This window comes from Dipodomys merriami, unplaced genomic scaffold (genome assembly GCF_024711535.1).
Source record: "Dipodomys merriami isolate MVZ:Mamm:240054 unplaced genomic scaffold, mDipMer1.0.p SCAF_42, whole genome shotgun sequence".
NCBI lineage: Eukaryota > Metazoa > Chordata > Mammalia > Rodentia > Heteromyidae > Dipodomys > Dipodomys merriami.
The window spans coordinates 1,476,799-1,617,339 of record NW_027205826.1 but is presented as its reverse complement, the minus strand read 5'-3'; the positions used below and the strand labels follow the sequence as shown (position 1 = coordinate 1,617,339).

The 140,541-nt window shown below is 53.0% G+C and overlaps 1 protein-coding gene, 1 long non-coding RNA gene, 1 other non-coding gene and 1 pseudogene across 5 annotated transcripts; 3 read left to right on the top strand and 1 right to left on the bottom strand.

Annotated features, from left to right (window-relative positions):
* The first annotated feature begins 43,808 nt into the window (after positions 1–43,808).
* On the top strand, positions 43,809–46,589 carry LOC138807479 (uncharacterized). The gene is made up of 2 exons (XR_011366166.1): positions 43,809–44,022; positions 46,230–46,589. It is a non-coding gene; the product is annotated as an uncharacterized lncRNA (long non-coding RNA).
* LOC138807523 (small Cajal body-specific RNA 16) lies at positions 44,295–44,459 on the top strand. The gene has a single exon (XR_011366191.1). It is a non-coding gene; the product is annotated as a small Cajal body-specific RNA 16 (non-coding RNA).
* A 1,801-nt stretch (positions 46,590–48,390) lies between the features above and the next one.
* On the bottom strand, positions 48,391–48,914 carry LOC138807478 (small ribosomal subunit protein eS25-like; annotated as a pseudogene).
* A 32,550-nt stretch (positions 48,915–81,464) lies between these two features.
* On the top strand, positions 81,465–125,321 carry Sec14l1 (SEC14 like lipid binding 1). 3 transcript variants are annotated; one of them, XM_069992913.1, is made up of 18 exons: positions 81,465–81,592; positions 83,081–83,163; positions 101,779–101,928; positions 102,014–102,145; positions 103,071–103,199; positions 104,727–104,958; positions 106,164–106,273; positions 107,613–107,802; positions 109,807–109,895; positions 110,503–110,573; positions 111,203–111,374; positions 111,537–111,671; positions 113,811–113,945; positions 115,549–115,800; positions 117,161–117,339; positions 117,551–117,652; positions 124,892–124,967; positions 125,087–125,321. In XM_069992913.1, the coding sequence occupies exons 2-18, from the start codon at positions 83,101–83,103 to the stop codon at positions 125,144–125,146; spliced, it is 2,277 nt and encodes a 758-aa protein (XP_069849014.1). In that variant the 5' UTR covers positions 81,465–81,592; positions 83,081–83,100; the 3' UTR covers positions 125,147–125,321. The 3 variants fall into 3 exon arrangements, with proteins under 3 accessions (XP_069849014.1, XP_069849013.1, XP_069849015.1); XM_069992912.1 differs by having other exon boundaries at positions 124,892–124,989; XM_069992914.1 differs by lacking the exons at positions 124,892–124,967; positions 125,087–125,321 and adding an exon at positions 119,025–119,540.
* Positions 125,322–140,541: the final 15,220 nt, after the last annotated feature.

Here is a 140,541-nt window from a genome sequence, read left to right as displayed (position 1 = left end):
GTAGATGTGCACACGATGCACATTACCCATCGCCCCTCTCTTCTCCACCCCCTTTAACAATTGTATTGTGCTATTTTCATGCACACATACAGTACTCATTATGTTGCTTGATTTTGTTTTGGGGTGGGGGGGAGAGTCAGTCGTGGGGCTTGAACTCTGGGCCTGGGCGCTGTCCCTCAGCTCTTCAGCTCAAGGTGAGCGCTCTACCAATTGAGCCACAGCGCCACTTTCCGTTTTCTGGTGGTTTATTAGAGATAAGAGTCTCCTGGACTTTTCCTGCCTGGGCTGGCTTTGAACCGATCCTCGGATCTCAGCCTCCTGAGTATCTAGGATGACAGGCCAGTTAGGGTGTGTCAGCGATGTGACCTTTTCCCAGCCAGTTAGGGTGGCAGTGCCCAAAGCCGACCATTCCTGAGTCATCAGCCTTGGCGGCACCGGGGTTGCCGGCTTCTGGAGGCCTGAGCTCAGGCGTGCGCCCGGCCTGGCCCTCAGGCCCCAGGCAGTGGCGGAGGTGAGGTCACTGCTGAGCAGCTTTCCCACTGGGTCGCCTGCCGCTCCCTAGCTGGGGAACCTGGAAAGTTCAAGGCTGACTGCCCATCCCTCCCGGAGAGGGGTCTGCAGAACCCGGGGCTCTGGTGCTGGGCCCTGGCAAGTCTTCAGGGTACAGAAGCCATTGCTCCGCTCCCCCGCAGCCCCGGTGGGGAAGGCCGTGGCCCTGCCTCGGGCCCTGGGGTCCCGGGGTCCCAGGGATGCGCCACCTGTCCGATTTCCCCTTCCTCCCAAGGCTGCCAGAGCAAGAGGCCCCAGGGGAGGCTCTGGGAAGGGGGGAGAGGAGCCTGCTTCTGCCCCTCCCTGAGCTGGGGCTGTCCCTCCCTCCCCTCCACACACACACCCCCCACCCCCCCACCCACCCCCCCACGGCCAACCAAGCGTCAGGGGTACAATTTTCCTGTAGCAAATGTGGCTGAGTTTCTAGAAGCTCTGCCTGGCCTCCATCTTGGCCCCTCCCAGGCTCCTGAGCAGTGAGTCAAACGAACACCCAGCACCCACCATTCTGGAGAAGAGCCTAAGAGAACCATCTCCCCAATTCCCACGGGCGTAAATAGACATGTGTGCAAGGAAACACCTGCCGCCCAAAGCTGATGCTGAGGAGGCTGGGGGTGGGGTGGGGGCGAAGGGGGTGCTGGCCAATCCCCAGAGGAGAGGCTGAGGGTGGCGGGTGCGGCTGCAGCCCAGGAGAGCCGGTGATGGACTCGCAGACAGCAGAGCGAGGGGACAGTGACCAGCAGAGCGAGGGGCAGGGCCAGGCGGAGACTGAGCTGATGGGGTTACCATGGCTACGGGGGGGGGGCGATGGGAGGTCTGTCCAGGAAACAACTGCACAGGTGGCGTTTCTCCCTCCACCCCAGCTGCACCCTGGAAGGGCCCACGAGCAGTGTGGCCACCGCCGTCACTGTGGAACTGAGGAAGATGGCAGAGTCCCGCACACCCAGCTTGGGGAGGGGTGGGGGGCACCGGGTAGCTCTTCCTTCCCTGAAGCTTGCCCACCCCCTCCCCAAACAGACTGGAAGGCCCAGTACACGGCAGCAGCCGCGCAGTCCTCAGCCTCCTCTCGCGTGTGAACGCGGGGAAGGCTCTGAGAAGCCCCGAAGCAGAGAAGAACCAGGAAATGCGGGAAATGCTGGCTCTGGAGAGCAGCAATGGTTCATGGAACAGAAAAGGTAGCATCTAAACATTCTAGTGAATATGTTTGAAGGAATTAGAGTGCTCTATATAGTTTTTTGTTTTTTTTTTTTGTCGGTCGTGGGGCTTGAACTCTGGGCCTGGGCGGTGTCCCTCAGCTCTTCAGCTCAAGGCCAGCGCTCTACCACTTGAGCTACAGCGCCGCTTCCTGAAGGAATTAGAGAAGGTATTCCAGCCAGGCACCAGTGGCTCAGGCCTGTCATCCCAGCGACTCAGGAGGCTGAGATCTGAGGATCGCAGTTTAAAGCCAACCTGGGCAGGAAAAGTCTATGAGACTCTTCTCTCCAATAAACACTCAGCAAAGGCCGGAAGTGGCGCTGGGGATGATGGAAGTCTCTGTTCTGCCTTGAACAGTGGGACCTGAGGGTGAATTGTTTACTGTTCCCATCAATGCCATCGACATACACACACACACACACACACACACACACACACCACACACACCACACACACACCACACACACACACACCACACCACACACACACCACACATACCATCACACACACACACCACGCACACCACACACACACCACACACACCACACACATACACACCACACACACACCACACACACACCACATACACCACACACACACCACACACACACCACACACACACACCACATACACCACACATACAATCACACACACACCACACACACACACCACATACACCACACATACCATCACACACACACCACACACCACACACATACCATCACACACACACACCACACACCACACACATACACACCACACACAGACCACACCACACACACACACACACACACCACACCACACCACACACACACCACACACACACACATACACACACCACACCACACACTACACACACACACCACACACCACACATACCACACACACACTACACACACACCACACACACACCACACATACCATCACACATACACACCACGCACACACACCACACCACACACACACCACACCACACACACCACACACACAACACACCACACACACAACACACCACACACACACCACACACACACACACACACACACAGAGCAATTGGAAGCTCCAGGAAAAAATACAATTATATAATTAGCACCCTAACTCAAATGAGGTTAAGTAGCATGTTAAGCCATTGAGTCAAAGTAAGAAGAGAACTTTTGATGTTAAAAGTAGTCTCCTTGGACTGGGAATGCGGTTAGTGGTAGAGTGCTTATAGCATGCATGAAGCCCTGGGTTTGATTCTTCAGTACCACATACACAGAAAAAGCGGGAAGTGGCGCTAGGAGATTAAAGGCAGGTAAAACGCATCCAGATACATATCACCTGTCCTTTTTAAACCATGAGAACCAAGCGGAGCCGTGGTTGGAGCTCAGGGACAGCCTGTGTGTGCCAGGACCTTTGCCAGTGTGGTTGTGGAAGCCGGGCGAATGTTGTTGGGAGCGTGCGGTGCTGCGCCCTCGTTAATGCTGTGGAAGCCATGCCGGGGCACTGAAGGCTTCCCGGGTTCTGGTTAAAAGGTTTCAAAGACCCAGAGCCATAGCAGCCACGGCTTTCCAATTTCCAGACACACCGGGGGAAGGAGGAGGAAGGAGCTAAACGCTCAGCTTTCACGCCCGTGTTGCCCAGGAGCTTTTAGATAAAACTGAAGCAGCAAGAACTAGCCATGTATTGCCTTATCTACGGTTTCCAAGAGAACCTCCAGGAAGACAAAAATCAGAAGTGACTTTAAGGGGACACCTGGGAGGGTGGAGGATGAAAGGGAAGGAGGGGAGGAGGGGAGAGGGAGGGGGAAGGAGAGGAGGGCTGATGAGCCAGCAGGCTCTCTGCACCCTTGATTTTCACCCTAGTGCATGGTATCTTCATAAAGTTGGGACACGAAACAAAATCAAACAAGCATGCACACTGTGTAGGCAGGGGTGGGGGTGGGGGTGGGGGGAGGGTAGGTGGGGGGGAGAATGGGGGGAGCAGTCTTGCAATGTCCACCTGAGCCCAATCTCTCTACCCATCTGCAAATGTCCTTTAGCCATGTCTGGGCATTCGTCTGCTTGGGTGACCCCAACAAAGTGAAAAAGAGGAATATATATATATATATAATATTATATATATGTATATGTGAGGTTTTCTTAGGGTTCTGAAGGCTGTTTGTGGTGGTCTCTCCTGGCTCACAGGCTGCTGCTTTCCTCCCTGGGGAGGAGAAGGGGAGAGAGGAGTAGAGAGGGGAAAGGCGGGGGAGGGGAGGGGTGGAGGAATCCCTTCTTGTAATAGGGCCACCGTCCTATGGGGTTAGGGCTCCACCCCTAGGACCCTCACTACAGTCTAAACCCCCATCTCCAGACCCATCTCCAGGGCTTGGGAGTGTCTCTCTGGGACACTTCCTCAGATGGGAGGAGCCCCAAACCCCTCTACCCAGGGCCCCAGAAACACTGCAGTTTGGAGTCCAAACATGATAGAAATTCCAGACTTCACTGGGCCCAATGCTATCGTCTCCAGCCATGTCCACTCCCCCTTGGACCACGAGAGAGGGACATGGCCCCCCACGACCCGTGCCCAGAGGCCCAGACAAGCCAGAGTCTACAATGTACGTATGAGCCAGGTGCTGGAGACTCGCATCTGTCACCCTAGCTACTCCGGAGGCGGAGATCTGAGGATCACCGTTCAAAAGCCAGCTGAGCAGACAACCGGCTGCCTTTCAGTGGGCAACCATATTAGGTTCTCACCAAGGCCCACAGCTTACACGTCCCGTGTTCCGAGAGCCCTGAAGATATAAGAGGAAATCTTAGCGGTACCACTGAAGTTAGTTGTACCCACAAACTAGCTGGGCATTGTGGCTCACGCCTGTAGTTCCAGCGATCTGGAGGCTACAGCAGGAGGATTCTGAGTCGAGGTCAGTTAAGTATCCGAGCTTCTGATCCCACTTTCCAAGGGGCCAAGTGATGGGATTACAGGTGGGCACCATGCTTGTCTATGAATGTGTATATATATTCTTTTTGAGGTAATAAATTTGAGCTCAGGGCCTTGAGCTTGCTGGGAAGGTGCTCAACCACTTGAGCCACAGCGGGGCTGCCTCAGCCGCTGGCTGGTTTAGAGAGCAGTGATCTCAGCCAAAGAGCATCTCTGTGGGCCCCCGCGCCCCCTCCCCCAACCCCAGCACCTGAGCCACACTTCCCTCCTTCACCAGTGCATGGATTGCAATTTCCATGGCTACGCTACGACAATCCAGCAAGCGTTCCCGTTCCCAGTGGTCTCTGAATGCCTGCCGTCTGCGTGTAAATGTCATCGATGTACGTAGGTGTTTCATAGCTCAGGGAAGTTCAGACGTCTGAAGGTTCAGTGTTGGAGTCTGCTGAAGTCATCTGGCATGACGTCCCGGAGGAAAATGGCAGCAGATGGCCTGGCTCTCTGTGCCACACTTGCTTTTGGGTAGAGCCCTGGAGACGTGTGTGAGCTGGTGTTTCTGTGCTCACGTTCCAGGAATCCTGGGCAGCTGGGCAGAACTGTGGTCGGGGCAAAGAGTCCGAGGTAAGAGAGAGGGGTCAGCAGGCCTCGCCCGGAGAGTGGCTTCCCGCTTCTTCCTTCTGTCCAGAAGGAGGAGGTCAGCCACGCGCCAGTGGCTCACGCCTAGCATCCTCGCTGCTCAGGAGGCTGAGATCTGAGGACTGGGACACTTATTTCCAATTCACCAAAAAAGCTGGAAGTGGAGGTGTGGCTCAGCCTTGAATGAAAATGCTCAAGGACAGCACCCAGGCTCTGAGTTCAAAACAGAAGGATGGTTTTCGGTTTTCTCTCTGGCTTTGGGGAAGCTGGGGTCTGGAGAGGAACGGGGAGAAACAAGAGGGCCGGCTTGGAGGGCCAGGTCTCCACTTGTCTTCAAGCGAAGGGGGCCGGGGTGGGGGCGGGGGGCACCAGCCCTTAGCAGTGAGGAAGCAGCATTTTTTGTGGGCTTGGAGAGTTCTGGAAAATCTTGGGATTCAAGGTTCTGGAGAACATCGGCTTGTACTCAGGGTCTGGGCGCTGTTTTGAGCTTTGGTGCTTAAGGCTAGTGCTCTACCACTTTGAGCCACAGTGCCACTTCCACTACCACGTCTTGGTCTTTAACCTTCCCATGAGCTCTGCCACTTCTTCCCTCCCTCCCGGGAGGGAGGGAGGGGAGGGAGGGAGGGAGGGAGGGAGGGAGGGAGGGAGGGAGGGAGGGAGGGACCCTCCCTTCCCTCCTCCCTCCCCTCCCTCCCTCCCTCCTTCCTTCCTTCCTTCCTTCCTTCCTTCCTTCCTTCCTTCCTTCTTTCCTTCCTTCCTTCCTTCCTTTGTTTCTTCGTTTCTTTGTCCCTTTCTTTCTTTCCCTCTCTCTCTCATATTAGTCACGCAGAGGGAAAGTCACTGTTGCATTTCCACATTTGTCTATAAACCGTTCCAGCCCAGCTCACCCCTCTATCCCTCTCCCTCGCTCTATTAACTTTTGTTTTATTTGTCTGGCACGGCCGGGATTGAACCCACCGTCCCTGCGTGCCAGGCAAGCACTCTGTCACGGAGCTGTGCCCCTGCCCGTGTTCATGCGCACACACAAGTGCCACCAGCCCCCCCAGTGCCACCTGCAGTTTCCAGCACCGCACGGCTGTCCGTTCCCATGTTGCATTCACCCACCTGCATCGGCCGGGAGACTGGGGCTCAAGCCGGGGGCCATGTCCCCACACTGCGTTCCCTGACTGCGTTTCGTGCCCAGAGGGACCCAGGAGCCCCGACCCTTCTTCACCCAGGAGTCCCAGCTGGGCCTGTGCTGACCATGGGTGTGACTCCGCTCCCTACAGAGGGACCAGAGGACAGTCCTTAAAGAAGCCGAGGCAGCCTGCCTTGCCCTGGACGCCAGCAGGGCTCTGCCGCCCCCGGGGACCAAGGGGTCTGTCCCAGGCCTCAGCAGGACAGTGAGGGACTCAGATTCCCAGGTACAGAGGGACTGTTTCACCCCTGCCAGGGCGGCCAACATGAGAAGTCAGCCGGCACTGGTGGCTCACGCCCATAATTCCAGCTACTCAGGAGGCTGAGATCTGAGGATTGAGGTTCAGGACTAGGCAGGAAAGTCCCTGAGCCTAGATCTCCAGTTAAACACACACACACACAGGCGCACACGTGCACACATGCGCACACACACAGCCAGACGTGCCTTCTTCATTCCAGCTCTACCCCGCTGGGGGATTCAGCTGTTTTGGTCCTCTGCACAGGATGCTGTGGTCCCCCCTAAAACACCCCCATGACTCCAGCTAATCGCAGCCGAGTCGGAGCAGAAGCAGCTCGGAGCGGCCATAAACGTTAAGTGCCACTCTCGCACGCACCCATCAACGATCCTTTATTGAAAAGAATAAAATCTCATGAGCAGAAATAGAGAATCCTGCAAAAATATCACAGTCATCATTGCCAGGGTTTTAGAAAACCAGGGAGGAATCATGGGTGTGTGCGGGGGACCCAGCCTCGGCCTCCACCCTCCCACAACAAGATCTACAGAGGCCTGGCGGGCTTCACCCAGCGCAGGGCTGGGAAGGTGGCTCAGTGGTAGAGCGCTTGCCTAGCATGCAGGAAGCCCTGGGTTCGATTCCTCAGTACCACATATACAGAAAAGGCTGGAAGTGGTGCTGTGGCTCAAGTGGTAGAGCGCTAGCCTTGAACAAAAGAAGCTCAGGGACAATGCCCAGGCCCTGAGTTCAAGCCCCAGGACTGGCAAAAAGAAAAAGAATCTGGGAGTGTGCTTTTCTAAGTTGAATTCTATTTCCAGTCATTAAAAAGCAAAAAAGTTATAACACAAATCCTCTCTCCCTCTTCTTCCCTCCCTTCTCTCTCCGCTTCCTTTTTATGCTGTTCCTGGGGATTTGAACTCAGGACCTGGGCACTGACCTTGAGCTACTTTGCTCAAGGCTTAGTGCTCTGCTCTTTGAGCCATAATTCCACTCCCGTTGTTGTTGTATTTTGGTGGCTACTTGGAGACTAGAGTGTCACACACTTTCCTGCCGGGGCTGGCATTGATCCTGAGATCTCGGCCTCCTGAGCTGCTAGAATCACAGCCGGTGTGCTCAGTCTTTGGCCGCTGGTGAGCTGAAGACTCCGTGCCACGGACTCCCAGTGAGCTATGTCTTCTAGGCCCTCCATAGGGGAAAGGCCCTCTGCCCTTGGTCCCGGGAAGCCGCTAGCACCCTTGTCAAGTGACCTCCACTGGGTGACTACAGGTCATCTGGGCCTTGGGGCTCACTAAGCCCCCTTCCCTGTCCTCCTGGTTCCTTTCCAGCCTCTCCCCCGGCCACCTGGGCTGGTTTGCTTCTACCCATTCTTTCCTTGCCTCAGAGTGAGCCACCCCACATCCAGCCTCGGTATGCACATGCGCACACACGCATGTGTGCACGCACACACAGAACGGGGCTTCCATGGAAGGGGCACGTTCCTTCTGCTCCCCTCTGCCTTGTATCTCAGGAGAACCCTCCCTCCCTCCCCGCCCCTCCAGTTCCGAGCAGCAACTCCAGGCCAGCACCCAGCCTCCCTCCCCGCCTTTTAATTCTGCCTCATCCTCACAGCGAAGGAAAATCCCCCCAGCGTTTGCTGCGTGCAGAGAGGGACCAGCTCTCCGCGGGTCCCCGCGGGGCCTCTCGGCCTCCCCCAGGCCTCTGCGGCTGTGCTGTGCTTTGTGGCGGCGGATGTGTTTCTGCAGCCCCAACAGGTGCGCTGTCCCAGGAGAGCGGAAAGGGGGTGATCACGCAAGCGTGTTCGGAAAGGAGCTGAAGCAGGGACCATGCCTCCAAAATAGGGGTCCTCCCCCCCCCCCCGACACACACACACATCAGGTCTTGACAGTTTCTTAGCTCTGCACGTGGCCTGAGCACCCAGGATTGTCTCCTCCGCTGCCCGGAGACCGTGGGAGGAAAGGTGGCTGACAATGGTCATTCCGGCCTTCCCCACTGAGGGTCAGTGACATCCATCCTTGTTCGTGTACAAATTAATAGCCATGTCCCGCCCCCGATCGCTATGGCAACACCTCCCCACACACACACACACACACACACACACACACACAGGGTGGAATTTATTGGCAGCGCATCCCAGTGAACTCCTCCAGACAAGAGGAGAGAAGGAGGAAATTGCCAGAAGCCCCAGCACCTCTGGATGGGGCTTTGTTTCCAGAACAGCTCGATTGTCAGCCTGATGCCAGCGAAGCAGGAAGGGATGGCTGTTCATTAAGGAAAGTGGCCCAGTTCTCCTGAGGTAGCGTGGGTAGGCTCTGTAGAACCCCCCCCCCACACACACACAACTCCAGTCACCATGGTCCACCAGAGCCTTCCAGAGCCTTCCCAGATAATGAAGGTTTCTGTTATTCTTTTCCGACTCCCCCACTCTCTCAGGTTCCAAATTGCCTCTGCCCAACTCCCTTCTTGGAACAGACATGGCTCAAAAGCAGAAAATCTAGGAGACCCCCCCCAAAACGGGAGACTGTTGGGGTGGGAGGACTCACAGAGAGGTATCTGTCCCCCAGGAGGAAGGTGGAGAAAAGAACAGACCCAGCTGAGATGGAAAGCAAGCCTCGAGCAAAAGAAACTCAGGGACAGTGCCCAGGCTCTGAGTTCAAGCCCCAGGACCAGCAACAAACAAACCACAACAAAGCCCTCAGGGACAGTGCCCAGGCTCTGAGTTCAAGCTCCAGGACCAGCAACAAACAAACAAACCACAACAAAGCCCTCAGGGACAGTGCCCAGGCTCTGAGTTCAAGCCCCAGGACCGGCAACAAACAAACCACAACAAAGCCCTCAGGGACAGTGCCTAGGCCAGCTCTCAGACCAGCTGCCACCAACAAGAAAAAAGAAAATAGGATGATAGAAAAGAAAAATGAAACAGGTGTGAAGAGCCGGGATGTAGCTCCGATGTGGCCCCGAGGCCCACGCGATCTCCAGCCGGCCAACCTCTGCGCCAGAGTGCCGGAAGCCGTTGGTTTCGATGCCTGTCGTGCCCTGGACTACAGGCCAGCGATGAAAAGAGCCGCTCTGTCCTGCTTAGATTTCCCCACCTTGGGAAGAGTGAGTGCTGATGGCCTGGACAGAGGCTGCCCCACCAACCTGGGCTCATTTCCCAGCAGAAAGACAAGATCTAAGTCCACTTCCTGGGGCAGCGTGGGTGGAGCAACAGGACGGAGAGGATTGCATGCTTCTGCAGCTGTGGAGGCTGGACCCTGGGAGAGAGGGGGGTCACCTGGGCCTCCGCCCACACCCAGACATGAGCCAGGACCTTCCTTTCCCTTTGGACTTGTAGTCCACCCTTAACTTTCAGGTGTTGCTGTGATATGCTCTGGGCTTCAGGGTACTGTGGCAGCCGCCCCGGTGCCCTTGGCTTGTGGCCGCATCCCTTCCATGGCTGCAGGCAGTAACAGGCCCACGGTGGACATGGCGCACAAGCAAAAAGCAAACGTTGTTCAGGGAGTGCCGCAGGGACTTGAGCATCAGCGGCCCCACAGCCCGACGTGGTCTTGTCCTGTGTGATGCTAGCCGAGAAGCCACACCAAAGAGGCCATTGTGTAGAACAAGCCATGGCTCAGGAGGGTTTGCTCAGTCACAGTCTAAAAACCACTTAGACGCCTTTTGGTTTTGTTTTTTCCCTCCCAGTGCATCCATTAGGGTTTCAGTCATTGAAAGCGAAGCCCTAGGCTGCGCTGGGAAGTGGCCTGGTGCCCTCCCCCCACCCCTCACCCCACCTGAACCGAATCCTCCCTCCCACCCCCAATCTTCCCAGCACCACCAACTCTGAACTGCAGTCTGCAGCCAGCCCTGCCTTGTCTTGGGCCCAGCAGCTGGATACCTACCAGGATGCACTGGGAAACCTGCAAATCTGCATACATTTGCATACAGGGCCAGAGGTGCCGGCTCTCCCCTGCTGGGTGAGATTGTTTTTGATTCTCTAATTACCCAGAGCTTGGCTTGATTAACAGGTGTGGCACAGTGGCTTTCTTTGTGTGTGTATTTGTGGGGGGGGGGGGGAGGTTAAGGATTTAACCAGGAGAGTTGCTGGTGTTGGGGGATGCTCACATACACTTCTTCGAGAGCCCTTTCAAGAATGTGTGCTGTAAAGGCAAAGTGTTCTTTAAAGGAAGAGAAAAGCAAGCCACCTTCCTGATCCTTCTGTACCCCCCTCCACCCCCCATTTATAAAATGAGCTCCTTCCTCTTTCTGCCCTTCGTGGCTAATTTTGCATTTTCCTTTGAAGGCAGGCTGGGCTGGTCAGTTTAATGAGCCTCTCCCATTTGCTATCAGATAAATGGCACGCCATTAGCCGCCTGTTTAACGATCATATTTCTTCTTCGGGATGAGAGCTCAATATCTCTCACATGAAATATGATCGGAAGAGCCCGCCGGTCTCCGCCTTGAAGCACTGAGCAATTACTCAGCGGTGATTCTGCACCGTGGCGGCTGTCCCTTCTGTCCCCAGAGATGGATGCCTTGTCCCCAGCGCTTAAAAGAATTTTGTTTTCTGTGAAGCTTCTTCCTCCAGCATCCCTTTCCCCTGACCGCCAGAGTCCAGAAAGCCCACAGGACGGACTGCAGGGGGCAGAGCCCGTCCAGCTCAGTGGGTGCAGTCATGCTAGAGTTGGAGTCAGACCTGGGGTGACCTCAAGTCACCCAGCAGGTGTCAGTTATGTAGGCTTTTCCCTGACCCCCCGCAGTCCACCCCATAGGCCCTCCAGTGTGCTCAGCTGCCAGGCCTGCCTCCGTCTTGGCCTGCTCTGGATCAGGGCACTTGGAACCTTGCCCGTGTGTGTGCAGGTGACGGAAGGGCAGAAGGGCTCCAGCAGTCCAAGGCTTCGTATGGGAACTTGGTGGGTGAGAAACAGAAAAGCCACAGTTAGAGAGGTTGAATTGGGAGTCTTTATTGGAGAGCCGGCAAGCACAGGTGCTTTCAAAGACCTGCAGCCCCTCAAGGACACTTCACACTGTTAGAAAACGGAGAGAGAGGACAAAAACAAGAGCCACAGAGCAGATCAACTCCAATGAAGAGCTGAAATGGGACACCGCGGCGTGGTGTAATGGCGTCTGAGCTGGGCAGAGCCTAAATCGGGTCCTGGGCAGGGGCTGGAGTCACAGGGAGCTTGCGAGTTCACACTCAAGACTGGCAGGTCCAATGACCTATTGTCCAAATCCCCGCCCCTGCCTCTAGGAATTCAGGCACGCCCAGCACCTGGGAGGTGGGACTTTGCCTTTCTCCACCATGAAGACAAGATGGCGCCATTAAACCCAATTCCCTATCGTCCACCAGGTGGCCAAATGGCATTGATTAGACCCGGTATCTTTATTTCAAAGGACATCCGCCATGATGGAACTCTATTCAGACCCTGGCCAATGCGAAGGAAGCACGGGGTGGGGGTATGTGGGGAGCCCATACACGTGCCTACGGGACTGCATTTGGGGGCGCTGAACTAAAGTGGGTGTGACTGAGCATGCTCAGCTGAAGGTCATGTCTCCAAGGGGAGACGGCGGCCCCATCCCTAGGAAAGCACACTCCAGGGTTGTGCAGCGCGTGTCTGCAAGGCTAAAGCGTCAGCTCCTCTCCCCGAGAAGATTTTAGCTACATCTAGAGGACACCTTGAAGTTGCATTACTCTAGGAGTTTGGTCCGAAGGGCATCTGACTGAGCTGCTAACAACCCCAGGCTCTTGTCTCCTCCCTCCAAACACCAAAACGAGCAGAGCCGACTGCGCCAGCACCACCACCTGGCTTTGAGACTAAATATTCATGCTGAAGGAAGGAAGAAGGAAGGAAGGAAGGAAGGAAGGGAGGGAGGGAGAGAGAGAGAGAGAGAGAGAGAGAGAGAGAGGGAGGGAGGGAGGGAGGAAGGGGGAGGGAGGGAGGGAGGGAGGGAGGGGCTGGGCTTGGTGACTCATGCCTGTAATCCCAGCAGTAGGTAAGGGTGAGGCTGGATGGTTGTAAGCTGCAGGCCAGCTGGAACTAGGCTGTCAGATCCTGTCTCATAGAGACAGGGAGGTAGAAAAAGAGAGAAGGAGAGAATGAACACGCTCAATCAACTTTCTTTTAATTTTTAAAGATTTCTTACTTTCTTTTTAAGATAGGATGTCACCATCTAGCCCAAGATGGCCTAGCACTGACTCACAGTCTTTCTGCCTTACCTCCCAAGTGCTGGGATTACAAGTGGGCACTACCACTCCCAACCATCTTTGGATAGGGGGACTGAGGTTCTAATGGGAAAGTCAGAGGCACCTGCCGCTCACTAGAGGTGAAGCGGCCGGAATGGAGCCCCAGCTTAAAACAGAACATCACCCCAAAGGTGAAGTAAAGGGAGCTAGACAAATCCCACTGTGGGGCAGGGACCTAGGAACTTGGATGGAAAAACGAATTAACCACATGTCAGACACCAAAACCCCACAAGGTTGGACTTGGTGGTTCATGCCTGTAATCCCAGCACTCAGGAGGCAAAGGCAAAAGGATTGAGAATTCAAGCCTGGACAAGACAGTGAAACCCTACTTCACAAGTATAAGGATAGATAAATGGTAGATAGATTGATAGAGGATAGATAGACAGATAGATAGATTAGATAGATAGATAGATAGATAGATAGATAGATAGATAGATAGATAGATAGATAGATCCTTAGACCTAGGCCTGAAGAAGAATGTGATTTTCCCACCGCTCTAAAGGTTGAGAAGCTCAAGAAGGTTGAGAAGATCCAGAACCACTCTGAGGAGATAATTCCACAAACAAGGGCATACAGGATCCTCAGGGCAGAGCTGCACTGTTTATATAAGCTCCCAGCCAAAAAGATTACAAAACATAGACTGGAAGCAAGCACTGTGAAAGAAATTACCAGAACAGAAATTACCAGAACATCTGACTTACCTGCTTGACCTTGTGGGGCAAGGGTTTGAACTCAGGGCCTTGCCCAGCGAGTGCTGAGCCACACCCAGAGGCTGGTTAAAACATATTTTAAAAGATATGGGAGTAAAGCATGGGATCCAAGTCTTAAAGCAAGAATAGGACACGTTGAAAGGAGGGAAAGCAGACCTGAAAGATTGCCAGATTAATCTAGATGTGAAAAAATATCTTTGCCGAAATTATAAATCAAGGCAATGAGATGAATAGCAGAGTTCTGAACACCAAAGAATTAGAGCAATGGAAGGGAAGCCTTTGAAAGACAGCACAGAGCTTGAAAATGTGCAAATATAAAAGCACAATAAAGAAACCTGGAAGAAGATAGGAGTCATGGCTCCAGCCTGAAATTGGAGCTACTTAGGAAGCAGAGGCCTGGGGTTCAAGGCCAGCCCGGGCACAAATCTATCAAGACCTCATCTCTACAAATAAAGATGGGTGGGGTGGGGGGTGTTTTCATCCCAGCCAGGGGAGAAGCATGGGTAGGAAGAGTCCATCCAGGCTTTATTTATTTATTCCAGAGGATAAAGGAAGTAGAAAGGGCTGGGGGCAGGGCTCAACTGGCAGAGCACCTGCCTAGCAAGTATGAGACTCTGAGGAAACCTGGACAATAATCAAGGCCCCTGGGGTCCTTCTCTTCACCTGCCTGGACAGAACAAAAGAGGAGCTGAAGGAGCAGCCGGGCGCCCCCTCCTGGCCAGCCCCGGCAGGGCCGTCTCCTGCTTACCCTCCTCTCTGGTTACTGTCAGATGCTGCTCTGCTCAGCCCTCTGCAATGCTAGGTTCCAGGGCTGGGGAATGAACCCAGGGCCTTGCCCTCTCTTAGGCCAGGGCTCCACATGCCCGGGCGCGCAGACTAACCCTATAGTGATCGCTGCAGGTGCTCTGATGCCAGCCTGGCTGCTGCTTCCTTCTCCTGACAGTGCAAGGCGGAGGGGGCAGGCCTGGCGCGCTGGGGGCAGGCCCCCTGCATGACACACCAGGCTCATGCTAGAAAATCACTAAGGCTGGGCGGCCGGTGGCTCACGCCTGTCCTCCTAGCTACACAGGAGGCTGAGATCTGAGGATCACACTCCAAAGCCAGCCCGGGCAGGAAAGTCCGTGCGACTCTTCGCTCCATTTAACTACCAGAAAACTGGAAGTGGCGCTGTGGTTAAAACGGTCGAGTGCTAGCCTTGAGCACAAAAGCTCAGCAACAGTGCTCACAGGGCCGGGCCGCTCCCAAACCACTCCAGCCCCGGCCCCTCCTCCAGAAGCAGCAGCCGGACCCCAGCACCCCCAACGCCAACTCCCTGGGGTTCAGCCCAGCCTCGTCCAGAGGGGTGCAGCCTCTGCACAGCCGGGGGACCCCTCCTCCCTACCAGCATCAGAATCACCCTATTCTGCCTCTCGGAGACTGGGGAGCCAGCCTGTGGGGCTCCGCTGCACCTGGCTTCCCACTGCCCAGCAGGCCTGTGATGGGCTGGGGGCTCAGGGCCCCTCCAGAGCATTGAGAAGGACCCCCACTGCCACCCCCCCCAGCCCCGGCCTCCACGGTGCGCCTGACTCATCTCAAGTAGCCCATTGCGTCTCAGCACCTCAGCCTCAGCCCTGGCCAGGCCTGGCGCCCCTCCTCACCCTGGGCTCCCTGACGGTACGCCTCCTGGGTTTGGGGGTGCCTCAGTCCTGCGATAACTGGGTGGAAGGACTTTAAGCAAGAGGCGTCCACCCCCCACGGCCGCAGGGGCTGATGGGAGGTCACCCAGGGTGGCTCTGTGGCAGCTTGTCCTCACGGAGGCGCTGGGGAGCAGTTGGGGGGTCTTCTGCAGAGGGCGCTCCTCCACTCATGACCTAATTACCCCCACAGGGCGCCCCACCCCACCCCCGCTCCATGGCCTTGGGATGGGCAGTGCCAAGGTCACACTGTTCTGTCCCTCGGCCAACAGAGGCTCCACAGAGCGATCTCAGTGTGATTACTGCAACCCTGACTGGGCGGTGCAGACCTACTGTGTGTGGCTAACGAAGTGGCCACAGCCCTCACCGGGTGGTGTGGGCCTACTATGTGAGGTTACCAGAGCGACCACAACCCCTACTGGGCGGTGCAGACCTAGTACGTGCAGATACCAACATGGCTGCCTGGTGGTACAGGCCTACTATGCGCATTGGCCCCTGCCCCAGCCCCCTGCGTGGGGCGGCGGGGCGGCCTGGCTCTCCATTGTGCCCGTTATTGGAGTCAGGGCTGGGCCTTCCACGGGTGTGTGGCGCCCGCGGCATAAATGAATAATAATAAATGAGATAATAAGAGACCGCGTATGAAGAGTGAAAGAATGGGGTCATGTTAATAAGTAATGAGGGAATGAATAATGAATGAGTACAGTTTAACACACATTTATCTACAGCTTCCCGGGGAGCCAGGTGCAGGGTGAAGACGTCGACAGCGATTGCGTGGGCAAGGTGCTCGCTCGCAAGAGCCCCGCTGAGCTGGGGCTGCGTTGTGCCCATTTTATAGCTGGGGAGACCGAGGCACGGGGGCTAAGAGACGTGGGACGTGGGAAGGGGAGGGGGACCAGCCTCCTCTCGGACCACCGGCCCCAGCAGCAGGGTCCCAGGCGCAAACACGACTGAAACCCTGGGACTGGACTCCCAGATGCCCTCAAGAAGCTTTGTATGAGAGAAAGAGCACTAATCACGGGGCTGCAAGAGACCAGTGCCACCCACCAAGTCTTAGCGTCTTAGCGGCTACACCTGCACGGGGCTGGCGCCATCTCCTAATCAGAAGGACAGCAGGTGGCCGCCTTAGGGGCTGTTGGCGTGTCTGCCCAATCCATCCCAATTCACACGAATTGGATCCTGGCTCTGTCTTACTAAGGCAAGGGGTTGAATTGTGAACTGCTGGACGGCTTCTAAATGAATTTTGCTAGTCAAACAGAATTTGGCTGCTCAAATTTCTGGCTGCTTCCAGAACAAATGGAAGGAGGGACTTTGCACTAGGCAGCCAGGCGCTGGATCCAGCCTTCCCCTACATCCCTTTATCTCCCCCTGCCAGCCCTGACCCTTTACACAGCAACTCTTGGAGGTAGAAAGTTAAAGTCATTGATTGATTGATTTTTGGTGCCGTCCCTGGAGCTTGAACTCAGGGCCTGGGCGCTTTCTCTGAGCTTCTTTAGTCAAGGCTAGTGCTCTATCACTTGAGCCACAGCACCACTTCTGGCTTTTTTGGTAGTTAATTGGAGATGAGTCTCATGGACTTTCCTGATTGGGCTGGCTTTGAACCTGGATCCTCAGATCTCAGCCTCCTGAGTAGCTAGGATTACAGGCGTGGGCCACTAGAGCTTGGTATTTTTGGGGTGTGTGTGTGTGTGTGTGTGTGTGAGAGAGAGAGAGAGAGAGAGAGAGAGAGAGAGAGAGAGAGAGAGAGAGAGAGAGAGAGAGAGAGAGAGAGAGAGAGAGAGACAGGGTTTGAAGCCAGGACTCACACGGTCCCTTGGCTTCCCCCCCCCCAAGCTGGTGTTCTCCGCTTGAGTCACACGGTCCTGCTTCTTGAGAGCGTCTTCTGCCTTCCTCTTGGGACCTTCCTGATACTGTAAGAATAGTATAAGCCCAAGAAAAAGGTCATAGAAGTTAACAAAAAAGGGCATCCGGTCCAGCCTGAGCTGCCCTTGCTCCGCAGTGTTCTTTGATCTTGGGGTCACCTCCTTCCACGGTTGCACCCCTGTACTCAGAGCCTGCTCCCCATCGGCCATGCACCCCAGTCTGCCCCGCACCCTCCGGTCTCTGTAGTGCTGAAGTGCTTTTGAGCACACTTCATCGAGGGGAGGGAGGGGAGGGGAGGAGGGCGCTGCTCAGGGTGACCTCACTGTCCCCCCCCCACCTTGCTCAGCCACGGTGAGAGCCATGTGCGAGACAAAGAGACGTGGACAGTGGTGAAGCCAGGCAGGCATGATCAGTGCAGACAGCTGGGGAGGAGCTGGGGCGCAGAGCCGGGAAGGCTGCTCACCCTCACAAATGACCCTGACCCCCCCAGCTCCCCCTCCCAGGGCAGCCCGAGCCCAGGCAGCTGCGGCCGGAAGGAAGGCAGCTGTGATTCGCAGGGTGTCAGCGCTTCTTTTCAGTCTGACACAGGAGCCCTGCGAGGTGACCAGAGTTTTCAAAGCTCAGATGGAGACAGATGGTCTGCGCGAAGACGTGTTCCCCATTTAGCCGCCGGCTTATATAAAAAGCCGGACAAAAGCATGCTCGCCCGTCGGCTCGAGTGGCTTTCTAACTCGATGAACCTTTGAAGGCTCGGAGTGACGTTCGGAGCACGGGAGATGCCGAGTGACCTGGACGGCGGCGCAGGGCTGGGGAGAGGGGGCAGGGTGCAGCTTCCAGCGGGGACCCCGTGCTGAGACTCACCGAGGGGGCTCCCTCACACCCCTTCCCTCCAGAGCCAGCCCCAGCGGCTGACCCCCAGGGCTACAAGCTTTGTACTGTGGAAGTAAGGGGGTGGGGACCCTCAGACCTTCTCCCTGGAGAAGGACCTGGAGGGGACCTGTGGTGAACCCCAGCCTAGAAGACATGGAGAGGTGAAATTCAATGATGGCGGCCCTGGATCCAGACACGGCCAGATTCCAGCTCCTGAGGAGCTCAGCTGAGCCATACCTAGCCATAGATTTCCTATGAGAGACAGGAAGCATTCGGTGTGGAGAGCTATTCAGTGTGGAGAGCTATTTGTTACGCAGCATCACCATAGCTGATGCACTTCCAGGACAGAACCAGAGTCTGTTCTGGAAGTCATCTGTCTTAGCATAGCGTGCAGCTCTGGCACACGGGTGCTTTCTGGTGGGTTTGGCACTAGGAAGGCACCCAGGGAAACACAGGGCTGATTCCTCTCCCAGACAGCCTGGACTGAAATCGCTCTCTTCTCACTCCTCAGATAGTGCCCACAGGGCCCCCCCCAGGAGCTGTGCGTCTTCCCGAGCTCTGGCTTGGGGAGAGCAGCGTGGCCGGGGCCCTGTGGGGAACACTGCCCTGTCTTCCTCGGTTTGGCTCCTCTGAAAGCGGATGGGGTGGTGATGGCTTGTTTGGGGGGACGGGGGGCACCCTGGATGCAGGAAGCAGAGGCAAGCAGCTCAGGACGTGAGGGGTCTCCCAAGGGACCCGAGGCCGCCGCTCCAGGCTTGAGGTTTGGGGAGTTGTCTCTGGATGCGGGCATCTCTGTACTCGGGGTCTGCTCTGAGTGGAGACACATGGGGGTAGCGTGGGCAGAGGAGGGCTCCCCACCACCCCACGGCCTCGGCTGGCACTGGGGGCCATTGAGCACTGGCTGCTGGCCCTTCAGATGCCCATCCAGCCCTCCGGCCCAGCAGCCGTCTGTCTGCTGTGGACATGGCCGGCCCCAGGGCTTCCATTCTGTGTCCTCTTTCTACAAGATTTAACTTCCATGTCACGCCCTCTGAGCAACCACGTAGCTGATCATTCCTTCCCATGGCCTCTGGTCCCTGCACGGGGCAGTGCTAAGCCCAGGACACGTATGTGATCCACTTAATAGTGCACGTGTTCTCTCTCTCTCTCTCTCTCTCTCTCTCTCTCTCTGTCTCTCTGTCTCTCTGTCTCTTTCTCTGTCTCTGTCTCTCTGTCTCTCTGTCTCTCTGTTTCTCTGTCTCTGTCATTCTGTCTCTGTCTCTCTGTCTTTCTCTCTCTCTCTCTCTTTCTCTCATGTCAGTACTAAGGCTTGAACTCAGAGCCTGGGTTTTCTCAGCTTTTTGGCTCAAGGTTGGTGTTCTACCACTTGAGCCACAGCTCCACTTTGGGTTTTCGGGTGGTTCATTGGAGATAAGCATCTCACAGACTTTCCTCAGATCTCAGCCTCCTGAGTAGCTAGGATGACAGGTGTGAGTTACAGCTCTCTCAGTGTTGGATGAGATGTGGAGGCGTGCACGTGGCCAAGTAGCAGGGGAGACGGGCCTTGGCCTACTCCTTCTCCGACCATCACAGCCCTGAACAGGTAGTGCAACGTTCAAGGTGCGGTGTCTTTCTTGCCTGCAGGGGGTGCCCAGGGCCCGCACTCTGCTGTGTCTGTACACGTCTGTGTCTGCTACGTGTGTGCACCTGGATAGCTGGAGCCCACGGACATGGAGCTCGGCAGGGCCCCCTCCAACAGGGGCCTCCAGCAGAAATAGCCATCTCAGCTTGCAAGGAACATTGGGAGGAAGAGGCAGGAATGGAACTTCAGACAAATAAAAAGTTTGCAAAAAGGTGGAGAGAGGAAGGAGAGGAGGGGGAGGAGGAGGAGGGGGAGGAGGAGGAGGGGGAGGAGAGGGAGGAGGGGGAGGAGGAGGAGGGGGAAGAAGGGGAGGGGGAGGGGGAGGAGGAGGAGGATGGTAGCAGCCAAGCCTGGCAGAAGGCAGCTGCAGGCAGGCCCAGCCATTTAGCAGGATTCACCCCATGCCCAGCCTGGACAGCAGCCGTGCGGTTCCAGTTTGTCCACCGACCAGCATTATTCGTGTCTCGGCCCGCCCGCAGCCAGCCGCAGCACTGCACCCGCCTTCTCCTGCAGCCCGCTGTATTTTAATCAATTACAGTACAGGAAAAGGTCCTCGGAGGGGAGCATGGCGTCGTCGGCATGTCAGGTCACAGACCAGAACAGGACCGCTCCAGTGTGGCATTGTGCAAGTTAATGTATAGAAAGGTTAATCAGGGAGCTTAGAGGAGGGACTGGCTGCATCCAGGGTGCTCTTGGGATGGTCTGGGGCGTGGGATGCTGGGGAGGTCTTTGCCCAGGTTCGGGTGGTCTCCGAGTGTTTAATCTAGAATTCCGAACTCAGTCCAGGCTCTGACAGGAGGCAGGAAGCAGACGGCCCCAGGTTGCCAGCACTGATTGGGTGCTGACTTGGTCTCAGGAGGGCCTGGGGAGTTTGGAGAGGAGCCTTGGGGAGGGAGGGAGGGGGCAGAGCCAGGATGTTCACGTGCATGTCCTAGGCCCGTTCCCATTGGCCAATCAAGGTCAGCCACACAGTCCTTGCCCTTGAGGACAGAAGAGTTCTCGGTAAGGAGACATTAGGCCAAGGTTCCCATCCCTTCCTGGCCACCCATTGCTGACTATTAAGAGACACACTACATATTTTGTGGGGAGGTCAATACTGGGAACTGAACTCAGATCCTGGGTGCTGTCCCTAAGTATCTTTGCTCAAGGGTGGCACTCTACCCCTGCAGCCACAGCTCCACTTCTAAGAAATACATTAAACATTAAAAGATAGGCCAGGCGCTGGTGGCTCACACCTGTCATCCTAGCTACTCAGGAGGCTGAGATCTGAGGTTGGTGGTTCAAAGCCAGCCCAGGCAGGAAAGCCTGTGAGACCCATTATTTCCAATTAAACACCAAAAAGCAGGATGTGAAGCTATGTCCCAAGTGGTAGAGTGCTAACCTTGAACAAAAACACTAAGGGACAGCACTCAGGTCCTGAGTTAAAGTCCCACTACATTCTCCTCTCTCTCTCTCTCTCTCTCTCTCTCTCTCTCTCTCTCTCTCTCTCTCTCTCTCTCTCACACACACACACACACACACACACACACGCACACACACGCACACGCGCACACACACACACACACACACACACACACACACACACACACACACACCACACAGTGCTTTGTGATGTTTGTCACACACTGTTGTTGTATTCTATTTTATTTTATTTCTGACTTCTTCTTAATTTTTCCTCCATCTAGAAAGTCCTTGGTCACCATTACCAACCACGGACCCTGCATTTGGAGAAAGAGTATGGCAGCAGGCAGAAGACAAGGTTCTGGGTCCAAGGGCATCTTTGCTCACCTCTTCCGTGACGGGGAGGAAGGGGAGTTTCTCCCTCTCTTTGAGGTTCGGCCTGCTGCTCCCTGGGCCTGCCTGCTCTTGGTGCCAACCTAGAAATCTGTGAATGGATCTGCATTTGCTTCCTGCTGGCCTGTGCCAGCTCCCAGCCGGAGCGCCGCGCTGTCACTAGGTGACGGAGACAGAACTGTGCCAGGCTCCGGATTTAAACAGCCACGAACATCTCCCCCAAAACATTGTATTTAGTAACTGGTCCGCCCGTGTTTTAATTCCCATCTCTCTTTGCTCTTCTCAGCCTTCATCACGCACCAGAGATTTCTGTACAAACACGCCAACCTCCCTTTGACAGATGTGACAATCCTTTTGCCTTCCTTGCCTGGCGGGGATGGAGGCCTTCCTTATCCCAACCCCCCCTCAGGAGTCTATAAATAGAGGGAGAGGTACACAGAGCAGGGTGGGGGGGGGAGGGAGGGGAACTTTCAATGCTGCAAAAACAGCTCAGCTTAAAAGAGTGCCATGCATATATATATTTGCAGTATTTATACATTCTCCCTTTTCCCCATGGCACTGGAAGTTGCCGGTGCCATTATCTGCTCCCTACCACCCTCAGGGACCCATGGAGGGAAGGAGGGTCCCAGAAGGGTCCCAGTCACACAAGCACAGTGCCAGTATGCTGTGGGAGCCCACCATGGATGGCTGCAGGAAATCTGATGGTGTGCTTGGAGTGAGAATAATGTCAGTGGGAAACGGTGGTGGTATGACTGTCTATTCTATGTCGAAGTGACAATATGGGATTAGGAGTGTTTGACCTTCTGCAGTCATCCTGTCAAAAGTCCCTGGAAAGCCAGGCACCGGTGGCTTACTCCTGTAGTCCTAGCCACTCAGGAAGCTGAGATCTGAGGATCGTGGTTCAAAGCCAGCCCGGGCATGAAAATCCAAGATTCTTATCTCCAGTTAACCATCTAAGAAAACTGGAAGTGGAGTTGTGGCTCAAGTAGTAGAGTGCTAGCTTTGAGCAAAAAGAGCTTGGGGATAGCACCCAGGCCCTGAGTTCAAGCCTTAGGACCAACCGCTCCCCACCTCCCCCCCAAAAAATTAAAAGTCCCTGTAAGTACTTCCCTCGGTGATGAGTCGATGCTGCCTGATTCCTATGATCTACCTCTTAGAATGCCCCCTTTTGTTATTTCCCATAACCTCCTTAAGAAGGGCTGTAGACATTCACACACAATGGGGCCAAAGGAGGAACACAGAAGCACAACTCCTCTATGCCTCCGATCATATAATATTTATTGAAATGAATTCCAGACAATGGAAACAGGCACTTTTTTTAGGTCTCTGTTTGTTTGTCTGACTTTGGGAGGGTAAGGGGGCCACAGAAACGGAGGAACAAAGGTGGACAAATGCAGCAGTGGACACTGTGGAATATGAACTATACACCATGTGGGTGGGGACAGGGGGAGACTCTGGGAGAGATCGAGGAAAGGGGTGACATTGTCCACACGGAAATGCATGTGTTACCTGGCTTATGTAACTGTAACCCCTCTGTACATCACTTATATAATAACTTTTTTTAAGTGAAAAAGAAAAAAAAGCCCCAGGACAATTTGAACTTACAAAAGCAGGGGTTAGGGGAGAGGGGGAGGCATCTCGGACCTTAGCCATAGCTCGTGGTTAAACTCATTCCTCGCCTGGGTGGTACTGGGTATTAATTATGTAATAAACATACTCTGAGCTCTCTCTTCCTGGGCACTTCCTTCTCCACTGCCCCAGACGCTGATGGTCAGAACCAGTGGCATGTGAGCTGCTGGGTTTCTCTACAGCAATGTTTCTCACCAGACTCTTTTGGTTCAAAGACAGCTCTCTTTGGTGGACTGGAGCTATACAGCACTGAGTTATCATTGAACAAGTACTAGCTGTGCACCGTGGTCCAAGGACACCGGCTCCCATTGCCCAGAGTTTGACCTTGGGACTTGCTCTGGCCAAGAGCAGGTTGGCAGAGATGGCCCATCCACCTGCCATCATCTGTTAAGTGCTCCCTGAGTAACTCTGGGTCCAACAGGAATGGATGATCATGAAGAAGCTCTGAACCCCATTACAGCTTGTGCATGACTTTGGCTGGGCCCCCATAAGCTAGATCAAACCCGCACCAGCTCAGACCAATGAGCAACCAGTAAATGCTCTTGATGTATGTTACACAGTGATAGCTGGCTAACTCAAGGATGAGGGACTCTTAATCTTCTGCAGCCCTCCTGGATTTTCTGTTAGAGATGATATTAGCAGAAATGGGTCCCCAGTGGCTCCTGCCTCAAATCCTAGCTACTTGAGAGGCAGAGAACAGGGGATCACAGTTGGAGGCCAGGCTGGCAAATAGGTTCACATCCCAGGCCAAGGGCTATGCACAGCGATGCTCCTCTGCTTTGTCTGTTATGAGGGAAGTACAATGTCTGGGCACAGTGTCACACTTGTCATCCAGTGATAAAGGGAAGCACAAACAGGAGGATCACAGTCAAGTCTGGCCTGGGTATAAAGCAAGAACCTATTCTGATCATAATCAGCACCAAAAGAGTGTACATGTGTGCGTGCTGTTCCTGGGGCAACTCAGGCCTGGGCACTGTCCCCGAGCTTCTCTTGCTCAAGGGTAGCACTCTACCACTTGAGCCACAGCGCCACTTCTGGCGTATTCTGAGTAGTCTATTGGCGGCAAGAATCTAATGGACTTTCCTAAGCCCAGCCTGGCTTTGAACCGTGATCCTCAGATTTCAGCTCTCTGAGTAGCTAGAATTACAGGTGTGCCTGTAATTCTGCCCCGTGTGGTTATATGTAGAGCGAAGATGCCCAGCCACGGGAGCTCATGGCTGAGGCCCTGGCCCAGGCCTCCTGAACAGGACAGGCTGGCTAGAGGCATCGTCCAGCTGGTGAGAGACCATCCCAGCACTCCCAGGGAACGCAGCGCAGGACACACACTCCGGCCACCAGGGGCGCTGTTGAGCTCAGGTGCTGGATCAAGACCGTCCTTATGTAAGCTCAAGGGCTGAGTACACAGATGTCCCAGCTTCCCTGCCGTGGATGGCCCTCATCACATCTGGAAGGCTCTCTTGTTCTTCGCATCGCTCCTCTGCTCACTCCAGCTCTTCCGTGCCACGTCCTGTCCCTGCTTTCACCCCTGTGCTGTGACACAGCAGGAGAGGAAAATCCTGTGACACAACTTTTCAAATCACCCAGATAATCAATATTCAATCACTGCGCTACAGAACTGGGTATTGATTTGCTGCCGGCCATCACCAGGCAACCGGAAACTCTCCCAATCATCCTTAGGACCAGAGGCACGTGAGGTCAGGGGGCGCCACGGAGAGCAGAGGGGCTTGCAATGCCAGGCCTCCCGTGGGGTTTCATGCCACACCCTGGCTCAAAGCCACAAACTCACTTAAAAGCCCTCCTACTGCAGACCGTTTCATTGGGCTGTGCAGAGGCCAGCTGGGATAAATATCCATATGTTCATAATTGGGTAGCTCATACCTGTAAGCCTAGCTACTGAGAAAGCTAAGATCTGAGGATCACAGTTCAAAGCCAGCCTGGACAGGAAAGTCCATGAGACTCTTATCTCCAATAAACTACGCAGAAAAAGCCAGAAATGGCCAAAGAAGCTCAGGGACAGCGCCCAGGCCCTGAGTTTGAGCCCTTGTACTGACCAAAAAATAAATAAATAAATAAATAATTATTATCATCAGTGAATTCATCACAGCCTGTCCATCAGATTGTAAGGCACCTGTCCTCCATCTTATCCATGCGTATGTCAGTATGCTCCTGCAGGAGAGAAAGACCCTCCAAAAACACCCCAATTGCAAGAAAGCTGCTTTCCTCCTAATGTCAAATATGCAGTGGATATCCAAATGTAACCCAAAGTTGCAAATGTATTCGAATCGGAACCCAGACAAGCTTGTTTGTTGAGAAGGAAGTTCCCAGGCCCTGTGGCAACCCCCACAGCCCACACCCTGCCCCCCCACAGCCCACACCCTGCCCCCCCACAGCCCACACCCTGCCTTGGGCTCGGGGCTCCGGGCTGAATGGCCGGTGTGCACCGAAGGCGGATGCTCCGTGCGATCGGGCTCAGGACTTGTCTCCCAGCTCTTCCTGGCCAGCCGTCTGCAACGCCTGCTCGACTCTACTCGAGGCAGCTACTGACAATTCAGACGTGGATAAACACGAGTGGGCAGAGGAAACAAGTCCAGGACACATGAAGAAGTCAGGACAGCAAAGGCAGAGGTGGCAAAGCACTGGTTTTCGGGTCTGGTTTGGTTTGCAGGGTTTTTGCTTTGGGTGGTGTGGGGAAATCTGTGGGGAACACAGGTAGCAAAGATGACCCTGAGAGGAAGTTGAGTGGGCAGAGCCGGATTTGTTTAGGTTCAGTGTGTAAACAACTCAGGTGCATGGTAAGGTATGGCCTTTCAGTGATTGGTTGGTTCCATTTCCTCCCCTCCCACGCAGTCTTTTGCTTTGAAAAGGGGATGCTCCCTGTTAATAAATGAGTTCCTGCTTGGTTTGACTCCGGGGCTAAGGGAGGCTGGGGAACGGGAGAGTGGCCGCACTTCGCACTTACCTTTCCTCAGACCCCTTCCGTCCAAAGACGGATGAAGACCCAACAGGGTGGTACTGGGATTTGAACTCAGAACCTCATACATGCTGGGCAGGTGCTCTATCACTTGAGCCAGACCCCACAACCCTTTTTGCTTTTTGTTTTTCCCAACATTTATCCTGGGGCTGGCCTAGACTGAGGTTTTCCTGTTTACTCTTCCCAAGTAGCTGGGATAAGGGGCGAACAACACAACACCCAGCCGTTTATTGGTTGAGATGGGGTATCATGCCCTTTCTGCCTAGGCTAGCCTCAAACCCCTATCCTCCTCACTTCTGCCTCCCAAGTAGGATTATAGAACATGCACTGTGCCAGGCTTGCTTCTGCTTCTGGAAACAGTATCTATCTTTCTATGGCAGGCTGGCCTCCAACACCTGATCCTCCTGTCTCAGCCTCCCGCGTGCTTGGTCATGGGTGTGCACCACACCATGCCCGGCACCAGATCCCTGGTTTTTGAATAACAAGTTACGAACCCCTTTCTTCCAGGGACGCAAATCAATAAACGGAGACCCACCGTGCGGTGGAGGGAGAGAGGGCGCGTGGGGGACCGGAATGGCGGAGCAGCCATTCACTTCAGCAGCACGAAGGAACGTTCTGGGTGTTTGCAGAAGAAGAAGAAGGGGGAGCAGTGGATCGATTTTCCAAGCCTGACCAAGCAAACTTCTTCAGAACTGCTGAGAAGAATCAGGAGATGACAGACAACCCTGACATCAATAATGACTCTCTCCCCGTCCCCACGCTGCCACAGGCCGTCCACTGGGACAAAATACACACACACACACACACACATGCGCGCGCACGCACACACACACACACACACATGCGCGCGCGCACACACACACACACACACACACACACACGGAAATCACCTCAAGGCCCTTGCTCTCTCCTGTAATTCACTGAAGTGATTGTGTGATCATCCACACCGCGTGGGTCTTCACGTGGAAATCAGGGAAGGATGAAGTCCAGCTCGTCTTTCTATCTTCCTGAGGTTCAGGCTGGGGAAACGCAGCCCAAAGAAGGGGTGGGAGCGGTGGGGATTCAAAGGCTTTACTCAGACCCAGGGGACCTTCTGACTCCACTTCCCCCCACAGCGGCTGGTCCCGAGTAGCAGAGCGTTTAATTAGCCCCTGCATTGCTGGTGATTTAATGGACCCTGTCCTGCTTGTACCTGGGACCTGGGACTTTTTTTGGTCAGTTGTGGGGCCTGAACTCTGGGCCTGGGCACTGACCCTCAGCTCTTCAGCTCAAGGCTAGCACTCTACCACTTGAGCCACAGCGCCACTTCCAGCTTTCTCTGCTTATGTGGTACTGAGGAATCGAACCCAGGCCCTCATGTATGCAAGGCAAACACTCTACCACAGAGCCACCTTCCCAGCCCCCCTTCCTCCCTTTCTCCCTCCCCCCGTGAGACTCTTCTCTCTAATAAACCACTAGAAAACCAGAAGTAGAGCTGTGGTTCACGTGGTAGAGCGCTAGCCTTGAGCTAAAGAGCTGAGGGACAGCGCCCAGGCCCAGAGTTCAAGCCTCATAACCAACAATAAATAAATAAATAAATAAATAAAGCTGCTGCCATTAGCACACCCGAGCCCCACTGAAGGGTTAAAAATTAGGAACCTCACTTCACCATTACCATTATTAACTTGCTAACTGCTGATTTTGCTTCTGTAAATATGCTTGCATTCAGACCCCCTTTTCCCTGGGAAATAAAATTGGGCAGTGACTCAAGGATATTGGCCGGCCCAGATGTCCGGATATCAGCCCACCCAGGACAAGGACAGCGGTTATAGATAGTACATGTTCTTCAGTTCCAGATTAATTAAGCCATCCCTGGGACAAACCTTGACAATGACCACCTGGCCAGACCATAAACCGGGTCAAATGTCAACCAATTATAGACCAACCATGAGCCAATTATGGTTTTTGCCTTTAAAAATGCTTGTAACCGCTGCTCGGGGCTCCCTGTCTGCTTGGGATAGAGAGTCCGTTTGCTCAAACGTCAAATAAACTCCTCTTGCTTGTTGCATCTGCTGGTTTGGAGTCTTGGTTTCTGGGGCGCTCTCCCGTTGAAGAAAGTGTCCCAGTGAGTCTGGGGTCTTTCACCACCAAGGCCTGTGAAGTCAAAGTGTTCATTGTCAGGCTAGAAAACTCCCATGGGATATGGGAGGCCAGCCTGCCACCCAGCCCAGGCCACGCCCCTAGCCGCTCAAGGGAGGGGCACCCTCTCCAAGAGGCCCCGCCCAGGGACTCTGCTGGCCGCTCCAGTGCATGGTCACTCCTCAGCCTTGGGAAAACCAGAACCCAGACCCACTGGACAGGGTAACACTGGCCCGCAAAGCCCCGGGGCCAGGTCCCTCGCCGAAGCCCTGTCCCCCACCACCTGCAGGGGGCACTGGACCCAGGAGCTGTGTGTAGCCATCTGAGCAGGTGAAGAATGCAGCCCCTCACCTGTGGACCAGGCTGGAGTTCACAGGTAAGGCACCTGCCGCCCCCCGTCTCCCCGGCTCCATCTTCCCATCTGTGAGATGGGACCAAAGGCCTAGGCTGATGTGCACAGTCCGTGTGGTTCTCCCTGGGGACACCCGCACCACGCACCGCCACGCATGCGGGCGGAGCTGATCGCCCGGCTCAGGTTCCTTGGGGGGTGCCGTGGCTCACGCCTGTCACCCTAACAACTCAGGAAGCTGAGATGCGAGGATCACGGTTCAAAGCCAGCCCGGGAAGGAAAGTCTGTGAGATTCCGATCTCCAATGAACCAGCGAAAACAAAAAGAACTGGAAATGAGGGGAGAGAGAGAGAGAACGAGGCCCCGAGGTCAAGCCCAGGGCCAACACACCAAGCAATAAAATAAAGTAAAACGCAGGTTGCGGTGGAAGCGGAGCCCGGCCTGGGGAGGCGCGGACATCACCACATCACCCGTGCCACCCGCCCGCCCGCCCGCTGGGCACCAGCCCGCGGCTCTCAGCCGCCTTAACTCACTTAATCCTCCTGCCATTTCACTGGGGAAAATTGGCAACATACAAAATTACAAGGAAGGAAGAGAGAGCCCAGAGTACCGTCCTGCGCTTCCTCCCGGCTCCATTGGTGCAGGAGGAATTCCAACGAGACAGCACCGGGACTGCGGGAGCCGCTCTGCTGCTCCCTTCAATGTCATCTTTGGAAATCTCCTCCTCCTCTCCCCCTCCCCCTCCTCCTCCTCCCCTCCTCCTCCTCCCCCTCCTCCCCTCCTCCTCCCCTCCTCCTCCCCCCCTCCCCCTCTTCCTCCTCCCCTCCCCCTCCTCCTCCCCTCCCCATCCTCCTCCTCCTCTTCCTCCTCCTCCTCCCCTTTGCCTCCCCCTCCTCCTCCTCCCCCTTCCCCTCCTCCTCCCCCTCCCCCTCCTTATGGCAGGGTTTAAAGCTAGGCCTTGCACTTGTTAGGAAAATGCTCTACACTTGAGTCACACTGACAGCCCTTTTCAGTTTAGTTTCTTCTTTTTCAGACAGGGTCTCTAGTTTTTTGTCCCCACACTTAGTCTCAAGCTACGATCCTCCCATCTTTGCCTCACACCTAGCTAGGACTACAGATGTGGGCCACCCAGGCCAGTTTCATCGGTGTTGGGCCTGAACTCTGGGCCTGGGCGCTGTCCATCAGCTCTTCAGCTCAAGGCTAGCACTCTACCACTTGAGCCACAGCGCCACTTCCGGCTTTTTCTGCTTATGTGGTACTGAGTAATCGAACCCAGGGCCTCAGGCATGCAAGGCAAGCGCTCTACCACTGAGCCACCTTCCCAGCCCTCCAGTTTGTTTCTTGACATAGGATCTTGTTAACTTTTTCCTCCCCCAGACTAGGATCTCTCTCCACCCCTCATCTCTATTTCTTGCATAGCTGGGATTATAGGCATACACACCATGGCCAGCTGCCTTGTGCTCCATCTCATTATCTGACCCTTCTTTCGAGGAGAGGGATGTGTTCTCAGTGTGTGAGCGATCCCGTGTGGTAGGAAGCCAGACTCGGCCTGCTGTGTACTGATGGGGGACAGAAGAAGTGACAGCTCCCCAATCCCCACGCCTCGCCCTCACCGTGCACACTTGCGTGTGTGTGCACGCATGCTTAGGTGTGGAAGAACTCACGCCCCCTGGGAGTCTGTCCAAAGGAACAGGAAGAAAAGCAAGCACATGGCTGTGCACATTCAGAGCCACAGGGCCCATGGCTGGAAGGTGGCAAGGACCCGAACGTCCACATGGTCCCCCCACCGCCACGGAATATTACGCAGCCATAAAAAGGGATAAAGCTTTGACCCTCTGCTCAGCCCGCTGCACCTTGATGGGCAGACACCAGGGCCATATTTAAGAGTCCATCGTCAGGGGCTGGGAAGGTAGCTCAGTGGTAGAGCGCTTGCCTCTCATGCATGAGGCCCTGGGTTGGATTCCTCAGCATCACATAAGCAGAAAAAGCCAGAAGTGGTGCTGTGGCTCAAGTGGTAGAGTGCTCGCCTTGAGCTGAAGAGCTGAGGGACAGCGCCCAGACCCAGAGTTCAGGCCCCACGACTAACAACAACAAAAAGTCCATTGTCAGGAAAGAAGCATTAAGAACAGGCACTTCATAGAGACACAGCACAGTGGAGGTTTTGGGGGAGGGGCCTAGGGGAGTGACTGGCGGCGGGGCGAGCCCTCCCCCCCCCACTTTCTCTCAAGGTGAACTGAATCACGGTTATCCAACATGAGTGAGGCGCCGCACAGCCCTGCTCTGAGACGGCGGCCTGGCGCCACAGTACCACAGAGCGGAAATCAGATCACGCCAGCTACTCAGCACGCTGAGATCCCAGGATCACAGTTCAAAGCCAGCCAAGGCAGGGACGTCTGTGAGTTCTCTTATCTCCAATTAACCACCAGAAAGCCAGCAGTGGTAGAGCACCAGCCTTGAGCAAATAAGCTCAGGAACGACATCCAGGCCCTGAGTTCAAGCCCCAACACACACAGACACACAGACACACACAGACACACACACACACGCACACACACACGCTCTCTCCCCCTGCCTACCCCGCACCCACCCCCTCCCAGGGCCTGCGTCTGTCTGGGCAATGACTCAGGTCACCCTGCGGTGGCCGTGGCTCTTTCTGAGGTCTTCAGGTCTTATTTTTGTGTTTAGACCGAGTCCAAAGGAACAACCACGGCGAAAGCCCCACGGCCCGAGGGAACTGGACAGCGGCCAGCGCTGTGACCTCCTGCCGTCCTGGCCACCGAGCTCTGCAGCAGGGCCCACCCCAGATGACCCCGCGGCGGCCAGCCTGCTCCCCGCCTGCTCCCCGCCTGCTCCCCGCCTCCGCAGAGCCCCTGGCTATTGATCTAGACACTTGTTTGTTTGCTTGTTGTTTGTTTATGCTGGTCTCGGGGCCTGAGCTCTTTTACTCAAGGCTGGCGCTCTACCGCCGGAGCCAATGCTCCACTTCCGGCTTTTTCTGAGTTGTTTATTGGAGGTAAGTCTCATGGACTTTCTTGCCCCAGCTGGCTTTGAACCATGATCTCAGCCTCCTGGGTAGCTAGGCGAGGAGGATGGGAGGAGGAAGAGGAAGAAGAAGAGGATGGAGAGGAAGAAGAGGAGGAGGAAGAGGAATAGGAAGGAGGAGAAAGAGGAAGGAGGAGGAGAAAGGAAGAGAAAGGAGGAGGAGGGGGAGAAGTAGGAAGAGAGAGAAGAGAAGGAGGAGGGGACGGAAGAGAAAGAGGAGGAAGAGGAGGAAAAGCAAGAAGAGGAGGAAGGGGAGGAAGGATGAGGAGGAGGAGCAGGAGGAGAAGGAGCAGGAGGAGGAGCAGGAGAAGGAGCAGGAGGAGGAGGAGGAACAGGTGGAGGAGGAGGAGGAGCAGGAGGAGGAGCAGGAGCAGGAGGAGCAGGAGGAGAGGCAGGAGGAGGAGGAAGAGCAGGAGGAGGAGGAAGAGCAGGAGGAGGAGGAGGAGGTGGAGCAGGAGGAGGAGGAGGAGAAGGTGGAGGAGGAGGAGAAGGTGGAGGAGGAGGAGGAGGTGGAGGAGCAGGAGGAGAAGGAGGAAAAGGTGGAGGAGGAGCAGGAGGTGGAGGAGCAGGAGGAGGAGGAGGAGCAGAAGCAGGAGGAGGAGGAGGAGGAGCAGGAGGAGGAGAGGCAGGAGGAGGAGGAAGAGCAGGAGGAGGAGGAGGAGGTGGAGGAGGAGGAGAAGGTGGAGGAGGAGGAGGTGGAGGAGGAGGAGGAGGTGGAGGAGGAGGAGGGGGAGGAGGAGGAGGAGCAGGAGGAGGAGGAGGAGCAGGAGGAGGAGGAGGAGGAGCAGGAGGAGGAGCAGGAGGAGGAGCAGGAGGAGGAGGAGGAGAAGGTGGAGGTGGAGGAGGAGGAGGAGCAGGAGGAGGAGCAGGAGGAGGAGGAGCAGGAGGAGGAGCAGGAGGAGGTGGAGGAGGAGGAGGAGGAGGAGGAGAAGGTGGAGGAGGAGGAGGAGAAGGTGGAGGAGGAGGAGGAGGAGGAGGAGCAGGAGGAGGAGCAGGAGGAGGAGGAGGAGGCGGAGGAGCAGGAGGAGGAGGATTCTCACCCAGCCCTCCCTAGCGCGCAGCCTGCCCGGGCCGAGGCCCGTCCTGCGCGTCCCTGCACTCCTCATGCAGTGAGAACCAGACTCCCGGTGCCCCAGGAATCTTTCACACCCCATCCTTGGGAGCCCCTTGATGTCCCCAGCCAGGCCGACTAGCAAGGCCTCCCAGTCCCCCACTAACCCCAGGGGATCCTAGACAGCACCCTGGGAAGGACCCCGGGCAGACCAGCTTCCCCCCTCCCCACACACACACCCTCACATCACGGCGGACGAACGGCCCCTGCCCCGGACAGACCCACCCAACGCCAGCACCCAGCACCTCTCTCCCGCCAGACTCCAGGACCTATTGGGGATGGGAGGGGTGGCAGACGCCATCACTCCATCTCCCCTGCTGAGGTGAGGCCCAAAGATGCTGGAGAGAAATTGCTCTCTTCCACCAGCCGAGGGCTGTTCATAATGCCCAGTCATGTCTTCTAAACAGCCTCGGAAGCATCTTTCTTGCTTGTAACCTTCCTCGCTTGAAACGTACATTTCTCTGTCATTTTTTGGTGGAACCGGGGTTAGGATGAAGGGCCTCACACACACACACTAGAGGGCGCTCTACCGCTTGAGCCACACCTCTAACACGCTCAGTTTGTTGTCCTGATAGGATCTTGTGCTTTTGCCTAATCTGACCTTGGACCATGATCCTCCTATCTCCAAGTCCTGGGGAGCTGGGATTACAGGCAGATGCCACCGTGCCTAGCAAAAGTCACGTCTCTTAAGTAGACCATATGATAAGTTTTATTTTTTTGTTTTGTGTTTTAGGTACTGGAATTTGAACTCAGGGCCTTGCAAGCATTCTACCACTTGAACTACACCCCCAGAACCTTTTGTGTCTAGGCTTTTTTTTGGTGGTAGGGTCTCAAGTTTTGTGGGTTTTGCCCCAGCTGTCCTCTGACCAAGATCCTCTGATCTCTGCCTCCTTCATCGGTAAGATTACAGGCATGATCTGCCAGGCCTGGCAAAATGTTTGGATGTTAAGTAGACAATTTGGCGGGTTTTGACAAGTGCCTATCCCAGTATTTCCCACACCCCTGTCAAAATATAGAATGAAGGCTTCACCCCAGAAGCTCCTCAGCCAGTCCCCCACCCTGGCCCACACTGTTCCAGCCTCTGCCACCGCTGATTAGCCTGGCCTATTCTGGAACTTCATAGAAATAGAATCACACAGAATATTCTCTTTTGTGTCTGGCTCCTTTAACTCAGCATAAAGCCAAGTCATTATTTTTAAGCAACTTCCATTTTCCATGCAGTCTGTGTGCTACAGAAGACTGCCAGATTAAGAGTCTTTATGTGGGGCTGTGGATTGCTTTGGTCGGGTGTGTCTCCGGGGCCCCTGCTTTTCCCTCTGGGTTACTGAGGCCCCTGTACAGAAAAGCCCTGAACTTGGACCCTCAGGCCTTGCTCTTGGCTCTGGGGCAACAGGCCCTGGGGTACCTGAGAAGCGACTGGTGACTCACGCCTGTAAGTCAGGATCGCAGTTCAAAGCCAGCCTCAGCAGGGAAGTCCGTGGCTCTGACCTCAAATTAACTACAAAATCAGGAGGAGGAAGAGGAGGAAGTAGAGGTGTGGCTCCAGTGGTAGAGCACTAGCCTTGACCACAAAAGCGAAAGGGCCTTGAGTCCAAACCCCAGTACCAGTACAAAACAAAAAAAGCTGGGCACCTATGGCTCACGCCTGTCGTCCTGGCTGCTCAGGAGGCTGAGTCTGAGGATCGTGGTTCAAAGCCAGCCTGGGCAGAAAGTCTGTGAGACTCTTCTCTCCACAGAATCACCAAAAATTCAGCAGTGGTGCTATGGCTCAAGGGGTAGAGCGCTAGACTTGAGCAAAAAAAAAAAAGCTCAGGGACAGTGCCCAGGCCCTGAGTTCAAGCCCAGGACCAGCACCCCCAAAAAAACCGTCATCCAGACCACAAACCCACCTTTAGTCTCCCTGCCTTACTCCCCTCCCTCAGCGCCTCTGCTTCTGCACCCCCCAGGGGCTTCTCCTCCCCTCCCTCCCCACCCCCACCCTGCACCCCCTGCCCACGGCTCTGGGAGGCTGACCTAGCCAGCCTGGCCTTTACCGCCATCTAGTGGCCACAGACCTCCCTGCAGGGAAGGGCGGGCAGAGAGCAAAGAGGATGTCAGGGACTGTGAATCTGGGGCGAACACTGGGCTCCCCACATCTGAAAGGTGCTCACCTTCCTCTCACCCGGAATCCGGGGAGAGGAGGACCCAGGGGCCAGGCTGGCAGGCGAGCAATAGCCAGAGGTCAGGCTGACTCTCTGAGGAATCGGGGGTGGGGGCTTGCTCGGACCCCGGACCTGCAGCACACCCGGACCCTGGCGCTGCCCCCGGCCTGCCCGCAGCCACCAATGTGAAGGCCTGGCGGGTGGGGGGGGGGTCTGTGTTTGAATCCCGACTATTACAACGGATGGCCCAGGTCGTGTGGCTTAGAGAAACGACACGCATTGTCTCATGCTTCTGGGGGCTGACGTTGAACGAGGTGCCCGCAGGGCTGGCTCCTGCTAGAGGCTTCGGTGGAGGGGAGGAGGGGAGGGCTGGCCTCCTCTGGCTTCTGACATCGGTGACAGTCCTTGCTGTCCCTGCCATTTTATTTTTATTTATTATTATTATCATTATCATTATTATTGGCCAGTCCTGGGGCTTGAACTCAGGGCCTGGGCGCTGTCCCTGAGCCTCTTTTGCTCAAGGCGAGCACTCTACCACTCGAGCCACAGCACCACTTCCAGTTTTCTGGTGGTTGATTGGAGATAAAAGTGTCACAGACTTTCCTGCCCAGGCTGGCTTTGAACCATGATCCTCAGACCTCAGCCTGGGATGACAGGCATGAGCCAGCAGCGCCCGGTGAGAAGTGCATTTAAGGCTTCACAGAAGGTGGAGCGATTGCACGAGTGACAGAGACGCAGCCACATTTTGTTTTGTCCCCCCAGCCACGTCGTGGGATGGAAAACATCCGTGTGTGCGTGTGCGTGCGTGTGTGTGTGTGTGTGCGTGTGTGTGTGTGTGTGTGTGTGCGTGTGTGTGTGTAAACCATGAAATGAAACATTTGAACAACAACCAAAAAAAAATGGGCTCCTGTTCTGAGAACATATTTTCAAGACAGCTTTTGTTCGGAATTCAGGATTGCCTTAATCAGCAGCAAACACCGTCTGACACCGCCCAGGCCTGGGAAGATAAGCGCACTCACAGCCCCAAACACAACCACAGCAATTTTCTCTCTGTCTTATTCTCACTCTCAAGACACCTTTCTATCTGGAACACGGTTCCAATTTCCAGAAACAAAAAGCCCTTCCATGTTTCCTGTTCCTCGTTGTTCTGTGGCTCCCTGTCTTGAGAGAAAACTAGGGGATAAACATTTGTCTACTCTCCATGGGTCTTAGACCCCATAAACCATGCCACCCAGAAGAGTGGGGCTTTGGATTAGGCCCCAGTGCAAGCTCTCAGAGCCCCGAAGCAAACCCAGACATGGGAACCAACCTGGCTCAGAAGAGAAACAGGTGGGAGATGCAGAGACACAGCCAGATCTGCCTGCCACCTCCCGTCTCCCAGAGGCTGCAGGCTACCTGCAGCCTCATTCAGTCCCAGGCTCAATCACCCGGTCAGTGCTAAGGGCTGTACTTTCATTCACCTCATAACAAGTGCCCCTCTGCAGGCCAGCGTGTGGATCTGGCTTAAGACACTCCCTTTGAATCTTTCCACCATGGGACTGGGAAGCCTGGTGGGAGACCTTTCCCTGGCTTTGGTCACAGCTGCCACCCCCAAACTGGGTGATTTGTTAAGTCATGGTGGCAGTTGGCCCTGGGGTGGTCTGAGCACCCAGGACATTAGAGGTGGACAAAATACCTCTAGTGTTGGGCTGGGAAGGTGGCTCAGTGGTGGAGCGCTTGCCTTGCATGCATGAGGCCCTGGGTTCGATTCCTCAGCACCACATAAGCAGGAAAAAAAAAGCTGGAAATGGCACTGTGGCTCAAGTGGTAGAGCGCTAGCCTTGAGCTGAAGAGCTGAGGGACAGTGCCCAGGCCAGAGTTCAGGCCCCACGACCAGACCTAAAAAAAAAAAAACCTCTAGTGTCACTTTTTCCTGAGCCCTGCTCCGATGATAGAATCAGGGTGTGTGTGTGTGTGTGTGTGTGTGTGCACATGTGTGCCAGGCAGGACTAGAGCTTGAACTCTGGACTGTCCCTGAGCTCTCTTGCTCAAGGCTAGCGCTCTACGGCTTTCACTTCCAGCTTTTTGGTGATTTACTGGAGATAAGAATCTCAGGGACTTTCCTGCTCTGGCTGGCTTTGAATCACGATCCTCAGATCTCAGCCTCCTGCCTGGCTGGGATCACAGGTGTGAGTAGGATCTCAGCCTCCTGCATGGCTGGGATCACAGGCGTGAGTCACCGGCTGACATTTCCTCTGACTCACTCACAGCTCTGGGGCAGCTGGAGCGGGCCCCAGGCTGGCGGTGGGGTCAACTAAGCTCCATCTGCGTGAATCAGGACAAGTCACCCAGGGCACAGACTTCACAGATGGAGGACGCACCAGAAAGATGAACAGAAATGGGACAGGACAGACTCGCCGCAGGGTACATGCAGGCTGTGAACTAGGCGGCCCCGCTTAGTATCTGCCGTGGGGACTGAGGAGGCTCAAAGTAGGGAGGGGTGAATGGCCTCGGGGTGACCAGGCCCTGCAGCTTGAGCTGAGACTTCCTGCCATCCTACAATCGCACCCTGGCCAGGAAACTGATGGGAGAGGGAAAGAAAAGACTCAGAAAGCACCGCTGCAGCGTGCAGTTTGTGACTGTTGGTGCTGCAGAAGAGCAGGATGTGGGAATAATCCAGGAGCGCTGGCAGAGCCAGGCAAGGCGTGTAACTTCTCTTCCAGGGTCTGCTGAAAATCCACACAGCGGGCACAGTGGGTGGACAGCATGGGTGGCCTCGGGTCACCGACTTCCGGGCTCCCTGGGCTCTGATCCCTAGGGACACTGGCCTTTACCGTGGTGGTCCCGAGGAAACCACCATTTCCTGGACGAATGTCCTTGCTGATAAAGGTCAGGGTGGGTGAAAGTCACCAACTGTCACTGCACAACATCACCCCCACCCCAAGGCAGCTGGAAAGCTGGGACAATTACAGCCAGGATGGAAACTGGGGTTGGAACCTTTCTGTGTGTGTGTGTGTGTGTGTGTGTGTGTGTGCATGTGTGTGTGTGTGTGTGCATGTGTGTGTCTGTGTGTGTGTGTGTCACAGCTAGCCATTGCTTGAGATGGAGATTAGACTCACAATCTCTCTCTCTTGCTCTCTCTTTTTTTGTTGTTTTGTTTTTGCTCAGGCTGGTCTTGAACCACGATCCCTGGATCTTTGTGGCTACGATTACAGGCTTGGACCCCAATGCCTCCAGTCCCTAAGACGGCAAACACAAGAAAGAGCCTGGTTGGCTAGCAGGACAAAGGCCCCGCCCACCGGGGGCCTCTGCCCCTCCCCTGGCTGTGAGCTCACAGCACCCCGGGCTCCTGGTAGCTGTGGTTTCACAGCTGCAGGTGTGAGCCAGGTGCCCGGCCCCATGCTTGGCATCGCCCTGCGGTCCATTTGCCATCACATCTGGGTTAGGGCAGGGTTTACCCCTCCCTCCCCTCCCCCTCCCCCCTGGCATCTTGAGACCAATGGCAGGAGGGTCCTGTAGGCCGGTACTGCTCCAAAGGAAGCGCCTCCCCCCACCCCCAACCGCCGCGGCCTCCTGAGTCCTGGTGTCTGACTTGTTCTCCTCAAGCCAGGAAGGGACAGCCGCTTGTCCTGAACTCCTCCAGGGACAACAAAGGCCCCCACCCGTGCTGGTGTGCTTCCTCGAGCCACACGTCTGCTCCCCCTGCCCCATCCCCAGAGAACCCAAGCCGGGAGCCTGCAGACACCATGTCTCCGCTGCCCGCCATGTCTCCTCCGCCTGCCCTTCGCCGTGTCTCCCTGCATGGCACACAGGGCAGGTGGCTGGCTGGCGGGTGGCACCCCTGGAATTGAAACCCAGTTTGGATTCTGATGTGTGACACGGTGCAGAGCACGGCTCAGAGGACTCCTTTACCATTGCTGTACCAAAATGGCAGAGGCCAGGACTTTAGAGAGAAGAGGTTCCCGCAGCGTTCCCTCCCAGAAGAGTCCAAAGGCCTGGCACCAACCTCCGTCTGGAGGAGGGCGTCAGGTGGCAGGGGTGCCTGTGGCTGAGCCGGAGTGTGGAAGAGGCCGGGGGAAGGGCGGGGGGGGCACCAGGCTCCGCCACTACCCATTCTTCTGGACATTAACTGGGACCCTGGGGAAAAGGCTGTCACCCCCAGGTGGAGCTTCACTTCCGGCTTTCTTGCCGCTCATGTGGAGATGAGCATGTTCCGGACTCTCCGGTGCACCTCCTGAGTAGCTAGGATGACAGGTGTGAGCCCTGACAGCCAGGAGCCAGCTGGCGGCTCAGAAGCTTGTGGTCAGGATGTGGGGGCTCTGGGGCTGTGGTATATGCCCCCCCCGACACACACACAACATAGATCCAGGGATAGGTATTTAAGCTCCACGGTGACAGGAAGTTTAAGGAACAGTTTTGCTATCAGCTGCCTTGGTTCAGCCTGGGAAAAACAAACAAGCACCTTTTCTGCCCATCCCCACCCCCCAACTTCCCACCTTCCCCAACCACAGCAGCCTCAGGCAGATGGCCTGGGCAATGCCCCCAACCGTTATTGATAGGCCAGCTTCTGCTGGTTCTCCTTGATTAAGATGATAGACCAGAAAGCCAGCGGAGAGCAGGCCGGATAAGAAGCAGGGCCCAATGTAGGGTTTGGCCCCTGCAATGTGCAGTAGTCTATCCGGGAGGTCAGGGAGCTAGAAGTTGAAAAATCTTCCCCATTTCTCATCGGCTAGATGCCTTACCCTTTCTGAACTTATTAAAAACGACAACAAACAAAGCCCAGCACCGCCAGCACCGCTGAGTTTAGTAGCTCACAACTGTAATCCCAGCTCTTGGGAGAGGAAGGCAGGGGGATTGTGAGTTCAAGGGACTCCGGGACTACATGGGAAGTCTTGTCTCAATCAATCAATCCACCAACCACAAGAGCAAATCAACCAGGCTCATTCTCAGGCTCTAGGGGTGCTTTGAAATAGGAGCCTAGGCTTTGAAGTTCGAGGCTAACAGGGAGAAACAGCGGGAAGCCTCAGGGCAGAGGGCGTGGCTCAGGCGTGAAGGCACCCGCCTAGCAAATGTGAGGCCCTGAGTTCAAACCCCAGAACTACTCCAAAAAGGGAAATCCCCAGGTGGCGGCTACAGCCCCCAGGCATCTGTCAAATCTGTCCCTGGAACGCGCATATCCAGTTCTCTCTGGTGACAGCGACAAGCCGGCTGGCAGGGTCTGAGGCTAGGCCAGTGTCTGGCCAGCGATGAGATGTGGGACCAAAATGCCTCCAGCTCCTCCCCACTCCCATAAGGCTGGGAGGAGGGAGGGCTGGAGGAGCCCGGATGCACCACGCATCCTCACCACTAGAGGGCACTGGTGGAGCATCATCCCTGCTTCTGCTCCTGCCAACTCAGAACTGTGTGTCTCACAGGGAAGAGCTCAGTGGTCACCTGTCTTCTCAGGATCATCTGAGCCAGGAGTTCAAACCCAGCCTGGGTTTGAGACCCTGTCTTAAGAAATGAAAATAATGCTGGGCACCAGATGCTAGCTCCTCAGGAGGCTGCTGTCTGAGGATCGCAGTTCAAAGCTAGCGTGGGCAGGAAAGTCCGTGAGACTGTTATCAATAATTAACCACAAAAAGCCAGAAGTGGGGCAGTGGCTTAAGTGGTAGAGGGCTAGCCACTAGCCTTATGCATCAAAGCACCTAGGCCCAGAACTCAAGCCCCAGGCCTGACAAAAATAAATAAATACCAACAAGAGGCAGGTGCTGGTGGTTTACTCCTCTAACCCTAGCCACGCAGAGGCTGAAATCTGAGGATCGAGGTTTGAAGGCAGCCTGGGAAAGAAAGTCCTTGAGACACATCTCCAATTAACCTCCACAGAAGCCAGAAGTGGAACTGTGGCTCAAGTGGTAGAACACTAGCCTCGAGCACGAAAAGCTCAGGGACAGTGCCCAGGCCCCAGACTTCAAGCCCCAGTACCAGGGGAGGAAAAACTGTGAAAAACAGGGCTAAAGGTGTAACTCAAGTGCAAAGCCCTACGTTCAAATCCCAGTACTGAAAACAACAGCAGCAGCAAACAGAAAACTCTCTTAACAAGATGTCCAGCTCCTGGGCTTCCGCCTCCCTCCCAGCTGAGGGAGGTCGGTGGTGGTCTGTGTGGTCCAGGGCACGCAGGCTGGAGGCTGCTCCATCACGTGACTCCAGCGCCAGCCCGAAGCCACGCAAGCTGTTCTCAAACCTGTTAGTGCCAGTTGAACTTGTTCTAGGAGCGCACAATTCAGTTATTATGTAAACTGGTAAAAGAGGGGAAAACAAAACAGAATTGCCACTCCCACCCCCAGACAACACCCTAGGTTAAATACTGCAGACATACTGAAACTTGCTGAACGGGGTGTGAGCAGAAGAGCTCTGAAGAGGGGGGAGGGGAGGATGGTGGAAACCTACGTGACTTCTCTCTTACATTGTTGGAGGCGTGCCTCGAAGACAGACAGACAGACTGAAAATAAAAGACCTTAGGACTTGGAGTGACTCTCAGATGTGGAGCTGACTACAAACACACACACACACACACACACACACACACACACACACACACACACACACACACACACAGCCTTCATTTCGCATCCAAAGACTGGTGAACTTTTTTATTTATTTTACTGTGAAAATACCATACAGAGGGGTTACAATTACATGGGCAAGATAATGAGTACATTTCTTTTCAAGCATTGTTGCCTCCTCCTTTGTTTCCCCTTCCCATCCCTTCCCTTCCCTCCCCCTCCCCCTCCCCCGCCAAAGTTGTAAAGTTCATTTTTTCGACATAACGACTCGTACATCTCATTGTTGCAACGGGTCCACCTGTATCCCTATTTAAACGATTTGTTTTTTTCCTTCCCCTCCACAAATTATACCAACATCAAATACAGTGAAAGCAGGGGTTATACCGTGGGGGAGGTTTTTCTTTATTTTATACTAAAATCAAATCTATGTAGTATCTGCTGTGTGTGTGTGTGTGTGTCAGTACTGGAGCTTGACTCAGGGCCTAGTACCTACTACTTTTATTTATTTTTGCTGGTCCTGGGGCTTGTACTCAGGACCTAGGCACTGTCCCTGAGCCTCTTTGTGCTCAAGGCTAACACTTTACCCCTTGAGTCACAGCACCACTTCCAGCCTTCTCTGAGTAATTTATTGGAGATAAGAGTCTTGGGGAGGTCCGGGAAGGTGGCTCAGTGGTAGAGTGCTTGCCTTGCATGCATGAAACCTTGGATTTGATTCCTCAGCACCACATAGGTGGAAAACGCCGTAATTGGCACTGTGGCTCAAGTGGTAGAGCACTAGCCTTGAGCTGAAGAGCTGTGGGACAGCGCGCCCATGCTCAGAGTTCAGGCCCCATGACCAACAACAACAAAAAAAGTCTCATGGACTTTCCTGCCCAGGCTGGCTAATCTCTAGGATTACAGGTGTGAACACTGGCACCTGGTGAGCCTAATACTCTTGCTTAGCTTTCTTTTTTTTGTAGGTTGTGGGGCTTGAACTCTGGGCCTGGGCGCTGTCCCTCACCTCTTCAGCTCAAGGCTAGCACTCTACCACTTGAGCCACAGCGCCACTTCCGGCTTTTTTCTTTTTGCTTATGTGGTGCTGAGGAATCGAACCCAGGGCCTCAGGCATGCAAGGCAAGCGCTCTACCACTGAGCCACCTTCCCAGCCCCTTGCTTAGCTTTCTTAAGGCTGGTATTCTACCACTTGAGCCAAATCTCCCCTTCAGCTGTGTGTTAGTGAAGTCTTTTGGTTCTGTCTGCCTGGGCTAGTTTTGGTTGATTCTCAGACCTCAGGCTCCTGAGCAGCTAGGATTACAGGTGTGAGCCACTTATGCCTCGCTCTGTTTTCATTTAATCTAATCCTAATGATTGATTCAGAAAGATTTTCTAATACACATTCCTAGCCCAGGGGTGGCCTGGGTCTGCCTCCAGGCTGGGCCACGGACTCCTTTGCAGAGTTGCACGCTTGGAATCTGGGGTGCATGAATGAGGCCTTGCCCTGGTAGGTAGCCACTTAGGAACTTGGGATGTTTAGCCCAGAGGCCCCAAGCCACAGACAAAAACTACTCACAGGAGTCTGGTATAATGGCTTGGATCTAAAATGTCCCCCAAATCCAAGTCCCCAGGGCAGCAGCAGCAGTCCTAGGAGGGGCTTTGGGAGCTGATTGGGTCATGAGCGCTCCGACCCCATCAATGGAGCAATCCATTGGTGCAGTCACAATTGGGTGGTTATAGCAGGAGCAGTGCAACCTAGTTGAAGGGGGTGGATCCTGGAGGGGGAAGGGGTGCCCTGTCTCTCCTCTCCTCCTCCCCCCTCCTTCCTGGCCCCCAAAAGTGACTGGTCTCCTGTGCCACACATTCTACCATCGTGAGGCTCAAGGCAATGGAGCCAGCTCACTGGGCCAGAAGTGGGGCAGGTGACCTGTAAGCAGACAGAGGGGCGATCTTACATCTCCCTGGGCCTGTCATCACAGCAAGTCCCTTCCCGGTGGAGGGTCAGACCCAGGGCAGCACTGCCGCGGTCTGCTCCGCTGTCCTCCCCGCTCGGGCCACAGGGCTCTGTCCATTGGGTGCCTTGTTAGCTCCAGCTGCTTTGTCCTTCCTTCCACCTGGGGCGGGGGGGGGGGCATTGGATTTGGGGCAGAATGACTTGTGTTTGAAGCCGCCTCTCCCACTTCCCGGCTGGCTGCTCCTGGGACAATAACTTGGCGTCTCTGGAGCCCCAGATTTCTTTTCCGTTAAAATAACTAAAGCGATCACAGGCTCTGTGTCCTTCAGGGGCTGCACGAGGAGCTCGGGGCAACTCACGCTCGGCTCCAGGGCCCTAGCAGGCCGCTCAACAGGACGTCCCTTCCGCCTCTGCCCCTTGGGACCCGCCTCTCCCCTCCACCCCGCGGAGCCACACCTCGCAGGCCGCGGCCCCTTTAAGACCACCTCGGAGGACTCAGGTGGAAAGTTGGCGGCGACCCTCTAGCCGCCGTCTCGATGGTAAGCCTTCACTTCCGGCCGGAAGTGGGTGTGCGGAGCCGCTTCCGCCCGAGGCGGCGCGCGCGGCGCCCGTGCCGAGGAGAAGGCCGCTCCGCGCGGCCGGGTCGGGGGGGGAGCCCGCAGCCCGGCCTCCCGCGGGGTCCGGCGGGGCGCGTGGACCAGCGTGGCGGGCTACAGCCCCTCGGTGACCCCAGACCCCACGGTGACGGCGGCCCGGCCGCGAGCGCGCGCGGGGGGACCCAGGTAGGGCGGGGGCGCGGGGCGGGGCGGGCGCGCGGCGGGGGCGCGCGGGGCGGGGCGGGGGCGCGCGGCGGGTGGGGCGGGGGCGGGCGCGCGGCGGGGGCGCGCGGCGGGGCGGGGCGGGGGCGGGCGCGCGGCGGGGGCGCGGGGGCGCGCGGCGGGGGGGCGGGGCGCGCGGCGGGCGCGCGGCGGGGGCGCGCGGCGGGGCGGGGCGGGCGCGCGGCGGGGCGGGGGCGCGCGGGGCGGGGGCGGGCGCGGGGCGGGCGCGCGGGCCCGTGGTCCGGAGAACGGCTTCCGGTGTGGCTGCGCCGCAGCCCCGTACCCGGAAGCCCGACCCTGACCTAGAGTAGCCCCAGCGGCCCCCGGGGCGCGGGGGTGCAGTAACAGGTGTGAGCACTCTGGCAGCCGTTTGGTGATCATGTATGATACTGCGAACAGGCCCTGCCGGGCGCGGGGCGGCTCCGGGCGGCCCCGAACCCAGGCCGCGCCGGGATCCCAGCCGCTCGGGAGGCTGAGCTCCGAGGATCGCGGCTCCACGCCAGCCCGGGCATCGACCCCAGGACACTTCCAGTTAACCGCCAAAAAGCTGGAAGTGGTGCTGTGGCTCAAGTGGTAGAGCGCTAGCCTGGAGCAAAAAACAAACAACAGAGGGGCAGCGCAGGCCCTCAGTGTACGCCCCAGTGCGCACACACACACACACACACACACAATCTAAAGCTACATTGGCATCATTGGTTAAGCAAACATTTGCTGATGGTCTAGGTAGGCCCCATGGCAAGTGTTAGGGTCACTCTTGAACAGAACAGTCGTGGCTGTGGTTCTCACAGAGTAGCAGTGTTCAGCAGGAAACAGTCAGACTGTAGCGGGTGTAATTTAAGCTGAAGTAAGTGCTTTGACAAAAAGCACAGTCCAGTAAGAGTATGTGTCACCAGAAGCCTGAGGGAGACTGGAAAGCTGTACATGTACAAACACCCCCAGCGGCCCAGCAAGGGTGGCCGCTGGAGCAACCCCATTGTGCCCAGGGCAGTGTGGAACAGCGCTGTCTGGGGTGCTGTCTAAGGAAGGGTGACTCAGGAGGATTTTGGTTTAAGAGTAATGGGATATTATCTTGGGGTTTAAACATACTGATTTTGTCCAACAGAACTTTTTGCAGTGGTGGGAGTGGTTTATGTGTGTGTGTATTAAGTGTTTATAACACCAGGGAATGGATTCTGTATTAAGTGGTCAGCTCCAGCAACCATCAAGAAAGCAGTGACCTTTTTATGGGACTCAGCATCCCACTGCCTTTCTCATCACCTGCCTGCACTCTAGGCTGTGTTCACTTTCAAGAGAATCTATTCTAAGCCACCTTACAGGATCTTGTCTTTTTTTGTTGTTGTTGGTTGTGGGCCTTGAACTCTGGGCCTAAGCGCTGTTCCTCAGCTCTTCAGCTCAAGGTGAGCGCTCTACCACTTGAGCTTCAGTGCCACTTCTGGATTCCTGGTGGTTTATTAGAGATAAGAGTTTCACGGAGTTTCCTGCCCAGGCTGGCTTTGAACCATGATCCTCAGATCTCAGCCTCCCGAGTAGCTAGGATTACAGGTGGGAGCCACCGGCGCCGTGCTTCTGTGAGACTCTTATCTGCAATAAGCCACAGAAAACCGGAAGTGGTGCTGTGGCTCAAGTGGTAGAGCGCTCGCCTTGAGCTGAAGAGCTGAGGGACAGTGCCTAGTCCCAGAGTTCAACCCCACAACCAACCAAAAAAAAAAAAAAGAAAAGAAAAGTGGTCCTTGGTGGGTATTAAGGTCTTAGAACCTGTTGTAGTTGTCATCAGTAAGTGCTGTGGGGTAACAGGGTGACCCTTGAGGGAGGGGTAAAGGCTGTTGACTGAGGAGCAGTGGCAGTAGAGAGTGGGGCTGGGCAAGCCTTCATGGGGCTGGGTTCTGAGCGCTGTCCATGGCTGAGGTCACATTTCTTGAGACAGCAGAAAGTTTTTGAGCCGTGATGCCTCAAGCATGTGACTGTTCCTGAGCTCAGACAAGGCTATAGACTGGGGAAGACCAGGGTGGGTAGAAGGGTTCTCTCACAGGGCAGGATCCTAGAGTACCTTGCCTGTGCATCCAGGTAAAAGGTGGACTGTGATTGGCAGAGCGTTTCCTGTGCTGATAGTTTTCCCATGTTGGCACTTGGTAGTGTGGAATGAAAACTGATGGAATGTACCTTTTTTACAGGTCAGTTTGCCAGGAGGTCTGTACGTGCTGGAGAAGTCCTACTACCCCGGTGTCTGGAAATGTCAGTGCTTTGGCCTAGACCTTCCAGGTCTGTTTGGTTTTTTGTTTTTTTGGTTTTTTTTTTGTCAGTTGTGGGGCCTGAACTCTGAGCCTGGGCGCTGTCTCTCAGCTCAAGGCTAGCACTCTACCATTTGAGCCACAACGCCACTTTTGGCTTTTTCTGCTTATGTGATGCTGAGGAATTGAATCCAGGGCCTCATGCATGCAAGGCAAGCACTACCACTGAACCACCTTCCCAGCCCTGTCTGGTTTAATTCTTACCCATGTGCTTTTTTATAAATAAACAGAATCTAACCCTAAGGAGTCTGTTCCTACTCTTATTTTTGTGCCAGTCTTGGGGCTTGAACTCAGGACCTGGGTGCTGTCCCTGAGCTTCTTTTGCTCAAGGCTAGTGCTCTCCTAACAATTTGAGCTGCAGTTCAGCTTCTGGAGTTTTTAGTAGTTTATTGAAGATGGAGTCTCATGAACTTTCTTGCTTGGGTTGGCTTCAAACTGCAATTCTCAGATCCCACCCTCCTGAGTATCTAGGATAACAGATGTGGGCCACTGATGCTGGCTTTCTTCCCACTCTATTTTCTAGTTTCTTGCCTAGAGACCCACAGGTGGGTGAGTGTGACTGCCATCTTCTTTGGAGGGTGACATGCAAAACCATTTGAACAGCTCTGTAGGAGCTGTGGGTGGGGCAGGTACTACAGGAATGTGAGCTGTTGAGCGGTGACTGTGTTGGGGTCTCCAGGAACCCAGGTACATTCTGGCCAAATACCTGTTTACCTTGTTTTCGGCTGAGATTCTCTGGAGGAATCCTGAGGGTGCTAATGCCACCAGGAAGGGGCCTGCTTGTCATCAAGGGCTCCTTTTTTGTCTTTCCGCATTACACCTGGATCATTGTAGGAGCACCCACCCTCGTCCTCACTTGCCAGTCTCCACAAGGAGGGGAAGGGCCTGTGTAAGGCTGAAAAGTCACTGGGTGCATGCCGGGACACATGCTCCTCATGCAGCCGTCTGCCCGTGCGGATAGTCTTGTGTGGCCCAGAGGGATGTTTAATGCCCAAATTGCCTTTCTCTGTAGAGGTTCCCCTCCCCCGCAAGGATTTGTGCAAAGTGCCTGACTTCACATTAAGATGTGACAGACATTGAAAATAAATAAGCATGGATCACAGTTTCTAGAATGGACAGCTTTGGTGGCCAGGTCCTGATTCATTCTAGGGGCTGGTGTTTTTCCAGCCTGCCGAATGTGGCGTTCTTACCTGGCTCCAGGCCCGAGGTTTCTGAGCTTGTTCCATTGGCTTGGCGTTATAATCGGGTCATTAGGTCCTAGGCCCCTCAGCAGAGGCAGCTGGTTTGTGGCATGCACTCTACTGGCAGAAAGTCGCAGAGGCTGGCCAGCCCTTCAGACAGCTGGAGGAGCCGCTGGCTGGCTGGGATGTGCAGTGGTGACCAGGGCCCACCCCCTTTGCAGCTGCTGAAGTGCTGCCCCAATGGCTTCTTCTTTTTTTTTTTTTTTTTTCTATCAAGGCGAGCACTCTACCGCTTGAGCCACAGCACCACTTCCGGTTTTCTAGTGGTTAATTGGAGATAAGAGTCTCACAGACTTTTCTGCGAGGGCTGGCTATGAATGGTGATCCTCAGATCTCAGCCTCCTCCGTAGCTAGGATTACAGGTGTTAGTCACCAGTGCCCAGCTCCAATGGCTTCTTAACTATCTCTGCCATGCTGTGTCTTTATGACACCCACACAGTACTGGGGACCCTCAGATAAAAGGATGGAAATCAAGCCCCCCTGGGGGAACCCCGAGAAATTTGCAAATAGTCCTTAGCTATCAGCTCTGCCCTTCCCTCTCCTGCTTCTTCATGGACTCTACCCCTACCAGCCTAGATGGGGTAACTCGTTTACCCCAGAGAACACATGCATGTTTTAAGATAGCTGTAGTTAAGCTGGGTGCAGGTGGCTCATGCCTATAATCAATCCTAGCTACTTAAGAGGCTAAGTTCTGAGCATCTCGATTCAAAGCCAACCCGGGCAGGAAAGGCATGAGACTTTTTTTTTTTTTTTTTGGTGTAATAAAGGTTTATTTGTCCAAATGTACAGCTGATTGGATCTATTCACGCATCTTCACAAGCAGCGGGGGCATCTCCACCTTCAGTATTTCTAGTGTAAATTACTTGAGCTCTGTGCTCTGAGACGAACTTGATAAGTCCTTGACTAAGCAGCTCCTGAAGGGCTGCCCTGGCCAGAGAGCCACGAATCTTCAGCCTCTCAGAAACCACAGCAGACAGGGGTCATGAGCTTACAGTTCGGAACTTCCTTACAGAGGACGAGGTTGTTGAGCTTATCCCGAACTTTGCCTTTGGACCTCTTCTTCTTGGCCCTGCCCCCACACTTGTTTACTGGGTCCTTGTCTTTCTTGGCCGACTTCCTGGCATCTTTCTTCTTCTTGTCATCCTTGAGCAGCATCGCAAGGCCTGGAGAGCGGGAGAGACCGCTGCGGCTTCGTCAAGATGTTGGACAGAAAGGCTGCGTAAGATTCTTTATCTCCAATAAACCACCAGAAAACCAGATGGTGCTGTGGCTCAAGTGGTAGAGCACTAGCCTTGAGCTGAAGGACAGCACCCAGGCCCAGAGTTCAAGCCCTACAACCAACAACAACAAAAAAGATAGTTGTAGTAAAGCTGGGCACTGGTGGCTCACACATGAAAGTCTCATTACACAGGACAGGAGGCTGAGATCTAGAGGATCACAGATTGAGGCATGCATAAGGTCCCAAGGTCATATTCCCACTCCCACTGTACCCTCCCCCCCTCCCCCCGCAAAAAAAAAGAACTGCAGTATCTGGGCACGATGGACGATGGTCCCAGCTACTCAGGAGGCCATGGCCCAGGAGGGTGTTGGTCTGAGCTGCCAGCCCAGCCTGGAGACGTTATCTACAAAACAAAGGAGCTGGAGGACCTTAGAGGGCTCACTAATGCCAAAACCAAAACGAAACAGTACATTCTGTGTCCTGGGTGGGCCTGGCCTCTGACATTTCGTTCCTCCGGATTATGTAAGAGGACTGAAGTGGGTGGAGCCGTCTTTCTAAGAGTCTGTGTTCCTTGTAAAACGTTCAGGGTCAGTGGGGGACACCGAAGATGTGAAAGTTGCACTGTAGAGTAAGCTATGGCGGGAAGACCCTGAACTACTCTCTCTGCCCACTAGAGGGCGTAATCCTTCAGGGCTTCTGTAACTTCCTACAAAATGGGATGTGGGACTAGGCTCCAGGGCGGGCTCTTGGTCCCTGTGCGAGGCTCCTGGGGGGCTTGTCTTGTCCCCAGGCTGCCGAGCCCCTCCCTTTCGCTCTCATAGCAGGGGCCAAGCTCCTCCTCATGCCAGCTGATGGGATACTTGTTAAGAAAGTTCTTTTGTGTTGGTAAGGAGTCCAGTGTGGTGGGTACCAGCCAGCACGTGAATTCTGAACCAGGCTAAGGAAGCGAGGCCAGTGCTGTTGGCAGTTGGGGGACGGGGGAGTGTCCAGGAGATGCCTAGCAAGGTGGCAACCTTTACCAAGGTCCTGCGGTCATGGAGACACAGGCAAAAGAGGCACCAATCCTTGGAGCAGCCTCCTCCTTCCTGTCTCTGCTTTCCAGGTAGCTGTGATTATAGACATCACCCACCGTACAGGTCTAACAAGAAGGGTTTTAGAGGGAGCCAGGCTATACCTTGTAGGTCCTAATGGGTTGAAAACTGTATGTGTGAGGGGGTGAGCTTTTCCTCAGCACACCTTGGAGAGCTTCCAGTGGAAGCTTTCTTGTTTCCGTGGGAACAGATACCCTGCTGAGACCTGGCACAAGTGCACGCGTGTGCGCATGTGCGCGCATGGATGTATGGGCATGCATGGGAGACACTGTCTTAGCCACTGTAGGACCTCCCTCTTGGCTGCAAGGTGAGTGACGTGACCAGGCAGTGTGGATGTGGCAGGGACAGATCCTGGGACAACTGAGGAGAGACAGCCAGAGCCCCCTGCCGCCGTCTCCAGACTCCTGTGCGGTCCTCATACCTTTTCCACTCATTCCCACTCCGTACCAGTTCCTGGACGGTGGGACACACACTACACCCACTTGGCTTTTCAACAAAGAGGACATTTGTTTGTGTCATTTGAATCACTGTTTAAATTGCTAGCAGGACTACCGCAATAAAAAATACATTCTTGTATAATCTTTACAAGTAGAAGCCTGTTCAGGCTTTGCATGGGTCACATAAAACAATTACTTGTTCTGTTTTTTTTTTTTTTCCAGATCAGTTGTGCAGCTACAGCAGAAAACTAGTTGTGTTCTTGCAAATATGATTAAAGTCATGGGAAGGTCACTTGTCCCCAACTGTCAGCTATGGAATTATGTAATGGTTATGCAATGTTCGCCTGCAGCTACCCTGGGCAAAACATTTACATACATTAGCATAATTGATCAAAGCAAGACTGCTCTTCCAGCAGGGCCCCTCTTCCCTCCACTTCCCCCCAAGGCTGACATCTTTATTCTTTACTTTGCAGTACTGGGATTTGAACTCAGGGCCTCAAGCTTCCTGAGCAGACACTCTTACCACTGCACATGTAGCTCTTACTCTTGCTGGTTATCTTGGAGACAGTGTCGCTTCCTGCCCGTCCTCCTATGTTAGGCTTCCTAGTAGCTAGGATAGTTCATATGCCACTACATCCATCTCTTCCTTGAGCAGAGGTGTCAAAAACTTTTGCTTCCCCAAGTTGCCCTTGAACTGCGATCCCAACAATCTCACCCTTCCTAGTAGCTAGGATTACAGCTGTGAGCCCCTGTGCCCGGCTTCTGTGGATTTCCTCTGGGGGCTTGGTGGCCATCTTTTCTCCAGTTGAATTTTGGGCAAAGCTCGCAGGAGCTGAGTGCTTTTCTGGCACCTTTGCTGTGAAATGTGGGTAGTGGGTCTGACTGGCACCAACTTGGCATCTTGGTGGATGGTGGGGACTTTCCGAAAACTGAGGTGAAGTCCCGCCCCCAGGTGATAATATGCCAGAATTCCTAGAAGCAGGGGTGGGCCTGCCAGGCCTCGAGCTCCCCGTGACCCTGCCCCCTGGCCATGGGCCTGTGTGGCCCCAGCGCCCCTGCCGCCATTCCTGTGCCTCCTGTCTCCTGACTCCGCGGGTCACCCTGGCGGCCCTCTTCAGCTCTCCATTAGAGGTGATCTGGTTTGTTAGGATGGTGTTTCTGCTCTGTTTTGTTTGTTCTGGGGCTTGAACTCTTGGCCTGGCACTGTCCCTGAGCCTCCGTGCTCAAGGCTGGCGCTCTACCACTTGAGCCACAACCCCACTTCCTGCTTTTTCTGAGTAGTTTATTGGAGATAGGAGTCTCATGGACTTTCCTGCCCAGACTGTCTTCAAACCATGATCCTCAGGTTTTGGCCTCTTGAATAGCTAGGATTACAGGTGTGAGCCACTAGTGCCCAGCTTCTGCTCTTTCTTTATGTGTGTGTGTGTCTCGGTCGTGGGGCTTGAACTCTGGGCTTGGGCGCTGTCCTTGCGCTTTTCAGCTCAAGGCGAGCACTCTACCTCTTGAGCCACAGTGCCACTTCCGGTTTTCTAGTGGCTTATTGGAGATAAGAGTCTCATGGACTTTCCTGCCCGGGCTGGCCTTGAACTGCGATCCTCAGATCTCAGCCTCCTGAGTAGCTAGTATTACAGGCGTGAGCCACCAGCACCTGGCTAGCTTCTGCTCTTTCCTTACTATCCTCATGGCTCAGTTTCCAAACGATATTAAGTACATTCAAGGCTGCAGGTTTGGGACATGTGTTTACTTGCGGTCGCTGGCTTTCTAATAAGGACTCCCAATTCAGCCTCAGAACATGGCTTCTCCATCTCACCATCCACTTCCCATATAGCAACTGGTGTTCTGGCTCCGTCCCATAACCCTGTGCCCTTTCCGCACCAAGAGTTATTATCAAAACAAAACAAAGGCTTCACTTGATTTGTTTGGTCTTTGCTGTTTCTCCCGTGCAGCGCTGTCTGAGGAGAGGCCGGAGGGGCTGTTTCCACAGCCTGGTCCTCCGCTCTTGACTTCCTTTCTGCTGCGCATGGCTCTAGTCTCCCTCTTCTGTTGCAGTCCGTGCTCAAGCTTTAAATGCTCATACTCCTGCCACCACCAGCAGGAAGTTCCTCCTGGGTTTCTTCCTTGGTTATTCTGTGTTTTCCCTGGCTGGGCTTGCTCTGACCTGGTGGCTCTCCCCCATCTCCAAGTGGCCTTCCAGCCTACCTATGCTGTATTCAGTATCACCACAGGATGCATTGATCCACCTGCTTTCATCTTAGATGTATGAAAGGAAGCTTTCTAGACAATTCCAAGTATGTGGAAAGTTCCCTCACAGACTTAGGTACAAGGGGCCTGGCCCTAACACAACCCAGAAGTTCATTTCTCAGTGAGGGTGTTTAGTAGGAAAACATAAAAAAATCTGGGTTATCAGCCAGGTGCTGATGGCTTATGCCCATAATCCTAGCTACTCAGGAGGTTGAAATCTGTGGACCCCAGCTGCCACTCTATCTCCAATAAACTACCCAGAAAGCCAGAAGCAGAGCTGTGGCTTGAGTGGTAGAGTGCTAGCTTTGAGCAAAAGCAGCTCAGGCAGTGCCCAGGCCCTGAGTTCAAGTCCAGGACCAGAAGATGGGAGGGGGGAGAGAGGGAGGAAGGTTAAGTGAAATACACAGTCTCTGATTTCCCTGGAAACAGTCAGATCTGGCCAATTTCTTCCCCGAAGGGAATGTGAAAAGGCCGGGAGTCAGGTGGGACGGGCTGTGACCCAGCCTGCTGCAGACCAGTCTTCTCTTCTGGTCATCTGTGGCCAATGAGAGCGGGCCGCTGTGCTGTGTGCTTGGTGTGTGGAGTATGTGAAGAAGTCCCTGGCGCCTCGGCAGACACGGCTTTTTAGGCCTGCATTTCTCCCCAGCTCCCGGCCCTGCTTGCAGTGAGGGTGGCCTTGCGTCCTCCCGGCCACCCGTCCTGTTGATGTCCACAGTGATAGCAGCACAGCTAGGGAGAATTTCCCAGCAGTCTCAGCGCTTACCCGGGCTTGCTTTCTGCACCATGATTCTCTGGGCGGCTTGTTTGCATAGTTCAGTGAGAAGCAGAGATGAGCGGGTGGAGAGACATCCTGCTGCTTTCTTGGTAAGACACAAGTGTTGGGGAAGCAGAACAAACACCACGGTCTCCTCCTGGCACAGAAAACCTCTCCACAAAGGTCAGGGAGGAAGAAGACACTTCATGACTGCGTAAGCATCAAACGTGAACGGAGCCTCACGGGCCACGGAAGGAACTGCAGAGACAGAAACTCCCTCCTGCGGGCCGGGTGGCCAGGCCCGTGCAGTGTGTCGCAGGGCTGGTGACAGCCTTTGTCTTCCCAGGAGACGGCTTCTTCCTGGGTGACACACCTCAGAGGTGGCGCTGAATGGTGGGCCTAGGGGAAATGTCTTCACCACCTAGACCATCACTCAGCTTTGTCAGCCTCGTAACTCAGAAGGCTGAGCACTGAGGATCATGATCCAGAGCCAGCTGGGACAGGAAAGTCCGTAAGACTCCTATCTCTAATTTCCAGAAAACCAGAAGTGGAGCTATTGCTCCAAGTGGTAGAGAGCAGTCTTGAGTGCCCAGGCAGGCCTGGAGTTCAAGACCCGGTACTGATGTGCAGGCGCGCGCACACACAACACACACACACACACACACAGATGTACGTGTCTGAAAAGGACAGAGTGGGAGTAAGGAAGGCTCTTCTCACATTCTCCTTTGGGTTTGAATTTGTCTCTCTACACATGTGATTACCAAAGCAGTAGCTTCCTTGGAGACAGCTGTATAGACCATTTCTCAGAGTCCCTGAATCAAATAAGGAAAGCCGAGTCTGTCAAAGTCATCCCAAACCTCTGCTGGACCCACCTGCTGGAAAGGACATTAGCTGCCTGTCAAGCAGGGACTGAGCATTCCCGACAGGAAGGCCAGCCCTGCCCCATGCACCACACCGGGCACAAACAAGGTCACGGAGTAGGTGTACCTAATTATATCCTGGGCCAGAACGACAGTGGTGTCACGGAGCCTGTGAGTGATGGCTTCCGGGAAAGGTGGGGCTTTTGCACAGACCTGTGTCCCTGGGTGCTGGGGAGGAGCTCTGGGCAGTACCAGTCTGTGTGGGGTTTTCACCAGACTGACCAATGGTTCAGCTTGTGGTTTTGCTGCAGGCCTGAGTAAGCAGCCCCATGCTACAGAAGAACCCCAGACTCCATTTCCTTATTTGTGAGATAAAAACGTGGGCCATGCCAGGAGCCAGTGGCTCACGCTTATAATCCTAGCTACTCAGGAGGCTGAAATCTGAGGATCATGGTTCAAAGCCAGCCCAGGTAGGAAAGTCTGTGAGACTGTCCAATAAACCACCAGAAAACCAGAAGTGGCGCTGTGGCTCCAGTGGCAGAGCGCTTGCCTTGAGCTGAAGAGCTGAGGGACAGCATCCAGGCCCAGAGTTCAAACCCCACAACCAACAACAACAACAAAAATGTTGGCCATGTTTGCCAAAGGGTGTGGACCCCTCAGAAGAGCAAGAAGCAAGGGGCAGGGAGCAGTGGAGGGGGCTGGTGGGCAGACTGCCTGCTTAGCATGCATTCTGCCCTGTGTTCCATCTCCAGCGCCCACACACAGTGAGACATTCCTAAACTCTTCCCATGAGAGAGGCTGGGGATGCAACACAGCCCTGGGGTCAGTTCCCAGCATCAAAAGAGAACTGAAAATGACTTCCTGAGATCAGGCAAAAGCTGAGGAGTCAGGGAGATTAAAATTTGTGAATAGCTGGGTGCTCACGCCTGTAATCCTAGCTACTCCGGAGGCTGAGATCTGAAGATTGAGGATGGAAGCCAGCTCAGCCCAGGCAGGAAAGTTCCACAAGACTCTTCTCTGCCACTAGCCACCAAAAACTCCAGAAGTGGAGCTGTGGCTCAAATGGTAGAGCGCCAGCCTTGAGCACAAAAGTTCAAGGACACTACAAAGGCCCAGGATTCAAGCAAAAATAAAAACTAACTCTTTCTGCCAGACAGGAAAGGGGAGAGGGGAGGGACGGGGGCAGGGTGGTGGACTTGGAAGTAGGCCCTGTGGGGAGGTGGTTTGGGGAAAGCTTTGAGGCAGACACTCAATGGAGGGGTGTCAGATTTAGCAAATGAAAGTACAAGACGTGCAGCTAGATTTGCATTTCAGATGAACGATGAATAATTCTTGCAGCTTTCAGTCCTAAATGTGGCAGGAGGCGCACCTATATTTAAAACATGTTTCTGAGATCTAAACTCTAATGGGTTCGTTTTATACTTTAGCTGGCAGCTGTAACTCAGTGAAACCTAAATGATCTTTGAGATTTTGGCCTGAGGGGTCTGGAGGGTTCCCACTGCTGGCAGCCATCCAGGCCTGAGTGGCTTAGGTTGTTCCCCTAAATAGGAGGAGGTGGGGGTGCTGAGTCGATCTTACCTGCCCCTCAGCTGGAAAGGGGAGAGGTTAAGAAATACCCCTACCGGAGGTTTTTTCCTGCACAGTTTTGAGGATCAGATTTAGAAGAGCCACACGATGTCCCGCCCACTCATTTGCTTATCATGCTCCTCCCACTGGACTTTAGCGCTCTGCTTGTCTGCATTCCTCAGCCAGACTAGTGCCTGCTAAAGCAGCTTCTCCCTCCCCAGGACTCAGCTCGGGCACAGCGCCTCCTAGAGGCTCTCAGGAATGAGGCCATTCGCTTCTCTACACCTGGCTCTATCCAGGCCTTTTCACTCCCTATTCACTATTAGGATTTGAACTCAAGGACTCAAGCTTGCTGGGCAGGTGGTGTCTCACTGAGCAATGGTTATTCATTTATCTTTGTGTTGGTTGTGGAGCTCGAACTCAGGGCCTGGGCACTGTCCCTGAGCCTCTTTGTGCTCAAAGCTAGCGCTCTACCACTTGAACCACAGCTCCACTTCTAGTTTTTGAGTGGTTAATTGGAGATAAGAGTCTCAAGGGAGAGGCTGAGAAGGTGGCTCAGTGGTAGAGTGCTTGCCTTGCATGCCTGAGGCTCTGGGTTCGATTCCTCAGCACCACATAAGCAAAAAGAAAAAAGCCGGAAGTGGCGCTGTGGCTCAAGTGGTAGAGTGCTAGCCTTGAGCTGAAGAGCTGAGGGACAGCGCCCAGGCCCAGAGTTCAGGCCCCATGACCGGACCAAAAAAAAAAGAGTCTCAAGGGGAGTTTTTTGTCTGGTCGGGCTTCAAACTGCGATCCTCAGATCTCAGCCTCCTGAGTAGGATTACAGGTTTGAGCCACCAATGCCTGGCTTGTTCTGGTTACTTTTGGGCCATGGTTTCTCTTGCTGCTGGGTGTGCACCTAAACTACGAGCCACTTACTTTTCACTTTCCACCATTGCCAGAACAACAGGTGTACACCAGCTTTTCTGTGAGATGGAGTCTCTCAGACTTTTCTACTCAGTCTGGCCTGGAACCTCGATCCTCCTGATCTTAGCCTTCCATGTAAGCTAGAAAGACAGGTGCGAGCCGACAATGTCGGGCTACCTATAATCTTTGCAGGAGCCCTCTCAAACCTGACTTGTCGATGGCACTGCCTGCCTTTCTGGCTGCTTTCTACCATCTTGTGGGTTCTTTTCCAAAGAAGTTCTGATGAAAACTCTTGACAAAATTAGTGTTAGCAGATTATTTGAGCAAAGGAGGAGATCACAAATTGTTCAGGTCGGGGTACCAGAGCCAGAAATGATGAGGGGCCTGCAGCCTGTGAGCTGTGGGCAGTCAGTATCTGTAGCTAGAAAGAGGTTGAAGCAGGTGGAGAGGGACCCCTCAGATCCTAGTTGCTTGCTCCCTAAAGGTCAAACTGCAGCTTTGGGATCTGCATCGTATCTCTCGCTGTCAATTTCTCTGAAGGTCAGATAACAGCTTAGTTTGGCTTGGCTCCAGCACCCCAGGTCCTCCAGGGCCTACCACAACAGATCAGCTAAATCTCTGACCGCCTGTGGACTTTGCTTGTGGCAGACCAGCCTCCTGCCATGTCCTGTGGCCCTCAGGGCAACCTGAAGGTAGGTTTTTGTTTGGTTTGCTATGCACTACTTTTTTTCCTTGATCTCCTCTCAGCTAGACCACTCCAGGCAGCAGTGAGGGTCTTGTTTACCCCTTGGCCCTGGTGCCTAGCACAGAGCCCAAGTTGGACACAGTGTTTGCAAAGGACAAAGCCAGCACTAGCCGGGGATGTTGGGGCCTCAGACACTGCCCCCGGCTGAGCCCATGCCCCTAGGTAAAATGGCAGGTGTGAGATGTATGTAGCATTTGCAAACTGTTTGGAACCTAGGAGGCCTGAAATAAATCATGCCCACCAGCTGGGGAGCATTTGCCCAGTGTGCATAAACCCTGGGTGCAGTCTGCAGCAACATGCAAAGGCTTTCATCTCCGCCCATGTTTCAGAGAACACTCAGATGAACTTCCAGACAACAAAAAAGTGTAATAGAAACAAAAGAGGTGAAGCTGGGTGCTGGTGGCTCATGCCTGTAATCCTAGCTACTGAGGAGGCTGAGACTTGAGGCTCGTGGTTTGAAGCCAGCCCAGGCAGTAAAGTCCATGAGACGCTCATCTCCAATAAACTACTCAGAAAAAGCCACAAGTGACACTGGCTCAAGTGGTAGGGCACTAGCCTTGAGCAAAAAGAGGCTTAGAGATAGTGCCCAGGCCCTGAGTTCAAGCCGCAGGACCAGCAAAACAAAACAAAGAGGTGGGACAGTGGTGCTATCATGGAAGTAGAAATAGGAGGATTTTGGGTCCAGGCTGGCCCTGAACATTAACAGAAGACTCTGTGTGTGTGTGTGTGTGTGTGTGTGTGTGTGTGTGTGTGTGTGTGTGTGTGTGTGTGTGTGTGTGTGTGTGTGTGTGCGCGCGCATGCGCGCGCACACGCTACACACACACACCAGTTCTGAGGCCTAAACTCTGGTCCTGGGTACTGTCCCTAGCTGATTTGGCTCAAAGCAAGAGCTCTAGCACATGAGCCACAGCCCAACTTCTGGCTATTTTGGTAGTTTAGTGGAGATAAGAGTCTCTCAGATTTTCCTATCTAGGCTAGCTTGAAACTTCAATCCTCAGACCTAAGTAGCTAGGATTATAGGTGTGAGCCACCGGTGCCTTGCTTCAAGTCTGTTTGGTTTGGTTTGGTTTGGTCAGTAGTGGGGTTTGAACTCTGGGACTGGGCACTGTCCCTCAGCTCGTCAGCTCAAGGCTAGCACTCTACCACTTGAGCTATAGCACCACTTCCAGCTTTTTCTGCTTATGTGGTACTGAGGAATCAAACCCAGGGCCTCATCCATGCAAGGCAAGTACTCTTCCACTGAGCCACCTTCCCAGCCCAAGTCTGTATTTTTTTAAAAAGCAAAATTGGCTGGTTTTATGGCTCAAGTGGTAAAGTATCTTGCCTAGCAAATGCAAGGCCCTGAGTTCAAGACTAGTGTGTGCATGCACGTGCACATGCATGCGCACGTGCACACACACACACACACAGCCGCGTCTCGGGAGGAAAGCTAAAATGTTGGTATGCCTGTTTGGGGAAGTACCTTTATAACTCCTGGTGCTATGTGAGCGCACACACGTTTTCCTTGGAACACTTCAGGTCCCTTGAGATCCTTATTCCCATCTTCTGCGCACCTAGCACGGTAGTTGGCTCCAGCCACAGCGCGCTGCCCAGCCCTCCACTCTGTCTTGTTACCGGGAATCCAGGCGTGCACTTGTTTACTTGGCTTCTACTGAGAAACATTCTTTGTCTTCCGAGGAACGCATTAGAGTTCCTGTCTGAGACCTGCAACCGGATGGTGACTTTCCGCCCAACAAACCAGGCTGCCCCGTGGAGCCGCACAGGAAGTGCTTTCGGACTCCCAGAGTGCCGGGACAGGACATGGCCCGGACTCTGGGACGGGAAGGAAGAGGACTACTCCCACGGTCCCCGTCCTCAGGACCTTTGGAGCTGTGGTCCCGCTATGGCTGCGTGTGGAATCCAGCATGGTACTTGACCCTGCCAGCCAGTGGCCTACATTGGGGATTGTCCACTGGGGAAGATGAATATCTTGAACCAAGGAGACTGAATGCCTCTTGCATATGTAATTCTCACAATCATCCAGTATAGCCTGGTGCTGGTGGCTCACGCCTGTCATCCTAGCTACTCAGGAGGCTGAGATCTGAGGATCAAGGTTCAACCCAGCCCAGGCAGGAAAGTCCATGGAACTCTTACCTTCTGTTTAACCACCAAAAAGTTGGAAGTGGAACTGTGGCTCAAGCTATAGAACACTAGCCTTGAATGAAAAAGCTAAGAGACAATTCCCAGGCCCTGAACTCAAGCCCCAGAACCAGCACAAAATAAAATACTATGCTGTACTAGTTGGGGTACAATTCCTTTTTAGAAAGGGGTGACTGAAAACAGGACAGGCGGGTCCCTGGGGAGCGTTGTGGGCCACACACAGATGTGTGTTCTCTGAGATACTCTTTTTTTTTTTTTTTTTTGCTGGTTGTGGGGCCTGAACTCAGGGCCCAGGCGCTGTCTCTCAGCTCTTCAGCTCAAGGCAAGCGCTCTACCACTTGAGCCACAGCGCCACTTCTGGCTTTTTCTGCTTATGTGGTGCTGAGGAATCGAACCCAGGGTCTCATGCATGCAAGGCAAGCGCTCTACCACTGAGCCACCTTCCCAGCCCCTCTCTGCAACATTCTAGCGCTGATGATGGGTGCTGCCTCTTCCTGCTCCTCTTTCTCTTTTCCTGTCCTTTTCCTCTTCTTTCTCTCTCTTCTATGTGTTTGCAGGGAGGAGTCTTGGGCTCAAACCCAGGGTTCCACATATGCCAAGTACATGCTGTAAAGCTGAACTGAACCCCAAGCCCCAGATATGTGCTTTTTCTCTTGGTATGCTAACCCTCCGTCAAAGTTTATTCAAAGAAATAATATGCAGAAGAGAAGTCAGTATACAGAGCAAAGGACCTGGACGGGCGCTCTATTTGTTTCCAGTGGTGTCCTCACAAATCGCAGTGACAGACGTGCGCTAGCTTACAAGGTAGCACGAAGGTACGTCTAAGGCAGGTCTCCACCAGAGCCAAGGCGTAGCAGGGCCTGGGGTTCCACCATCTTCCCAAGCCAGCGACCTGAACCCGCCCCTTCCTGTCTCCCCGGTCTTCTGTCGCAACAGTGCTGAGTTTGAACTCAGGGCCCTGCACTTGCCAGGCAGGTGCTCTACCACTTCCATGTCCTCGGCCCCGGGAACCTTCATTCTGTAAAATGGTCCATTCCTGGACGGCGAACAGACCTCGCCCAGTACCTGCGTTACCTAGGCAACTGGGACACCTGGAAGAGGTCACATCCGCATCCGCTGAGGTCACATCTTAAGCTGATGTGGCCACACCCTTCTCCCACCTGATCCCACTTCCCTTTACCTGGACACACCCTTCCCACCCCCTACCCTTATATAAGGCCTAAACCGGGGCCAGACGCTACTTTTCTTTTGCCAGCTGCGTGGAGTGCCAACCTTGCCTGGTCCCAGCAGGTCTACTGAATAAACCTATCCCTTACCTGAATACCACATGCGTGGTGCAGTTCTTACTCGGCTACCTCTTTTTAAAAACCTAACGTATTCCAACCTGAATCTCCCTTTGCCTTGTGACAGAGTGACAGGCCCCAGCGCTCAGGAGCCATCTTCAGAGGCTGTGAAGCAGAAATGATAGAGGGCCGCTGCTGTGGAGGAGCTCCGACACTGGTTCCAACAAACCAGACTGGAGTCACCCGTGCTGACTGAGCTCTCTCTCCCTCTGAGAAATCGACAGAATGCAACTCCGGCCAGCCAGCGCCTACACTCTGTGTCTTCTCAGTGCCTAGGCCTTGAGTTCAAATCAACCCAAGACAAAACGAAGATTGGGTGGTCACTGTTTCCCCTTCATGCACAGCTGCTCCCACATCTGCTGTGAGTCCAGGCTCTGATCTGCCCCCTCCCCCCTCCCTCCCCCCACCCAGAACCCGGAAGGCATGAGAGCCAGCGCTGAGTGCGGCTGTGGGGGATCCAGCTCAGGGCCCCTAGTGGACGGGAGTGAGCCCCAGCATCACCCGCAGCGAGGTCCTGCCTGCCGGTCCCTTCCCTTCAGACCCAGATTTCACAGGGTCATCAGTGCCACGGCCTTGTCCCCAACCCCCTGGGTGCCAGGGACGCAGGTCTCTGCTCTGTTCTTGGGGACAGAACTGTATTTTTGTTTTGCTTGCAGTCACCTAGTTCAATCACCATTCTAGAAAACTGTCCCCCTCCTCCTCCCTGGGCCTGGTGCCCACCGTTTGCCAGCGCAATGGCGTCTCTCCCTTGCCAGCCTCTGGCAGCGAGCCCGAGCGTGTGTGGGTAAAGACTGGGGCCCGCTCGGTTTACCTTTTGCCACCGTGTCTCTCATCAATGGTGCTACTTGTCTAGGCCCTGGGTGGGGATCAGATCCTTTATTTGGCCATGTGGGGGTAATGGGGGTCCCAGGCCTTCATTCTGAGTGGCTGTCACCTCCTGATGATGCTACCTGGCTCCAGAAAAAGGCACATTTACTGCTTTGGTAACCCTGGTGATGTTGGAAGCACACCAGTGTGTTCTCCGGCTTTCCAAACACAGGACATAAATCGCAGCTTCCTAAATGGAAAGGACCAAATTCAGCGCTGGGGGGGGGGGGGGGGGGCGGGGAGACGTTTTCCAAGTCATGCTTGGCAGGGCAAAGCAGGGGCCCTGGCGTTTAAATGCTTCTTGTCACACTGACTTTGAAGTCATTGCACGATGTGGAAGAGAAAAGAAAAGAAGTGAAGGCATTTGGAGCCAGACGCTAGTGGCTCACAACTACAATCCTAGCTACTCATGAGCTCAGATCTCAGGATTGTGGTTCAAAGCCAGCCTGGGCAGGAAAGTTTATGAGACTCTATCTCCAATAAACTAATGAGAAAAAGCCAGAAGTAGAACTGTGGCTCAAGTGGTAGAGGGCCAGCCTTGAGCACAAAGAAGCTCAGAGATAGCACCCAGGCCCAGAGTTTGAGCCCCAGGACCTGTAAGAAAGAAAAAAAGAAGAAGGAAGGCATTTGGCTTTCCTATGTTTTAAGCTCACAGAAATTCAGGGGTTCAAGGGTAGAACCCTTTGAAGGGTCTGGGTTCAATCGCAGCACCACCAAAAACAAAAAAGAACAAAGGCAAGAAAAAAATGGAAACATTTGGAGTGGTTTCATTGCTGGAACATATGAATGTGATTTAAGGTATTCCCAAGAAAAGTGGAATGTTGTGGACGCTGCGTAGCTGGAGCCAGACGGCACGCGTCTGTCAGGAAGGAGTCGGTAGCCTCAATTTTGGATCTGGGTGAATTGCAGAGGAGCATGAAGCATGCAGGGGCTTGGGAGGCCGAGACCGGAGAGAAAGGCTTTCCAGGTGGAGGAGGCTCAGGGTGGTGCCCGGCCTGGGCGGATGGTAACACGGCCTCCTGGGTAGGAAAGGCTGAGCCTCACATTTCCATCCTGGTTTGCATACTGTGCTTTGCAAGTCTGACAACGAACACAGATGTACACCTGTGAACAACCTCAAGGCTTTTGATCTAGAACGTGGTGGTGGGGGGGGGGGAAGAGGGGTCGGGGTGTACTAGGACTTGAACTCAGGGCCTGGGCTCTATCTTTCCTTTCTTGCTCAAAGCTAGCATTCTACTGCTTGAGTCACAGCTTCACTTTCAGCTTTTTGCTGATTAATGGAAGACAAAGAGTATCACAGACTTTCCTGCCTGGGCTGGTTTTGACCCTCAAACTTCAGATCTCTGCCTCCTGAGTAGCCAGGACTACAGGTGTGAGCCACCAGCGCCCAGCAGCCATTGGGCTTTTGAAAGAGTCTCCCTGTGTGGTCCAGGCTAGCCTCAAAGTTTGGAACTCCCGGCCTACACTTACTAAGTGCTGGGATTGCGGGTGTGTACCACCACACCCAACATCCCCCTGTTTACCAGATTAACTCAGAAGCATCCTTTCATTTGCATTACTAGTTGTCTCTGGTGTCTGTTAAGTAGGTCCACCTGCAGTTTGTGTCTCTCCCTATTTTCTGCAGTAAGGACTCTGTAGGAGGAGGTGCTGGGGGGGGGGTCCTGCCCAGACCCCACCGCCATTTTCACCTAATGAGCTCTGTGCATAGGCAGAAGGGATGGTTCGACAGCTGGAGGGTGATCCAGGGGCCCCCTGGCCTTCAGGCAGAGCTGATGAGTTATAGAGTAAGTCCCCCATCAAGGCTGAAGTGAGAACTTTCTCCACGCCCGGCCCACCAGTTGTCTTGTTACCAGCAAAGTATTGACTGGCGTTGACTCTGCAGGAAGAAACAATGGGTAGCGCTGCGGGGTGAGAAAGTCTTTTGTGAAGATGGAGTTGGGTTGGGGTGGGGGGAGAGGGCTTGGTTGGGATTCTGTCCTGATTCTGATTGCCTGTCCTCCCCTCTCCATTCTCACCCCTGAGGGAAGAAGTTGTGAATGCTTTGTCCTTTCAAAATGACCTCAGTAGCACTCAGCAGGAGACGACCCCAAAAATCAAGACTGGCCTGACAGATGGCCAGGCGTCCTGTGCAGGGCTGGAACTCAGGTTCCTTTGAACCCCAGACTGGAAGTCAAAGGCTTGGGGGGCGGGGTCAGCCACAGCCTGCATTTCATCTGGGTCAGCTTCAAGTCAACTGGATAGCAGGAATCCTGTGGGTTTTTTTCTGATCTGGGCATGCTGGGTAATCCAGCAAGTCCGTCTGGCTTGTTAGGGCCGTGTCAGTGCCCCACAGCTGAGGGAATGGGGTGCCTAGAGCCACGGAGGGTAAAGGTGGCAGGTGGCTCTTCAGGATGCTCAGAAAGGGTGCTTCTAACTCGATTCTTCTGGCCTCTTAATGCACTCTGTGTGTGTGTGTGTGTGTGTGTGTGTGTGTACTGGGTCTTGAACACTCAAGGCTGGCTGGCACTCTACCACTTGATGCACACCTCCACTTTTGGCTTTTGGCTCATTAATTGGAGATAAGAGTCTCTGATTTGTCTGCCTAGAACTGAGATCCTCAGATCTCAGCTTCCCGAGTGGCTGAAATGCAGATACCAGGCCCTGGGGCCCAATCTGACCTGGGGGGTTTCTCAAGAGAGTCTGTAGCTACCTGGCTTGGCTCTCCCCTCCTCCTCCTCCCCCAACCCTCCCAGGTTTATCAGTCATCTTAAAATTGGTACCCACCCAGCTCCCTTCCCAGAGAGAAAAGGGGCACCACTAATAATTACTTCCAGTCACTGGGCGTAAACTGAGGCTGTCCTGGGCCAGCCGGGTGGTATGTTGCTCTCATTATACAGGAGGGTGAGGGAGGAATGTGATTAATTAACGAGGCTTCCAATCTCCACCCAGCACAGGATTGTGCTGTGGGTGTTCTCAAGCGTTGCCTGTGATGATGGACACATGTCTGTCATGCCACACACTCCTGGCACCACGGAGTCCAAAGGAGACAACGATGCAGAGGCTTTCCATCTCCCCCCCTGCCCCCCACCCAGAACACCACTTCACACGACAAGAGCCTGGGACTCAGCCCTCCCCACGTCCAGGTTATAATTATGCCTCCTTCCCGTGATCCTGCTGACGAGCACGTGGGCACACAGGCAGCCCTCTGCCTGATTATATATAGCTGCTACTCGCAATGGGGACAGCACAGGGCGCCATCTCATGCTGCAGGGAGCTCCGGCTCTGACTGGCAGGGTAATCCTAGGGGCTCAAGATGAGGGAGACGCAGCCAGCACTTCCCATGAATCATCGCACCGCCCCGCATCAAGATGAAGGCAGCCCTGGCTCGGCTGACTCCCCCCTCCCCCCACCCCCCCAGTCATGGGGCTTGAACACTGGGCGCTGTCCCTGAGCTGCTTTTGCTCAAGGCTAGCGTTCTACCACTTGAGTCACAGTGCCACTTCCAGCCTTTTCTGTGTATGTGGTACTGAGAATTGAACCCAGGGTTTTGTGTATGCTAGGCAAGTACTCTATCACTAAGCCACATTCTCAGCCCTCTGCTGACTTTAAGCAAGGCCAATCTCACATCCAGAAAAGCAAACTTGCCAGGCACCAGTGGCTCATGCCTGTAACCCTAGCTATTCAGAAGGCTGAGATCTGAGGATCATGGTTTGAAGCCAGCCTGGATGGGAAGTCTGAGAGATTATTATCTCCAGTGAGCTACCAAAAGTGGAGATGTGGCTCGAGTAGGGGAGCACTAGCCCTGAATGAAAAAGCTGAAGCCAGCACCCAAGCCCCAGCCTTAGCACAAAATGAATACATACCTAAAAGAAAGAAAAGAAGCTGGGCGCCAGTGGCTCATGCTTGTAATCCTAGCTACTCAGGAGACTGAGATCTGAAGATCACGGTTCAAAGCCAGCCTGGGCAGAAAAGGCCATGAGACTCTTATCTCCAATAAGCCACCAGAAAACTGGAAGTGGTGCTGTGGCTCAAGTGGTAAAGTGCTCACCTTGAGGGACAGTGCCCAGGCCCAGAGTTCAAGATCCATAGCCAACAAAGAAGGGAAGGGAAGGGAAGGGAAGGGAAGGGAAGGGAAGGGAAGGGAAGGGAAGGGAAGAGAGGAAGGAAGGAAGGAAAAGAAAAGAGCTGGGCCCAAGTGCTCACATCTGGAATCCTAGCTACTTGGGAGGCTGAGATCTGAGGATCGTGGTTCAAATCAGCCCAAGCAGGAAAGACTGTGAGACTTTTTTTTTTTTTTTGGGGGGTCCAGTCATGGGGCCTGAACTCTGGGCCTGGGCGCTGTCCCTCAGCTCTTCAGCTCAAGGCTAGCACTCTACCACTTGAGCCACAGCGCCACTTCCGGCTTTTTTCTTTCTGCTTATGTGGTGCTGGGGAATCGAACCCAGGGCCTCAGGCATGCAAGGCAAGCACTCTACCACTGAGCCACCTCCCCAGCCCCAGAGCCTCCCCACCTCTTATCCCCAATTTAACCACCAAAAATCTGGAAGTGAAGCTGTGGCTCAAGTGGTAGAGCACTGGCTTTGAGGAGGAAAAAAAATAGCTCAAGGACAGCATCCAACCTTGAGTTCAAGCCCCAGGACCAGCACACACACACACACACACACACACACACACACACACACACACACACACACACACACACACACACACACACACACAGAGACCAACACACACACACACACACACACAGAGACCAACACACACACACACAGCAAACCTCTGCCCGCCAGTGCTGCGGGGAGGGTTCTGTGTGCAAAGCAAAGCGGCTGCTTTGGGGGAGAGGGAGGGCGAGCTGCGGGGCGCGTGGTGTAGACGCCGTCCTGAGGCCCACAGTCTGGCTGACCTTGAGGACCCAAGCCCTCTGGCAGGACGGGCAAGAAGCAATCCTTTCCTCAGCTGACCCACAAGATAAGCGAGCAGTATTTAATGAGATAATTGATGCTGAGTGTGCGCAAAACCCCACCTGTGGCATCACTGTGGGTAATGGGTGGTGTCCCCACGGACGGGCAGGACGGCAGTGTGGCTGGTCCCAAGGGGTCTGCACGCTCTGGCAGGTCCAGTACGAATGGGACGTGCGTAAACCACGCTGTGCTGACACCTCCAGGCTCTACCCACTCCCACAAAGGCTGTGATTATTAGACAAAATGAGGGCACCCTGACCCCATGATAGGGAAAAGTCAGGCGCTTACGCCATCAGCAGCAACTTCAGGAATCTGACCTTGGACTGACCTTCCCTCTCCCTTTGCCTTGACTGAAAATTACCTTCCTCTCACTAGAAATGATTCCGGATCGTTAGTTTCGCTGCGTGGGAGGTCACTGATTACAGATTAGGTCTGACAAGCATCTCCTTAAAATGTGAGGCACACAGCCCCCCCACCCCCACCCCGGGGAATACACTGCATGATCACCGCCTTTGCTGCTCCCTGCTGAGCCTCCCCAGGGCTTCATACCGCACCCCTCACGATGCCAACTCCGACAGGTGAGGACAGGGGTGCACACCCGCACAGCATGCATGCACAGCACAGTCTGCTCCCCAAGTTCTGGGCCTGCTTGGAGCCTTTTGGTTTCTTTGACCATGATGAGAATCAAACACGGGGCTGACAAGTCATCTCCCACTGAACCACATCCCCAGCCACGACCCCAGAGTTCTTGAATCGTCTCTCCTTTTTTTCTTTTTTGCCAGTACTAGGTCTTGAACTCAAGGCCTAGAAAGCTCATTTTTGTTGTTGATGTTCATAGCTGGCACTACTATTTGAGACACACCTCTACTCTGGCTTTTTGTTGGTTAATTGGAGATTAGAGGTTCATGGGCTTTTCTGCCTAGGCTGGCTTCAAACTGTGATCCTCAGATCTCAGCCTCTTGAGTAGCTAGGATTACACGCCAGGCTCCACACTTATCTTAATAAGAAACCACAGCCATGACGTGCTGGTGGCCAATGCCTGTACTCAGGAGGCTGAGATCTGAGGATTGTGGTTCAGTGCCAGCCGGCAGCCGGGCAGGAAAGTCTGAGATTCTTATTTCCAATGAACCACCATAAAACCAGAAGTGGCGCTGTGGCTGAAGTGGTAGAGAGCTCCTCTTGAGCTGAAGAGCTGAGGGACAACACCCAGGCTCAGATCAAGCCCCACAACTGAAAAAAAAAAAAAAAAAAAAAAAGAAATCACTTTACAGTGTAGAAATAGGAAGCCAGCTGGGGTTCAGATGTGCGATTGAGAGGATCACGTGTTTCTCCAGGAGACTGTCTCAGAACTGACTTACGTAAGGAGCGGGCAGGCAATGAATGGGACATGGTTTTGTTGGTGTTGATTTGGGGCCCAGGACTTTGATCTTGGAGAGGGACGGAGGCATCTGAATCCTGATTGGGCAGCTGCCCGGGTGAGCCACGCCTTCTGTGACTTGGTTGTCCCTGGAGCCTGTCCAGTGCTGGTGTCTCCGGCTTTCCCACCATGCATTTGCTCTGCATCTCTTCATAACCTCCCCTGGCACAAGATGGCTGGAGTCCATCCTGTTGTCTGTAACTAAGCACCCTTGGCTGACACCAGGCAAAGGCAGCAGGGGGCAGGGAAATAGGACTTCAGGGAACGGTGGGAAAGTCCGGAAGAAATAAGGGAAGCTGGCACATGTTTTTGAGTAGCGGCCACTCCTGGTTGAGGCCGTAGCAGGTACACAGTCTCTAACCCTTGCAATGACTCTAGCAGGAATTAGGATTCTCAGTTTAAAGACGGAAAAAATAGGCACATGATGAATAAAGGCCTAAGCCAGGCTCCATGGGTCACGTCTGTAACCGTAGCAACTCAGCAAACTAAGATCTGAGTATTATGGTTCAAAGCTAGCCCAGGCAAGACAATCCATGAGACTTTTATCTCCAGTTAGCCACCAAAATGCCAGAAGCAGAGCTGTGGATCAAGTAGTAAAACAGCAGCCTCGAGCAAATAAGGGACAGTAGGCCTAGGTCCTGAGTTCAAAACTCTGAACCTTGTACACACACCAGAAATGGTTATGGCAGTCACTGGAAGGGACCCGACCTCCATTACAAAATCTGACACACCAGGGGAAAATTCCCAGAACAGATGACACACTGCGATCATCCAGTCTGTAGGGAGGAGGTGGGATTACAGGAGCTATTCACCTCGAACATTCAAGCATGGTGCTATTTGAGGGTTGGGTTTTGAGTGTTTGTTTGGTTTTATTAAAAAAAAAAACAGGCAAATTGCTTTTGTCCGTGGGCATCAAGATGGGGTTGACTTCTATTTTCTCCTTCTTGGTGTTTCTTTCTGCATGAAACATGTTTCTAAAAGGAGTAGTGTGCACACACTGCTTCTGGCTACAGCGAACAGAGAATCCTGACTCTGGGAAGTACAATGAGGCATGGATGAGGCCTTGCAGGAAGGGCGGCGAGGAAGCTGGCCCCTGCACGGGGGAGCAGCAGCATACCCAAGGACCTACTGTGCCAGGGCAGCTTGGGAATCGCACAGTGGCTCCCCGGCATAGCAATGGGCCGCCTTTGGGGCTGGCTTGTTTTGGTGGTATTAGGGTTTGAGCTTGAAACCTTCAGCTGAGCCACACCTCCAGACAGGCCAGCTTTTTGCTGTCTTTTTAGAACCCCTGATACTCAGGAGGGTGGAGCCTAAAGTCCTGGCCTTGGAAAGGAGATGCAATTTCCGTATGACACAGCACCTTGTGTTTCTGCTGTAGCAGGTATTATTATTATTATTTTAAATTATTTTATTATTTTTGTATCAGTATGAAGGCTTGAACTCAGGGCCTGGGCGCCGTCCCTTAGCTTTTTCTGCTCATGGCTGGTGTTCTACCACTTGAGCCACAGTTCCACTTCTGAATTGTTGATGGTTAATTGGAGATAAGAATAGCAATATGTCATTTGTAAATTTTCTTGTTCTAAAGAAAGCAGTTATGTTCTATAGATATAAATTATGTAAATAAAAGTTATTTTATACTGTTAAAAAAAAAAAAAAGAATCTCCAATTTCCTGCCCAGGCTGGCGTAGAACTATGATCCTAAGATCTCAGCCTCCTGAATAGCTTGGTTTACTTTAAAGTAAGGAGGTTGGAGATGGTAGGTTCCATGTGTTCTGTCAGAATAAGCTTTTTATTGAGATTCAAATTGAGTAGTAGCCTTTGCTACCAGGACGTGAGAATAAGTGGATTTAACAAAAAGGAAAAAGAGGGGAAAACTGGGAGTGAGCAAGGGAAGGGGTGATATGGTCCCAAAGGAAATGTATTCTTTACCTGACTTATGTAACTGCAACCCTTCTGTTTATCACCTTTATAATAACAATTAAAAATTAAATATAGATAGATTAAAAGTGATATCAAAGAAGAAAAAAAAGAAAGGATGGGCTGGGAAGGTGACTCAGTGGTAGAGCACTTGCCTTGCATGCATGAGGCATGAGGCCCTGGGTTCTATTCCTCAGCACCACATAAGCAGAAAAAAAAAAAACAAACTGGAAGTGGGCTGGCAAGGTGGCTCAGTGGTAGAGCGCTTGCCTTGCAAGCCTGAGGCCCTGGGTTCGATTCCTCAGCACCACATAAGCAAAAACAAAAAAGCCGGAAGTGGCGCTGTGGCTCAAGTGGTAGAGCGCTAGCCTTGAGCTGAAGAGCTGAGGGACAGCGCCCAGGCCCAGAGTTCAGGCCCCACGACCGGACCCAAAAAAAACTGGAAGTGGCGCTGTGGCTCAAGTGGTAGAGTGAGAGCCTTGAGCTGAAGAGCTGAGGGACAGTGCCCAGGCCCAGAGTTCAGGCGCCACGACCGGACCAAAAAAAAAAGAAAGGAAAAAGATCTGGATATGGGTGGCTCACACCTGTAACCCTAGCTACTCAGGAGGCTGAGATCAAAGCCAGCCTGAGAGGAAAGTCCATGAAACTCCTATCTCCATATAACCAACAAGTAGAGGTATAGCTCAAATGGTAGAGTGGAAACCTTGAGCTAAAAAGCTAAAGGATTGTGCCCAGGCCCTGAGTTCAAGTCCCAACACCAGTGCACGCACGTGCACACACAGACACAGACACAGAAAGAGGAAGGGGGAAGAAGGAGGAGGAAGAGCAAGCAAGAGAGGGCTGGAGGCATGCTCCAAGGACAACGTAAATCTCTCATTAAGGAGTCACATAGATTATTGCTACTTGCTACATGAGGAGTTTATGAATTGGGCCAATTCAGTGGCTACTCCTGAACCATATGGGAATCGTTTAAGCCCAGATCCGTTCTTCGTCCACCTTGCTTAGCGGAGGGTGTGCACCTGGCAGGGACTCCCTGGGGACCGGCTTCAGCTGGCGGCCACCTGGGCGGGCCATGTGCCTTCTGTACTGGTGGGGGGTTGGGCTTCGCACCCGAACACCTGGGCCAGTAGAGCTAAAGCTGAGGAAGGAACAGAAAGAAAAACAAAACAAAAACCCCCACTGAGTCAATAGAAAGAAAGAAGCTTGCCAGAATTCTCCATCGCCACCTCAGCCTCTGCTCACATGTGCTGGGTGAGCGAGAGGGAGCGCCAGTCCCTCCCCTGGGTGACCCTGACACCCTCTTTTATGAATTAAACTAAATAGGGTCCTGTAGTTAGAGGTCATGGCGGGGGGATATGAGCCAGGCCCCCATGTTCTGTATTCTCTGTGGGGATTAAACACCTGTGCCTCAGTGTCCCTGGGCCGGTCACCAGCTCATCTTGCCAGCGTCACCGTGGGTCCTGCGTGTTCCCCTCCCCCAACCCTCCCCTCGCTGGCCCCTAGCTGCGCCAAGCTCCCGTCCAGTCCGCCCCATGTGCACTGAGCCTGTGAGCAGAGCCTGGGCTCTACCTCCAAGGGCGGCGTGTCCTTGTCCCAGGCTCTTTCTGAGTGGCCAGCCTGGCTGTGCTCCTGGAAGTCAGTGGTGGGCGGGCCAGCACCAGTGGCCAGGGTGCAGGAGCCCCCCCAAACTTTACCCACTGCTGCTTGAAAGGCCTGATGCCCCCCCTGTTCTAGGGAGTCGAGGAGGGTTCCATGTTGGCCCCCGAAAAGTGTGTCCACCTCCTCCGTATGTGGGATGTGGGAAGGCGCCTTTAGCTGAAAATAGCTTCTTGGACGCTACAAATGAAGGATCTACAGATGCAGCTGTTGGGGATTTAGGGTGGGTCCTAAATCTTAGAGATTTGTTGTTGTTGTTGTTGTTGTTGCTGTCTCTGTTTTTTTTTGTTGTTGTTGTTGCCAGTCCTGGGGTTTGAACTCAGGGACTGGGCGCTGTCCCTGAGCTTTTGTGCTCAAGGCTAGCACTCTACCATGTGAGCCACAGCTCCACTTCCAGCTCTTTTTTTGGTAGTTTATTGGAGATAAGTCTCACTACTTCCTTGTCCTGGCTGGCTTCAAGCTGGGATGGTCGGATCTCAGCCTCCTGAGTAGCAAGGATTACAGGCACCAGCCTCCAGAGCCCAGCCTGGGAAGAGGGCTTTGACACGTGGAGAGCCATGGGGAGAGAAGGCAGAGCTGAGACTGCAGTGGTGTGGCCACAAGCCAAGGACTGCCTGACACCATGAGGTCCCTTCTCCCCCAGACTGGCAGGAAGAAGCTGGCTCTCCTGCCTCCTTGGGAGGGTCTATATCTGTTGTGTCAAGCCACCCGGCCCTGGGTGTGCATGAGGTCGGCCGCAGGAGACCAGTGTGCCAGCCTGAGCTCCCTTCCGGGCAGAGGGAGGTTGGAGGTGAGTCCTTGGACCTGGGGGTATGGAGAGAGGTCATGTTTTACGTCAGTGTGGTTATACATTGCTGGGGTAGATGGAGCCCCCCACTAACGTCCAGCAGGAAGCTGGGGGTCACCCCACGTGAGCCACCGTGGGCAGCAGAGCTGGCATGGAAGGCCCTGGAAGACTGGTTATACATTTACGATTTAGCATTTTGAACTTGTGTGAGCTTTCTGACCTTGGGGAGATTGGAGCCTGGCATGACCTGTCACGCCAGATGACTGTGTCTCCACATGCTTCTGGTCCACCAGAGAAGGTGTTTTACTAAGAAAGACCCTTGACGTTTTTCAGCCTGTCTGTATTAAAACCCATATAAATGAAGATTAATCTTTTTTTTTTGCTGGTCATGGGACCTGAACTCTGGGCCTGGGTCCTGTCCCTCAGCTCTTCAGCTCAAGGCTAGCACTCTACCATTTGAGCCACAGTGCCACTTCCAGCTTTTTCTGCTTATGTGGTGCTGAGGAATGGAACCCAGGGCCTCATGCATGTGAGGCAAGCGCTCTACCACTGAGCCACCTTCCCAGCCCCATTTTTTTTTTAACTCAGAGCTTGTGCTTGCAAGCAGATATTCTAACCATGGATCTATGACCTCCCCTATTCCAACCTTTTTTTTTTTTTCTGTGGTGCCTGGACATTGATCCTCCTATTTTTCTTACGTCCAGCAGTAGCTGGGATGATAGGTGAGCACCACTATCGCCAGTTTTTCTCTTGAGAATCTCCTAGACCTTTCTGCTTGGGCTGACCTGTGATCTTTCTGATCTCAGCTTCCTGTGTTACTAGGATGATAGGCATGAGCCACCAGTGTGTGGCTAGTTTGGGTGGGCTTTTCTTTTGAGGGGGTAGTGCCAGAACTTAGACTTGAACTCAAGGCCCTGGGAACTATGTCTTAGCTTTTCCACTCAAGGCTAGCATTCTATCATTTGAGCCACACATACCTTCATTTCTGGCTTTTTTTGGTGTTTAATTGGAGATAAGAGTCTCAAGGCCAGCTTTCAACTGTGATCACCAGATCTCAGCCTCTAGAGGAGCTAGGATTATAGGCATGAGTACCAGTGCCTGGCGTTAGGTTCGGTCTTTTAATCCTATTTTTGTTCCCTTTGGTCTTTTGAATAATGTTCACATTATTTTTCTGTGTGTGGGAACGTTTAAGACAGGAGGAGAGTTTAATCTAAATATAAAGATGGCACTAGTAGCCAGCTAGAAGCGGGTAGGATGATAATAATAACCTACGTGCACAGAACATTGTGAAGTGAGCTGGAGATGCCTGGCTGTGGGAAGTGTTTACAACGTGTTTTCACAAACATTTTCTTATCCAAGTTTAACTACCCCGTGAGATGTGTTTTCTGACATCAAATCCCATCAACATTCAACTAAATTATTCTGTTTTTTTCTGGAGGAGAGAAACTATCAAAGTGACTTTGGGCTATAAAGCAAGCTCAGTTGGGTGCACAGGCCCTGCTTGGGTTGGAAAGGAAGGGAAGGGACATTGCCAGCAAGGTGTGAAGTGGCAGGTGTGTCAGAAGGCTGAGATCTAAGGATCTTGGTCCAAAGCCAGCCCAGTAGGAAAGTCTATGATAATTTTTTTTTTTTTTTTTGGTCCGGTCGTGGGGCCTGAACTCTGGGTCTGGGTGCTGTCCCTCAGCTCTTCAGCTCAAGGCTAGAGCTCTACCACTTGAGCCACAGTGCCACTTCCGGCTTTTTTCTTTTTGCTTATGTGGTGCTGAGGAATCAAACCCAGGGCCTCATGCATTGCAAGGCAAGCGCTCTACCACTGAGCCACCTTCCCAGCCCCTATGATAATCTTATCTGCAATTAACTACTGAAAAGCCAGAAGTGGAGCTGTGGCTCAAGTAGTAGAGCACTACCCTTGAGCAAAAGAGCTCAGGGACAGGGCCCAGGCTAAGTCTAAGCCACAGTACAACATCACACACCCAGACACACCCAGACACAAACACAGACACCCAGACACAGACACACACGCACACACGTACGCACGCACGCACGCACGCACGCACGCACGCACACGCCAGAATGTGCTTGGGGCAGAGATGTAGGATGGCTGGCTGCAGGATAGCAGTCAGGATGGCTACAGAAATCAAACACTAAACTGAAACAAGTAGATTTGGGGTCCGAGTAGTCGTCCTTTTTACACATCTCAAGTGGAGAGCTGTGGCGTGATGTCCCCTGTAGGGTCCCGTGCTGACTGCCCAGGAAGGGACGAAGGTGGCCTTCCTAGTGAGCCCGCCTCCTTGTAGCTCCTGGCACCTGGGAGACTTTGTTGAATTCCTCACCCAGGACCCGCTGAAGTGGCCTTTGATGTGTGTGTGTATACCTTGCAGACCAGAGCGCTCCTCTTCCTTCCTCGAGGCCAATTTGAAGCAGCAAGCCCCAGCCCCCAGCCCCAGTTCAGGAGCCTCCCCAGCACAGCCCCGGCACAGCCCGGCCTCATCGCTGCACTTCAGTAAAGGCGCCACACCTCAGGATCAAAGCAGGCGAAGGCAGGACTCCCTCCATTGTGCAAAACAAACCAGCAGGAAGTGTGACCACGCTGGTGATGTTCACTTCTCTGAGCTGGAGGTAGAAAGGCCTGGGGTCCTGCTTTGTGGTCTGACATCTCCTCTTCTCAAGCGGAAGCCGAGCCGCTCCATGTCTTGGCTTGGTGACACGTGGCCAGGGGCGGGGGCTGCAGCTGGGATGTGGGTGACAGTGTGGTGACCACGGTGCTTCCACCCAGGTCACATGATGGGGGGGAGGATGCACGCTGAACAGAAGCCTGATTCCGTTCCATTCAACTGATATTTAACAGGTTCTAGAAAACGCCAGGCGCTCTGAAAAGTAGAAGAAAATGAGTGACCAGAGTGTTCAGAGGAGGATTCTGGGAGGAACCATCGTGGCTGCTATAGAACTGGATGAGCTGTGTGTGTGTGTGTGTGTGTGTGTGTGTGTGTGTGTGTGTGTGTGTGTGTGTGTGTGTGTGTGTGTGTGTGTGTGTGTGTGTGTGTGTGTGTGTGTGTGTGTGTCTCCTGGGGCTCGAACTCAGGGCCTGGGTTCTATCCCTTAGCTTTCTCGCTCAAAGTTGGCTCTCTACCACCTGAGCCATAGCTCCACTTCCAGCTTTGTGCTGGTTCATTGAAGATAAGAGTCTCTCTGAATTGTCTGCCCTGGCTGGCTTTGAACCATGACACTCAGATCTCAGCCTCCTGAGTAGCCTAGGATTACAGGTATGAGCCCCTGGCTTCCAGCTAATACTCTGCTTTCAGGTATCATAAAAGTGCTTACATCAACCAAGTATTGAATTAACAAAGGAAAGAACAAATGATCAGGTGAATAAAGATGGAAAGGAAGGACAGTCCAGGACAAGATTAATAGTGGGCCTTGAAGCTCACATTTCATACTGTGGTCAGCATTGTTTTGATCTGGAGAGTGAGCTGGTTTGTTTTGTTTTTGTGGTAGAATTCTGCCCATCATCGGGGAGTACCCCCAGACCAAACACATGAGAACAACGGGGTTACCGTGAGCCATGACTCCAGACTGGAAGGAAATTTTAAGGAATGGTTGAGGCTGTGTAATACTTTGTGCAGATCTGGCTTCTTGGCCCAACGTTTTCACAGCTTGTGAATGATGCAATGTATTAGCTCAAGGCCACTGGCTTATGGCCAGAGCTCCATTAGGAAATTGTGCCTGTAGGGTAACCTACATTTTCGGTACTTTTCCAGGCAGTAAACTTTGCCAGACAGACTGTCAGGAGACTATCCTGCTTTGCAAAGTTGCCTTGAACTCCTTTGCCACTATGTGGGAATGGGTCTCTTCCGGAAGGAGAAACAAAACCTGAATCTCAGGGTAGGTAAGATACCAGAGAGAGAACTTCATGCTCTGAGTCTCCCAGTACAACCAAGATAACCTTGAAATGGAGGAATTGTTCATGCTTATCTCTTGCTTCTTTAGCCGAGTGTGTGGAGGGGTGCGGGTAAAAAGATTGGGCTTGCTTGCTTAGCTGGCATTCTACTCTACTCCTTGAACCACACCTCTAGCCTTACTTCATGCTGATTATTTTGGAAGTGGACTCTCAAGGAATTTTCTTCCCTAGCTGGCCTTGAACCCTAAGCCTCCAGATCTCAGCCTCCAGAGTAACTAGGATTATAGGTATGAGCTACTGGTGCCCAGCAGGAAGCTACTTTATTATTATTATTTTTTACCAATCTAGGGGCTGGCCTGGGCACTGTCCATAAAGGTTCCAGTATAGCTCTCTACTACGTGAGTCACAGTGTCACTTCCAGTTTTTTCTAAGTAGTTTATTGGAGATAAAGAGTCTTATGGACTTTCTTGCCCCATCTGGCTTTGAACTGCCATCCTCAGATCTCAGCCTCCTGAATAGCTAGGATGACAGGCCTGAGCCTAATGCCAGGTGGAAGCTACTAGTTTTGGTTTTGTCTCTCCCCTCTCTTTAGTCTTCCCTGCAGTGACTGTCCCGTCTCTACCTCCAATCCTCTTATGCCATGCTTAGGTTTAGAGGACTGCTAACATCGTGCTAAGAGCAATGGAAGAGACACGGCCTAGAAACCAGTAATAGTTTCACCACCTCAGGTTAATCCTGCTGGGGAAGATGCCATCAGGCCTAGGTGGTGTCCCTGAGTTTGTTTTTCGCCTAAGTTTAGTGTTCTACCCCTTGAGCCACAATTCCACCAGCACCAGTTTGTAATTGAGTTGCTAAGATACAGTGTGAAAATTGAGAAACTGTCTAGTAAGCACAAGGGGAAGTTTGAACCGAGTTCCACAAAAAAGAAAAAGAAAAGAAGAAAGGAAAAAAAAAATTAGCATGAAAGGAGAGGGATCTATGCCAGAAGAAAAATGCTGTAATTCAGGATGGAGACATGACACGAGCCTGACTGTTGAGGAAGGCCTCATGGAAGGGAAACGAATGACAAATGGTGGGAGAAGAGTATATCCAGGAGGTGACTGATGATTTAGTGTACCCCTGGGAGTGTGTTTCTGTGCACCTGCATGTGTGCGTGTGCACACACATACTTTCTTCACATTCCATGGGTTAGAATTTGAGTCACAGGACACACTTCAAGAGACATGGGAAGCATCTTGTCTTTCAAGTGGCCACTCGCCCTGCTGAAAATGATGAGTTCTGTTAAGAAGAAAGAAGCAGAGAATGGCTGCTGCTGGCAGCTTAACATTATTATTGATCAAGGATTTAATCCCACTGTGGTTTTTAATTTTTAAAAAATTTTTTTCCTGTTCCAGGGATTGAACTCTAGGCCTGGGTGCCTTTTTTGCTCAAGGTGAACACTCTATCACTTGAGCCACAGAGCCACTTCTGGCTTTTTCTGTGGTTAATTGGAGATAAGAATCTCATGGCAGCCGGGCGCTGGTGGCTCACGCCTGTAATCCTAGCTACTCAGGAGGCTGAGATCTGAGGATCGCGGTTCAAAGCCAGCCCGGGCAGGAAAGACCGTGAGACTCCTATCTCCAATAAACCACCAGAAAAGCGGAAGTGGCGCTGTAGCTCAAGTGGTAGAGCGCTCACCTTGAGCTGAAGAGCTGAGGGACAGCGCCCAGGCCCAGAGTTCAAGCCCCACGACCGACAAAAAAAAAAAAAGAATCTCATGGCCTGGCACTGGTGGCTCATACCTGTAATCCTAGCTACTAGGAGACTGAGATCTGAGGCTTGTGGTTCAAAGCCAGCCCAGGCAGGAAAGTCCGTGAAACTCTTATCTCCAATAAAAACCACCAGAAAACTGGAAGTGGTGCTGTGGCTCAAGTGATAGAGGACTCGTCTTGAGCTGAAGAGCTCAGGGACAGCTTCCAGGTCCAGAGTTCAAGCCCCACAGCAGATCAAAAAAAAAAAATCTCACGGACTTTCTCAGCCTCCTGAGTGGCTAGGATTACAGGTGTGAGCCACTGGTGCCCAGCTTATTTGCAGTGTGTGTGTGTGTGTGTGTGTGTGTGTGTGTGTGTGTGTGTGTGTGTGTGTGTGTGTGTGTGTGTGTGTGTGTGTGTGTGTGTGTGTGTGTGTGTGTGTGTGCTTGCCAGTGTGGGGCTTGAACTCAGATCAGGGTACTGTCCCTGAGCTCTTTTGATCAACACTAGCACTCAACCACTTGAGCCACAGTTCTACTTCCAGTGTTTTGCTCCTTCATTGGAGATAAGAGTCTCACAGGCTTTCCTGCCCTGGCAGACTTCAAACTGTGATCGTGGGATCTCAGCCTCTTGGGTGGCTAGGATTACAGGTGTGTGCCACCAGTACTGCAGTGCCTCCAAAGGAAAATGTCTTCAAGGCAGGTTGTTTGATCTTCACTATGCTGCCTGGCTGGAGATAGAAGAGACCTGGTGATAAGGGCAGACAGAGCAATGAGGAAGGAGACATCGCACAGCTCAACTGCCAGCCCAGAGATCTAAGACCTCCTGTGTCAACACACGTCCATTTGATCCAGGACATTCTGCTTCAGGAAGATTAAATTGTAAACCAGTATCTAGCTTGACTGTTTGCTTGAGGAAACTCTTGAAGACTTTGTTCTAACAAAAGATTTCTCCTCTTGGCAAGTAACCCCCTCAGGATGACAGGCTGCTTTTCCAGGCAAATAGCCCACTTATCAAACAATTGTTTACATATTAACATATTAAGACTGGCTCTACTTTGTTACATCCACCGAGGTTAAACCATTATGAAACAAACATTCTATGAGATTGGAGCAGTGAAACTGCCTTAAGCTCTGGAGTAAGACTCTCAAACCAGAAAACACACACTTGGATCCAGTCCCTTTCATGCCCCCCCCCCCCCAAAAAAAAAGGATCTTTGGTGTAACTGGGCATCAGCAATTAAGGATGGTCATGGTCTCTACCAGCCCTGGACCTCATTCACAAAGGGATCTCAACTTCTATTCCTTGACACTTTTGGGCTTTTGATCACTGGCAGCCAAACCAGACTGAGATATGAGGCTCATGGTTCAAAGCCATCCTGGTATCTGAAAAGTATTCAACACCTCAATTAATCAGTAAGAAGCTGGACTGGAGGCATGGCTCAAGTTTGAGATCAAAAGGGAGAGGTCCTGATCCCAGCATAAAAGTATTAGACATAATTCCATCATCCCACCTAAAAATTATTAATAATTCCTTACATTGTATGTTCAAATAGTGTTGAAATTTTCCTTTTTATTTTTACTATCTTACTTAAATCAAGATGGAAATAAAATTTGCATATCGTTATTGGCTTATGATTTATCTATTTTTCTTTAAGAAGCTTAATTGAAGGATGGTATACACAGTAAAAAAGACTACAAATTCTTCCTTTTTTGTTTTTGCAGGTCCTGGGGCTTGAGCTCAGGGCCTGGGTGCTGTCCCTGAGTTGTTTTTTGCTCAAGGCTAGCACTTTATCACTTAAGCCACAGGAGTCGCACAGACTTTCTTCCCTGGCTGGCTTTCAACTGTGATTCTCAGAACTCAGCCTCTGGAGGAGCTAGGATGACAGGCAAGAGCCACCTGGGCCAGCTACAAATTCTTTTTTGTTGTTGGTAGAGGGCCCTGAACGCTGTCCCTCAGCTCTTCAGCTCAAGGCGAGTGCTCTATCACGTGAGCCACAGCACCACTTCCGGCTTTTTCTGCTTATGTGGTGCTGAGGAATCGAACCCAGGGCCTCATGCATGCAAGGCAAGCACTCTACCACTGAGCCACCTTCCTTCCCAGCCCTGCCAGTTACAAATTCTTTTAACCCAATCTCTTCTAATCAGTCTATAAACTTTTTGCTAGCTCGTTTTTCCTCTCACATTTATTTGATGAAATAAGCGCTGCAGTCGTTTCCCTGGTGTCCTGGGCCTGCTGTCCGCTCACAGGCTCCTAGACAGGGGCATGGCCGCGGTTAGAAGTGTCTGATAGGATGACTTGTTTTTCAAGGCCCTTTCCCCCGGGGCCCCCTTTTCCCATTTGGAAGGCTCTTCCCCTCCGACCAGCGTCTTTTCAGTTTTTAAAGGTGTGCGTGCAATTCCGCTCCTCACACTCAGTCTAGCCAACGGACGGGGGGGGGGGGGGGGGGGGGGGAGAATGGAGCCGGAAAACGACGGTTTGGGTTAGAAAGTAAGGCGTGATCAAGTAGTGAGTGGCCCAGAAGAAGGCTCCACCACAGCGGCCTCCACGCCCCAGCAGGGTCCGCCCCGAAGGCGGGAACAACCGCGGCGCAGACGGACGGAAGGACCGACGGACGCCGAGACCGACACGTTGCGCGCGGGCCAGCGCCGGGGGCCCCGCGTACCCCTCCGAGGACCCCTCCCCGTCTCGGCGTGTTTCACACTGCGTTTTAAACCTGGATCTCCACGAAGTTCACAGCCCAGTGACGGCCCACGTGCGGCCCGGCCCGCCCCCCGCCCCAGCCCGGCCTCCACGGCGTGACTCCCCGAGAAGGTGGTCGGGGCACCGCGGGGGTGCGGGCTGCTTCGGAGTGGGCAACCAGGGGGAGGAGGCTAGGAGGCAGGCCGCGGGGCGGGCGCGGCTCCAGCCCAGCAGCTGCAAGGCCGAGGCGGGAAGGACGCTCGTTCTCCCCGGTCCAGGCGCCCGCGGAATCACCCCAACCCCGGCTCGCGGCCCACGGCGTGCCTGACACCTCCTTCGCCAGCTATTCGTGGACCCCCACCCTGCCACGCCCCCTCCGCCGCGCCACGCCCCCGCCGCGCCACGCCCCATGACGCAAAATAGGGCGGAGCCATCGGTGGCTGGGTGCGTCAAGTTCGACGTCTTCCCTAGCTCCTCCCACGCCCATCGATCTGGCGCCTGCGCGATTCCGTCCGGGCCAGTTGTCACCCCCTCCCCCTCCCTAGCAACCGTCTCCAGCCCCAGCCCCGCCCCCGCCCCTCTGCCGCGTCCGCGCACGCGCGCCCCTTCCGGGGCTCGGCCCCGCCCTCCCCGTCACCCGTAACAACCACTCGAGCCCTCGCCGCGCCCCGCGTCCCTCCCGCCCCAGCCCCCCTCCCCGGAACCGGCGGCCGCCGCTCGGCGGAGCTGTGGAACGGCGCCGTCCCCGCGGAGGCGCCGGCATGAGCGTCCCCCGCCGCCCCGCGTCCCCGACCCGGCCTTTCTGACTAGAGGTAAGAGCGCGTCGCCGCGGCGGGCTCGGAGCGCGGCCCGGACCCCGCCTCGTCCGCCCGCGGCTCGGGGCGCGCTCGGGAGCCCCTCGGCCGGGACCCTGCGCGGGCCCCGCGCCCCCGGACCCGCCTCGGCCGCCCGGAGCCCTCGGCTCGGCGCCCCGGCCCGCGGGGAGCGCCCGGTCGGGCCAGGCCCCCCCCCCCGGGCTGGTCCGAGCCCCGGACCGGACGGCGGAGCCCGCGGCCGCCCCGGCCCGGGCGCCCCGGGGCGCTGGGCGTGCGCCCGGCCGGAGCCGGCGGTTGGCTCCGCGTCGGCGCGGTCCCCCCACCCCCGTCCCGCGAACCCCGAGTCCACGCCGCGGGGTCCGGGCCGCGGCGCGCCCTCCGGGGCCTCCGCTCCCCGCCCCTCCTTCACCCTGGGAGGTGGCGGAACGAGAACCTCCTCCCCGGTCAACTTTAAAGCGACGGTTCGATGCCCGCCATGGAACGCGGTCCCGGCGCCCCGGGCGCCTCCCGCCCCGGAGCTCCTCGGCCCGGGCTTGGGCTGGAGTTCGGGGAACTCCGGAGGCCGGCGCCTGGCTTTCGAATTGGAGTGTCCCGAACCCCAGTTCGCAGAACCGGCCTAAGGGGGTTCCCCCCGCAGCCTGCCCGCACACCCCACTCTCGGGGAGGGGTGCCACGCACACACTCCCGCGTGTGAACTCGTGCGCGCGCGCACACAGGGCGCAGGTGCGGCGCGGGCGAACCACATCTCCCTAACTTTGGTTCACAGCTGAACTTGGCGCAGCTCTGCACCCCCGAGGGTCCCCTCGCATGGAGGAGCGTTCTCAATCCCGGGCGGGCCGGGTGGGCTCACCCACGGACTTGTTTGGTGGCCTCCTCGCTCTAAAACAGGCGTGGGAAGAGTCACGGGGGACGCGAGACACCGGTGTGTCTTGAGAAGAGGCCGCCCAGACTGCGGAGCGAGCGGGCAGGACCCCCCCCCCCGCCCCCTGCAGCTCAGGTTTGAGGGTGTCCTTAGCCCCTGGCAGCAGCCACAGCAGCCCGGTGAGTGGCCGCCGGGCGCAGACCCGCCTCTGAAACTGTCGTGCACACTGTGAGAAAACAGGAAGCGGCAAAGTTCCTTTTCAGACTTGGCTGTTGAGGCCTCTCCAGTAATTTGAGATACAATAGTATTTCCCCCTATTTTTATTTTTGTGACCTCCCGGGATTCGGGTTGAAACATGTCACCAGTGTTTATTTGGCTCCCACTAGAAGTTGTTGGAGAGAAAATGGTCGATCGCCGGCCCTGGCGTTTCCTTGCCTAGCCAGGCCGCTGCCAGAGGGGAGAGTGGGCCTCTTTTTTTCTGCCTTAGTGCCTCACACCTTTCTCTGCCCTGTTGTCTTTTGTATGTATGGAATTGTGACCTGTTGCCCTTTTTTCCCCTTAGAGTGGGGCATGGAATGTTAACAGACTTCATGTTTTCCTTGACACACGTGTATGTGTTGCAGGTGTGAGAGGAGGCACAATCATGGTGCAGAAGTACCAGTCACCCGTGCGGGTGTATAAACACCCCTTCGAATTAATTATGGCTGTAAGTATTTTACATTTCAGCTTACTCATTGGCTTGTTTTTGTCATTATTAGAATTTCATGATCTATAAACTTAACACTCACTCTCGCTGCTTATTCTGTCTTTACGACTATGAACTATATCTAGTGTCTATAAGATGTTTCTAAAACAGAAGTCTCTGAAAATCAAAATAGACACTTAAAAAAAAAAGAGATGTACTTTAGAATGAATCGGCTTTCATTCTTCCTTTGAAAACACAGAAGTGAGGATCTGACTAAACACTTCCTGTGGATTTTGCTGTGTTTTTGTTTGTTGGAGTAGTGAGGGAGGGAGAGCCCAGGTCTTTCCTCTGCTGCTCCTTAGGCAGAGGGAATGCTGTGGGTGTGGGGACCGCCGGGGAGGGCGGAGGGCTGTATTGTTAGTGACTCTTTTTTTTTTTCCATCAGTTGTGGGGCCTGAACTCTGGGCCTAGGCACTGTCTCTCAGCTCTTCAGCTTAAGGCTAGGCTAGCATCTACCACTTGAGCCACAGTACCAATTCCAGCTTTTTCTGCTTAAGTGGTGCTAAGGAATTGAACCCAGGGCCTCATGCATGCAAGGCAAGCACTACCACTGAGCCACCTTCCCAGCCCTGTTTAGTGACTCTTGAATGAGTGCTCCCTCCTGTTAGAATTCTGTATGCAGGAGAGACTGGTCTGCTTCTGTTATCTACCTCAAGAATTTAGTTTACAATAACCATTCTTCTAGATATAAAAGATAAAACTTATCCAGTCACTTTTAGCTTAGTGCAGGATACCCCTTCTCTTTTCTGTTGCTCCAAGGCGTGATGGAAAACGTATCTATCTGAAGCAAATGTTAGTGGTGCCCAGCTCAGGTGGCAGGACATACACAGCTCAGGATGGGGTGCTCTGCTCCCATCCGTTCCTGCTCCCCACCTCTCAAAGGGAACCACTGGCTTGGAGGTTTCTTTCACCCTCCTTCCCTCCCTCCCTTCCTGTCTTTTTTGCCTATACTGGGGATTGAACACAGGGTTTTGCCCAGGCTAGGCAAGCACTGTACCTCTGAGCTAATATTAACAGCTATTGTTTTTGTTTGTTTAAATTATGTAGAGTCAAGGTTGCACTGTGTTGCCCAGTCTGGCCTTGAATTCTGGCTCGAATTACAGGAGTATGCCACCATATCTGGCTGCTATCTTGTTTAGGTGATTGTTTCCTTTTTCTGTTCTTCGTAGCGACGGAATCCATGTGCTTTTTTTGTTTGGGTGTTTCTGCTTAGTATTATGTTTGTGAGAGTAGATCCACTTGGTCTTGAGCAAAATCAAAACTCAAATCCTCTACAGGTGAAGTTTTGTGTTGTTGTTGGTTTTTTTTCCCATAAAAAATCGAGATGTTAATTTGCAGTGAAATGGTCACACAGTTGTACAGTTTGATTAGCTGTATGGTTTGATTAGTTGTCACCCACACCTCTGCCTATACAGACATTTTCATTCATCCCCTAGAATGTCCCCCAGGCCTCCTCCCTGTCCTATTTGCGCTGAGGGCTTACTCCAGCCCGGCTGTCCAGTCGTCCTGAGAAGAACTAAGAGCAGGGCACTTTTCCACCGCGTACCGCTGCTGCCTGTGCTGCAGCAGGAGTGAAAGGGAGTCTTGTTAGTGTCAGCCCCCGTGGTGTGGTGGGAATCACCGGGTTTGGGAGTTCCGGCCGGGACAGGCTGGAGCCTGGCACAGAGGGAGGCTCCTGGCAGCTCTGGGACACTCAGCAACAGTTGTCCCTGGAACTTCACCCCAGGGGACCCTGCCACCTCCATCTGCCAGAGCCACTGCAGCCTTTCTCTCTCCTGCCTGTGGCTCCAGCTCACATGCTTTCTCTGCTGGCCACAGCTCCTCTGGCTCTAGCTCACAGTTGTGGCATATCTTGTTGCGTTCTTTCAGTGACCAGTTCTTGTCATATTTCCTGCCTTGTATTCTTGAGAAAAACTTGGACCAGTCTTCTTCCCTGGGACATCTGCATGGGGGTGTTGGGCCGGTGTTGGAATGTCTGCAGGTTTGTGTGTGGGGGGGGGCACCAGGATGGGGGTGGGTTATGTTTTCTGAAACCTTAATTGAATGGTTTAGAAAGCTTGGTGTAAACCTGATAATTGGGGACACAGGTTGGTCTCTTCTCCAGACACCTACATTTCATGAAGTTTTGTCTAATGGTCAGACTTCCTCATCTCCCTTATTTTACTGTGTGTTTAAAACTGTGAGGTTTAGTTTACAAATTTTGTGCATGAATTTGCAGGTTGAAAATTCAAAGTCAGAGGCGTTTCCTCCCCCTTCTTACACAATCAAACCATTTGTAAACTGCTGTTTTAGACAGTGGTCAACTTCCTTTCGAATTGCTAGAAAATATTTTTACTTCTTTCAATCTAAATTTGAAATACATTACTTCCTTTCTTCTTAAAACTAGAATGTTTGTTATACTGTTAAGATTTTATATAGTCACTTGCCCCTCATTTCTGGCTGGCTGTGTGGTGTACCATCCTCAGGACTGACTTTGTGTTATTCTGTTTCACAAAGGAGAAATCCTCCTGTAATAGTGTTCCATTTATTCACCATTCAGCGTGAGGAAGGTATGCAGGCAAGGAAGGCAGAGCTGTAGCTTCAGCTGGAATGTCCCTGCCAACCTTCAAAAATGAATGTATGCTGAGCAGTAATCATGGGGCTCACGGGGGCCCAAGGAGGGTTTGGCAGGTGGCCGGTGAGGGTGAGTTGACAGGTGCATCTTAATCTCACAAGCACAAGGACTCCATTAAACGGAACTTGTCCAATGTTCTTGTTGGTTTGTTTTAACAAAGAGTCCAGTTGTAATCTAGGGTAGCCAGAAAAGGATGGAGATGGAATGTGCCCAATGCAAATAGGCAAATGGAGGATCAAACATGTTAATTGCATTAGATGAGTTAATGAAAATTGACCATTTATTTGAGGGCTGATAATCATGTTTAAGATGTCATTAGCTCATTTGGAAGCGGAATGAAGTGGAGATTTACAGCCCTTGGAAGCATGGGGTTTTGGTAAACTCCCCTCCCCCTCCTCCCCCCTTCCCCCAGAGAGGGAAGAACCCGGGGTTCAGACCAAGCAGTTAGTGGCCAGGAGCAGATTCTTGCTGATTCTGGTGTCTTGACACACACATCTAGGAAGCTCTTCAGATCTGGTATTGGCCAGACACATTGGCAAGTAGGGAGGAGAAATGGGTCAACACAGGATGCCCAGCTGACTGTACTTTAAGGGTTGACTCTCACTGGGCACTGCTGGGACACCACAGCTCAGGATCTCAGATCAGGCTTGAGGCATGGAGTGTTTTATCTTGAAATTTCTGGGATAAAACAAAAGTTTTGTTGGTATGTTAATGCACACCTAAAATCCCAGCATCTGAAAAGCAGAGGCAAGAGGATCATGAGTTAAGACTAGCCTGGGCCACATAGGGAGACCTTGTCTCAAAAGAGCCTAAAATATCTGGGCACGTGTGGCTCACGCCTGTAATTGTAGCTACTCAGGAGGTTGAGTAGGAAAGTCTGTGAACTTAGTTCCAGTAAACTACCCCCCTCAAAAAAAAAAAAAAAAAAAAAGCTAGAAGTAGAACTTTGGCTCAAGTGGTAGAATGCTATCTTGAACAAAAGAAGCTTAGAAATAGTGCCTAGGCCCTGAGTTCAAGCCCCGAGACGGGCACAAAAACAGAAACAACAAAAAACCTCAAATAGTATAAATCTTAAGATATTTTCAGAAGAAGCCCTGCCCCATGTTAATGAGAAAAGGAGAATTGATATCTCACTGAGGCCATGGCTTGGGCTCCTGAACTCTCCTGGGCCAAGGACAGCTGTCGCTGTAGCCAGTTGGGACACATGTACATCTCAGCACTTACGGCCTTGCTGAGTCTTGTTTCTGCCTGGCACACGTGAGGCCCTCCCCCTCCATCGCAGCGCCCTGCGTTCCCCACAGGCCCCTCATCTCCACCCTGTACACACACCTGCTTCAGCTTCCCCAGTCCTGTTCCTTTCTCTCCCAGCCACCACCCGTCCACCTGGAGTCCTCTTCTCCAAGGGGGATACTTATTCCTTTTCCTCCCCTCGCCCCACAGCCTGCTCCCTTACTCTCCCATCTGGTCAGTCCTTAAGGCCCATCCAACCTGTGTCTGACCTCCTTTCACCTCGCTCTGTCAGTCAGATGAACTTGCCATTGTGAGTGCTGCAGTCTGTTCTGTTCTGTTTTGTTCTGTTCTGCCCTGTTGTGCCACAGCTTTTCCTACTTCCTTGCCTCACATGCTTGTCTCTTCCCATCTGTCTCCTCCATGCTTGTTCTTCTCGTCTTGTCCCCTCCCTGTGGCTCTCAAAGCAGGTCTCATGTCCCTCCCTTCGCTGGGGGACAAACCAAGGTCTTTGTGTATTCCAGGCATCTGCGCTGTCCCTGAGCCCCACCTTGGGACTTCCAACAGGTTCTTAATATTACTGAGGACCTTAGTATGTCATTGTGCTTGTTTCTTCACATGTCCCTCTGGGTAGAGACTTGTCGGTTACTCTCTTGGTCCTTATAGGGAGCAGCACATGGGTGTGCAGAGGTGTGGCCAGTGGATTTTGTTTGCTCATAGGAACCTGGAGTGTGAATGGGCTTGGTGGAAATGCAGACCTTACAACAGAGTTTCAGGCATGGGAATGTGTTTTCTATAGAGAAGAAGCAATGTGCTGTGATCCTTTAAGCACTTTCAGTTCACCAGTTCCTCGCAAGTGAGCAAGCTCACTTGGAAGGAAGTTGGCTAATTTTTTTTGTCCTCAGAAATTATGCAAAACTCTGTTGGTAAACACTATAATCACAACTGAAGCAATGTGCTTTTGCATTTAACACTCCATGCTTGCTGGGCGCCCATGGCTCTTGCCTATAATCCTAGCTACTCAGGAGGCTGAGATCTGAGGATGGTGGTTCTAAGCTAGCCCAGGCAGGAAACTCTATAAAGTTATCTCTGGTAAACTACTCAGAAAAGCAGAAAGTGGCGCTGTGGATCAAGTGGTAGGGTGCTCACCTTGAGCAAAAGAAGCTCAGGGACAGTGCCCAGGCCCAGAGTTCAAGCCTCAGGACTGGCAAAAAAACACCAAAAAACAAAGAAAGCTTCATCCTTTCCTTGGTTGAAAACTGAAGAACTGATTTGCTGTGGACGGTTGTTGTTAATGCCCCACTAAACCCAATTTATCCCAGTCCCCCCCCCCCTTTTTTTTTTTTTTTTTTGCCAATCCAGTGTCTCTGAGCCTGTGCTAAGGCTACTTCTCTACCACTTGAGCCACAGCACCACTTCTGGCCTTTTCTGTGTATGTGGTAATAAGGAATCAAACCCAGGGCTTTGTGCATGCTAGGTGAGCACTCTACCACTAGGCCACATTCCCAGCCCCCCAGCCCCTTTTAAGGATTCATTAATAAGAGGGTCTCCTGTGAAACTCCCGTAGATGCATACTTTTGAGCTAGTTCACCCTCTGTTAGATTCCCTTAGTCCCCTCTCTGCTCTCCTGGCCTTTGAGAAACAGTATTTAGTGGGTCTCAGACCTAAGTCTGTTATAGACTTTGATCCTCTGCACCACAGTGCCCTCTGGTTTTCCTCTCCTCTTCATGCTAGTTCCCCCCAACAGTCTCCCCTTTTACAGTCTCGGCCCTTTATTTCTTTGATGACTTCACACCTAGATTCCACATAGGCTTTTGGGGCTTGGCTGATTTCATTCAGTGTAATGGTCTCTCTCTTGTCTCTGGCTCTTCTGGCTGGGTTCTCATTGCTTTCCAGTGTGTCTTGTCTTTCTTCTAAGACTAGCAGTGAGTGACCTGGAGGGTAAAGGGACTAGGTACAAATCCTGCTGGCTACCAACTGAGTGGCTGGGAGGTGCTGATGCGTGCTCTGCAGGTGGTGAGCAGGTAAGGTGGAGCCTAATGATGGCCACGCCCTCCCTGACCCTCATATACAGTGAAATGATGCCTTTGTACAAATGTGGGCAGCACATGCATGCAGAGGCCTGAGGGCTAGGGGGTGGTCTTGCCACCCCAACCCCAACCCCTACTCCTAAACCCCCATCCCCAGGGCTGGGTCCAGATAGGTGGCCAGTGGGTGGGGCAGAGGAGCACAGCTTGAGGGGTGGGGGGCCTTCCTTCCCAGCCCTCCTTGCTTAACTCAAATCCTATGCATATCAGGTTTCAAGCTTTAGGTCAGTTCCTCAGAAATGTTCTCATTCCGCCTTTCATCTCATCTCACTTCTCTCCCCCTGGACTTCATCCCTGGGCCTTTTGACTCTGCTTTCCAAATTCTGGCAGTTAGGTGAAATATGCCTTTTTCATTCACCAAGGTTGTGTTCTGTCTGGAGCCTCCTGTGCCGTAGTCCTATACGGTCCCTGCTGGGTAGGCCAGGCCACCCTCTACCTCTGCGTCCTCCCTATTCTCCTTTAGATGCTGGGATTGTAGAAGTACACCACCATGCCCATTCAAATGAATCAGTCCTCTTCATTGGCACAGAGGCTGGCTAAAAAGTCTGGCAGCAGAGGAGCTCTAGGTGAACCCTGAGGATCCTGGTGGGTCGTTTTGGTGAGGCCTGTGTTTCTCTCATGTGTGAAGGTTTTGCGTGCCGTGTGTGCCCCCTGCCCCCTGCATTTCATAGAAGCTGGGGTGTCTAGTCAGATTTACTTGCAGTTAAAAATGGACAGTTGTGATCTGCTTTCGGCACACACTGCTCAGAGCAAGCCGAGCCTATCCCCGCTCCCCCATGGCAGCCCGGGGCGGGCGGCGTGGGCAGGGACGGCCTCGCAGGGCCGGCCTCCGCGCTTGAGTTGGCTCTCCCCTCTCTCACTTACCTGTTTCTGTTTGAAAAAAATTCCACAGAAACCCAAACCTGGTGTCATGGAAAATTCCAGGCTTACCCAAGTGGAGAATTGTACAATCGTGCCATGTACCCACCACTCATTTTTGATACTGTCATCTTGCAATAATTTTCCATCCTCTCCACCTCCCATTTAAAGCAGATTGCTGGTATCTTTTCATTGATAAATATTCCATGCTTCTCTATTAAAGAGTGTTTCTCTTTTTTAAGCCTCATCACATTAAAATATTAATGATTCCTTGATAGTATCTCATACCACATGAAATGTTCAGGTTTTCTCAGTTATCTCAGAAGAAAATGTCATTTTAGAAATTGTGTGGATTCTGCGTCTATGGTTACTTTGTTTTTTAAATCCTTGCCTGGCTCTGCCCTTCTCCCTTTCCTTCTGGTTCTTTCCTGCCATTGATCTGCCGGAGAAACCAGGTCACGGGTCCTGCGGGCTCCTCTCTCTTCTGCTGGTTTGATTGTTGCTTACAGCAGAAGGCTGCCTCTGCAGTGACTTCACCCCTCCCCAGCTCTGCTGAAACTTGCTATGGAGATGATACTAAGGGTTAAAAAAGCAGCTTGCTCTCCTTTTGTTCCCATAATGATTTGAGGAAATTTGGGGCTACAAAGAAGGTGCAGAGTATTTGTCTCAAATTAAACTGGGCCATTCTATTTATAGTTTCTTTTTAACCCACTGACTTGAGCCAGCCCGCTTTGTGCTGAGTGGAATGAGTTATTGACAGGTTTCTGTGTGGTGTGTACAGAAATCTTGGCAGAAGTGTGGCTGGAGGCTGAGTGGCTGGTATGGTGTGCTGTTCATTGACCTTTACCCTTCTTATCTTCAGAGCCTCAATGGCCTGTAGGGTGGGGGGAGGGGGAGCTCCCTTGAGAATCTGTCTATTAAAGAGGGATTGGGTGGACAGCCCTTAGTATTGATTTCTTTTTCTTGACTTAACCCGTAGCGTAAAACGGCTTTTGTGTATTTCCAGTGGTATTGTTTTAAATGTCCTAACATACTGCGTTGTAATTCTTCCGAAAGGGACAATCTGATGTTAGGACTACCAGTCTATTTTTGTTTTTTTGTATATAAGAAAGAAAAAAAAAAACTTATGGAACTGTGATCCTTCTGCCTCAGCCTTCTGATATACAGGTGTGCACCACTATGGCCAGCTAAGAAAAATTGTAAATCTGCTGCCTGGGCATTTCATGGATCTATACTTCCCTGTTTGGCAAGATTCAAGTTATTGCTAAGGTCCAGTTAGTAAATGTCTTAACATGTTTGTTAAGTTGGTTGTGTGCTCTGCTCCCTTCCTCTCTGGTGTTCAGCTCTTTCTTCTGACCTTTCTTTGTCCCACATTCTATCTTCTGAGGTCAGATGGACTCTCCCTCTAGTTTTGCTGTTTGGGCACCTCAGCTTGTAGGTTTTGCATTTTCTGGTGTTTACTTAGTAGTTGATACTGTTGTAGAAATTACCCCCTGCCCCCCAGCTCTTTCTTCCCCAGTGACACTGCCTGGCAGATTCCTGTAAACCCGGAGCCTCAGCTCTCATTTTAGGAACTGAGCCTCAAAGCGCTGGGCCTGCATACCTCACTGGCACTTCCAGACCCATAGCAGGCTGAGTTCGAATTTCCTCCCGAAGATTCCTGGATTTCAGCTGGATGGGCTATTTTTTAAGCAATTCTTTTACTTTATGAATACGTTATTCTGTGACTTCAGGCAGCCCTAACGGTAAAATATATTGTTTCCAGTTTCATACCTGTAAATGTATTAAAAACCAAGGCCAGAACTACAACTACAGGTACATATATGAAGAAGTAAAATGACTTTAGGAGTGTTGATGTTACAGGATCTGTGCCTTAGTCTTCAGCAAGCTCTTCCCCAAGCCCTTGTTCTCTTGTCCTCGTTTTATTAGCTCAGAGTTGGTTTCCAATGCAAATCCCAGCCATTGGGAGTTGTGATTCTTTGCTGAATGGAATCCCTCCAGAAGAGCCCAGCCTAGCCACTGAGGTTTCCTGGCTCTGAGGTGATTCTGAGGTTCTGATGTCTGCTCAGATTGGAGAGCCCACTGGCTTAGGCCCTTTCACACGAATCCAGCAAATGAATTGGGCTCCCTGTGTGTTAGGAGTGTGCCCTGCCACTGAGCTGCGCCCCCAGATCTGTAGGTGCTCTACCGCTTGAGTCCCACCTTTAGCTCTTTTTTTTTTTTTTTGGTCGGTCGAGGGGCTTGAATCTGGGCCTGGGCATTGTCCCTCAGATCTTCACCTCAAGGGTAGTCTTCTACCACTTTAGCCACAGCACCATTTCTGGTTTTCTGGTGGTTTATTGGAGTTAAGAGTCTCATAGACTTTCCCGCCCAGGCTGGCTTTGAACCTCGATCCTCAGATCTCAGCCTCCTGAGTAGCTAGGATTACAGGTGTGAGCCACCGGCACCCAGCTTCAGCTTTTTTTGAAGTAGCATCTCACTCTCTCCCCCAGGCTGGTTTAGAACTGTGAACCTCCTGTTTTACAGTTCCTACGGTAGCTGAGGTAACAGGCTTACACCACTACATCCAGCTTTTTCTTTTGAGCTGGAGTCTTGCACACTTTTTGTCTAGAACCAGAATCCTCCTAATGTCTGCCTTCCATGCAGTAAGGATTACAGGTGTGTGTCTCCAGTACTCAGCCCTGCTGGGGAGCCTGCCACTCAGGTGAAGGGAGAGATGAGGTTTGGGAATGACAGTGGAGGAGAAAGAGAATGCTACAGATGGCCCTGCCTGCCTGTTCCGAGTTCAAGATGTGACTCCTGATTATCTTTTTGTTTGTTCTTCTGAGAATGTTTTAAATCATAAACTCTCCAAGGTCTGTGGTGCACAATTTGTAGAAGAGTCATTTGATAACTTTTTGTCATTTGGTAGTCATTTGATAGCTTTTCCTGATGGATTAGAGCAACTCCTCCTGTCAGCCTGCTGACTCTGTGGAGCTTTGTTCTGCTTCAGGAGGCCAGATAACATTCCCATAGCTCATTGCATTCTTTCATGTGGGCACACACATGGCATCTTTGAAAGCTGACAGCTGCAATTCCCTGGAACACCAAATGCTCTTCTGAAGTCCACGAGCTATCTTTACACTACAGAAAGTAAAACAACTCTGCCAAGTCCGCTTGATTTGAAGAAATAGGCAAAACTGCTATTTTATTGTCAGAGATATATTTATGCCCAGTTTGTTCTTTATTAAACCGTACATTTTATGGATTAGGAATAGCTTTTTGGATTCCCTTGGGTCCCTTTAGTATCATGCTGTTACGCTAAGTACACGTGGAAACTGAGAAGGGGAACCAGCAGACACTGCAGACATTCTTTCAGCCTTGGGCTTCAGTAACTGTGGCATGTAGACCTCAGACTTTCGAGATTTATTGAAAGATAAAAGGGATCTTTTTTTTTTTTTTTTGGGCCGGTCGTGGGGCCTGGACTCTGGGTCTGGGTGCTGTCCCTCAGCTCTTCAGCTCAAGGCTAGCGCTCTACCACTTGAGCCACAGTGCCACTTCCAGCTTCTTTTTGCTTATGTGATGCTGAGGAATTGAACCCAGGGCCTCATGCATGCAAGGCAAGTGCTCTACCACTGAGCCACCTTCCCAACCCCGATAAAAGGGATCTTGAGTAACATAAAGATCCCTATTTTTTTTTTTTTCTAGCTAGTGTCTTCATTTTCTAACAGGTCGGTTAATGTAATTTTATTTATTCATTTATTTTCATTTTTGTCAGTCCTGGGGCTTGAACCCCACCTGGGTGCTGTCCCTGAACTTCTTTGGCTCAAAAGGCTAGTACTCTACCACTTGTTCCACAGTCCTACTTCTGCTTTTTCTGAATAGTTAATTGGAGATAAGAGTCTCACAGACTTTCCTGCCTGGGCTGGTTTCAAACTGTGATCCTCAAATCTCAGCCTCCTGAGTAGTTAGGATTACTGGTGTGAGCCACTAGCTTCTGGCTCTGTAATTTTATTTTGATAAGGGAGAAGCTACATAAAAACTAAGGAACTCTGTGGATGTCCTTTATTAATGTTAAGCATTATCAGACAGCAGTGGTTTGCCTTTATGTTTATTTTGTCGGGACCAGATACTGCCATTTTGGTGGTAGGCAGCAAATAGAAAAAAGAGTAGGGGTGGAATTAGCATGCACATAATGTTTTGAGCCAAGGATAACCCAAGCCACTTGACAGAGCTGAGCTGGAGCCGTGCAGATGAGGATTTAAATAGAGCAAGGCAGTGCAGGCGAGACCTGGCTTGCCGCTGTAGAGGGACCTCCACGTTCCAGGCTCCCAGCAGTTGTCCGTCCCACTGGATGTGTTGGTTACTTTGCATTTTATCATGTCATGACCCAGGTCTCCCTGTGGTGCCCTAGGCTAACCTTAAGCACCTCTGCTCAAGGGATCCTGAGTGTCTGGGCTGCAGGCCCAGGCCACGGTGCTGGGCCTCCCCTTGTTTGTACAACTGTTTAAATGACATAATCAGAACAGCCAGTCAGCACGTCCTGCTCATGGAAATAACCAGCCACACTTACAGTTCAGGAAATGTCTTTTTCGAAGGGGATGAAACACGACACTCAGTGTAAATTACTTCTCTAGGTCCCAGGGATTTGCTTTACTTATATGAATCCAGAGCAGCCAGGCCTGAGTTGGGTTTTGCATGAATCCCAGCTAGTGTGGGAAGCTACCAGAGGTCGGGGGTGGGAGGGAGCAACCCTTCCACTGTCCACGCCCAGGGTTGCTTTTTTTTTTTTTTTTTGGTCGGTTGTGGGGCCTGAACTCTCAGCCTGGGCGCTGTCCCTCAGCTCTTCAGCTTAAGGCTAGTGTTCTACCACTTGAGCCACAGTGCCACTTCCGGCTTTTTCTGCTTATGTGATGCTGAGGAATCGAACCCAGGGCCACATGCATACAAGGCAAGCACTCTACCACTGAGCCACCTTCCCACGCCCAGGGTTTTGTCTCAATGTCAGACACAGGAGGCAGCCCTCCGCAGCCAGTCAGCCAGTGCGGTGCTGTGCCTGCCCGCCCCCGCCACCCCCCAGTCCTCCTCCTTGGCGACTTCCTGCAAGTGACACAGAGTGTGTTGTTACTGGACAGCACACCAAGCTAAGAAAGTCTGTGGAGTCTCATGATTGTGAACAATTTGGAATGCTTTATAAATGATGCCGAGACCCTCAACTACAACTACGATGTCATGTTGGTAACTTTAGGGAGAGAGAAAAAAAAAAGCCTGAAGCCTGGCTGGCTTGAGGTCCTCCTGGCTCACAGCTTTGCTTTATTTATTTATTTATTTATTTATTTATTTATTTATTTATTTATTTAGTCGGTTGTGGGGCTTGAACTCTGGGCCTGGGCGCTGTCCCTCAGCTCTTCAGCTCAAGGCTAGTGCTCTAACACTTGAGCCACAGGGCCACTTCCGGGTTTTGATGGGGGGGGGGGTGTTATTGGAGATAAGAGTCTCTCAGGGACTTTCCTGTGTGGGCTGGCTTTGAACTGCAATCATCAGATCTCAGCCTCTTGAGTAGCTAGGATTATAGGTGTGAGCTACCTGTGTCCTCCACAGGTTTAAAACGATCTAGTATGAGAATCTTAGTGCACCAACAGGGCAAAGAAGGGCCATATGTCTTAAGGGCAGCACATGACTAAAACAGGTCAACAGGCTGTCTCTGGGGTCTGCTGTTTCCTGGAAAACTGACGAAGCTCCCTTGTGGTGTGAGCTCACTAGTGCTGCCGCTGGCCAAGGCATTTCTTTGGGCTCTGATCTGAGGGATGGTTGCCTGACCTGGACTCCTGTGTGACAGACAGGACAAAAATAAACACAATGACAACAACAATAAAAACACACGAAGACCACCTACAAGGTGAAACAACAGGAGCAGCAGTTAGCAGGTGCCATGAGCCAGTATTTTATTTATTGCTCAGCCTTACTTTGAGAGTAGACAAGGTTTTTATCCCACTTCACAGAAGGGAAACGTGGGCTGGAAGCTGCTTGCCAAGGGACAGTCCTTGAGTTGTGGGGTGACCGCCCTGCCCTCTGTTCGCGCATCTCCACGCAGTCCCCACCCCACCACGCAGACAGAGAGTCTTTGCTTATTTAATAGACTTCTTTCTTGTTCCTTAACCTCCTTCCTCTCCACTGGTCTGTTTAGGTTCCCTGCTGGCAAAGTACACTTCCCAGCCTCATCTTGAAACCCCCTCTCGCACTTCCTGTTCTCTGGAACTGGAGCTATGCTACTGGGTGCTGCAGCTGGGTTTGGGTCTAGGTCCAAAAACAGGAGAGCTCAGGCTCTTATTTGCTCTGCCATCTGCTCCCCAGTGATTGTCTTCCACTCAAAATGACAATGCCCAGAGAGTGGCTTGATGATGATTCGCCGGGAAGGGTGGGCCTGGGGGCAGGAACGGGGATGTAAAACAGTCAGCAGGAGCCTGGGTGCTGGTGTGGTCGTTGGTGCAGAATTGTGCAAGGCTGTCCCGGAAGTCGGTCTACTGTCCCCCCTGCAGCCATGGAGCCCAGTTCCTCATGCAAGTTTCTGTGGAAAGTAGCTGTGGGAGCTGTTAGTGCCATCAGCTTGGGGAGGGTGGTGTCAAGCTTCTATAATGAGGACTCTCCCAGAACATCTGTTTGTCCCACCCCTGCCCTTCTCCAGTGATTGAGTGAAAACTTCCCCGCTGCAGTCACACTTGCCCTCGGGGTTCTATTAACCAACCGGGGTATACTTAGATAACTACTGTATGTTCACATGGAAATAAGATCATTTTCTGTCTTTATCTTCCATTTGCCTTTCCCTTGCAGAAGGAAGACCTGTATGCTGACATTTACATCTAGTTCCTTAAAAAAAAAATAGTTGGCTAATTATAAACTTACATCTTGTATTTTTCAGGCCATGAAGAGATAATCATCATTTTAGGCTGGTTAACACATAAGTTTAATCTGGTGCCTGTTTTATAGGTTCTGTTTTTTTTTAGTGCCTCTAAACATAGAGTCCCAAGCCAGTGCCACGGCCAGACACCACTAGAGAGGCTCACCAGGAATATTCCAGATAACTTACATTGTTTAGTCTTCTGGACCGTAAACTAGATTTAAAGCCCGGGGTCCCAGCGTGTCTTGAGAGGTTAAAAAAATGAGCTGACACTCGAATAAGGGATGGACTCATTTTTCTTATTTTAATTAATGAAACATACTCAGTTATGGTCTGAATTATATTTGAAAACTCAGAAATCCTATCAGTCTGTTAGTGTTTACAAGTGTCCTGGTGATCTTGCCTGGGAAGTTTTGAAGAGAAATACATTACAAATACTTCAAGATAAAATGTTCTGGGTGATGTGTGTGTGTGATGGTGTGTGTGTGTGTGATGGTGTGTGTGTGTGTGTGTGTGTGTGTGTGAGATGGTGTGATGGTGTGTGTGTCTGTGTGTGTGTGACGGTGTGTGTGTGTCTGTGTGTGTGTGTGTGTGTGATGGTGTGTGTGTGTGTGTGTGTGTGTGTGTGTGTCTGTGTGTGTCTGTGTGTGTTGAGGTTTGAACATAGGTCCTCCCACTCCTGCTTGGCTTTTTCCACTCAAGGCTGGCACTCACCACTTGAGCCACACTTCTACTTCAGGTTTGTTTGTTTTTGTTTTTTTTTCTTGTGGTGTTCCCCCCTCCCCCACCATCCTTAATTGTAGATAAGAATCTCACCAGCACTGGCTGGCTTCATACTGACTGTGATCCTGAGATCTCAGCCTGGAGTAGCTGGATTACAGGCATGAGCCTCATCAATGTTTGTCACATGCAAATGTCTAAAAGATGTTGTCCAGCCAAGATTTTAGCTGAGGAGTTAATTGTTGATTCCGCCAGAAGAAAGGGAGCTCTGTCTGTAACCTTAGTACATCATAGCTAAAGTAGGATCTGCCATTTAGCCAAATGGAAACTTGCTAATCATTTACCCCTTCAGGTGATGATTTTTCTGTTGAGCACAACTCTTTGTGTTTGTCATAGTAGCTCAACTACTGAGCCACTTGGTCCTCCTAGTTTGAGCCTGTGAAGTACTGATGGGACTCAGTTCTTCCTGGCTGCTGCTTCTCCTCTGCAAACCCCTTCCTCCTCAGGAGGAGCCTGCGTTAGCCAGCTGGCCAGGCCTGACCCCATGGTCCAAAGTCATTGTCACATTCCGCCATCTTCTCTTCTGTGGTGCACACTTGGGAGTTTCAGGGCTCACCTTCCTAGGCCACATTCCTGCATCTTCCCCTGGTCACAGGGCCTGAGTGTGGCCTCTTTCCGTCCTTGTTTTGATGGTAAATCCTCGAGCTCTAGGATTTTCTAACTATGCTGAGTATGTGTTCTTAGAGAGGTTAAGGCATCATGTAGTCACTGCTGCTTGCCACTGCAAACCAGCGCTGTTCATGAGTCAGTTTGAGGGTCATATCTCTTGTACGGCTGACCATAGGTCTGAACATAGCAGGGTCTTCCAAATGGGTTTTCTGCATTTTGCAGCATTCAGCTTGGTAATTGTCAAGTTGAATTGCTTTCCCCAAAATATCATTTTCTTTAGCAAGGTACGAGCTTTTAATATGTCAAAATTGCATTCAAAGGTTGGTTAAGAGCTCAAAGCGCTGCTGCCTGCTTCTAAATTGCAGGCTCCGAGATCTTTTGAAAGGGGAGAGTGGGTGGGGAGGTGGGAGGAAGAGCTGGAAAGAGCACTCCCCGGAAGGAGGCGGCTTTCTGGAGGAGGGGAGCACAAAGGGGAGCAAGCTGATTAGGCCCAATGTTGTTTTTATTGTTGGAACAATTGCTGTGTTAAACATAAGGAGTGAGCAAATGACTACAGTAGTTTTCTTATAAAAGTAAGTTCCTTTAAAAGCAGACCTCTTAGAAGAAATTATTTCTGGAAGGTTCATTTTGTTCAGCCTCTTGCTATCAGTGTTGGTCAATGCTCGGCATGACTGGATCACTGGATCACTTTGCACAGGCCTTGGGGGAAAAGAGAAGACAATGGGACTGCTGCTGCTCTTCTGGCCCGGGCTTGAACCTGGCAAGAGTTGAGTGGTGGTCTGCATCCTCTTCTCTTGTTCAGAGCCAAATGAAGGCCTGCTGATGTGGATCTTGGGCAAGAGTCAGGGGCACAGCCTAGTGAAAGCCTGTGTCGCTGGCTGAAGGCTAGTGGGGATCTGGGGGAAACCATCGCTTCTGCTGTAAGCTTTGTGTGTATACATTTTTATGTACAAATGTGGAATAATCTGTCACATGCAGGAGAATGTGGGTTGGCTTCCCCTCTCTTCCTCTCCACCCTTCTCTTTTTGGTATGGGGGACTTGTTGCTGCTTTTCTGGCAGTGGTTTGAACCTGGTGAGAGGAGTTGTTGGGGCTGGGGTTGGGGTGGGGAAGCGGCGGTTCGAACCCAGGGCCTTGCATATGCTAAGTACACGTTACATGGAGCCTCCACTCTAAACCTGGCTTCCTGATTTGTGCCAATATATGTATACTGTAGCTTTGTGTAATAATAGCATATCTCCCCTCTAAAGCTGCTTTTTTTTTTTTTTTTTTTTTTGGTTGGTTGTGGGGCCTGAACTCAGGGCGCTGTCCCTCAGCTCTTCAGCTCAAGGCTAGCGCTCTGCCACTTGAGCTACAGTGCCACTTCCAGTTTTCTGAGTGGTTTATTGGAATTAGAGTCTCATGGACTTTCCTACCTGGTCTGGCTTTGAACTGCCATTCTCAGATCTCAGCCCTCCTGAGTAGCTAGGATTACAGGCATGAGCCACCAGCACCCGGCTAAAGCTGCTTTTTTTGGTTGTTGTTAAATGCTTTCACCAACTTTGTATTTTAGAAGATTTCCACTAAAAAAAAAGGTGCTAGAAGAGTGAATACTCAAATACATTTCACCCAGATAAAACACACACACACACACACACACACACACACACACACACACACACACACACACACACACACACACACACACACACACACACACAGAGTCAGATATCGGGCTTGAACTCGGGGCCTAGGTGTTATCTGTCTCTGAATTTTTCTGTTCAAGGCTGGCACTCTATCACTTTGAGCTACAGCTCCACTTCTAGTTTATTGGTGGCTAATTGTAGATAAGAGTCTCCCAAGAGACTTTGCTGCCAGGCTGGCTTCGAACCATGTTCCTCAGATCTCAGCCTCCTGAGTTAGATAGGGTTACTTGTGTGAGCTACCAGCTGCTGTCATTTTTTGGGGGGCGTGGGTAGGAACATCTGAAAGCAAGTGTATGTACAGTCATGACACTTTCCCTGAGTTCTGAAGTGTGCTTGCCTAGGACCAGCTGCTCCCGCACTGCAGTGACCAGCCAAGGAACTCCACTGTGATGGGCTCATCTCACTTAATAGGGAACACCAGGTCCTTCTCCAGGTTCTGGGTGGCTGTGGCCATTCCTGCCCAGCAGCCAAGGCCTCCTTGTACCGGGCAGCCTGTCTCCTCAGAGACCTCTATTCTAGGTTCTTTTCTGACACAGTTTTTTTCTGTTTAGTTCAAGCTGGGTGTGTGTAAAGCAGTTTGTAATCTGAATATTTCTTCTGCTTTCCCCATGAATAGTTCCGAGGTTGGCTGCATGTGCAGAGGGCTGGCCCCGCCTACCTCCCAGTGCAGTCATATTGCCAGACTGTGTCCTTCCTGGCCCCAAGTCCAGGCATTCAGTTAAGGTGGTGCATACTAGATCTTTCCATCATACGGGCACCATTGTGACTCTTGACTGCAGGATAATACTTGGAGACCGACTCTTCTGCTCTGGAATGGGGTCCATTGCAGACCTTTGTCTGTGCGGCTTCCTGACCACATTCCCGGCTGTGCAGAGGCCTTACCTCATCCTGACATTCCTCCCGGACACAGTGTCAGGGAGCTCCTTCGCTGACACACTTTCTCCCTGGCCACTTTTCTTAGTAGCACTGTGGTTTATAATGCTATCCCTCGTCTTTCTTTCTGGTGTTCAGACTGGTGGCTGGGGTCCTTTTGGGCTGCTTCCTGGTATCCTTTTGACATACATGTTCATGTCAGTTCTCTGTGTAAAGAAATGCTTCAGAGATCTGCATGTCGAGTTTGCCTTACCACAACTGTCATTGCGTCTAGGCTCTTCCAGTGGGTTAGAGCTAGGGCTTACCTATATTGTTTTTAATAAAACAATATGTTTTCAGTCAGGCATTGGTGGCTCATTCCTGTAATCCTGATATTGAAAGATTGTGGCTCAAAGAAAAGACTTGGAGATTCCATCTCTGGCTAACCAGCAAAAACCAGAGCTTAGAGGTTCAAGTAGGAGAGCACCAGTTCTATCAACTCTTTGCAGTCTTTCTTGCCTGTCACTGCAGAAGCACTTGCTGGGAGGTTGGTGGGAATTGTGTTAGGCCTGTGCATCCAGTTGAGCAGAGTGGACATCCTCTAAAGTTGTCTTTTTCTGGAGAAGGAGAAGATACTGGTTGTGGGGTTTGAAGTCAGAGCCTGGGCATTGACTCTGAGCTTTTTTGCTCAACGCTAGCAGCCACAGTGCCACATTTGGCTTTTTGGTAATTAACTGGAGATAAGAATCTCACAGACTTTCCTGCCAGGGGGCTGGCTTTGAACCACGATCCTCAGTAGCTAGGATTACAGGGGTGAGCCGCCAGTGCCCCTCTACAGTTGAGTCTTTGTTCCATGCACATGAGGTAGCTTTCCTTTCTAATGGAAGCCGTGGGTGGGCGGGCATGCTTGGCGAGCCGCTCCTTGCTCCTTTCTCCAGAGAAGAGCCAGGCCCACTCTTCCTTCCTGTCTATGTTCTTTTGACCATAGGCCTATGAGAGGAGGTTCCCTACCTGTCCTTTGATCCCAATGTTCGTGGACAGTGACACTGTGAGTGAATTCAAAAGTGAAGATGGTGCTATTCATGTCATTGAGAGGCGCTGCAAGCTGGACATAGATGCCCCCAGGCTACTGAAGAAGGTGAGTGAGGATGAGTGGCCGGCTTACAGCTTCTGCCTGACCGGAGGTGTTGATAAAGCCTTTCCTCTGTACTTCTTCATTACAGATCGCAGGAGTCGATTATGTCTATTTTGTCCAGAAAAACTCCCTGAATTCTCGGGAACGTACTTTGCACATTGAGGCCCACAATGAAACATTTTCTAACCGGGTCATCATTAACGAGCACTGCTGCTACACGGTGAGCGGCCACCCCCCCCGGGCCACTGGGGCCCCGCAGCACCATGCCGCTGCTGTGACACCAGCAGCTCTGCCTTGGAAGGTGGCATCACTGCTGTCGGATGCGGGAAGGAGGTAGCAGCTGTGGCTGGAGCACAGTGTGGTTGCTCTTAACAATCAAGTCAGCCAAGGATGCCTTGATTTGGTTTTAAAGATGACTTTTCTTCTCCAACCCTAATACTTTAGAAATGTGTTTGAAAGAATAAGATACTGTGTTTCTTTAAGAGTAGAGACGAGTGATAAAGGCCCTGAGTTCAACCCCTAGTACCACAAAAATACAAAAGAAGCCAAAAGATTAGTGCTGACAGCCTCTGTCTGTATTGCTTCCTCTGATTGGCACAGCTCCCAGCAGATCATTAGAATAGCCCCACCTCCCAGCTCTCTACTTCACAGGCTTCTGAGCCTCCCTTCCCTCTTTCCTACTCACATTGTCGCTGTCCCTTCACTGTGCCCAAGCCTTTTTGACTGTCTTGCTGCCCTAGACACGAGGCAGTGTCCCCAAGGACTTCTTTGTTCCCTCCTCAGCCTTAGCCCACTAATGCCCGCCGTGGCCACCCTAGTGACCACAGCAGCCTGCCCCTCCCCCAGTCCTCCCTTCCCCCGTGGCTGATGGTTAGGCTTTTTGTCACCTGCCCCAAGCGGTGCTCTTGCTTTTCCCTAGGCGAGGACCCAGCTCCATGCACGAGCTGAGGGAGTGAAAACCAAGGCTGCTTTTGTAGTCACTTTGGGACCTGTCATGGCTTTCAACTCCTCTGTAATTCTGCCTGCTGCTTTCCCCATGGCAGCATTGGTTGGAAAGTTTCTCTGGGTTCCCAGTTGGAGGAGGAACGGTGTGAAGTAGGTCTTAGCGTTGAGTGAGTTAGTGGAGCTCTTTTCTCTCTCTGCAGGTTCACCCCGAGAATGAAGACTGGACTTGTTTTGAGCAGTCTGCAAGTTTAGATATTAAATCCTTTTTTGGTTTTGAAAGTACAGTGGAAAAAATCGCAATGAAACAGTATACCAGCAACATTAAGAAAGTGAGTCTGTGGGCTCCTACAGCAAAGGGAGAGGGCATGGACTTGGAGGAGCTCTGAGCTTGGTGTGATCTGGAAGTCAGGGATTCCCCTGCCTGCCCAGGCTGCTGCTTCAGCCGGAAGTGGTTACATGGTGCTGGTGGGAAGGGGAACCTGGAATTGCTAGAGCAGTGGAGGTTGGGTGAGGCAGCGGCAGCCAGCTCGTAGCACCCTCAGGTTTGCCCTCCAGGTTTGCTGAAGGGAGGCACCATTGCACTCAGATCCTCAAAAGGTGGACACAGGATCCCCAGCCTTTGAACTGTCAGGCTCATTGGCTCTTAGGGATGGGGATGGAGAAGTGTTCGCATGGGGTGGTGCAAGCCTTTGGAAGGCTTGTTTGATTTCTCAGTGTTTTATTTTTATTTTTGGGTCCAGTCGTGGGGCCTGAACTCTGGGCCTGGGCGCTGTCCCTCAGCTCTTCAGCTCAAGGCTAGCGCTCTACCACTTGAGCCACAGTGCCACTTCTGGCTTTTTTCTTTTTGCTTATGTGATGCTGAGGAATCGAACCCAGGGCCTCAGGCATGCAAGGTAAGCGCTCTACCACTGAGCCACCTTCCCAGCCCTTCTCAGTGTTTTAAAACGACCATATCTACTGGGCACTGGTGGGTGGCTTATACCTGTAATCCTAGCTACTCAGGAGGCTGAGATCTGAGGATCACAGCCAGGGCAGGAAAGTTTGTGATACTCTTTATCTCCATTAATTCTTAGAAAAAGCCAGAAGTGGTGCTGTGGCTCAAGGGGTAGAGTGTTAGCCTTGAGCAAAAAAGAGCTCAGGGACAGCGCCCCGGTCGAGAGTTCAAGCCCCAGGACTGGCAAAAAAAAATCCAATTAACCAGCAAAATCTAGAAGTAGAGGTGTGGCTCAAATGGTAGAGCTCCAGCATTAAGTTAAAAAGCCAAGTGAGAGCTCAATGCCCTGAGTTCGAGCCTCAGTAGTAATACAAAAAGTAGCCATACAAGAATTCCCTCTCTGCAGTATTCCCTAAACTTTTGGAGAGGATGAAATGAAATGTTTTTTTTTTGTGCCAGTATTGGGATTTTGAACTCAGGACCTGGGTGTTGCTCCTGAGCTTTTTCACTCAAGGGTGGCGCTCTACCATTTGAGCCATAGCTCTTCTAGCTCTTTTGGTGCTTAATTGCAGATAAGAGTCTTCACGGACTTTCTTGCCTGGGCTGGCTTTGAACCGTGATCCTCAGCTCTCAGCCTCTTGAGCAGATAGGATTACTGGTACGAGCCCCCAGTGCCTAGCTCCAATAACTTGTGTGTCAAAGTTCAATTTTATTTTAGTTTTGTAGAGACAGGTCTCACTGCTGTCCAGGTGGCCCTGGATTCAGGGGCTAGGAATCCTGCTGCCTCACTGTCCTGAGTACTTCGACCGTAGGAACACCATGTCACAGAATTCAGTTTCTGACAGGGCCTTATGAGATGGTGAGGGATGAGTGATTTGCATGTTTGACTGTGCCTTAGCTTGTGATTGGTTTCATCTTAAAGGGGAAAGAAATCATCGAATACTACCTTCGTCAGCTAGAAGATGAAGGCATCACGCATGTCCCTCGCTGGACGCCACCTTCCCTCGGGCCTTCCAAAGAGACGTTGTCATTGAGCAAGAATCTAGCAGTGTCCACGACTGTCACTGTCCCAGATGCTACCCTCGAGGGCCTGGGTGGCGAGGCCCTCAGTAACCCAACTGGGGCGCCCGAGCCCGTGGTGGGGACACCTGACGGTAGGTGTGAGAGACATTTCATTCTTCCAGCACCAAGGGAATCGTGGGGTTCTGGTTTCACTAACGTTTTGCCTTGTCTGCCCCTGCCTTGGACTATGATCTGTCTTCTTCCCTTCTCTTCTCTCCCATATATAACTTGGTTAGTCTTCCATTGAGACCAAAGAGTGACCTTTAGTGAAGCTAAGGCAGTAATCCAGCCGCACAGACTTCAGTCATCTTTAGACATTACACTCCCTGTGAAGCCAGCCCTGTCCTGACCAACCTGCGAATGAGGACCCATTCATAACCGCTCTTTTTAGGTGGGATGTGCTGATGTGCTAAGGACCCTCAGTTTTTATTTGGTGAACTAAGGCACAGAAAAACAGTGACTTGCAGGACGAGGCCGCAGCAGGGGCTGCTTCTGTCTGTCACGCAACTCTCCACTTGTTCCATAGAAGGAGCACATTTGATGCTTTCTTCTGCTACTGGAGTTTGAACTGTAGCCTCATATTTGCTCGACTGGTGCTCTACCACTAGAGCTGTGCCTCCAGCCTGGTTTTTCACTAGTTAGTTGGAGATCTGACCTTTGTGCTCTGACTGGCTTTGAATCTTGACCCTCCAGATCTCAGTAGTAGTTATGATTACAGGCATAAGCCACTCTCCACTGGCTATACTTTGTTAATGAGTGATACCCTTGTAGAATATTCAGAAAAAGTGCACAATATGAAAACATGAATTCTGTCAGTCACTCAGAAACTTATGGCATCAGTATTCCTCTTTCTATACGTGGTGCTCTGCTGCTAGCCATTTGTTCACCTTCAACAGTTAGCCGGGTTCAGGGTTTATGTTGAATATTCACCTTGTGAATTTTTCTTCGTTACTTTTACTTGTATTTGTTGTGCCAGCTCACCCTTCACTTGATGTTACTTTTGCATAGAGAAAACCTCACTAGGTATTCACTGTAGCCACTGTCCTATCGTGAACAACGCTGAGATTTTGCAGGTAAAGGAGACTTGATGGTAATCAGAGGAAGGTAATTGAGTTGGAAAGCTTACCGGTAGATTATCAGTGATCTCATCTAAGACCAATCACTGAAGTTTGCCAGGGCAGCTGCTCAAATCTGGCACCCCAGGGCACATGCTATGCTAACTTCACCAAGAGGACCTTAGGGGCCACAGAACTCAGTGGTCTTTGTTGTAAATCTTGCCGTGCATCTTCCCTTGCAGATAAACTGGATGCGGACTACATCAAAAGATACCTGGGTGATCTGACTCCACTCCAGGAAAGTTGCCTCATCAGACTCCGCCAGTGGCTCCAGGAGACCCACAAGGGCAAGGTGAGTGTGGCCTTGTGGGTGGCAGGGTGGTGTTGGTGTCCCATGGGCTGCATAATCATGCCTGACAGCCAGTCTGTCAGTGATCTGTCTGCGTGGCTGGGAGGGGTCCTTCCTGTATAAGGAACTGTAGTTTTCTAAGCTTTAAGAGAATGGTGCAGTTTAGAGACAAGTAAATATGGAGTTACAAAGTAATCTTGTATCCAATGATTCCCACGTTTTCCTGTTAGAAGTTTGAAAGAGCTCAAGATCACATAGAGGAGAAATGTCTAAGTTTTGATTCTGAGGCTTGGGGTGAAATCGCAGCCCATAAGGAAGCGGTGACCTATATGGGTGTCCAGCAAGTTGTGCGTGTTCCCTAGTGCAGGACAACCAGGCATTCATGTGGCCACCCTGTCTTTAGCTTGTCCAGTCTGGCTTCCTGGAAACTGAACACCTGAGTGCATTAATGGCAGCTGTCAGGAAGACAGCCACAGCAAGGTGGGTCTGACCCACCCTGTCTTGACCACACGTCCACATGGCTTTCTCCTGCCAACCCTGAAAGTGGGTTTAGAATTGAGGAGGCTGAGGCAGTAGGCAGTACAGCACAGCGGGGAGTTGGGGCAGATTTGAATGCTTGCCCCCACATTTTTAACCATGCCTGTGTAACCTCTGCTTTCTCGGGGGAGATGAGGCCAGCGGCATAGTGTTGCCAGGAGCAGAGGCTAATGGTCCTGCTCTGGCATGAGTTGAGTGTGTGGACCACTGCAGAGACCTGAGCACAGGATGGGCTTTGTTCTTATTCAGAGAGGAGGACCTCTTGGTGGACAGCGGTGGGATCAGAGGAGGTCCGTCTGGGCAGCGGCACACCATGCTGCCCAAGCCAGGCTCTGGTGTGCGGTGTGCATGGAGAAGTGGGGATCTTGGCGGCTCACTCAGGTCAGGGTTAGGATAAAAGCCCTTGATAGGTGTGCCTCAGCTTCACTGTGCTGAGGCCGAGTCTTGAGTACCAAAAAGAAGATCCATACCTAGATGCTGGAATTGTACAGCGTCAGCCATGATTTTTTGGAGGAACATAGTCACAGATAAACAGATATAAATATATACATATGTGTGTGTGTACATGTTTGTGTGCATACACACATTATTTTTATTTCTTCCTGAGATGAATGCAGGGCCTTGTGCATGCTAGGTAAGTAAGCATTCCACTACTGAGCTACACTCTAGCCCTAAGGAAAGCTAATTTTAATCACTATTACTGATGGCAGGAGGTGGGAGTTTTAGACTTTTTTTCCCTTAGCAACTTGGTGTTTTCCCTTAGTAACCCTTACCACTGCTTAGAAACCTCTTTTCCTCTTCCTAGATCCCTAAGGATGAGCATATTCTTCGGTTCCTACGTGCTCGAGATTTTAATATCGACAAAGCCAGAGAGATCATGTGCCAGTCCCTAACGTGGCGGAAGCAGCATCAGGTAGACTACATCCTAGACACCTGGACCCCACCCCAGGTCCTTCAGGACTACTACGCAGGAGGCTGGCACCACCATGACAAAGGTAGTGTGCTCCTGACACCCCTCCAACCTCCTGTACCTAAGCATCTGAGGCCCCTGCTCTGGTTAGGCGGGCCCCTCTCAGTCTGACCAGCATGGACAGCTGGGGAGACAGGCCCTCCACAGGTGCTTGTGCCAGCCTGGACAGCCCAGAAGGGGCCTGAACCCTTTGATTTCTCCTCGTGACTCGGTCACCATGGCTTACTTCTTTTCTTAGGTGAAGTCTGCTATGGCTTTTAAAAAACTGAACGTTGCCGGGCACTCGTGGCTCACACCTGTAATCCTAGATACTCAGGAGGCCGAGATCTGAGGATCTCGGTTCAAAGCCAGCCCCGGCAAGAAAGTCCATGAGACTCTTACCTCCAATAAACCACTAGAAAACCGGAAGTGGCGTGTGGCTCAAGTAGTAGAGTTCTAGCCTTGAGCAGAAGAGCTCAAGGACGGTGCCAAGACCCCCAGAATTCAAGCCCCAGGACTAACACACACACATACCATCACCACCATCCCTACCCCTTTCCCTCCACGCCCCCCCCCCCCCCCCCCCCCCCCCCCCGCCGAATGTTTGGTTCTGAAGCTTCTCAGTAAAAGAACTTCAGTGACTTAGACTCTTGTAGCTAGAAAATGTCCAGCCAGGTTTTCTACCTCAAAACAATGGAGAACTTGAGTAAACAAAAGGTAGATCCTGGCATACCTCCCTGAAGTGAAGCTGTACCCAGAGGCCTTCCAGAAAAATCTGCCTTGTCAAGGGCTATCCCTGCCGTTCCTGGAGAGGAGACAGGATCTCCTCAGAACCTGCTCTTCCACCTTTGAACGAGTTCTTCCAAGCTTGGCCGAGCCCATCCATCTTGTTCTCTTCAGTTAATCGCTTGTACCTCTCCAGATCAATTGCAGCTTTATTTAGTTCTTGAAAATGATGTGTATTGGCCAGGTACCAGGGGTTTATGCCTGTAATCCTAGCTATTCAGGGCTGAAGTCTGGAGGATCAGGGCTCAAAGCAGAGAAGTTCATGAATCTTTATCTCCAAAATAACCAGCAAGACGCAAGGCTAGAGGCATGGCTGAACAAACACAACGCCCTCCTATTACCAGGAAAGGAAGGAAGGGAGAGAGAGAGAGAGAGAGAGAGAGAGAGAGAGAGAGAGAGAGAGAGAGGTATTGAGTGTTAGTGTGATTTTTGTTTTGTTTTTGTTTGAGGCAGGGTATGTGTAGCCCTGGTGGGCCTCAGACCTTGATGCTCCTGCCTGAATTTGTACAGTGCTCCCCCTGAATTTGGGATTATAAGCAAGTTTGTTGAATAGCTTTTAATTTTTACTGGGAATGCCATTTTTCTATTTATTCTACTTTGTGACCCAACTGATGAAGGGGAAGAAAGGTTGCTAGTAAGTTATTGACAAATGTGTTCTATTAAATATCAGAGGAAACTTGCATGAATTGACATTTCTACAGAATTCCAAGTGACATTTTGCTTTATGCAGCTAGCTCTAGGTCAGATCCTCAGGTAGCATTCTCAGGTGCCAGCGCCCTGCTGGCTGATTCTGTTTGTCTGCCATTAGCAGCACACCAGGCCTGGTTTGTGTTTTAGAGCTGGCCCGGCCCATCTCTGCTTCTGTCTGGCACGGAGCGACAGCGCTCAGGATGTGCTGAGCGCAGGGTGCACCGTGGCCCCTGAGGTCTTCTCAGAGTCACCTCCATGATGGTCCTGTGAGGCGCCATTCGCTAGACTGCCCTGCCAGCAAGACACGACCCACGTGTGTGGCTGGTGCTGTGGCTCCTGCTCAGCCTACCCCAGGGCCCGCTCGGCTGCTCAGCAGTCGTCTCCTTTTTTTTTTAATGCCTTTTTTGAAAATGCCATAACCTCACCACATGTTCACGGGCGTGTTTGCTTGTGACGATGCTGGGATGGAGCTTCTAAGATGCACCCTGGGCCACTGTACTAGGACTTGAAGGTGTGTCTTCTGCCTCACAGAGGGACCAGGGCCATGTCCTGATCGCTTTCCTCCCTCCTGCAGACGGGCGGCCTCTCTATGTTCTCAGGCTGGGGCAGATGGACACCAAAGGCTTGGTGCGAGCCCTCGGAGAGGAGGCCCTGCTGCGATACGTAAGTGCTTGGCTGCACGCTCTCTCGCTCGCTCCTCTGGCCGCTGGGATAAGCATGCTTCACTTTTGCGCTTAGAGAGGAAATGTAGCCCTGTGTGTAAGAAGTTCTGAGCGGCACTCCATCGGCTCCCCGCCGCCCTGCTGCAGCTCTGCCCTGGCACCTCTTCCTGCAGCCCATCCTGACCACGCCCCTCCTCTAGTCCCAGCCTTCGCTTTCCAGACAAACAAAACCCTAAAGATGCATCTGAAGTCCACTTTGTTGTGTACCATAAGGGGCTCCCAGCGGTGTGTATCCCCACGTCTGTGTGCACACGTGCGGGCTATAGCTGCTGCCTCCTGATCTGCCCTGGTAGCTGCTATGAGGCTGCCCTCCTGCAGGCATCGGAACGCGTGCCCACGCCCCCTCTCCCCCTCCCCCGCACGTGCAGTCCCTGCTCACCCGTGACTCGACATAGCCCCTTTGCCATGGCACCGTCTCCTGTGCTGGCGTGCGGGCGTCAGGAGATGGAGCGGATGCTGCTCTGGGAGCCTTGCCTGTGACGGGCTCTGCTCACGGTCCTCCATGGAGCCGACTCCTCCTGACTGTTGGTGCGGCCTTCTGTGCACAGGTTCTCTCCATAAACGAAGAAGGTCTGAGGCGATGTGAAGAAAATACCAAAGTCTTTGGACGACCTATCAGGTGGGTGGAAGGTTATATTCTTCCTTTCAGCTTACAGAAGCTGAATTCAGTCTTTCTAGTTGATACCCTGGTCTTTTGCTATTCCAAGGTGTTCTAGAAGGTGACTAGAGAAGCTCCCACAGGGGAGCTGCTGGGTGTCAGCGTTCTCGTCCCCCGAAGTGGCAGTCTCTGGTGGCTGCCGCGAGCCCAGGTCTACAGGGGTTTGCGGGTTGCTGTCTGCGTCCTGTGCCTTGCTTCTGGCTGCGGCAGGCAGTCTGAGAGTGGCAGTGATTGGTGTCAGGCACTGGTGGGAGGGTTAGAGTCCTCAGCTCCTCACCTAGTGCTCCACCCAGGAAGATGTGTGAGCGCTTACTGCACTTCACACCTGGTGTGTACCAGGGACAGCGCATTGTGCCTGCTGGTCACGGAGCGGTCTCGAGGGCTTTTCTCCAGTACTGTAGCTTAGGGTGAGCTTACGTGTGTCATAAAGTGTCGAAATGAGAGCTCATCACTGGCCTTTGAAAAACCAGTATTTACTCAGGAAGGACTAGTCGTAAATGACTTGTGTGGCAGGAGAAAGACATGAGGCGTGGGACACAGCTGGCCACATGCTGCCTGCTGAGTGGGGCCGGGCTCTGCTCTTCCCACAGCTCGTGGACCTGCCTGGTGGACCTGGAAGGGCTGAACATGCGCCACCTGTGGAGGCCAGGGGTCAAAGCCCTGCTGCGGATCATCGAGGTGGTAGAGGCCAACTACCCCGAGACCCTGGGCCGCCTCCTCATCCTCCGCGCCCCCAGGGTCTTCCCAGTCCTCTGGACACTGGTGGGTTTGGGTATCTGCTGCCACAGGGTGCCATTGGGAATGTAGATCGGAGTGTCCTGGCGCCCCGCAGAGCAGGTGCACCCCAGCAAGGCCCTGGTGAGGCCACGTCCATAACCGTCCCCTCGGAGAACCAAACCACGCACTCTTTTTGGATTGCTACAGGTTAGTCCGTTCATAGATGACAACACCCGGAGGAAATTCCTCATTTATGCGGGCAATGACTACCAGGGTCCTGGAGGCCTGCTGGATTACATCGATAAAGAGATCATTCCAGACTTCCTGAGTGGGGAGTGCATGGTATGTATCGGGGCAGGGAGTCGCCCCTGTTTGTGCAGTGGGAAAGGTCTGTGTTGGCTTGCACAGTGATTTTCAGAATGGGTGGTTATTTGGTGTTTCGTCGTTGATTCAGGTCATTGTGGACATGGCACATTGCTTAGTGTTAAGTGCTGATGAGAATTTGCTTTAGAACCAGATGCAGATGTGACTTGCTTTATCTGCATGCCTGAATGAATGATAGGCTATGAACTCGGGGTCTCATACACCCCCCTTGCTAGTTAAGTGCTCTTACCACCTTTTGCTTTAGGTAGGTTCTCCTGTGTATTTTTACCTGGGGCAAGCCTGAGACCTTGATTTTCCTACCTATGGGCAATTGAGAGAACCGCCACACCTGATCTGTTTGTTGAACTGGTTTTTTTTTGGAAGGAGAGGGTTGCCCCAAATTACCATCCTCTAGATCTCGTATCTCTAGATCTCGTATCTCCTGAGTAGCTAGGATTATAGGTGTGAGCTCACACCCAGTGTTTGTGTGTGTGTGTGTGTTTTAATTAGGAGTATTTAACATAAGGAGGTAGAAGAGGTCTCTGTGATTTGCTCCATTGCAAACAGTGGCCTGTGAAGCAGCAGGAAATGAGAGGGCCTCCTTCCCACGGCACTTGACAGGCAGGTGCTCTGGCACTTGAGCCATGTCCCCAGCACACACTGGGCCAGACTCACTTGCTAAACTAACGAATTGGGCTGTCAAGGGTCTTTCTGAAAACAGGAGCTTAGCTCTCTCCCTGTACCAGTTCAGCTTTAAAACAATTGCAGACCCTCATAGTACAAAGGACAAGAAAATGACAGGGCCATCTCCTCTCAAGAGCCCTTGAGGTAAACCGTGGGTCAGGTTTTGTTCTTAGATCTAACCATTCCATATTTAATTCGGATTCATTAATAGGAGTTATGTACAATTAAAATAAATACTGTCGGGCACTGGTGGCTCATGCCTGTAATCTGAGCTTCTCTTTTTTTTTTGGGGGGGGGGGAGGGTCCAGTCATGGGGCCTGAACTCTGGCCCTGGGCGCTGTCCCTCAGCTCTTCAGCTCAAGGCTAGCGCTCTACCACTTGAGCCACAGCGCCACTTCCGGCTTTTTTCTTTTTGTTTATGTGGTGCCTCATTCATGCAAGGCAAGCGCTCTACCACTGAGCCACCTTTCCAGCCCCATAATCTGAGCTTTTCAGGAGCATGTACAGTAAAGTCTGAGATTTATCTCCAACTAACCACCAAAAAGAGCCGGAGGTGGAGCAGTGGCTCAAGAAGTAGAGCTCTAGCCTTGAACAAGAAGAGTTCAGGGACAGTGCCCAGGCCCTGAGTTTAAGCCCCAAGATTGGCAGAAAAACAAAATTGAGTATTGAATCCTCTCAAAAGGATTTGTCCTGTGATGATAAATCCCTGAGGAGCGGGGGCCGGAGCGGGGCCCCGTGCCTCAGTGTCAGGAGGTTTAGCCTAGTCAAGCCATCTCAACTGTGTTTTACTCTGTGGTCCGCTGCTTTCCTAGAGGGCATTTGACCTGGGTCAGGCAGTTCTCTGGGGCCACGTTCTGTGAACTCTGCACTGCTGTAGGGCTTGCTCTATGGTTGTCTCCAGAGCAGAGAATACAGGGACTTGGGCTTTTATGAGCTTGAGTATGTAGTCATTGTATCAAGGTCATTAGAAAATTTACAGTACATACAAATTCTGATTCTACTTAGCCTGTTCCAAACAAGTGACAGGAAGTTTTATGTGTTAGAGCCTGGGGCCTGCGCTGCTGGTCAGGCGCTGTGCCACTGTGTGGTGTCTCAGGCCTGGCTGTGATTTCACAGGGGAATGATGCCTAGCTGTTGGGAATAAAATGTGTCTCCTGACATAATGCTCTTCCATTACAGAGCAATATAAATTCTTTCAATTCTTACACAAACCATCCTTACTAATTCAGCCCAGTGCCTCATATACATTAGTGAGAAGTTTGTGGTAAACCAGCTTCAACTTGTCCTGATTTATTCAAAGGAAAACGTATTGAAGTGGTTTTAAAAACATTTAGCTAAGTAGTTCAGAGTACTTGATGCCTGGCCAGCGTGCGCCTTTGCTCTGCGGCTGTGAGGGTTCCATCCGCCAGGCTCTCCCTGTGTCTCCATTTCCAGTGTGAAGTGCCAGAGGGTGGACTGGTCCCCAAGTCTCTGTACAGGACTGCAGAGGAGCTGGAGAACGAGGACCTGAAGCTCTGGACGGAGACCATCTACCAGTCTGCAAGCGTGTTCAAAGGAGCCCCCCACGAGGTACCTGCGGAGGGGCCCCAGCCTGCAGCAGCGGGGCGGGCCACCCGTGGCTCTGGCCTTAGTCCATAGGGCAGTAACATACAGGGTGTTGAATGTGCCCCCTGCGAATGTGGAGGACCGAGCCCTGGAATACAGCATGGCAGTGCGGTCAGAGGCCTAGGCGGACACTAGCCCCTCACTTCCTCTTCACTGGAGATACTTTTGAGGATATGAAGAGCGTGTGTGTGTGTGTGTGTGTGTGTGTGTGTGTGTGTGTGTGTGTGTGTGTGTGTGTGTGTGTGTGTGTGTGTGTGTGTGTGTGTGTGTGTGTGTGTGTGTGTGTGTGTGTGTGTGTGTGTCAGTGTGAATATGTGGGAGTGTATGTGAGGTTATGTGTGTGTATCTGTTGGTGGAGTAGGGGGGTGTCAAGCCCCGAGTGTGGTTTATTTAGGGTTATAGAGAACAGCTTCGCAGGCTGATTTTTTTTCTTGACGAGGTTGGTTATTGTGAAGTTAGGGCCACATGGTGCAGAAGCAGGTGTGTCCTGCTTGGCGTCTGCCACGTCTGTCCTGGAGCCTGGCCAGCATCTGCCCACGCTGACTGCCCTGTGCTTGGCTCCAGGCATACGTGGCCCAGCATTGCTGGCAGGATGGTGCCTTCCATGCAGAGCGGGTGACAGCACAGGGTCACTTCGGGCAGCAGGGGAAGAAAAGCTCCAGTTCGTGGTCTGCAGGCAGCTGTCCACCTTGCCTTTGTTCTAGGAGCTTAAGACCTGGTGGTCTCTGTGGGTCACGCCAGCTCTGCTCAGGAAGCAAGGGAAAGGGCTTGTCCCGGGTCATCCTCCAGCTCTGTGAGGGCCAGCGGAGGGTCCACGGTGCCTTCAGAGAGGAAAGAGCTTGGCCACGGCAGGGCACAGGCCTCAGCACAGACAGATCTGCCCTTGACAACCACTGCTGTGCCACTCATGCCTCCTGCTGTGCTTCAGTGAATGTGCTAGTTGGGGAGATGCGGAAGTGGCCCGTGCTGTGGTACTGTGGCTGGGGTGGAGCTGAAGGAGGTGATGGGTAGCCGGCCCCCCAGAGCCCCTTGGGGAGCAGCTGAGGCGTAGTGACTACAGGGCCTCCTCCAGCTAGTTTTTCCCTCTCAGTCCCCTTGACTGGTCTTTGGAGTCTGAGACTTTGACCATCTTCCTTCTAGGAAGCTCCCTCGGGGCTCAGCACCCAGGGCAGCCGCCCACCCCATGGGCTTCTCCCACCCCCACTCCCCTGGCCTGGGTCTCCACTTACTATTTACCTAGCTTCCCCTCCTGGGCCCAAGCAGCCCACCACACTCCACGGCCAGTCTCATAGGGTTTGAAATGCCTGGACAGACGATGGTTTTGAATGCTGTGAGCATGGTAGAGTGGGAGTCTTTTCCCCAAAAGCAGGGAGCTCACCCAGCTTACCTTGCCTTCTAGCAGGAACTGTTGGTTGACAGATGGAGGATTATGGGCACTGGCTGATGACCCCGCCCCCTTCGCAGCACATGGGTGGGCCACAGATCCCCCAGCAGGGCTCGTTCCTGTCCAGCACTGGCCTGGGCTTCGGAGTGTGGGTTGGTGGGCTGATAAGGTCTCTTTTTCCAGATCCTCATTCAGATTGTGGATGCCTCCTCGGTGATCACTTGGGATTTTGACGTATGCAAAGGGGACATTGTCTTTAATATCTATCACTCCAAGAGGGCGCCACAGCCTCCCAAAAAGGATTCCCTGGGGGCCCACAGCATTACTTCTCCAGGCGGGAACAACGTGCAGCTCATAGACAAAGTCTGGCAACTGGGCCGAGACTACAGCATGGTGGAGTCGCCTCTGATCTGCAAAGAAGGAGAAAGCGTGCAGGTAATTACACGCCTGGGATTCTGGGCACTATGGCCAGTGCAGGGTGTAGACGGGCCTGCTTCTTACAATCAAAGTCTTAGGGGGAAAGGAGTCTACCGAGAGGCCTGGGACCAGGATGCACCTAGTGAGAGGTTGGAGACTGAGCCTAGAGCTCATCTGAAGAGCATGCGTTTTCCCAGAAGCCTCAGCAGAGCACTGTGTCAGCAGAAGGAGGGGGCTGCAGGCATGGGGAGGGCTGGCTCTCGGCTGTGTGGCCATGTGTCCTCAGAGGAGCTGCTGACTATGTCAAGGTGTACCAGGGCACCATGCCATCCGGTGCTGCCTCCTGCTCATCGGATGCGTATGGGTGGCTGGCTGGCTGCCGTCTCTGGCCTGCACAGCACACACGCAGTTTTGCTCTTAGGGCTCTCGAGAACAAGTCTAGCTGTTTTGGTGGTCCAAGAGGCAGACAGAAAGGAAATGTTTTCACCCCACTTCACAATTAGAGACTGTTTCAAGCCATCGTAGTCTTGAATCCAGAATTATGGGGAAGTTGTCCACAGGATCAACATCCCTTTGGCCAGGGCTCTAAGAGGAGGTGACTCGCAGTGTGGTGGAGAATGTGGAACCTGGCCTGCTGACCTGAATGGCCCCTTCCTGCCACACACCTGCTACCTCGTGGCCTTTATCCCTGGGAGAGTGGCTTATAAGGCTGAAGGTTTTGTTTTGTTTTTGTGCCAGTCTTAGGGCGTGATTGAACTCAGGGCTGGGCACTGTCCATGAGCTTTCTTGAGCAAGGTTAGTGCTCTCCCACTTGAGTCACAGCTCCACTTCTATCTTTGTTTGTTTGGACTGGCTTTGAACCGTGATCCTCTCAGATCTTAGTGTGCAAAATAGCTAGGATTACAGGTGTGAGCCACCGGTGGGTGCCCAGCTGAGGCTGAAGGTTCTTTTTTTTTTTTTTTTTTTGGTGGTTGTGGGGCTTGAACTCTGGGCCTGGGCGCTTGTCCCTCAGCTCTTCAGCTCAAGGCGAGCGCTCTACCACTTGAGCTACAGCGCCACTTCCGGTTTTCTAGTGGTTTATTGGAGATAGGAGTCTCACGGTCTCTCCTGCCCGGGCTGGCTTTGAACCGCGATCCTCAGATCTCAGCCTCCTGAGTAGCTAGGATTACAGGCGTGAGCCACCGGCGCCCGGCGAGGCTGAAGGTTCTTAAGAGTGAGCTACCAGGGGTGTCCCCGAGCCCTTCATAGGATAGTAAACGGCATGATGTCAGTGTCTCACCAACAATGAGCCATCCTTAATCCCATCAAGATGGTCAGAAGTCACTGCCCAGGGACCCCACGTGGCCGTTTGTCAGCTCTACGGCCTTCCTTGTTCCAGGGCTCCCATGTGACCAGGTGGCCGGGCTTCTACATCCTGCAGTGGCGGTTCCATGGCACGCCGGCCTGCGCCGCCACCAACCTGCCCCGGGTGGACGACGTGCTGGCCTCTCTGCAGGTCTCCTCTCACAAGTGCAAAGTCATGTACTACACGGAGGTCATCGGCTCCGAGGACTTCAGGTGCGCCTGGGGTGTGACTCCAGGCCTCAGGTGGTGGGGGGCACTTGGGGAGCTCCTTCGCTGGCTGTGACTCTGCGGGGCACAGTGCCCAGGGGAGGGGGGGGTCCACCTCTCCAGTCTCCGAGTCCTGAAGTGCTGCTGAGGCAGTGTGGGCAGGTGGAGGCTCCAGGCTGGGCCTCAACACCTCATCCTCTCCCTGTGCCCTCTGCAGAGGCTCAATGACCAGTCTGGAGTCCAGCCACAGCGGGTTCTCCCAGCTGAGCGCCGCCACCACCTCCTCCAACCAGTCGCACTCCAGCTCCATGATTTCCAGGTAGTGCTGCGAAGCCTGGGCCTGTGCGCAGAGGGGACAGCCGCGCCTCCGCCACCGCCCGCCCGCCAGCCGCGCTCCTCCCTGGCCACCTGTGCACACTCCTCCCCCTCTAGATAGCCCTAGTGCTCCTGATGTAAACGTAGTTACTGACCCAACTGTCTCCACAGGTGGTTTTCATCTCACCCCGACTAACTCGATAGCCATAGATTTTGTATGCAGCGCGCACAAAATCAACACAGAGCACAAGGGCTCTCTTGGAAGAAAAGTAGTTTCTAAACTAGTTAGGTTCACTTTGTCTCGTGTTGATGCAAAAAATTTTTCAACCAGCTGCACCTTGTCCACTAGTGGGTGACTTCCTGAGTGCCCAAGGAGGAGCGCTGTGGCCGCCCGGCCCCGCCCCCCGCAGGCAGCTCCACCGCAGCCCTCAGGGAGCACTCTCCCCGTTCTTAGGGGGCGCTGGTGGCTCGGAGGGGCTCGGGATGTCACCACTCCAGGAAACGCCGCCATCATTAAACATTACTTCCTCCTTCCTCCTTTCCTCTGATAGTTGTCAGAGCAGGCCTGTGTGTCCTGGGCTGGGGTGGGGCCTTGGTCCCTCCTCTCCCAAGGGTTCCTCCCGCCCACAGACAGCTACGCACATGCCCTGCTCTTGCTCGCGCTGCGCTCGGCTCCGTGCGTGCGGCCCGTGGAACCGGCGTGTCGCACTTGCAGGTCTGCCAGCCAGCAGCCTGGAGCGTCGCGCCAGCCCTGGTCTTGGTCAGCGGACGTGGTGGGCGTGTGTGTGGGGAAGGGGGGTGCCTGTAACCGTGGGGTGCTGGGAGGGGGGCAGTAGAAATGAAGTCTCCGCGGAGGCAGCCGCAAAGCCTGCTGCTCTGTACACCCTCATTTTAGGGGAAAAGCAGAGTATCTGCAAACCCATCTAGGAGTTGCCCATAACTGCTCTCTATGATAAAAGCATGCGATGTGTGTTTTTGTGTGTGATAGGGACTTGTAGAGGTGTGTGGCAAGTCCCATGTGTGTGTGTGTGTGTGTGTGTGTGCGCGCGGGCCCGGGCATGGGCATGGGAAGTGTGGAGACGCTGCGTCCCACGGGGAGAAGCTGAGCAGCCCTCACCTGGTGGGGCCCCTGCCTGCCTGCCTGCCTGCCTGCCTGCCTGGGCTGACTGCATTTCCTTTGAGGGGCGAACCCCACAGGCACAAGGCCTTGTTTCCAGAAAGTACTGAGGGTACTTAACATCCCACTGCTGCTTCCAGTCAGGGCTTCTGACTCCCAGTTCTCAGGACCTGAAGGTGGCCCCTGCTCTCTCTCTCTCTCTTTCTCTCTCTCTTTTTCTCTCTTTCTCTGTTTCTCTCTGTCTTTCTCTGTGTCTCAGATGGCGATTTTGCTGACAACTTCCAAGAAAATGCTCCACTCCACATGTGCCCAGAGATGTTTCTAGAACTATGTGAATTGCAGCCATGTCCCCACCCCCAGACTGAAGATCTGTCCTTTTTAAGTTGATTCCGAAGTGGCACTGTTCTAGTCCCAAAGAACTGGGCCCATCTGAGAGTTGAAAGCACTTGACTGCTATTTATGGCCTCCAGGGTTCTCCCGAGTGCTGCCCCCCCCCCCCCCTCCGGCCACCCCGGCTGCCGTCCTCCCAGGAGGGGCCCATGGCCTGCTGGGATGTCACCTAGCCTGCGCGCCGCCGCCCCTTCTCAGTACTAACGATTCTGGGCTTCTCCCTCACGACCAGAGTCTTCACTGACTTCCTCCCTCAGCTCATTGTTTGCATATCAAATTCTGTAAATGTTTTGTAAACATATTACCTCACTCTTGGTAATACAATGCGGATAGTCTTTAAAAGATTTTTTTATTGTTACAATAATAAATGTGACTGTTTAAGAAAGTGGTGTCTTTTCCTTCTTGGTCCACATCTCCCTTGAGAGGACAGAGGAGAGGCGCAGGCTTTTGAGAAGAATGTCCTTCCGCACGCCTCGCACCCTGTAATAACGAGGGCATCCGTTTCATCTAGCGTCTTGGGAAACAAAACCTGTGGAGCAAAGTGACTCCATTCCTACCCAGGCCCCTCTCAGCGGCTGCAAGAGGGAGGAAGGACCTCACCCAGACTCCAGCTCTCTGTGCTGCCCAGGGCAGACCATAGTTCCTCTTCCACTAGGCTCTCCCTGTTTGCCCAGGGCTGGCATCTGATTACCATCCTCCAAAATGGACTAGGGCCCAGGGAGCAGGGGCGAGCGCAGCCGGGGTACGGGGCTGCACCAGAAGCAATGAATGAGCTGGGTTAAGCTCAACCACAGAAGGACCTCAGGAAGTTAGAGACTCATTCTTGAGCCTACTTCATTGGAAGGTTTCGAAAGTTTCAAAGGCAGAGTGAGGTGGCACACACCTGTGTTCCCAGCACCGGGGATCCTGAGGCTGTGGCCGATCCTGAGTGGAGGCCAGCCTAGGCTGCCTAGACCTTGTATTAGGAATAATTACATCCATACGAGGGTCAGAAAAGATCCAAGTTAATCTACAAGAAGCTGAGAGACAATAAGGCCCCTGAAGTGAAAGGATGTCTGGCAAACAGCCCAGCATTAAACATGGGATTTTAAACATGAGCTAAAGGACATGAAACAAACAGGAAAGAAAAGGATGAGCTGTTGGATTTCGTGTTTAGGAAAAGCACTAAGTGAGAAGGAAGAAAACAAATGAGCTGAGACTCAAAAATTAGAAGTGAACCAGAAAGTCATTTCAGGAATTGAGATGAAAAAAGTGACAACGTGAGCAAGGACCACGCAATCGGGAAACAGCCCAGTGAATGTGCTGGATGTTTTTATGAAAGAAAAGTCCATGGATCCTGGGGCCAGTGGCTCATACCCGTAATCCTAGCTACTTGTAAGGCTGAGATCTGAGGATCCCAATTCAAAGGCAGCCCAGACAGACAAATCGGAGAGACTTACCCTCAAATAACCAGATAAATCCCAGAAGTAGAGCTGTGGCTTAAATAATAGAGTGCCAGTCTTGAGCAAAAAGCCAGGCACGTGTATAAAGCCTTGAGTTCAAGCCCTAGGATCCTTGGGTCATCGACAGAGAGACAGTGAGACTTAGGAGGATTGGGCTCAGACCAGATGAAGTTGAAGTAATTAAGATTTAGCCAGTTGACAGTGGCTCACACCTGTAATCCTAGCTACTCAGGAGGCTGAGTTCTGAGGATCATGGTTCAAAGCCTGCCCTGGCAGGAAAGGCCGTGAGACTCTTAATCTCCAATAATGTACCAGAAAACCAGAAGTGGTGCTGTGGCTCAAGTGGTAGAGCACTCACCTTGAGCTGAAGAGCTGAGAGACAGCACCCAGGCCCAGAGTTCAAGCCCCATGACCGACCAAAAAAGATTTCTTCAAGGCAGGAAAGGACACTGGTGAGGTTTTCATTGTGCCATGATTGGGCAAGTGATGGCAGATGGAGATGCACTGAGAGATACCCACTGGGGCGCCCAGGCCTGGAGGACGAAGACCAGAAATGGAAGGGGACACACAGCCAGGCATGGACATGTCCCATGCTGCTCTGCACCATGGGGAACGGAAGGGAGTATCAGTAACTACTAGGCAGCGTTCACCTTGTCCTGAGAGTGTTGCTATGGTAATGTGATAAAAGAAAAAAAAAAGCACATCTGAGATAATCAAATTCTAGCCTTCCCTCCCCCGCCTGCCCTGTGGGGACACAGGCAGGAGGAGGTTAACCAGGAGCAACCTGATCTCAACTTTTTATTTTAGGTTGAGACCAGGACTCAAACTCAGGACCTGACACTTTCACTCATTGGCTGGCATTCTACTGACTGAACCATATCTCCAACCCCCAAGGGTTGATTTTTTTTTTCTTTTCTTCCCCGCCCTCCCCCCCCCCCCCCCACCATCTCAACTTTGATTTGAAAGACTAACTTGAAGCCATGAGCTGTGGAGGCCTCTGCCTCCACATTTAATTAGGGAGGTCCTGGCATGGTCCCAAGTGGTAGAGGGCTTGCCTGGAAGCAACCCCAGCACCACCCCCAAAAACACAAATGGAAAAGACTGAACTTAGGAGTTGCACATTTGGGCAATAAAACCAGCTTTAAAACAAGAAAGCGTTTTGGTGATTCATTGGAGAAAAAAGTCTCACAAACTTTCCCACCCAGGCTGGCTTTGAACTGCGATTCTCAGATCTCAACCTCCTGAGTAGGAGAACAGGCATGAACCACCAGCTCCCAGTTTTCTATATCTTTATGTTACAATAAAAAGGTTTGTGATTGTTCAGGGGGTTTTGTGTATGTTTAGTTAAGGACAGTAATGCCTGCTGTTTGTCTGGAAATGCAGGTTTTCTTCCCTCTAAACCCTGGGCCATCCCTGTGCTCATCTCATTCCCAGGAGGGAATCAGCCCACCCTTCCGTGGCTGCCTGACCCCACCCAGAAGTCCTGCACCCTAACCCACCCCATCTTGAGCCTTTGGGCTCCACAACCAGTCACCCAAGGGCAGTTTGACAGTGACAGAGAAACAGGAGCCATCACCACGTTTGTGTACCAGCCACTGTGTGTCCATGTCAAGTCAGAGATGGGGGATGGGGAGCAGAGTGGGGCAGAGGCTGGCGTGAGGACCAGGCCTGTGACTGCAGGGGACAGAAGGCCCGTCCTGACCCCAGCTTCCTTCCCAGAGTCTCCAGTTTCCACCAAGGGTGTGTTTAGTTCAGACTACAAAGTTACCCAGCCTGGCTGCCCGGCTCTACCTCTGACCTTTGAGAGGCACCTGTGACCAGTGGTCTCCTAATGCTACAGCAAGACCAGAACCAAAGGTCAGCCTGACAGAACTGTGAGAGGCGGTCCAGGCCAGGAGGCCTTCGCCCCAGTGCTGGCTCACGCCTCCTGTCACCAGGCCAAGGCTCTTGGTGCTAGAGGACGGCAAGGTCCTTGTTTCTTCAGCACTGGGCTTGGAGTCAGAACTGTGGGGAGAATGTTCCAGCCCTCATGCCTACCCAGGTCAGCTGAGCAGGGCTCTGATTTGACGTGTCCACGTGACAGCCACAGCATTCCCAGATGGTTGTTCAAACACTGTGTGGCAGTTTGGGTCTGAATGAACTCCTGAAGGCCCAGGAGCTAAAGGCTTGGCCCCAGGGTTGTGCTAGTGGGAGTAAGGCCAGCGGGAGGTCTTTAGGTCATTGGGAGCCTGAGGGATTAAGGGGGTTCATGGCGTCCGCCTCTTCTCTGCTGCTGCCCGGCTCTCAAAGGGTAGATTTGTATTGTTGTTCGTCTCTATGATGTGTCATCTCACCACAGGCCAGTGGCTGGAACTCCCAAGGTTGAACCAAAGGACATCTCACCTCTCTGTAAGTTGATTCTTATCGGGAATCTCAGCTCTCATATCCAGTGCTTCCAAAGATGCTTTTGGATGAGTTCAACCTTTAAGTCAGCAGATTGAGTAACGCAGGGCCCTCCTTGGTGTGGGGGCCTCCATTCCTACAACAAAGAGACCTTTCCCAGAGAAAGAGGAATCCCCTGCCTGGATCGCCTTCAAACCAGAATGCTGCATTTGTCCTGTCTGGGGCCTTGAACCTTTGGTCTGAAGCCTGCTAGCTCTCCTGGGTCTCCAGCGGACCCACTGCAGAACTTGGGACTTGTCAGCCTCTGCACGAGCCAATGCCTCACAATAAGGCCGCTCTCCCTCCCTCTCCCCAACCCTCCTCCTTTCCCTCCATGTCTGTCAGTCCTGAACCCCACATGTGGATGTGGGCCCATAGGATCGTAATGGCCCTCGGCCCCATCTCTAGCAGCAGAGAGGAGCTTCTTTCACCGTCTGTAGTATCTATCTTAACCACCTCAGTACGGAGCATCTCACGCCCGTGGCCCGCTGAGGTGGGCACACAGCACTGCCCACGGGGTGGCCTGAGAATCTGTGGCTCCCACAGTGTAATAGGCGATCACGTAGTAAAAAAGTACGTTGCCAGTTTATGTATTTACTGAACCTTAAAGGTAGAAGAAGCATTTGCTGTAACATGATGGTCATGTTTCACCATCAGAACCAGCATCGAAAGGCCACATGGAGGGAGCAACCTCTGTCTGGATTGACCTCTATTGTCCAAGTTGTGTGTGTGTGTGTGTGTGTGTGTGTGTGTGTGTGTGTGTGAGTGTGCGTGTACATGTGCATGCATGTAAGTTACACTGGCGTTTGCATGACCAGATCACATTATAAAACATTTCAGCTGAACTCCAAAGGATGGATGGATGGGTGTGTGTGTGTGTGTGTGTGTGTGTGTGTGTGTGTGTGTGTGTGTGTGTGTGTGTGTGTGTGTGTGTGTGTGTGTGTGTGTGTGTGCGCTCCAAAATCATGTACTTGCAAAACCTTTGACTTTTCCAAAAACCTACTTCCTCTGAGACCCTGCCCTCAGCATGGTGTGGTGTGTTGGGGTATGGATGGCGGGTTTTTGTTGGTGGTGGTGGTTGGTTGGTCATGGGGCGGGTTTTTGTTGGTGGTGGTGGTTGGTTGGTCATGGGGCTTGAAATCAGGGTGAAGGTGCTGTCCCCCAAGCTTTTTGCTCAAAGCTAGCACTCTACCACTTTGAACCACAGCCCCACTTCGAGCTTTCTGGTGGTTAACTAGAGATAAGAGACTAGCTTTTACTGCCTAGGCTGGCTTTGAACCTTGATCCTCAGATCTCAGCCTCCTGAGTAGCTAGATGAAGGTGTGAGCCGCCAGCGCCCAGCCTGGGTTGTGTTTGCATCTAGGCCTCTTCCCCATCCTTGGCCTTACCCAGGTGGGGAGCAAAACCAGGCTGTGCCAGTGCCCCGAGAACCTGGGAAGTGCCATGCCTACCTCTTCAGCCTGGGGCGGGGCGCCCTCGGGGCGTGGGTACGCACCAGGAGCCGGCTAGCAGGCACTGGGCTGCAGCCACAGGACCCCTCAGCCTCCACTTGTCATCAGGGCACAGGAAGGGCCAAGGCTGATGTGGCAGCTGTCGGGCGGGACCCCCGGCATGGAGGCCCAGGGCCCTGTTCCGCTGTCAGGGCGTTGTGTCCCCAGGGCTTTTCAAATGGAGGCTCAGCACAGCTCCCCATCAACCACGGAGCTGCGCCCGGCCTTGTGGCTTAACAGGAGAGAGCCCGGGGGTGCCCCCCGCTGCCATACGCCTTCCAGGGGGTGCCCCGGGAAAGGAGATGCATTGCCCATGGCAGGCAAGGCCTGAGAGAGACGTTAAGGGCCAGATATAGCTTTCTTCTGCTTCCTTCCCTCTCCAGGAAAGGACGAGAGGTGACGAGCGAGCATGGCGTTGAAATGCCACCAGACAGCCTGCCAGTCCCGGAGTGCCTGGAAGTAAGCGGGCACGCCACTTGGGGTGAGTGCCAGATTTGAAGTTCCGGTGCAGAGGGAGGGGGCGGGCCAGGGCGAGCTGCGGCCAGTCCTTCTGGCTCCTCCTCCCTCCCCTTCCCCAGGTCAGCCTCCCGTATGCAGCTCTTACCAGCCTCTGTGGAGGGCACAGCTCACCAAGCTGAGATGTCTGTTCTCGTGACTCGGCCCAGCGGGGCTCCAAGGCAGCCTGGCACGGGAAGAGAAAGAAAGGAAACAACCAGAAATCCCTGTGGAGTCTAATTGAGCAACATGCAGGGCCTAGGCCTGGCAGCCGATTGGTGATGTGCCTGGGGGGGGGGCTGTGTTCCGGGGTCCCTACACCCACAGCCATGTAGCAAGCGTGTTTATGAGTGCCAGTGCCAAGTTCCAGGCTATGCGTGGGACTCATTTTGTTTTCTTCTGTCTTAAAAAAAAAACTAAAACAGGCCAGGCATGGTGACACAAGCCCACAATCCAGCTCTTTGAGAGGATCATAGTTGGATCATAGCTAGTCTAGCTATTTGGGGGAATCACAGTTCAAGGCCAGCCTATATACAAGTTAGGGAGACTCACTCAATGGCTGGTACCATAGCACCCTCCTGACATTCCAGCTACAGGGGACGCACCAGGGCTGGGCACAGTGGCACATAGCTCTTACTCCCAGCAACAACAGGGAAACACAAGTGGAACCACAGCGGAAGCCAGCCCGGGCACACAGCTGAGATCCGACCTTCAACAAGCCTGGAGGCAGGCTGGGAAGGTGGCTTCGTGGTAGAGCGCTTGCCTAGCAGGCATGAAGCCCTGGGTTCAATTCCTCAGTACCACATACACAGAAGATGCCAGCAGTGGTTGCTGTGGCTCATGTGGTAGAGCGCTAGCTTTGAGCACAGAGATGCTTAGGAACAGTGTCCAGGCCCTGAGTTTAAGCCCCCAGGACTGGCAAAAAAAAAAGCAGCTGGAGGTATGACTCAAGTGGTAGAGTGCCTTGCCTAGCAAACATGAGTCCCTGGTTCAATTCCCAGCACCATCACAGAAAGGAAGGGAGGAAGGGAGGGAAGAAGGAAGGAAGGAAGGAAGGAAGGAAGGAAGGAAGGAAGGAAGGAAGGAAGGAAGGAAGGATGGAAGGAAGGAAGGAAGGAAGGAAGGAAGGAAGGAAGGAAGGAAGGAAGGAAGGGAGCGAGAGACTGAAAAGGAACCCTGAAAGGATGAGGGGCTGTGGAGAAGGTGCACCCCCTCACAGAGGGGCGGGGCGGGGACCTGCCAGCGGTGCGTCCGTGGCCCAGCGCAGCGCTGCCCCCGCCCGCCCACAGCCCAGAATCTGGAGGAAGGATGGACCCCAGGGCTCTTCCACACAGTGGGGTGCTGCAGGCTCAGTTCCTGGGCTTCCCTGCAGAGGAAGGGTCGGCCCCAGAGCGCGGGCTAGCTGGAAGCGAGGAGAGGGAGAGGAGGCTGCGTGGGGCTGAGGACTCAGCCTTCCCGGAAGCCGCAGACCCACTGCTTCCTGCAGGGAGCTGCCACCTCAGCCTAGTCTGAGCGTCAGAGGAGCTGGAAGTCTGCTTCTGGAAGGTTTGCTACGGGTGGACTCGCTGTGGGCGAGGCTGGAAGGGGCTGGCGGCTGGGGTGCTGTGGGCTGCTAACCTGTGCTGCCCCCCTTGTGTTCTCCGCCCTGGAGCTGGGGCTGGCAGAGCTGGTCCCGTGAGGTGTCCACAGAGTCCCCGTCCCACACCTGCCCAGCTCCATCTTGTCTGAGACTCTGCCTCCATCCATGGACCAGCCCTGGGAGGATCAGGACTGGGAGGGGAGCACTGCTCAGGGAGTCCTGGGGGGACCGGGCTATGAGGGGTGCCTGTCCCTCGCAGCTCTGCCTGCCAGCCGGAGCCAAGGGTGTCCCGGGGCCCCTGCCCCCGCCCCTGCCGTCCCAGCAGCCCTCCAGGGTGCCCGCTGGATCCCGAGTGCTCTGGTTATTCCCAGGTTGGAGGCCCCAGGTAAGAGGAGCTCACTGACGCAGGAAATGGCCTCTCCCGTGCTGCCTCTGGAGGCCGGGCCTCCGGGTAGAGTCTGAGCTCATCTCTTGCCTGGAGGTGCGTCATTATTGGCAAAAGGACTTAGGTTTGGTGATCACTGATGGCCAAGATGGCGGCGACCAGGCCACCTTTGCCCATCCTGTGCCCTGTGCAGAAAGAACCCAGGAAGCTTTTCCCAGGTGACCTCGTGGGGTGGTGGCATGTGTTTCTTCCCATTCCTCTGGGCCCCGCATGCGCGCGCACGCGCTTTCCCACAGCCGCGTGCCATGTGTGAGGCTGGCGTGTGTGTCAGGCCCTCGCCGGGTGCGGGGGAGGCAGGCTGGCGGGAGCGGAGCAGGTGAAAGGACGAGGAGGCCCCAGCTTAGCCCTGCCAGCACGTGCGGCAGGCCCTTCCCCGCGCCTTGTCTGCTGTGCCCAGGTGGCATTAGGATGCCACAGCCAGGCAGGATCCTGCCTCTTTGTTAGTTGAGAAGAGCAGACATGGTTGCTGTTTGCTCAGCGTGAGAGTGCGGGCCGGTGAATGAGATGCAGGCGGGCCTCGTTGGCTCACTGTTCACACTGGACTGCTCGCGCAGAGGACTCCTCCCCCCTGCGTTTTGCTGAGTGTCTGCTTTGGCACTGGGGTGTGGCGATGGACCCACAGCCACACCCCAGCAGTGTGAAACCATCCGGCGGTGCCAGCCGCTGCGGTGGACGCCGTGGGGAAGGGTAAGAAGTGCCTGTGGAGGAGAGGGTGTGTGCCCCCCTCCCCTCTCACCCCCACCCCCGTGTCCTTCCTGCCAGTCCCCCAGCCGTCCCTGTCCATGCTCCAAGAGCAATCCTTTGTCTGCTGGCTGGAGCCAGAACCAGAAGAGGCCAACTGGGCCCTTGGCTAGAAATGATCCCTTGCCTTCCATGCTGGGTCACCGGGACCCCAGGCAGGGCGACATGGGTCTCCCCGGTGGCCCAGCCCGGCCAGGCCCAAGTGGGAGCAGAGGAGCCATGTCCTCTGCCAGCGGGCTGTGGGTTGGATGGGTGAAAGGGCAGCAGTGTTCACACAGATGAGCCGCTAGCCAGGCAGCAAGGTGGCAGGGAGGTCGGGGGGTTTATGAGCCCGGGCCAGACAGGTCTGCGGCGGAGAGTCCCTGGCAGCGAGGGATTTATTTTGCAGTTTAGGAGTGTGTGTGTGTGTTGGGGGGGGGGGGTTGGACTCAGGGCCTAATCCTTTGCCAGATATGTGTCTTGTATCTGCACATATAAAGATATCATAGAAATGCCTGTGTTTGTGCTGTGATTAAAGGAGAAGAGCAAAGCAAGGAGAGAAAGGTGTCTTTGGTTATAGTCCCGCAGGCCGGGGGCTGGGGGCCTGAGCGGGAACAGGACATCCTGGCAGCAGCACGTGTGACCGCTGGCAGCCACGAAGCGGCGAGAGGAAGTGCCGCCCCAGGGCAGCCGCCACCCCCAGCGGGCCTGCCTCCCGACTGGCCACGCAGCGAGAACTCGCCACTGAGCGGCCCCGGGAGTCAGCGCCTTCCAGCTGGGACCAGGAACTCACACGGAGTGAGCACCCAAAGCACCCAAAGCACCACCTGTCACCTCTCCTTGTTCACTTCCTCCTAACACTTCAGCTGGGCCTTCCTGAGCCCCGAGATCCTGGGAGGGGTGCTGCTTCTGAACCCTGCCAGTTCCCAAACCTCCCAGCTAGCTTTAGGCAGCTACAAGGCAAATGTCACTTCATGTAGTTGCTTTGCTGTACTTAGAGGGAATCAGGACCAGAACCACGTCCTTGTGTGTGTTCAGAGCAGGTGCAATTCTTTTCCGAAAGTGCTCTCCATGGCTGGATGAGCGGGGGAGGCAGAGGCCTGGTTATATTGTGTTTCCCAAGCCTCTTGTGCTTCCACAGACCTCGGCGCTCCCAGACAGACAAGCTACAGATTGTAGGTTGTGTTTTTTCACTTCTGTATGAACACAAATGCAAATTCTAGCTTGGACAAACACCGCCTCCATTTCATTTCTTTCTTCTTCTTTTTTTAAGTTGTGCTGGCGTTTGAACTCAGAGCCCCGCGCTTGCTCTGCTGGCGCTCCACCACTTGATGCCCCCACTTCCAGCATGGCTTTTTGCTGGTTATTTTGAAGATGGACCCTCGTGGGATTTTCTACCTGGACTGACCTCAAACCACCATCTTCCACGTCTCCATAGTTAGGATTACAGGCGTGAACCACCAGCGCCTGGTAACACTCCATTTCTTATTTCCCATCTCAGTGATCAGTGGAGGCTAGGAGGTTCAAGGCTCAGGGTGGACCAGTGAGTCCCTGGTGTAGAAGCTGCCGCTCTGCATGGCAGCCTGACTCACATGGCTTTAGCCTGAGACAGAAGAGAATCTCTTGGGACTGTGTTCTGCCTGGGAGATGTCACCCTCCCAGAGCTCATCCTGACCTCTGCAGGGAAGAGGTCAGAGGTGAGCGGCTGAGGGTGGGAGTCAGGTCCTGCCAGTCCTGGTTCTTGACCAGCATACCAGCCTCTGTCTTGAGCTCTAGATGGGCTGAAGTCGCCACGTCTGCTTCCCATCACCACCCTTGGCCACCCACAGATGTTTTTCATCTTTACCAGACAAAACTGCTGCTTCTTCTTTTTTCTCCCACTTAATAGCGCCTGGGTTTTACGTCTTGTTAGAAAAGACAGCTCCAAGTTAAATTCTCCTCCGCTTCCTCCTGGCACGCCCGTGGTTTTATCTTCTTATGATGAAATTCTGGTGCATCCGTTGCTGAGTGTCCCATGAGGGCGGTAATTAATCCTAAGTGGTTCTCTGGATCCAGAGATTGCGAGTGTATGACAAGGCTGGCGGCCAGCCTCCCCCACACCCCCGAGGAAGGGGTAGGAACAGACGCTGGGTTCCAGGTAGGAAGGATTTAGGAAAGTGGATGCCAGCAGATCCCCAGAGGAGAGGGCCAGCTGGGCCGCTTGAGGTCAATTAGTATCACAGGGATGACTCCCTACACTCGGGCCAGGGAGCTCAGGCGTCTACCCGTCACCAGGGGGCAGTGTTCTTGCGCCCTGGGGTGATGTGGTGTTTGTTCTTGAAGGCTGCTGGTGCCTGGTGGGTCCTGCCATCAGCAGCTCTGTGTCAGCATTTAGTCAGCTGAGCTGGGACTTCAGAGAACTACTGGCTGACTTCCGCACATAAGCGATTTATTTTTATTGTCTCATTTTTAAACACTTCAGCTGCCTCTCAGGACCTCTGGTGGTTTGGAAAATCACAAGAGAAAGCCGGAGAGAAAATGCAACCTAGAGAAAAATGGGACTGCTCTGCTGATAGCCTCTTCCGTGATTTTGGCCAAGGCGGTTTGGGGTGAGCATTTCCAGGTGTGATGCCCACTACAGACTTGAAAGAGGCAGGCAGGGTTTTTATTAAAAGAACGTCACTAGTAACTCACACCTGTAATCCTAGCTACCCAGCAGGCTGGGATCTGAGGATCACGGTTCAAAGCCAGCCTGGGCAGCCCTGAGACTCTTTATCTTCTATTAACCACCAGGAAACTGGAAAGTGATGCTGTGACTCAAAGAGGTAGAATGCTAGCCTTGAGTGAAAAAAACCTCAGGAATAACACTCAGGCCCTGAGTACAAGCCTTGTGGCAGGGGGGGTGGGGGGGGATATTTCTGGAGGGAAAGTGGGAGAAAACAAGGAAGAGGTAACAATGTTTAACAAGAAATGATGTACTCATCACCTTACTTATGTAACTGTAAACCCTTCTGTCATCACCCTTACAATTATTATTTTTTTTTGTTGTTGTTGGTTGTGGGGCCTGAACTCTGGGCCTGGGTGCTGCCCCACAGCCTTTCAGCTCAAGGCAATTTGCTCTACCACTTCAGCCACAGAACCACTTCCGGTTTTCTGGTGGTTTATTGGAGATAGGAGTCTCACGGTCTTTCCTGCCCGGGCTGGCTTTGAACCGCGATCCTCAGATCTCAGCCTCCTGAGTAGCTAGGATTACAGGCGTGAGCCACCAGCATCCAGCAATAAAATTATTTTTTTAGAAAAAGAATATTGCTTTCTGAGCTAGGCGCCAGTGGCTCACACCTGTAATCTCAGCTACTCCGAGGCTGAGATCTGAGGACTCTGGTTTGAAACCAGTCTGTGAGACTCATCTCCCAATTAATCAGAAGTGAGTTGTGACTCAAGTGCCAGCCTTGGGTATAAAAGCTCAGGGTAATCACTTGGGCTGTGAGTTCAAGTCCCAGGACCAGTACACACACACACACACACACACACACACACACACGTGTGTTGAGAAGAACCTCCAGTAATCAGTCCTTTCATAATACCAGATTTCTCTCGTGATGACTTCCCAATTTTCTGTTTGATAAGCAAAGTGACACACAGTAGGGAATTTTCTTAAAGCATGAACACATTTCTTCAGGAGTTCTAGAGAGAACTGTGTGCACGTGTGTGCACAGGCACATGAATGCCTGAGCTGTGGCTCATAAAGAACCTTAAGGATTGAATGTGTCAGTACTAGCTAGAAGGGTACACGAATCTGTTCATGCGTTTGATTTTATAATTCTATAGTTAGTGGATCTGGCACTGAATATGCAAATCAGAGGGAAATTACATGCAAATGGGCAGCACACTGCTGCTATTTTCAGCCCTTCCTCCTGCCTCCATAGGGATGCATCTGGCCAAGCAGATGGAGTTCTTCTCCCCTCCCAGCGCCTCTCAGGACCCTCTTGAGGGTCAGGGCCCAGGGCTGTCTTTTGACTGCAGATTGCTGTGAGTTCTGCTGAACATGGCAAAAGCATGGGGCCTAGTGTGGTTGTCTCCCCTGAGGCCGCTGCTGGGCCAAAGACTCCTGTCCTCAGCTCTGCCCAATGAAGAACTGCACGATGCTGGGGACCTGCTCACCCCTCTTTAGGTCTGTGCAAGGGTCACGTTCACTTGCTGGCAGAGAGCACTCAGCCCTGAGCCTGGTGCACACATGGGAAGTATTGCACGAGTGTTAGGTGCTGTGATGAGGAAGACAAAAGTGATGATGGTGATGATGATGATGATGATGATGATCCCAGGCTGACTGGGGGCCCTTTCTGTGACTCTAAGTAATTACCACAGTTTTTGGCTGTGCCTAGAACCACCGGCTGGATCCAGGAGTCCTCAGGAGGGGCTCCTGCCCAGCTAGCTGCCGTTTCAGCTTTTCTTTCATTTCTGTCTCTCCCGTTTCCCTGTGTCCTTTCTTTTCTCTGACATTGGGACTTGCATTCAGGAGTTGAGTGCTGTCCCTTAGCTTTTTCACTCAAGGCTGGTGCTCTACCACTTCAGCTACACCTCCACTTCTGGCTTTTTGCTGGTTAACTATAGATGAGGTTTGCAGATTTTTCTTTTTTTTTTCTTTTTTTTTTGGGGGGGGGGTCCGGTCGTGGGGCCTGAACGCTGGGCCTGGGTGCTGTCCCTCAGCTCTTCAGCTCAAGGCTAGGGCTCTACCACTTGAGCCACAGCGCCACTTCCGGCTTTTTTCTTTTTGCTTATGTGGTGCTGAGGAATCGAACCCAGGGCCTTGAGCATGCAAGGCAAGCGCTCTACCACTGAGCCACCTTCCCAGCCCTAGGTTTGCAGATTTTTCTACCTGGGCTGGCTTTGAACCTCAATCCTTAGATCTCAGCCTCCTGAGTAGTTAGGATTACAAGCATGAGCCACCTGCTCCTGGTTTCTTTTATTTTCAAGATAGGGTCTCACTGTGTCATGCAGACTAGCCTCAAACTCGAAATCCTCTCTTCCCGCCCAGGCCTCGCCGGAGCTGGGATTCAGGCATGTAACCTGTGGCCATGGCCTCAGCTTCCCACAGCCAATGAGAGGCCTGCTGTGTCTTAGCAGAAGGGATCAGGTGGAAAAAACAGTGGTGCAGCCGCCGTGGTCACCAAGGGAGAGCTGGGCACAAGCAGCCTTGTGTCCCGGACAGGCTGCTGGATGGGAGAGCCCAGCACAAGAAGCCCCTGGAGGCTCCCCAGAGCCCAGCTTCAGTTTGGAGCGCCTGAACCTGGCCATCCTCACAACTGGCCTGGCCCTACCCTGATTGCTCAGGACCTGGTGGTTTGGAGTACCTAGACTCACGAGTGGCTAGACTTGTGGCCCCAGTCATGGCCCTTTTCTCTCTCCTCTTCTGTGCCCCTAGGGATTCAGCCCTCTGCCCCCAACACACTTCATGCCGGTCAGAATTCCCTGGAGGCAGTTGGTGGTCACAATTGTATGTGTGTGTAGGCTGTGGGGGTAGGGTGCTATTCCGATGGTGTCCAGCAGGTGGAGACGTCTGTGATGAAGCCCAGGACAAGTCCCATGCCAAAGAAGGACCTGGCACCAATGCCAGTGACGGTTGAGAAGCCCTGTTTCCCTCGCGAGGGTGCAGTCAGTACTGTGATGGGTTCTGTGTTCCAGGCGTGGGTGGACCAAGGTGGTTGCAGCCAGCCACAGCGTGCTAGAAAAGCCAGGGTCCTCTCAGAGAACCCTCTAGAAATAGAAGCAATGAATGTGGGTTGTTTGAAGCTATGGCACTGATGGTAGCTGCAATAATAAACGCATATGCATATACTAACAGAGTAAAAAAAAATGTGCTGGGTCTGCCTGCCCCTCCCCCCTCTCTTTCTTTTTTTTGCCAGTCCTGGAGCTTGAACTCAGGGCCTGGGCACTGTCCTTGAGCCTCTAGGTGCTCAAAGCTAGTGCTCTACCACTTGAGCTACAGCGCCACGTCCGGCTTTTTCTGTGTCTGTGGTGCTGAGGAATGGAACCCAGGGCTTCATGCATGCTAGACAAGCACTCTATCACTAAGGCCCCTTCCCAGCCCCTCCCTCCCTCCCTCCCTCCCCTTTATTTCTTTCTTTCCTTCCTGTCTGTCTGTCTGTCTCTCTTTCTTTCTGCCAAGTACTGGGTCTTGAGATCAGGGCCTTTCTGAGTTGTTTGGCATTTTCTTTTTTTTTTTCTTTTTGTCGGTCACAGAGCTTGAACTCTGGGCCTGGGCACTATCCCTCAGCTCTTCAGCTCAAGGCTAGCACTCTACCATTTGAGCCACAACACTACTTCTGGTTTTCTGGTGGTTCATTGGAGATAAGAATCTCACAGACAGGGCTGGGAAGGTGGCTCAGTGGTAGAGTGCTTGCCTTGCATGCCTGAGGCCCTGGGTTCGATTCCTCAGCACCACATAAGCAAAATGAAAAAAGCCAGAAGTGGCGCTATGGTTCAAGTGGTAGAGCGCTAGCCTTGAGCTGAAGAGCTGAGGGACAGCGCCCAGGCCCAGAGTTCAGACCCCACGACCGGACTCACAGACTTTCCTGCCCGGGCTGGCTTTGAACAGTGATCCTCAGATCTCACCCTCCTGAGTAGCTAGGATTACAGGTGTGAGCCACCAGCACCTGGCTCCTAACACTTTTAATTAACAAAAAGCCAGAAGTAGAGCTATGGCTCAAGGGGAAGGTAGACTGCTCTCCTAGCAAACACAAAGCCTTGAGTTCCAACCATTACACTCACCAAGTAAAATAATTATTGTAAACTATTTATCCCTGAATATACAAAACGGATTCACATTTAAAATTTTACAGTTAAGAAATTACCCAGATTTGTTTTTTCTTTTTTTTTTTTGGGTCCCGTTGTGGAGCCTGAACTCTGGGCCTGGGCGCTGTCCCTCAGCTCTTCAGCTCAAGGCTAGCGCTCTACCACTTGAGCCACAGCACCACTTCCGGCTTTTTTTCTTTTTGCTTATGTGGTGCTGAGGAATCGAACCCAGGGCCTCAGGCATGCAAGGCGAGCGCTCTACCACTGAGCCACCTTCCCAGCCCAGATTTGTTTTTTCTTTTTGTGCTGGTACTGGGGTTTCAGACTCAGGGCCTCCCACTTGGTAGGCAAACACTCTACCATTTCAGCCACACATCCGGTCATACTTTTTTTTATTAGTCCTGGGGCTTGAACTCTGGGCCTGGGTGCTGTCCCTCAGCCCTTCAGCTCAAGGCTAGCGCTCTACCACTTGAGCCACAGTGCCACTTCCGGTTTTCTGGTGGTTGATTGGAGATAAGAGTCTCGAGGACTTTCCTGCCCGGGCTGGCTTTGAACTGCGGTCCTCAGAGAAGCTGGGATGACAGGCGTGAGCCACCGGCTTTGCTCGGCATTTTCTGTTGGCGCCTTACCACTTGGGCCACAGCTGCACTTCCGCCCTTTTGCTTAGAGATCAGTCTCACGGAGTTTCCCTCCCAGGCTGGCTTTGAACCGCGATCCTCGGGTCGCGGGCTCCCGAGTCGCTTGGTGACAGGCGTGGGCCCAGGCTCGGGCAGCTTCTCATCGGTGCCGAGTGGGCCGTCAGCGACTCCCTCGCAAGACCTAGAATGGCGAACCGGAGAGGCGCCCCGCCCCACAGGCCCGTCCCTTCGCAGTCCCTGGCTTCTCCGCCCCACCCACGTGGTGAGGTGAGCAGTGGCCCCGAGATCAAGCAGGACTTCCAGAACGTTCTCCACTTAACCACGCTTTCCTGGGCTTGGGAATCGGATTGGCTCTGCTCCAGTCACATGACCACCCCTGGTCCAATCAGACACCGTTGGTCTGGGAGTGGCTGCCAGGGCTTGCTGAGCAACTGGAGACGGGATCTGATTGGCTCTGCCCCAGTCATGTGATCAGCCCTTAGTCCAATCAGGCACCGTCAGCCTGACTGGACAAACATGGCGGCCAGGGCTTGCTGCGCCGCTGGAGGCCGCGGGGTGGGCCGTGCGCGCTGGGCCCAGCGCCCAGCGCCGGGGCCTCTGCTGGGATCAGGAAGCAGCTGACCAGAGCAAAACGGAGCCGCTCCGGGCAGTCTGCATGGGCACTGCGACCTGGGCCGCGGCCCTCAGCCGGTAAGGAGCGCGGCGCCGTGGCACGCGAGCGGAACCGGGGCCTGGCTCGGCCTCCGTGCCCGGAAACCCGCTCGTCCTCCTGGGAGGGGCGGCCCCGGGGGCTTCGTGGTCTGAGCTGAGATGGACTTCCATTTTCAGGATAGGCGCCTCGTGTGTGCACTTGCAAACCCACGTTTGTGGAGGCTTCTGGGGCCCTCCCCCAAGTTCCAGAATCTTCTGGGCTGCTTGGAGGCCTGAGCCCCTGTGTATGCCATCTCAGATCCCCGTGGAGGAGCTGGAGCGACCAAGGGTGAGGTTCAGGCCCCTCCGTGCCCTCAGGAGAGGAAGGGCAGCTACACCCCGACGGCACACGGCTGGGCGGCCCCACGCGCGCCTCTGCTCTGCGATGAGTGCATGATCGCATTAAAGGTCAGCAAACGCTGTTAGTCCAAACTTCAACCCTACGGAAAAGTCCAGCGAGTAGCACGAGAGCGGATCTGTCCGCTGTAGGGACGGTTGCTGATGTTCTGACATAGTTGCTTCACCTGGATTGTTTTTTTTCCTAAGTTATTTTAAGGTAGATGTCTGTTGCTGTGACATTTCTCCTTAAGTATTTTTCAGGCTTTTTTTTTGGGGGGGGTGGGGTCTGCTGATCCGGGGGCTTGAACTCAGGGTGTTGCCACTGTCCATGAGCTACTTTTGCACAAGGCTAGCACTCTACCTTTTGAACCAGAGCTCCACTTCAGGCTTTTGGGGGAAATTGGGGATGAGAGTCTCATAGACTTTCCTGCCTGGGCTGACTTGGACCTTCCACTCTCAGATCTCAGCCTCCTGAGTAACTAGGATTACGGGTGTGAGCTGCCAGCATCCAGCATGCTGTTTTTGTTGTTGTTTGTTTTTTAAAGTGCCATGTCCTTAATTTACCCATGTCACCACAGCAGCGGACAAAGCTCACAGTAATTCTTTTTTTTTTTAATTTTTTTAAAAATGTATTTCTTTTTTTATTGTGAAAATATTGTACAGAGGGGTTACAATTACATGGGCAAGATAATGAGTACATTTCTTATCAAACATTGTAGCCTCCTCCTTTGTTTCCCCTTCCCAACCCTTCCCATCCTCCCCCTGTCCCCCCCACCCAATCTTCCCCGCTTCCCCCCCCCCACCAAATTTGTAAAGTTCATTTTTGACATAAGGACTTGTACATCTCATTGTTGCAATGGGTCCACCTGTATCACTATTTAAACGATTTGTTTTTCCCCTTCCCCTCCACAAATTATACCGACATCAAATACAGTGAAAGCAGGGGTTATACTGTGGGGGAGGGATATACAAAGCAACAATCACAGTAATTCTTTTATGTCACTTCATGGCTGTCCATACTCAGTTACCTCTTCATTCCCTACATGACTTTCCCTGCCTCCAACAAGGATCCATCTGTTGCGACCCTTCTGTCACTGAATGACACCATGCTGTGGTTCGAGTAGGGCTGGGAATGTCCTCCAAGGGGTCTTGTAGAACCATTACACAGAGCTGGCCTGATCCTGAGGCACTGTCACCAGAAGGGATTAATGCCATGTCTTCTGCTGTGGTTTAGTCCTTAGCACTCTATCCAAGTGCTTGTTACCTAACTCCTTATATTTTGTTAAACAACACAAAGCCAGCTAAGACACCCCTTTTAGTTCTTCTGGCCTTGACTGTGGGAGAGACCGGGCCAGCTGACTTCTGGAGTGCCCAGCCTCTGATTCATCTGCTTTCTCTGATTGCTGCTCACTTTCTTTCACCTATGGCTCAGAAGTACACATGAGGTCTGAAGTAGGTCTGCTTAGATACAGGTTGGACTTTGGAGCCTGAGTGTCTTACAGGTCATTAGAAGGCATATTGTGCCTTTTGGGGGTCCTGAGGTTATCCTGGAGTGAGAGCTGGCCCTGTCCACTGCTAAAGCTGTGTGTCCCCCCCCCCCCCCCCCGGTTGGTGACTGCCTCATCCTGCTTTCTTTGACAACCTGCCAGTCCCTGCAGACATTCTGTGCCCAGACTGTTTCTGTTAGACCTAGGACTTCAGATGTGGGCAGCTGATGGAGGCCGCAGCTCAGGGGCCGGGCCTGGAGTAGGGTGCTGGCTGGATGTCTGGGTTGTGGTGCTGACCCAGGAGTATGGGATGAAAAGTTGCCCAGGGGTCTGTGCTGGAGTGCCAGCCAAAGTGTACATGTCCACATGCCTGTATTCCTGTGTGTAGGTGAGCAGGCATGTGTATATCTGTGTTACATATATACGCACATGCATGCACTTTACAAGTATACGAGCATACATGTGACAAGACACAAGTGCACATGTGTGCATGATGCATGTGTGTACATTTACACACATGACATAGGTGCATGTGTGCTTGCATGTGCATACATGGCCCATTCAATGGCCCAGGTGTGGTGAGACAGCACTGGGGGTTGGCCTGAGTGATTGGAGTGTGGAACCCTGATTGACACAGGGTTGCTGTGGAGACAACTGTGACAATGGGAAGTTCCTGGCAAGGAGACCTCAAGGAAGGGTACGCCCACATGTCCCCCTCCAGAGCCTTGCCTTGGTCCACACCGGCTAGCGCTGGCCCCAAGGACTAGCCTTGTTTGCAGGACGACAGCGCCACCTGCTGGAGCTGTGTATCTCCTACCTGGACTGTCATCCCACCTGCCACTGGCAGAGCTGGAAGGCACTCTCCTAGGTGTCATCATAAAGGTCCTAGAAAGAGCCACCTGGTGCCCTGGAGACACCTGCTGTGGACATCAGCATCTTTGCCAAACTCTGAGCTTTTGACAGTGACCTCCCGTCCAACCAGGCTGCTCTGCAAGCTCACTGAGGCCCAGAACCCACTGCTCAGCTCTCGTGAGCTGCAGAGCTACCCTTTCCCTTCCCCAGCCTAAAAGGACCTCAGCCCAGACCCTCCTCAGTCCCACCACTGGAGGGCAGGTGCTGCTGCCCAGCCGCATGGTTCCTAGCTGATTGCAAGGTGGCTGCGAGCTGCGGAGGAGCCAGACTGGATGGCGCTGGCATTGCGGGGCCTGGCCACATCCCTCCACGGAGGGTGCTGCGCTGGGCTGGACCTCATAGATGGAAGCACACCTCAGACATGGCAGGGACATCTTGTGGGAGGCTGACTTGTCACCCCAGCCTCGCTGCACCCCACCTCCTCCCGGACCTGGTGGGGCCCCAGGGCTGGCTGGATTCTTGCAGTTCTTTGATTGCCTTTTTTAATGCTTTTTTTGCTGTGACTTTTTTTCAAGCGCTGGGAATTGGACCCACAGACACATCTTGGGCCTTTGACTTGAATTTTGTTTTCTAGACAGAGTTCCTCTGACTTTGAACTCTTGGTCCTCTTGTGTGGTGTCCGATGCTACCCTCCCTCCTTCCCCCAGCGTCCCCATCTCCAGGGGAGCTACAGACTGAGGATGGAGTCACTTCAGGCCGGCAGAAGCCCGTGAGCTGCTGCCTGGCCCAGGCACTGACGGGAGCCATGGTGCCCGCCGCTCACCAGGGCAGACTCTGTCCAGGAGGCCTCCCCCTGGAGTAAGTGTTGAAATTTGGAGGCCAGGTGAAAAAGAGGGGCTCCCTCATTCCCTCGCCCCTCACCAGCAACTGCTGGCCATCTATGACCAGCGACTCCCAATGCCTAAGGAAGGGAGACCCTCAGTGTGCCTGCGCAGTCCAGACAAGGTACCCAGTGTACCTCATCGGGGCCCCAGTGCGCCTGCGTAGTCCAGACCACGTACCCATCGAGTGTACCTCCCCAGTGCGCCTGCGCAGTCCAGACAAGGTACCCAGTGTACCTCCCCAGTGCGCCTGCGCAGTCCAGACAAGGTACCCAGTGTACCTCCCCAGTGCGCCTGCGCAGTCCAGACAAGGTACCCAGTGTACCTCCCCAGTGCACCTGCGCAGTCCAGACAAGGTACCCAGTGTACATCATCGGGGCCCCAGTGCGCCTGCGCAGTCCAGACAAGGTACCCAGTGTACATCATCGGGGCCCCAGTGCGCCTGCGCAGTCCAGACAAGGTACCCAGTGCACCTAACCAAGCAGAGAACACAGAACTGAGCACAGGCCTTGGGAGCCGCGTAGGGCTGAGTTTAAGATACATCCTGGAGCAGCTACGTGACACCTCCATCCACCCCTTCCTCATCCATCACTTCTTCATCTGCCGCCGCCGCTGCCACCCCACCTCCTCCTCCTCCTCCTCCTCCTCCCCACCTCTTCATCTACCATCTCCTCATCCATCACCTCTGCATCCATCCCCTCCTCCCCTCCATCACTCCGATCCGTCACTTCCTCTTGTTTGAGCCTCCTGCATTTAACTCATTCCTTCCACCTCTGTCTCTACTTTGTGTTCCACTCAGTTCCTTGCCTTCTTTGAACAACTTCTCTAATCGCGTGAGTCATTACCCTGGCCTTGTCTAACCTCCTGCAGGAATGTTCTGGTCCAAACCAGGTTTTCATTGTTGAAGTCCTGGTGCTCGGGGTCGGCCACACCGGTGTCCCTGTTGCCTCACGGATGTCCATCTGCCCCGCCAGCACTTGCCAGTGGCCTGTCCCATCCCAGCGGCAGCCCCAGAATTCCTGGAGCTGAGCCCCACTGGCCCTTTCCTGCCCACGAAGCCACCGGCAGTGGGTCCCGCATCCCATCTGACAGTGGAGGAGCTGAGCGTTTGGTGTTGGCGATGAGCAGCAGCTCAT

Bases quoted from the DNA above. Each gene is read 5' to 3' on its own strand.
- Sec14l1 (XM_069992912.1), top strand. From the start codon at position 83,101: ATGGTGCAGAAGTACCAGTCACCCGTGCGGGTGTATAAACACCCCTTC. The intron at 117,653-124,891 runs GTAGTGCTGCGA...TTCCCTCTCCAG, and splicing joins TCCAGCTCCATGATTTCCAG to GAAAGGACGAGAGGTGACGA. The intron at 124,990-125,086 runs GTGAGTGCCAGA...CCCCTTCCCCAG, and splicing joins AAGCGGGCACGCCACTTGGG to GTCAGCCTCCCGTATGCAGC.